Source organism: Dendropsophus ebraccatus, chromosome 6 (assembly GCF_027789765.1).
Source record: "Dendropsophus ebraccatus isolate aDenEbr1 chromosome 6, aDenEbr1.pat, whole genome shotgun sequence".
Lineage (NCBI taxonomy): Eukaryota > Metazoa > Chordata > Amphibia > Anura > Hylidae > Dendropsophus > Dendropsophus ebraccatus.
The window spans coordinates 129,905,439-130,025,470 of NC_091459.1; the positions used below are offsets into that span (position 1 = coordinate 129,905,439).

Sequence of the window (120,032 nt, forward strand, 5' to 3'; positions counted from 1 at the left end):
ACTGTATACACACTCACATATACTGTACACACACACTAACCTCCTGTGTCTGTCTCCTCCAGCAGATGTCACATCCCAGGCCAGCAGTGGAGGGCTCAGGAGATGAGGCTGTATGGGAGGGGACAGGGCACACACAGCTTCCAGTCAGCTCTACTGTGGTGCTGGGACTCCCTCCCCTTCTCTCTGCTCCGACAGAGACAGCCAGCCAGCTAGGAGACAGCCGCCCCCAGTGACAAGGCTGTCCATCACTGAGCTACGGAGAGGAGGAGGAGGCAGAGGTGCCTGGTGATGTGCCTGCAGACCAGGTGAAAGTGAAAGTGAGGGATTGTGCCGCCCCCTAGTGGAGTAAAGAATCTGCCACCTGAGGGCTCAGTCTGCCTCATGGCAGAAACGGCCCTGGGAGGCGGGATGACTCACCCCCAGTGGGAGGAAACCCTCGCCCCTCTATCATATTGCTCCATTGATTCTAATGGAGCCACGTCAAAGAGGGGTGGGGCGTTCCTCCCACTGGGGGTGGGTCAGCCCGCCTCCAGTGCTTCAGCCCGAGCCTGATGGTACAATCTCTTTAAAGTTTCGGAAGTAAGATATAGAAACCTACTGTCTGCAGAGAGATACAACTTCTGTAAGGAGTTTGCTTCAGAAGAAAGTATAGCCGGATTAGGGGTAGTAATCAGCAAAAGTAGTACTCCAATAAATGGCTGACCATGTGCTACAGGGTGTCAAACTACACAGTGGGCCAACCTTTATATTAATTGAAGTGTGCTTGCAGCATTTCGGGCACTGTCAGAGCCGTGTGCGTCACCCATTGCTTTGCATTATGATAAATTATATGATAAATCCCCACAATAGTTTCCTACATAGTAGCGCCCACAGTGGTGCCCTATATAGAAGTCAGCCACCCCCCAATGTTTCTCCATATAGTGCCTCACATAGTAATAGTGTCCTATATAGAGTGCACCCTATTTGGATATACTGTATGTTAAAATTGAAATAACATGGCTGCCATGGCTAGAAAAAAAAAATCATGTACAATTGTATTACAACATCTGATAGGAAGCTGGAATCAATAATCCCATTATGTGATGTGAAGCTAGCTAACAGGTAGGGGATGTAGCTCAGTGGTAGAGCGCATGCTTTGCATGTATGAGGCCCCGGGTTCAATCCCCGGCATCTCCACACCTTTTATAATGAACGACAAAAGCATCAAAGAGTCATAAAACTGGGGGGAGAAAATGTGTAGGAATTCTAAGTTATGTTTCTGGGGGTAATAAGGGTGCTGGTTTCCGTATTAAATAAATGCGTTTTGACTTTCGAGAATTGTTTATAGAGTATAGAGTGACGGACACCAGGGGGCAGTGTATTCCACACAATACACATAGGTATGTACTGCCGGCGTCATACTTCATACCTCCCAACCGTCCCGGATTTCGCGGGACAGTCCCGTTTTCGCGGTTCTGTCCCGCTGTCCCGGGAACGGCCCCCCGTGTCCCGCATTATATGTGGCCCCACCGAAAAAAACAATAAATCAGTAACTCATCTGTCCTCCGGTCCCAGCAGCTCCTGTCCCAGCAGAGCGCGCACTCCCGTCATCCTCCGGGGCGGGCAGCGGGTGACAGAGACACTGACTGTGCCGGAAGTGACCTGCCGCCTCCATCATGAATCACTTCCGGCACAGTCAGTGACTCTGTACCCTGCTGCCCGCCCCAGAGGATGACGGGAGTGCGCGCTCTGCCGGGAGAGGAGCTGCTGGGACCGGCGGACAGGTGAGTTACTGGTTTATTGTTTTTTTCCGCTGGGGCCACACTAATGGGGGGAATTGGCTACTCTGTGGGGCGCTATATGGGGGATTGGCTACTATATGGGGGGATTGGATAATATGTGGGGCACTATATGGGGGATTGGCTACTATGTGGGGCATATATGGGGGCATTGGCTACTATGTGGGGCATATTTGGGGGCATTGGCTACTATGTGGGGCATATATGGGGGATTGGCTACTATGTGGGGCACTATATGGGGGATTGACTACTATGTGGGGCATATATGGGGGCATTGGCTACTATGTGGGGCTCTATATGGGGGATTGGCTACTATGTGGGGCACTATATGGGGGATTGGCTACTATGTGGGGCATATATGGGGGCATTGGCTACTATGTGGGGCATATATGGGGGATTGGCTACTATGTGGGGCACTATATGGAAGATTGGCTACTATGTGGGTCATATATGGGGGATTGGCTACTATGTGGGGCATATATGGGGGCATTGGCTACTATGTGGGGCACTATATGGAGGGATTGGCTACTATGTGGGGCAGTATATGGAGGGATTGGCTACTATGTGGGGCACTATATGGAGGGATTGGCTACTATGTGGGGCACTATATGGAGGGATTGGCTACTATGTGGGGCACTATATGGGGATTGGCTACTATGTGGGGCACTATATGAGGGGATTGGATACTATGTGGGGCACTATATGGGGGATTGGCTACTATGTGGGGCACTATATAGGGATTGGCTACTATGTGGGCACTATATGGGGGCATTGGCTACTATGTGGGGCACTATATGGGGGCATAGGCTACTATGTGGGGCTCTATATGGGGGCATTGGCTACTATGTGGGGCACTATATGGGGATTGGCTACTATGTGGGGCACTATATGGGGATTGGCTACTATGTGGGGCACTATAATGGGGGATTGGATACTATGTGGGGCACTATATGGGGGATTGGCTACTATGTGGGCATATATGGGGGATTGGCTACTATGTGGGGCACTATATGGGGGCATTGGCTACTATGTGGGGCACTATATGGGGGATTGGATAATATGTGGGGCACTATATGGGGGCATTGGCTACTATGTGGGGCACTATATGGGGATTGGCTACTATGTGGGGCACTATATGAGGGGATTGGATACTATGTGGGGCACTATATGGGGGATTGGCTACTATGTGGGGCACTATATAGGGATTGGCTACTATGTGGGCACTATATGGGGGCATTGGCTACTATGTGGGGCACTATATGGGGGCATAGGCTACTATGTGGGGCTCTATATGGGGGCATTGGATACTATGTGGGGCACTATGTGGGGGATTGGATTCTATGTGGGGCACTATGTGGGGGATTGGGCACCATGTGGGGGATTGGATACTATGTTGGTCACTATATGGGGGCATTGGATACTATGTGGGGCACTATAATGGGGGATTGGATTCTATGTGGGGCACTATGTGGGGGATTGGACACTATGTGGGGCACTATGTGGGGATTGGATACTATGTTGGTCACTATATGGGGGCATTGGATACTATGTGGGGCACTATAATGGGGGATTGGATACTATATAGGGCATTTTTGGTGGGATTGGATACTGTATAGGGCACTATTCAGTCAGCAGCATGTGGTGACTGTAGGGGAGTGGCTATGGAGGGTTGCTATGGGGGCGTGGCTATGGAGGGTTGCTATGGGGGCGTGGCTATGGAGGGTCGCTTTGGGGCGTGGCTATGGGGACCGCGGCGCACATGTCCCTCTTTGCTCTTTGCACAAGTTGGGAGGTATGATACTGTATATGTGGCTGTGGGATCCAGTTCTACTACAGGACTTTTTTAGGGATATTCCGACAAGGGCCTTTTTTTCATTCATATATATATATATATATATATATAAAATAGAAATATGGAGCTGGACGGCACTGTGTAGGCTCTGTGGCTCAAGTGGGTGCTTCAACCTCAGTGGGCGGGCTCCAAGACCACTTAGGTAACAGAAAATTCGAGAAGAGGCGGCACTCCAATATATGGTGAAAAATGAAAATGATTTATTCACCCATCAATGTGCAACGTTTCGATCTCCCAATGAGATCTTTTTCAAGCAACACACAAGAGTGGAACATCAACAGGTATATAACCCCCAAGGGTCCACCCCCAGTGCCTCCCCCAATTAATTACATCATACCATATAATAAAGTAAAAATAAGTGCATCAGTGTACATCGTACAAAATTCATGTGCATACAGCCATAGTAATATATAAGGGCTGTGGAAAAAGTCCATGATCGGTAAGCCATTGCTTCATATAGTCTAAATAAAACTAATAATCAAAAGAGTCCATGATCCTTAGGGTTAATGGAGGGGGCCGTCACTCACCACGTAGACCTATCAAGCAGCTGTTCCTTCTCACGCTCCATGTGTCCGCTTCTGTTTGTAAACATCGCTAATGGGCATGCGTGAGAGAACGCAAAAGGCTGGGACAGCCGAAGAGAACGTCATCACATCGGGTCATCGTCCGGAACTTGCGCATGCGCGCCACGGAAACCTGGGTCATGGAAGCCATCTTAGAAATGGGAAAAGGACCCTTGCATGAAGCATTCTCCCAGGATCCATGGCAACCACCCTGGAGCCACCTAGTTGATCGCAACCTATTCAGGTAAGGGCATTTCATCACACACAGAGCGCTGTAGCACGCGGGACATGTATCCCAGCACCCGCACGGTGTCACTCAGGGAATACGTCCAGCTGGTTGGTACCCTGTCTTCATGGGGAAAGAGAAAATTAAAATCTTCCATCTTCCCTGGACCGGGACCTTCCTTGTTCGCTATATGCAACTCCATAATATGCAATGTCGCCCAAACCCTAGTGGAAAGGTGGAGTGACTGCAAAGAATTTCTGATAAACTTGTTAGAAATTCTCCTAACATGTAACTACTTTTTATTTGAGGACAGGTTCTATGTCCAATGCAAGGGGACGGCGATGGGGTCCAATATGGCCCCTACTTATGCAAATATTGTTATGGCCGACCTTGAGGAGACTGTCGTCTATGTGTCCCACCACTTTGGCAAAGTGCTCGGGTGGTGGAGATACATAGACGATATCTTTCTCATTTGGCAGGGGACACAGACCGAATTGGAAGATTTCTTTTGCTTTCTGAATGAGACGGATAGTGACATTAAATTTACCATGACGTCATCACAGGTGGGGGTGCAATTTTTGGATACATGGGTATATATACAGGATGGGGCTCTACTCACTGACATATACCTTAAACCCACGGATAAAAATAATCTATTGATGTATAATAGTCTGCACCCACGAAAGATGGAAGAATCCCTCCCACGTAGTCAGCTATTGCGGGTTACACGCATAGTAGATGACCAGACCATTTATGAGAAAAGGTTAGAGGAAATGGGGAATAAATTCACCACAAGGGGGTATCCGACCAAACTCATTAAGCGTAGTATCGAGATGGTGAAGGCAGAGAAGTCCGTGGGAGGACAGGTTACTAAGAATAGGAAGGTCAGTGAGAGAATACCGTTTGTTACGATGTTTTGTGAACAGAGTCCAGCAATAGCAGCTATTATTAGGAAACATTGGAGTGTATTGTCCAGATTTTATCCTAATGTTAACCTATTACAATCCCCACCACTATTCTCTTACAGGAGGGCCCCTAATCTTCGAGATAAACTGGTGCATGCAGATTGTGTCCCCCCCAAAACTGATCTTGCCTCTTCCTTGAAACCCGGGAGTTTCCCTTGCATGAACTGTGAGAACTGTCCACTTATGATGAAAGGGGATCGTTTTATACATCCCATCACACAAAAACAATATAGACTAAAATATCATCTCACATGTAAATCGGAGTATATTATTTATGTCCTGCAATGCCCTTGCCCCATGTTATACGTGGGGGAAACGACAACTGAGTGTCGCACGAGGTTAAACAATCATAAATCGTCTATCCGTACAGAAAAATGCGAATTACCAGTACCACGTCACTTTAAACTACATGGACACTCATTACAGCAACTGAAATTTTGTATAATTGACCACATACCACCCCCTCGGAGAGGTGGGAATAGACAGAATATGTTAAAAAGAAGAGAAGCACAATGGATAGCTAAACTAAATACGTTACACCCTATGGGGTTGAATATTGATTTCTCGTTGAGAGCCTTTATGTGACAGATCCCAGAACTTCCCAGGTTATTTTCTACTTAGTCCGTGATATTGTGTATTAGTCCCTTTAGTTTTAATATTTATACACTTCCAACACTAACAATAACACTAGCACAATGTTTTTTGGATTGTGGTTCTACTTGATCGGTACTAATGATATTCCTTTTCCTTTCCTTTTATTTTAGATCTGGTTATGGATCGAGGCTCGTATGCTCACCATTAGTATTTTCCTGATATGATTTTTTTACTGGAGTGCCTAAGGGACGTCATCGCTTAGTCATATACCGGATTGCACCACCCATACTCCACCTTTCCACTAGGGTTTGGGCGACATTGCATATTATGGAGTTGCATATAGCGAACAAGGAAGGTCCCGGTCCAGGGAAGATGGAAGATTTTAATTTTCTCTTTCCCCATGAAGACAGGGTACCAACCAGCTGGACGTATTCCCTGAGTGACACCGTGCGGGTGCTGGGATACATGTCCCGCGTGCTACAGCGCTCTGTGTGTGATGAAATGCCCTTACCTGAATAGGTTGCGATCAACTAGGTGGCTCCAGGGTGGTTGCCATGGATCCTGGGAGAATGCTTCATGCAAGGGTCCTTTTCCCATTTCTAAGATGGCTTCCATGACCCAGGTTTCCGTGGCGCGCATGCGCAAGTTCCGGACGATGACCCGATGTGATGACGTTCTCTTCGGCTGTCCCAGCCTTTTTGCGTTCTCTCACGCATGCCCATTAGCGATGTTTACAAACAGAAGCGGACACATGGAGCGTGAGAAGGAACAGCTGCTTGATAGGTCTACGTGGTGAGTGACGGCCCCCTCCATTAACCCTAAGGATTGTGGACTCTTTTGATTATTAGTTTTATTTAGACTATATGAAGCAATGGCTTACCGATCATGGACTTTTTCCACAGCCCTTATATATTACTATGGCTGTATGCACATGAATTTTGTACGATGTACACTGATGCACTTATTTTTACTTTATTATATGGTATGATGTAATTAATTGGGGGAGGCACTGGGGGTGGACCCTTGGGGGTTATATACCTGTTGATGTTCCACTCTTGTGTGTTGCTTGAAAAAGATCTCATTGGGAGATCGAAACGTTGCACATTGATGGGTGAATAAATCATTTTCATTTTTCACCATATATTGGAGTGCCGCCTCTTCTCGAATTTTCTATATATATATATATATATATATATATATATGCTCGGGGTTTGGATGTTTAAAAATAATAAAGCATACTTACCTCCCGTGGCGCTGACAGCATATCACCCTCTCTGTCCTGCTGTGCGGCCACTCCCAGGACATGTTGTCTTGGCATTGCAGGCCCACCCAGCCACCAGTGGCTGCAGCATTGTCCTACCACAGCCGCTAATTGGCAATGTCACAACAATAGGCCCCGGAAACAGCCACACAGCAGGACAGAGCAGGTGAGATACGGTCCGCGCCAAGGGAGGTAAGTGTGCTTTAATAATATTATCCTATCCCTAAGCACATATCAAAAAAATGTCCTTGCCTGGAGAACCCCTATAAATAAACTACTGTAGTATAAAACAATAAAATATCAATATCCAAGCTTCCACTATCCTGAGATGCCGTATATGCCTATAATGGACACTAGGTGGCAATGTGTTCAACCACAAAAATTACATGGATGATTTCATGATTGTGCATCTGCATTGTGGTATTTTTTACATATTATGTGTGGCGGCATTAATTATTTGCACGGCTTAGTAATATTATCTGAGTTGTACATCAGGACAGGATTATTCATTTATACTATATGGTATTCTTATTTATATGTAATATATGGCAGCATAAGTTACTTGTACAGTACACAGAACAGTGGTATTATCTATGTTGTACAGCAGGACAGTATTCATTTATACTATGGTATTATTTATGTGTAATATAAGGTAGCATTATGTATATGTATATACACTATGTTGTGTTGTTTTCTATGTGTACAGTAGGGTAGCATTACCCATGTATACGGCATTCTGATTTTATTTTTTTACTTTTAGTTTATTTAAGGGGTATTCCCATCTTAAATAATATAGTTGTACTTGTAGGGATCATCAAGTTAGATGTTTTTAGAAACACAAAGTTGTCTCCTTCTCTTGATTTCCCCCCCCCCTCCCCCATTATAGCTGGTTGTCTAGGTTACCGACCACTGCCCTGCCCTAAAAGCAATGGTATTGTTGGTATATAAAGCTATGGTTTAGTATGCAGTGGGGAGTTATGATGCGGGATGATCTTTTCTTTTCTGTCACAGAAAAGCCGGTCTCTTACATTGTCTGAACATAGCCTATAAATATATATAATAGCGAGACCACTGCTTTTAGAGCAGAGTGGTGGTTGGTAACCTAGTCAGCAATGGAGGGCGGCTGGGTGTGGGGGGGTTTAAAGAGCTGCATACCAGGAGAAGGAGAAGTTTGCATTTGTAAAAATAAATAACTTGACGAGCCCTACAAGATACCCCTTCAGCTCCAATCAATCATAGCCCCACCCTGGTGACAGAATCCTGAGCATGTACCTGAGCAGGTACATTACTGACGACCTATCAAAAGCTGCTTTCTAGTTTACTGTTCCATTAATCAACTATAAAAAAAAAAATGATAGTAATAAAAAACAACTCCACCTTAGACAGGAAATTCATATGTCATAGTCAGTGACAGGTCCGGAGGTGTTCCTGCAGAACCAGAGGTACAAGTGTCGCTTTATACAGAGGGGTGTAGGTACAAATCTGTGTAAGGGAGAGACTCGCTGATACCTGGACTGATCCACTACTGTCACATACCTGTCTAGAAAATGTTATATGTGAATATGATTATCTGTGAGACTGTGACTGCTAGGGGCAGTATTGTTGGTTATATTCTTGTATATAGGGGCAGTATTATAGTAGTTATATTCTTGTATATAGAAGCAGTATTATAGTAGTTATATTCTTGTCTATAGGAGCAGTATTATAGTAGTTATATTCTTGTCTATAGGAGCAGTATTATAGTAGTTATACAAGGTGAAGACTGGGTGGCTGGCACTACGGGAATACACACTGTATAAGCAGTCCTATGGAGGGCAGACTCCCACCTGGATGTGGATACGGCTCATGGAGGTGCACAACGCCAAAGAAAACAGTCCAATATGGAACAAGGTAGAGAAAGAGAGGCGGTCACTCACCATTTAGATGCCGAAAAACATTCATTTATTCATCCAGGAATGAACAAGGCAGGGAAGGGGGAAGGTGGAGGAGCAGGTGCAATCAGACAAATGTTTTCACGCTATCGCGCTTCGTCAGGTCACCTGGTATATAGGGAGCAGTATTATAGTAGTTATATTCTTGTATATAGGAGCAGTATTTTAGTAGTTATATTCTTGTATATAGGAGCAGTATTATAGTAGTTATATTCATGTATATAGGAGCAGTATTATAGTAGTTATATTCTTGTATATAGGAGGCAGTATTATAGTAGTTATATTCTTGTATATAGGAGCAGTATTATAGTAGTTATATTCTTGTATATAGGAGCAGTATTATAGTAGTTATATTCATGTATATAGAAGCAGTATTATAGTAGTTATATTCTTGTATATAGGAGGCAGTATTATAGTAGTTATATTCTTGTATATAGGAGCAGTATTATAGTAGTTATATTCTTGTATATAGGAGCAGTATTATAGTAGTATATTCTTGTATATAGGAGCAGTATTATAGTAGTTATATTCCAGTATATAGGAGCAGTATTATAGTAGTTATATTCTTGTATATAGGAGGCAGTATTATAGTACTTATAGAGTTGAGGCAAGGCAGACCGGCACTAGCTGATACGGGACACACTCTAGCAGGACGCAGAGGACTGGAGACTGTAGCACATAACAAACGTGTCCTATCCACGCAGCAGCGGTGCAGAGACGAAATGTAGAGGTATAAATGAAATGAAAAGGAGTCTTGCACTCACCAACTGAAAGATATTGATAGTTTATTTCGGACACATCAGACTTGATTCAGCGGGGAGAGGGAAGGTGGTAGGCAGGTGCGTTCACAGGAGAGCACCTGCCTACCACCTTCCCTCTCCCCGCTGAATCAAGTCTGATGTGTCCGAAATAAATCACCTGTATCTTTCAGTTGGTGAGTGCAAGACTCTGTTCCTTTTCATTTCATTATAGTACTTATATTCTTGTATATAGAAGCAGTGATATAGTAGTGTATAGGAACAGTATTAGGCTATGTTCACACACTGTAAGAGACCGGGCGTTCCGTGACCCGGCCGGATCACAGAACGGCCGATCTCTGAAGAGATCATGTTTAGCGCCGCAGAGTTCTGATTCGGGCGCATCAGTGCGCGCCCGAATCAGAACTCCCCACTGCACACAATGGAGCGTGCGGCTGGAGCCAGTCGCTCCATAGTGTGCACTGACAGGGTTTTCTGCGGCCACTATTCAATGAATAGAGGCCGCAGGAAACTGACATGTCAGTTTTCTACGGTGCCGCTAGGGATCCTGGCCGGAGTGTATACTATGTGTATACACTCCGGCCAGGATTCCCTCAGAAGGCAGCACTACGTAAGTTCCGTGGGAATCACGGCCGTTATAACAACGGCCGTTATTCCCGTGGAAATTACATTGTGTTAACATAGCCTTATAGTAGTTATATTCTTGTATATATTGGGGCAATATTGAAGGTTGAAGAGGTTTGGAAGTGACATAAGTCATACATATGTTCCAGTCAGTTGTCACTTCCATTTTCCTCTCCTGTTGGTAATTATAAGGCTCCTAGGGGGAGATTTATCAAACATTTCACCATTTATCAAACATTCCACCTTTCATTTTTCAAAGAATCTGGCTAGGTTCACACTGCGTTTTTGCAATCCGTTTTTTTTCACCCGTTTTTTGCAAGAAACTGTTGGAAAAACGGATGGAAAAAACAGATGCAACTGTGTGCATCTGTTTTTCCATTGACTTTCATAAAAAAAAAAAAAAACGGATCAGAACGAATCCGTTTTTTTTTGACAGACAAAAAACTTGGTCGACCACGTTTTTGTGTCCGTCAAAAAAAAAAAATGGATGCGTTTTGATCCATTTTTTTAATAATGAAAGTCACTGGAAAAACAGATGCACACGGTTGCATCTGTTTTTTACATCCATTTCTTGCAAAAAACGGATTGCAAAAACGCAGTGTGAACCTAGCCTCTATGAGGAATGAAAAGTGGAATCTGATTGGTTGCTAGGGGCAACTGAGCCAATTGTACTTTACACCTGTTTGATAAATCTCACCCCATAGTCTATAAAATCTGCGGCTGATTCCTAATTTAAAAATAAATCAATAATTTAATTGTAATTGTAACATTGATGTTAATAACGATTTCTTCTGGAATTGCCCTTTAAGTAATATCTCCTTCTGTCACTTTGCAGATCAGTATTTCAGCACTTGCCAATCCTCGCTCTCCCCATAGGCTAACAGGACTACATCACTGAACACATGAATAAACACTCACCTCCCACAGGCTTCTTTTTCCATTAGTTGTTTGTATCCTCAGTTGTTCCTATTGCGCCAACAGAGAATTAATTGAGGTGAAAAATTATAGTCTTGATGCCAGGGTTTATTATTGGACTGGATTCTGTGCCAACCCAACATTGTCTATGCCCGGAGATACATAGAAAACATCTATATATCTTATTTTACCCTGCATTATGTATACACGTGTAGCAGCCACCCACATGCATATGACTAGACCGAGCCTTAATATAGATATTATTGACCCAAATATTTGAACCTGAACATATGAATGAAAAAGTTTTATACCCTAATAGATGGACTGCCAATGCCGGGGCACATTAGACCCTTAGAAGAGCGATACATTAGATAGGCTCCATTACTGGACACCATACACATTGACTGGTGTCACACCAGTGTTAAATTTAATAAATGTCTGATATTTTATATGGTGGAATGGTCCCTACTGCCATTTTTCTTAGTGTGGTACCCATAAGGGATTGCAACAGATGGTATGGTGCACAGCTAGCTGGGTGCAGTTGCGCATTGTATGTGTTATGTGGCAAGGTGACAATGCTAGTGTAGTGTCCTTAGTGCAGAGATTTTCAACCAGTGTGCCGCGACACATGGTCGGGTGTGCCGCGGGGAAAGTTCCCCAAACTATGGTGCCCCTGTGTTTTTTTCCCCGGCAATGCGCAGCAATCAGTGGCGGATTATAATGTGGGTGGTTGCGTGGTGCACTGAGGCGGGCTGTGATGCACGAATCCAATCAACGTGTGCGCTACGGCCCGCTGCAGCGCACCACACTCCCGGTCTCCGCTGATTGGAGGAGCACGTTTGGGCCCTACAGGCTGCCAGTAGGTGAGGCGGACAGCAGCGGCGACCATCTCCGAGGAGGTGAGGAGGAAGGGGGAGAGAGAAGTTTGGTGGAGAGAAGCAGGGGGGAGAGAAGTATGGTGGAGAGAAGCAGGGGGGAGAGAAGTATGGTGGAGAGAAGCAGGGGGGAGAGAAGTTTGGTGGAGAGAAGTTTGGTGGAGAGAAGTTTGGTGGAGGCCCCGGGCAACAATTTTGTTTGGGGCCTCTCATTCTCCCCCCCCGACCCCCCCCCCCCCCCCCCCCCCCCAAAAAAAAAAAAAAAAAAAAAAAATTATATATATATATATATATATATATATATATATATATATATATATACAGCCATCCATACAAATGGCTGCCTTACTGTGGGGTATTTATAATGTTCATGAACATTATACACGGCTGTGACACCAAGCTCTTCATGAATTTCAGTGAAAATGTTTGTAGATCATTTCATTTCTTTCTAATTCAATGTTGAAAACCGTCAGTTTTCATTTAATTCCATGCGGGGCCCCTCCCTGTTTATTATCAGTGTGAGATCAGTGGTCCAAAGTCAATTTTATTTTTAAATCATAATTTTGTGTTTTTACTTTGATGCCCATTTTTATGCCAACCGTGGGGTCCTTTTGGCCATATTTATCACCAATCCCCTCAGGGCAGCTCACTTACAAGCAGGTTATGAATAGTTTACATTTTCTGTAAGAATAATGGCTAAAACAGGAAAAATAAAAATCCTCTGAATAAAAAACTGCTGAATTAGAAACCAACTTCAGCTTGGCTAATCTAGATGCTATATAATAGCAACATGGCAGACATCATGTGGTAATGGGGACAGAGGCTATTTGTCCAGCACAGCAATACTGTGCACTGTGCCACTGAAGGGGTATTGGGTCTCATCACAAAATGTGGGCATTGTTGTGGAAACTAGGGGGGGGGCATTAAGGGGGCAATGTGGAGAGTAGCAGAGCTGTATGTGTGTGAGCATTAATAAAAGATATGTATGTGTAACAGGCAAGTTTGTGTGTGTTTTACACAGACACACACACAGACATACACACACACACACACACACACACAGAGCAGGGTATCCCGTCCTGCAACTGCCCTGGTTTCCTGTCTCCAAGCCATATTAAAGTCCTCACAGGAGAAGCAGGAGTCACAGGAAACACAGGCTGCTGCAGCCATGGTTAGCAGCAAACAGTGAGGATACACAACACTCTGTGTGAGGTTGTGTATCCTCTACTGTTTGCTTTTTTTCCTCAAAAACCCTACTTTCATATTTGGGCTGGTGGAGGCCCCCTAGTGGTGGAGGCCCCAGGGCACGTGCCCCTGGTGCCCTCCCTTTAATCCGACCCTGGGGAGAAGTATGGGGGAGAGAAGCACAGGAGAGAAGCAGGGGGGAGAAGTATGGTGGAGAGAAGCACAGGAGAGAAGCATGGGGGAGAGAAGCACAGGAGAGAAGCAGGGGGGAGAAGTATGGTAGAGAGAAGCACAGGAGAGAAGCATGGGGGAGAGAAGCACAGGAGAGAAGCATGGGGGAGAGAAGCATGGGGGAGAGAAGCAGGGGGGAGAGAAGCAGGGGGGAGAGAAGCACAGGAGAGAAGCAGGGGGGAGAAGTATGGTGGAGAGAAGCACAGGATAGAAGTAGGGGGGAGAAGTATGGTGGAGAGAAGCACAGGGGGGAGAAGTATGGTGGAGAGAAGCACAGGGGGGAGAAGAAAACAGGCCCAGGTTTCACACTGAGTGAGTATAAATACATTTAGAATCTATATTAACTATATGTATAATATGTACTGTTTTAGTGTCATTTTGTGCCATTTTGGTTGGTGGTGTGAGGCCCAGGATTTTTAAAGTATAAAAAGTGTGCCGCGGCTCAAAAATGGTTGAAATTCACTGCCTTAGTGTATCAAATGCCAGGGGGCCCTTGACTTTATCCATTTATCCAACCCTGGACAGTAAGAAGAGGGTTGTAGAACGTAGAACATATTGCAGTGTGGAATGAGAAATGGTACGTTTTAGAAGGTGCTGGGGTAGGCGCAGAGGCTCTTATAAGCAGCATGTCTTGCTTGAAGCTTATTCTCCTCAGACACTTCTGAAACACTTGATATGAAACTTAAAGGATAGGTCCAGCCAAAATGAAACGCCCCCTGCAGACAGGGGTGTGCAAGAACAGAATAAAGAATCTATACTTACCTGTCCCTGTGCTCCCGCAGCACTGCCTCACCACTCAAGGGTGGTATGGCAGGGTAAGAAGGGTCCCCTCAGCCAGGTTGTAACTACATACCTGTGCTACGTCATGGCTATATATATATCGGGTTCCAAAAATAATCAGCATACTCCAGATGAGGCTGCACCAAAGCTTTATAAAGCGGTAATATTATATCCCTGACCCTAACACATGACAATATCCTGCTGGCCTTAGAAGTAGCTGATTGACATTGTGTGCCGTTCTGTATTATCTATGAGTACACCCAGATTCTTCTCTACCAGTCACTCCCCAGTGTAAAGTTATTACTCCCCCCCTAGGACATTTGATGCCGCAGGTTATTACTCCCCCCCAGGACATTTGATGCTGCAGGTTATTACTCCACTAGGACATATGATGCGGAAGGTTATTACTCCCCCTAGGACATATGATGCAGCAGGTTATTACTAACCCTAGGGCATTTGATGCTGCAGGTTATTACTCCCTCTTTGACATATGATGAAGCAGGTTATTACTCCCACTAGGACATATGATGCTGCAGGTTATTACTCCCCCTAGGACATATGATGCTGCAGGTTATTACTCCCCCTAGGACATATGATGCTGCAGGTTATTACTCCCCCTAGGACATATGATGCTGCAGGTTATTACTCCCACTAGGACATATGATGCTGCAGGTTATTACTCCCCCTAGGACATATGATGCTGCAGGTTATTACTCCCCCTAGGACATATGATGCTGCAGGTTATTACTCCCCCTAGGACATATGATGCTGCAGGTTATTACTCCCCCTAGGACATATGATGCTGCAGGTTATTACTCCCCCTAGGACATATGATGCTGCAGGTTATTACTCCTCCTAGGACATAGGATGTTGCAGGTTACTACTCCCCCTAGGACATATTATGCTGTAGGTTATTACTCCCCCTAGGACATATGATGCTGCAGGTTATTACTCCCACTAGGACATATGATGCTGCAGGTTATTACTCCCACTAGGACATATGATGCTGCAGGTTATTACTCCCTTTAGGACATATGATGCTGCAGGTTATTACTCCTCCTAGGACATATGATGTTGCAGGTTATTACTCCTCCTAGGACATATGATGCTGCAGGTTATTACTCCCCCTAGGACATATGATGTTGCAGGTTATTACTCCTCCTAGGACATATGATGCTGCAGGTTATTACTCCCCCTAGGACATATAACAATACCACATCAAGGATTGGAGAGTACACTTTGGACAGTGATAGTGCCTTAAACCATGCTTGAGTAAGTCCATACCTGTGCGATACATTTCTTGCATTTTGTCTATAGACATTCACCTAGCTTATTGTGGCCCTTGGGGTTCAATCCACTTACCGTATCTGCAAAAGTATGTGAACTTGATGAGTCCTCCAAGTATAACTATGTTAGTTGAGATGGGAATATCCCTTTAAGTAAAAAGCCAATATATACTGTAGATCAGAATTTAGGATCCTTTGTATATTACAAATGAGCTACGTTATCCATTTCATTATAGAATAGGGACTAATCACAAGATGACAATGAGGTTACTGTATGGGCCTCAGGAAGCCATACACTGAGCAAATTCCTTCGCTGCTGGACGCTGTGTCTTGACATTGTTCTCAGCAGTTCTATGCCCAACTCCCTGGGAACCCCACTGTTATGTGTATCCTATACAGTGTGTAAGGTCATAGCCCCTTGAAGACACCGCCAGTTTTTGTCAGAATAACTTTAACTGTATTTATTTAATACAATGTACTACAATGTTTACTCTTTAGGCCCCCTTCACACGTCCAGAAAATCTGCCCGGATTTCCGGACTCATAGGGTTAAACTAGTGGCAAACACCCTTCAGGATTTTTCCTGAAGGGTGTCCGTTCCGGAAAATAGGTCAGGATTTTATAGATCCTGTCCTATTTTCGTTCGGAAACCCGGCTCAGACGGTGGATGCACGTCAGGAAATCGTTCGGTATTCCGGATTGTCTGAGCAACACCCCCCCCCCCCCACCGTGGCCCGTACCCCTTTTCCTCCGAACCTCAGTCATGATGACGCCTCTGGTCTGTGAAGATAGGTCCGGTGTCCATATTGAATGAATGGAGCCGTGCGCGCGCTGCAGAGATGAGTCCGGCTCCATTCATTCTCTATGGACGCCGGACCTCTCCCTACAGCGCGTGGCTTCAGACCGGGATGTGTCCGTCCCGGGACCGGCTCCGGCAGCGGGACTCGACAGGATGAGGCCTGTATAAGGGGATTTAGCTGGGGGTCGGGAGCCTGTCACCCCGGCACGGGGGGTGACAGGTCTTCTTTAAATTGTTGATGGACAATGAAAGGCCTATATGTGTCTTTATCCTTCTGGATATGTTTTGGACAAAAATAAAATGGACCATAGGTAGATAACCATAAATATAAGCCCTATATATGTGCTTAGCTGTACCCCTTGCCCTGCGGTTGTCCAATGGTGGTGTTGGAGACTTATATATAGCTCTGTATAGTAAAGCTAATAAAACTAAATCAGAGACCCAATGACTGTGGTCCTTAACCCCTAGACGACCCTGTACAGTTATGGCATGGAAGTCTGTCATCAGACGACCCTGGACGTAACTGTACGTCCTGGGTGGTTCTCCCGCTATAAAGGAGGTGGGGGCCAGCTGCAGTAAGCAGCCGGGACCTCACCGGTAATGACACGCTGCAGCGATCGCGCTGCCGCGTGTCATTAACTCCTTAAAAAATTTACTTTCATAAAAAAAATATATATAACATTAAAAAACCCAGTAACCTGCATATGGTTGTGTTCGGACTGACCTATAGAATAATAGTATCATCTCGCTGTTACCATATAGTACATTACGTAGACACAGGAACCGCCTAAACGTTACCATATTGCATTCTTTTTTACGATTTCACCTATTTATATCTTCATAAATAATAATTTTCGAATTCCATCACACATGTTATGGTAAAATGAAAGACGCCATTACACAGTACAACTATTCCTGTAACAAACAAGCACTTACAGTACATGGCTTGTAGATAGAAAACTGAGAGTGCTAGAGCTCTTAGAAGGGGAGGAGGGAAAAGCGGAAACACTAAGATCAAAATTTGCGCGGTCCACTGGGTCATTTTGGGCCTAGTCCTCAAAGGGTTAAAGGGGTACTCTAGTTATATAGATTTGTAATTTACTTCTATTTAAATAATCTCCAATCTTTCAGTACTTATCAGCTGCTGTATGTTCTGCAGAAAGTGGTGTATTCTTTCCAGTCTGACACAGTGCTCTCTGCTGCCACCTCTGTCCCATACAGGAACTGTCCAGAGCAGGAGCAAATCCCCATAGTAAACCTCTCTTGGTCTGAACAGTTCCTGACATGGACAAAGGTGGCAGCAGAGAGCACTGTGTAAGACTGGAAAAAATACACCACTTCCTGCAGGACATAAAGCAGCTGATAAATACTGGAAGACTGGAGATTTTTAAGTAGAAGTAAATTACAAATCTTTATAACTTTCTAAAACCATTGATTTGAAAGAAAAATATTTTCGCCAGAGTGCCACTTTAAAACTGACCCCATTAGCAATATACAGCTTTTTATTGTCTGAAATTATATTTGTAGTAAGCATTTCAGGTTTCACATTACATTCCCAAGTACCCAATTTATGGGCCAGGCGCTGTGCCGTCCCTGAGAACTTTTACTGAGAGGATAACCTTCTATATAGCCGGTCATGGGGTGACTATACCCCCCAACTACTTATATTCCACATTCATCTCTATTATAGTGCAGGCAGCTAATAATAATACGGTGACAATGAGGTAACTGTATGGGCCTCAGGAAACCGTAACACTGAAGAAATTCCTTAACCCTTCGCCAAATCTGGAGAAACTTTTTTTTTTTTTTACTTTTTCCTTCCCTGTAGGTCTAGGAAGCGGAAAATATGCAGAAAAAAAATACAGGAGAAGTGTTGTGACGTAGAGGAAGGGTTCAGCTTGAACTCTAGTACCCTTGGAAATAAAAGGCCGTTCAAGTCTTTCAGCATTGACACCGTGCACCAGCTTTGGCCTTGGAGGGAGTCCAACACTGGTTATAATGAATGAAGTGTAAGGAGCAAGGACGGGCCCCAGCACAGCACAATACCATGTACCCTCCCTATCGTAGTCCTGACAAAGAAGCGTGGAAATAAGCACCTTAATAATGCCTGAATGGAGCTTTTGTCACCACTATAAGAACCCAGGACCCTTATTTGCTCTTTGAGAGTTACTCGTAGTCAGTGACCTGAGTGTGAAATCTCATCTGATGAAAGTGTATACAATGGGAATAATAAAAAATACATATAAGGGGAGATTTATCAAACATGGAGTAAAGTTAAACTGGCTCAGTTGCCCCTAGCAACCAATCAGATTCCACTTTTCATTTTCCAAAGAGTCTGTGTGGAATGAAAGGTGGAATCTGATTGGTTGCTAGGGGCACCTGAGCCAGTTTCATTTTACACCATGTTTGATAAATCTTACCCATAGTGCCTAACATTTTATAAGACATACTATATATTAATGACAGTAGAAGGACGACACCTCGAAGTGGTGTGGATGGGTCCAGCAATAGATGAATATAAGAGCCCGGCACTCACCAAATTAATTTGCTAGTTTATTCAAGGTGCAACATACATAGCTTTACAGGACGCGTTTTGGCCAATAGTGACCTTCATCAGCTTAGCCAAGCTGACGAAGGCCACTATTGACCGAAACACGTCCATCATCAGGTTAGCCAAGCTGATAAAGGCCACTATTGGCCAAAACATGTCTATCATCAGGTTAGCCAAGCTGATGAAGGCCACTATTGGCCGAAACGCATCCTGTAAACCTATGCATATTGCACCTTGAATAGACAAGCAAACTGATTAGGTGAGTGCCGGGCTCTTCTCTTCCTACTTTATACTAAATGATGCTCCACTTTAGGCCTTCAGTAAGTACATGGACCTAAAGACGTGAGCTATTAGTTTAGAGTTTGTCTATATTTGTGTCTTATGCTGCGTTTACACGGAAGGATTATCGTGCGCATTCGCGCGATAACGATCAAATTCGAACGATAATCGTACGTGTAAACGCTGCGAACGATCAAACGACGAACGAGAAATCATTCATTTTGATCTCACAACATGTTCTAAAATCGTCGTTCGCAAAAAATTTGCAGATCGTTCCACGTCGTTCGCCAATTTAACCAATGTGTGAGATAGGCTTAAGCGATCGCAAAATGAATTTCCGTACGATATATTGTACCGTCTAAACGCTGATCGTTATGAAAAAAAAATCGTTACTCCAACATCGTTAATCGTACGATCGGGCCAATTATCGTTTCGTGTAAACGCAGCATTACTCACCGCTGTTACTAATCAGTGTAGAGATTCCAAAGGGTTTGATTACTTTTTCCCCCTGCTCTATGGGCATTTACTCATTGTGCTGAATAACACATTTACACAGAAAGATTATCTGCCAAAGATTTGAAGCCTAAGCCAGGAATGGATTTGAAAAGAGGAGAAATCTCAAGCTTTCCTTTATGACCTGATCTCTGTTTATAGTCTGTTTCTGGCTTTGGCCTCAAATCTTTGGCAGATAATCTGTCAGATAATCTTTCTGTGTAAATTGAACCTAAAAGACATGACAGGTACTTTACTGCATGTAACTAGTTTAATTAGATTTTTTTAATATAATTTTGACAGATAACATTTCAAAATTAACCCCTTCCCTCCATATGTCATACATGTATGGCATATATCAGCTGGCCAAGTGTGGAGCAAGCTCAGATGCTGCTATCTGCAACTGCCGGCATGTCCCTCTATTACATAGTGTTTATTTCTCACTGTCTTCACACACAACGCAGATCCACTGCTGAGACCCTGCTTTCCTGCTCTGCTGCTCACTGATTCTACACAAGCTGCTGCCCAGCACGTGAAACACATTCCTTGTAAAAAATTGGGGAACATGGAAGAAATGGCAAAAGCAAATGGAAACCACTATATGGTGAACTCACGGTCATCCCACAGAATTGTGCAATTGCATTTTTTGTTTCAATTTCACCACAAAAACTTTTTAAACTGAAGGGTGCTAAGAAAAAGTGCAACGTCCTATAAAGATAAGCTGCTATATGTTAAACCTCTCTGGCTTTGAAGGGCCTTTCCGGCTTTCCGCATCACAAAACGGCACTGAAACAAGCTCCTCTAGTACTGTAGACGGTAGACGCACACATGACCTCCAACCGGTGGCTTTACAGCTGCTGCAAAACTAGTTGTAGTTTTAATTTTAACTTCCTAGTGATTCATTGTTCCCCCCCTCTTAATTTTTGTAGCACGTGGTGTTAGGGTGGTTTATTCTGATAATTCTATTTTTGTTTCGTTTGAATGTTATTGTGAAAGAATCATCCTGTATAGTCACTGAGATAACAGTCCTGTGGGCTATCATGTGGCAGTCAGAGAAGTTGTCACTCCCTGTCCATGTGGTCTGATCAGCAGACCCACCCAGCAGCAAACTCATCTCCTATACAGCCAATGCAATTACAGAATGCAGGTATCCTGCAACACCCCTGCATGCTCTGCTGAGCTGAGGGTGCATATGTATGGCGGGATTAATAGAAATAGCTGTACCAACAGCTGTATGAAATGTATGGCCCGCTTCAGGGTAGTTGCAGTAACTCCTTTTCCCTAGAACAAAAAAGATCAGAAAGTAGAAACTCAACAAGTCTGACCTTTTTCTATACACCCTCCGACAGGGCGAATCAGGAGGCCATTGTACGCCATATATCTATGTGGAATTTTCTTTTTGTTTGTTTTTGCAGAAATCAATAGTACATGTGATTTTAAGAAACTTTGTAATTGGGTTTATTAGGCAAATATGCCATTATGTGCATTCAAAAAGACTTTCCCCAGCCCCTCCCCCCCCCTCCTCTCTCTCATTCACTGCTCATTATCAGGAAATCTCGAATCTTTTACATCAGTCGAACCCTGTGTAACCTATGGAGAGGAAAGGGGGGAGGAGCAGAGACAAAAGGATTACACAGTGGGATCTGTGTGAAAGCCAGTATTCAGAGGTCAGAAAGGTCAGTGCTGACTTCAGAGGAGATAGCCAGGTGATGTAGCTGTAAATTAACTCTTTGTTGTCCTGTTTTGGTGCCTCATCTTCCTCCACCCCTCCCCTCTCCATAGAGAATCATGAAGACAGTGGGAGAGCTTCAAACTGCTTTTTCATGATAAAAATTCTTTTTTCGGCTAATAAACCCAATTACAAAGTTTCTTAAAATCGCCTGTACTATTGATTTCTGCCAAAAAATATAAACGACAGTGACGCTTTAAAGGGGTTTTCCGTAGAGAAACACTTTTTCTGAAGGGGTTTTCTAGATGAAAGTTGGTGAAGGAGACAAATGTCTGACATAGTGCGCTGATGTGCTGAGGGTGTGTTCGGCACTGTGACATGGGGACTGGTGTTCTACTGGTGTTCTACAAGTAATCACTTGGCGATGATAAAAGAAGGAAGCGAGGCAGAATGGCATTTTTGATCACCAAATTACACAAGCATAAATGGGATCTATTATTATATGATATTTATTTAAAAAATAAATAAATAAATAAAAAAATCCCTGAGAAGTACGAGGCTCAATAGGGGTCACCCCAGAGGTTTCCTTTATGAAATTTGGGGCAAGTCTCGTGTATACAGCTCTGCAGCATGTATTACATAACATTACATATTATTCCAATGGTAATTGATGTTTCCTTGCTATGTAGGAACTTCTGGAACTGTCATAGACAACGAAGAGGCGGTGGCGGCGTTCAAAGCTTTCTGTGTGGGTAGACGGAGGAATCCTCTAAATAGTCTTCAAAGAGGAACTCCATGCGAAAGTTCTGAGACAAGTGACAGTCCCCTAACTGAATAGAAGGTGAACTTTATTAACCCTTCTCAGTACCACATGCATCAGCTCACTTTACAGCCATTATTTTGCGAAAAAAAATTTCTTTCAAATAAACTGGTTTCAGAAAGTTATACAGATTCATAATGTACTTCTATTTACTTGTACTTATCAGCTGCTGTGTGTCCTGCAGGAACTGGTGTATTCTCTCTGCTGCCACCTCTGTCCATGTCAGGAACTGTCCAGCAGCAGCAAATCCCTCTCCTGCTCTGGAAAGTTCCTGACATGGACAGAGGTGGCAGCAGAGAGCACTGTGTCAGACTGGAGAGAATATACCACTTCCTGCAGGACACACAGCAGCTGATAAGTACTAAAAGACTTGAGATTTTTAAATAGAATAATATTACAAATCTATACAACTTTCTGAAACCAGTTGACTTGAAAGAAAATTATTTTTGCTGGACAATCCCTTTAAAGCAGGGATGTAGAAGCTTCAGCTGTTGCAAAACTACAATGTCCATCATGCCTGGACAGCCGTTGGCTGTCCAGGCATGATGGACATTGTAGTTTTGCAAAAGCGGGAGGGCTGCCGGTTAAAAGGGACACTCCGTATCTGAAGTCTTTCCATTTCAATGCAAGCTATTGCTCACTGGTATCAGCCATTGCAGACAGAGAGAGTTTCCTGACCCAGGGTTGATGCATAACGTGTCTCATTTTTACCATTATACAATGGAAACAAATGATTTCCCCTATGGCTGCTTTCAATGCTTTGTAAATGACTGTGCTATAGATGGTGATGTGATTATCCTCCCCTTAGTAATACATCGGCCCTCAGCCTGGTTCTCTTTTTATCTCTCCAGTAAATGGGAAGTTCAAAGAAACATTTCCATAGTAACTCTATAGAGAGTCCTCTGTTATACGTAAAGAGGAAGTCCCAGGATAGAACTGGATTAGCATATTGTCCACAAGGAAACCTGGACTTAAAAGGCCAGAGCCTTTATCTATATCTTTAGTTCTACTAGCATCAGGTTATAGAACAGGAGGAGCCGAGCAGATTGGTATATTTTATTATGGGGAAAGATTGTATTTTATGTATTCCGAGCTCTATGCTTAGGTGTCCAGTGGGCGGTCTCCCTCAGTGATTGACAGACTTCCTTGTATAAGTGTGCACATAGAAATAGCTGTCAATCACCAACTAGAACCGCCCCCTGGACTCTGATGCCCACAGTGAGAAAGGGTTTAAATAAACAGTATATAAGTACTACTGATATTCTTTTCACAATCAATATATCAATCTGCTCGGCTCCATCTACCACATAACAAGGTCTATCTATCTATCTATCTATCTATCTATCTATCTATCTATCTATCTATCTCTCTCTCTCTCTCTATCTATCTCTCCTATCTATCTATCTATCTCTTCTATCTATCTCCTATCTATCTATCTATCTATCTCTCTCTATCTATCTCTATCTATGTACTTGTGTATTGCTTTATATTGTAATACATTTTAGCAGCTGTATAATGTGATACATTGTATCTAGTCCTGTGATTTACAGCTGTATAACATCTCACACCACATGTTGCAGTGTGATAGTTGTGTACAGTGTGCTGCTGCTGCTGCTATATCTAGTAGTGTTATAATGCTGAGAGGATTGTGTTCCACACTACCTGCTAGTGATGTGTTACAGCTGAGCAGTATATAGTGTTACACTGTAGCGGCCCATGATGCATTACAGCTGCAGGCTTGAGCATTGAGTTACATGGTGTATGGCTGTGGGGTTTTGTGTATTGTTACATTGTATCTAGTAGTGATGTGCTACAGCTGAATACTGTACACTGTCATACACTGTAGACTTGTGCTGCGTTTACACAGAGCGATAATTCGCCCAATCAAACGATTAACGATTTCGAAGTAACGATGTGTTTTTTTTATTACAATCAGCGTTTAGACAGACTGATAGATCGTTTGGAAAATTCGATATTGCGGTTGTTTTAAGATTGCTTAAGCCCATCTCACACATAGGGCGAATCGGTGGCAGACTGTTTACACAAAGCGATCTGCGAATTTTTAGCGAGCGACCAACGACGATTTGAGAACATGTTGAAAGATCAAAATGAACAATTTCTCACTCGTCACTTGATCGTTCGCTGCGTTTACATGAGCAGATTATTGCTCAAATGCGATTGGTATCACGAAAATTTAAACGATAATCGTTCTGTGTAAACGCAGCATTAGGGACTAGTATGGTAATTGTTATGGGGTTGTGTCTTGTGTTACACTATATCTGGACATGCTGTACTACAGTTGTGGAGCTGTAATGTAAATTGTGTCGCAATATATCTGGCTGTGATATGATGCACTGTATTAGTTCTGTACTGTGTGTAGTATTGTGTGATGGTGTGAGGAAGGTGTGTTGCACTGTATCTGGTTGTTATATAATGCACTGTGATAGTTGAGTACTACAAGTATCATTGTTGTGATGATGCAAAGAAGTTGTGGGTTGTGTTGCACTGTATCTGGCTGTGATGTGATGCACTGTGTTAGTACTACGTAGCATTGTTATGAATGTGTGAGGAGGTTGTGGATTGTGTTGCACTGTATCTGTGATGCAATACACTGTGTTAGTTGGTACGTAGCATTGTGATGGTGCAAAAAAGTTGTGGGTTGTGTTGCACTGTATCTGTGATATAATGCACTGTGTTAGTTGTGTACACTACGTAGCATGTTGTGATGGTGTAAGGGAGTTGTGGATTGTTTGTGTATGTGCTGGTGCTGTGATATGATGTACTGTGTTAGTTGAGTACGGTACATAGCATTGTTGTGATGGTGTGAGGGAGTTGTGTAGCACTGTATCTGTGATATGATGCACCGTGTTAGTTGTGTACACTACGTAGCATTGTTGTGATGGCGTGAAGAAGTTGTGGACTGTTTGTGTATGTGCTGGTGCTGTGATATGATGCACAGTGTTAGTTGAGTACGGTACATAGCATTGTTGTGATGGTGTGAGGGAGTTGTGTAGCACTATATCTGTGATATGATGCACTGTGTTAGTTGTGTATGGTAGGTAGCATTGTTTTGATAGTGTGAGGGAGTTGTGTAGCACTGTATCTGTGATGTAATGCACTGTGTTAGCTGTGTACGGTACATAGCATGTTGTGATGGTGTGAGGAAGTTGTAGATTGTTTGTGTATGTGCTGGTGCTGTGACGTGATACACTGTGTTAGTTGTATACGGTACGTAGCATGTTGTGATGTTGTGAGGGAGTTGTGTAGCACTGTATCTGTGATATAATGCACTGTGTTAGTTGTGTACACTACATAGCATGTTGTGATGGTGTGAGGGAGTTGTGGATTGTTTGTGTATGTGCTGGTGCTGTGATATGATGCACCGTGTTAGCTGTGTACGGTACGTAGCATGTTGTGATGGTGTGAGGAAGTTGTGTGGCACTGTATCTGTGATATGATGCACTGTGTTAGTTGTGTACACTACATAGCATGTTGTGATGGTGTGAGGGAGTTGTGGATTGTTTGTGTATGTGCTGGTGCTGTGATATGATGCACCGTGTTAGCTGTGTACGGTACGTAGCATGTTGTGATGGTGTGAGGGAGTTGTGTAGCACCGTATCTGTGATATAATGCACTGTGTTAGTTGTGTACGGTACGTAGCATGTTGTTAGGGTGTGAGGGAGTTGTGTAGCACTGTATCTGTGATATGACGCACCGTGTTAGTTGTGTACGGTACGTAGCATGTTGTGATGGTGTGAGGGAGTTGTGGATTGTTTGTGTATGTGCTGGTGCTGTGATATGATGCACCGTGTTAGCTGTGTACGGTACGTAGCATGTTGTGATGGTGTGAGGGAGTTGTGTAGCACTGTATCTGTGATATAATGCACCGTGTTAGTTGTGTACGGTACGTAGCATGTTGTGATGGTGTGAGGGAGTTGTGGATTGTTTGTGTATGTGCTGGTGCTGTGATCCGCTGCTGCCTCCTCCCGCCTCCTCCTCTGTCTCACTTCTCATACACACACCCTGTTTGTGAGCTGCTCTGGCTGCACACTCAGCTGCTTGGCCCCATCTGACAGCCCGGGAGCTCAGCCCGGATCCTGCCGCCGCTGCAGCGGGAAGGTACTGTACCCCGGGGTCTCTCCGTGTCACTGTCATCCCGGCCGCTTATTCCTCTCCTCCATTTCCTCTAGATTCACTTACATCCCAGCAGCATCTGCTCCAAGACACTTGTTGTGTTCATGTCACTCAGTCTTGTATGCTTGTTATAGTGAGTGCTCGCTGCTGCTGCTGCAGAACTTCTTGGCTCACTAATTGATTTGATTATCACACGTTTTGAGCAAGATGTTCTGGGGCAGCTGTGGTCAGTCCATCCCAATGTTACTTGTAGTAATGCTTTTATGTCATTGTATCTGTTGCTATGTTATTGGGGGAGATTCCATAGAAAACTGAAAGTTTCTTTCTTTCTTAAGGAAACCTGTATATCCATCTTTAGTCCAGAAACAGGTCCCTGCAGTGACATTTTGGGGGAATATTTGTCCGAACATCCACTTTATCTGTAGCAGGAACATGGGAATTAAGTTGTTAAAGTCCAACCTGTTACCTGGGCAGTCTTAAAGGGGTAGTCTAGGATTAGAAAAAATATAGTTGCTTTCTTTCAGAAACAGCGCCACTCTTGTCCTCAGGTTAGGCAGGGTATTGCAGCTTAGTTTCATTGGAATGAACAGACCTTAGTTGTAATACCGCACACAACCTGAGGACAGGGGGCGCTGGTAACTCCAATCATCCACTCCTACTGCCATCTTTGTGGTACCCTGTAGAGATTGAAGTGTCACTTTTCCAAACATTTTAAAATTTCTATTGAAATCGATGGGAGTTTTATGACACTGGACACTGGATGCAGAGAGAACCATGAACTTATCCGTACAGTGATACCAACCAGTGTTTATGTTTTATTACTTAACAAATGCTCTGTTGTCTTCTTAAAGCACAGGAAAAGGTCGCTATTTTTAATACTTTCAATTTTAATACTTTAATTTTTTTTTTTTTTTTTACACTTTATATTTTTTTGGTCCTCTCAGGATGTGATCACTTTGCACAATACCCTGATAGTCTGCAATACTTCTGTATTTCAGTGTATTTTACCAGTATCCTGTTACACTGTAACGGACCCCCAGCTGCTGTGACAACTCCTTGACACCCCACAATTGGAGGGATTGGCAATTGGTAATGAAGCTGTATGAGGGATTTTTTTTTAGCTCTAGTTTTTTGAAACATAGAAGATTGTCATCACCCTGGGCCATCTAGTCTGTCTTTTTAGTATTTCCCTCCTTATTATCTTAGGATAAAAATAGGTTTATCCCAGGCAGGTTTACATTCAGTTATTGTAAATTTACCCACCACATCTGCTGGTAGTTTGTTCCAAGCATCTACTACTCTTTCAGTACAGTAATATTTTATTCGTAAACTAAGGGACTAAGCCATGAAATTACTCCATAGCTCACAGCAATACTTATACTGTATTGCAGTGTATAACACTAACAGGCAACCTAGAAGTCTAAAGGTTGTAATAGGTGGCGGACCTGGGACAGGGTCAGAGTTATGACTGTTACTGCAGGATATCCACTGACTCCCCCTACTGGTGGCACCAGCTCAGCTTCTGGGTCTATTGCCCCACACTGTTTATTTGCCATCCTGTTTTCCTGCACCAGAATACTAAAACTGGTGCCTGGTGTCACACAATACGCTATAGAACCACCCTGGAAATCCGAACCATAACACACAATAATGCAGCATGGATGTGATGTAGGTTTGGCCACTGAACTTCATTGCATCTAGAAAATAGCAAACCAGTAGGTCCTGTAGCTGGCCTGAGAATATTCCAGAATTCTAGAATCCATTGCTGATTATTTATTTATTTATTTATTTGGGGGGGGGGGGGGGGGGGGGGGGAGGTATTTACTTGAACCAAAAAATCTGCAACATTGTAGCATCCAGTAGCAGATTATAATAGGTCCGTTTTGGGCGGTAGCCCGGGCCCTGAGCTCCAGAGGGGCCCATGGCCCCCAAACAGACTTATGTTCAGCCATGATTTGCATAAAAATCTCTGCTTTTTACCGCAATTTTGTACAAATCAGGGCAAAACTGCCGCCAGGAGACAATGCAGTAACATTAGAGAATATATTGCAGGACCTTATCATGTGACAATGATGTCACCACAGGTCCTTTACAGGCTGCATTATGGAGGAAAAAGACTTAAGTTAGTGCCACCATAGTTACAGTGGGTTGGGGGAGCCCAAGCTTAGTGAACAGCCCGGGGCCCTTAGTAAAGTTAATCCGCCCCTGGTAGCATCTCTGTAATGCTGGGAGGGTTAACCTGAGGTCAAGTTCCCAATGAACTGACTGTGAATAACCATCCCAGCATTACAAAGAACAGGGGCATAGCTAGGAGTCATGGGGCCCCATAAATCCAGTATGGGTCCCCCAGCTGTCGGGGGGGGGGGGGGGAGCTGTCAGTGACATGACATCCCCGAGCCCCATACTCACTTGGCCCGGCGCAGTATTCCGGTGTTTTGGCAGGTCCCCAGCACACACATGACACCAGCAACGCTGCGCCCGCCAAATGTGTATGGGAAGAGGGGGTAGGTGCTGCTGCGATCAGGGGGCTCTAAGAGTGGTGTACCATGAAGGCAGATAATGATTCGCCAGGGTCGGGCCCCCTTACTGCCCGGGCGCCATAACAGTTCATGGTAGCTACGCCACTGGCTACAAAGTTGCAGATAAAGCCTGCCAGAGACTTGTTTACTTCAGATGCATGGTTTTAAGAAGTGAAAACCTTCAAAAAAAATTTTTTTAAAACGGTTTGCTTAATAAATATGTTGGTTATGGTGAGCTTTTAAGAACACGCCCACTTCTCGGTTTAAATTTTTGGGGATTTGTTTGACGTACGGTGATATGGTGAAACAAGAAACTGACAGAGGAAAAAAACGTAAAACCCATCAATATGATGATGGAAACATGTGATCAGCTCCATTGTGTAGGGGACTTGTTTATTGGATGAATTAGGAGGCTATGGGCTTTTTAGTTGTAGTTGAGGCTTTGGTCACACATTGCAGCACTGTCACACTACTGTATAATCACAGTAATACCGCCGCGGTACCACAACAGTGCTGCAACGTGTGAACACAGGCTTAACTCTTTCTGATTTATTCCTGTTTTTTATGGGTTTGTATCAGTTTTATATTATTGTATGGCTGTATAAGGTGTCATATTGTAAAATAAGATTCCTTTATATGTCTATAGAAAGTAATATTGGGAGATGGCAGCAGCGTGTGTAGTGACTGTGCTGTGCTACACGGGAGGGACTCCGGACTCCCACGCCTCTGAAAATTATTAGAATTCCATATCTCCCCTCAGGTCTTAAAGATCAGATGTTACTACACATACAAAGCCTGGCCTGCACATGGTATCACCCATACAAGGCTCTGTACATATCCTGATAGAGTCCCGATCACAGTTATGATGGAGTTAAAGGGTAGAATGATGAGAGAATGTCTCTAATACAAACCAATGTTACATCTGTAGTCACTTTCAGGACCCCTTCTAGCACAAACCTGCAGAACTTTACCCTTTGTAAGCCCCCTGCCTCATGTGTTTTAAGCTTGAGGAGGTTAATCCTATACGTATACATTAATATAAACCATGAGAATGCCATACAGTATGATAAACCATGAGACCTCAATACAATATTATAAACCATGAGACCTTCATACAGTATTAGGCCATGTTCACACAACGTAAGTTAAGTATTAATCACAGCCGTTGTTGCCGATTTGCAACATGGCCGTGATTAATACTTAACTTACATTGTGCTGCAGCTAGAGGGAATCCCGGACGGAATGTATACACATAGTACTGAACACAAAAAAATGAAATGTCATTGAATAGTGGCTGCAGAGAACTTGTCAGTACACACAATGGAGCGTGCGGCTCCGGTTGCACGTTCCATTGTGTGCAGCGGGGAATTCGGATGCGCCCGCATCCAAATTCAGCAGAAGTGAAGGTCATTATGGGATGATCTTCAGTAAAACCGGCCGTTCTGTGATCCGGCCAGGTCACAGAACAGCTGATGTTATACATAGTGTGCATGTGGGACCTCCATATAGTATTATAAACCATGAGACCCTCATACAGTATTATAAACAATGTGACTGCCATAGAGTAATAAAAATCATGAGACCTCCATACAGTATTTGGGTTCACACATCGGGTCACAGGACGGCCAGTGTCAGTGATGATCATCCCGGCCAGTACTGCTGTACCTGGCGGATGATCTTCATTTCTGTTGAATGGTTCAATTCACCATTGCACATAATGGAGAGAGGGGCCGGAGCCGCACGCTCCATTGTGTGAACTGACAGGTCTGTGCGTCCACTATTTAGAACCCCCTACTATACAATGCTCACATAATACTTTCATATAGTACTATAGCAATAAAAAAAAAAAATACTAAGTCCAACTAATGATCTTATACAGTACATACATAACACTGTCCAATAAAGAAATAATCCTCCCATACAGTACCGATACTGTTCTTTATAATACTATACAAACATGATATTCTTATATACAGTACACACTACCATACAATGCTTAAATGCTATTGCCATATAGTACCAAAGTAATACATAATACTGTGCACAAATAATAGTCATAAAGTTCACACATAATACTGCCATATAATACACAAATAATACTCCCATACAGTACTGACATAATATTGTACACAACACCATGCACAAATAATTCCCTCATATAATACCATCATAATAACAGCAAAGTACTTTGCCTGCTCTCAGGTCAGACCCAGTGGAGAGGGTATAGGTAGTTTAATGGTTACAATCTAAAATGGTAAAAATCTAAAATATATAATAAAAAAAACCCAAATATATATATATCATAACTGTGAAGCAAACAAAATACACAAATAGACAATATTCACAAATAGAAACCATCTAGTATATAAGCAGGTTTATTGTGTTTGTGCATTAGACACAATAGGAAGCCCAGTGTCAGCAGGTTTAGTATGTTGGAGCATTAGACACAATAGGAGCCACAATGTTACGTAAAACGTTTGATTATAGCCAGGGCCAACATTGGGAGGGAGGGGGGCAAACTGGGCAACTGCCCACGGCTCCTGTCAACAAAGGGGCCCCCCAAAGTGTCTTAACTCACCTGGATCCTGCATATCTATGCTACTAAGAGAGGGTGGTGGTATCTGGGCAGACTACAGCACAATGTGTGTGTGTGTGTGTGTGTGTGTGCAAGGCTGAATATAATGTGTGTGTGTGTGTGTGTGCATAAAGTGAGTGTGCATATAACGTGTGTGTAAATCTATATAAATATGGCTGTGTGTGTGTTTGTGTATATATACATACTCGTATGATACTGTAATTTTTAAGGGGCTGTTACTTTTCCAATCCACCCGCCTACTGTCCAGCCCCCCGCCACCTCTCCAGTCTTCTGTCCCCACTCCAGGACCCATACCGCCTCTCCAGTTTCCCGCCACCTCTCCAGCCCCCTGCCCACTCTCTATTCCCCTGACACCTCTCCAGTCCACTGCCCCCTCCCCACTACCTGTCCAGCCCCCTTGCCAGTTCCCTGACACTTCTCCAGTCCACTGCCCCCTCCCCACTCCCCCACCACCTCTCCAGCCCCCTGCCCCCTCGCCAGTTCCCTGACACTTCTCCAATCCACTGCCCCCTCCCCACTCCCCCACCACCTCTCCAGCCCCCTGCCCCCTCACCAGTCCCCTGACACCTCTCCAGTCCACTGCCCCCTCCCCACTACCTGTCCAGCCCCCTTGCCAGTTCCCTGACACTTCTCCAGTCCACTGCCCCCTCCCCACTCCCCCACCACCTCTCCAGCCCCCTGCCCCCTCACCAGTCCCCTGACACCTCTCCAGTTCACTGCCCCTCCCCACTATCTCTCCAGCCCTCTCGCCAGTTCCCTGACACTTCTCCAGTGCCCATCACCTCTCCCATCCCCTGCCACCTCTCTCTTTCACCTCCCACCTGTCTGACCCCCCCATCACCTGTCTGATCCCCACCACCACCTCTTTGATCCCCCCGCCAAATCTTCTGCTACCCCTAATCTCTCTGATCATCCATCACCTCTACAATACCCTACCACCTTTGTGAATCCCTTTCACCTCTCTGATCCTTACCACCACCTCTAAACTTGGTAGCCACAAATCAGTCTAGTTGGCGAGGTTGGCAGCCAGGAGTGGGGAGAGGTGGGGTAGCGCACCTCTTATGAATACAACCGACATAATAGATATGTATCTTCTATATTCATTACTGAATTTTTTAAAAGGAGACAAAAAAGAATTGCAGACGACTTTGTCCCTCCTCCCTCTGACATCTTGTGTGTCCCTCCTCCCTCTGTGCACAAGTTGGGCCAGGGACAGGAGTGTAATAAGCATATAATAAGGAACCTAGCCAGGACCGGTCTGGCCTGCTGGGGAGCCAGTATGTTCCCCTGGATGGCCCCTGGCGTAGTACTCCCACCCTTATACCCCTATTCCACGGAACGATTATCGTTCATAAACGCGCTCCCATGACCGCTCGTTAACGATCACTAAACGTTTTTTTTTTTAGCGAACGATATATGTAGTGTAATGATTATTTTGCGGTCGTTACATGGTCATTTAAAACGTTCGCCGGGCTGATCATGACCATACGACACACCTACTTTTTTAAAACCTTTTTACGAAAGATTTCTAATTTTACGAACCGATTAGCGAATTATCTTTCAAAGACCAACGACTTTTTTTCAACATGCTGAAAAACTATTTTGAACGACAATATAACAATTTCGCCTTTGTCGTTCGCTCGTTTACACTAATTCCACGAAGCGATTATCGTTAACGAGCGGTCGTTGGAGCGAGTTAATGAACGATAATTGTTCCGTGGAATAGGGCCTTTAGCTGCGCTACTACACATACACATTTTATTGCTGTGGTCTGCCATTACTACTGCTATATGGTCACTGTATATGGGGAATATTGCTCTGTGTATAGTGGCTTTTATTAATTACTAATATAGTGGTAATGGCCACAAAACACAATACTCCTATACAGTACCTGCAGGGGTGTAATTAGCACCATAGCAACCATAGCGACTGCTATGGGGCCCGCCATATCAGGAGGCCCAAACCTGCAAAACACTGGTCCCCCTGACCAGTCATCATTTGCAGGGTGCTGCAAATGTCCCTTTAAGTACAAGCAGTCCTAACAAGCACTTGCAGTTAAATATTAATGACTACACATGACAGTTTTGTGGTCAGTTGGGGGGCCCAATGAAAAGTTTGCTGTGGGGCCTATCCATTTCTAGTTACGCCCCTTAGTATCTGTGTGATATTACAGTACAATACACAAAAAATAAGTTCAGTACTGATATAAATACTATGCACACATAGGCTGGGTTTACATATATAAGTTGGCATCAGTTGCGTTTTTTGCCTAAAAACTGACCACAACTGATGTCACAACTGATGCCAAAAATGCATCAGTTGTGATCAGTTTTTCTATCCGTGTTTTCATTAAAAACCATCAGTTGCCATCAGTTTCCATCAGTTGTCATCAGTTGTCACAAGTTGCGCTCATCAGTTGACATTTTTTTCCCCAGTATGTTTTCCTGTCATTTTCAATGGGATTTGCGGGGGAGCGCACAGGGGGGCTATATACTAATTGGGGGAGCTTACAGGGGGCTATATACTACAAGGGGAGAGCGCACAGGGGGGCTATATGGGAGGGGGAGAGCGCACAGGGGGGCTATATGGGAGGGGGAGAGCGCACAGGGGGGCTATATGGGAGGGGGAGAGCGCACATGGGGGGCTATATACTATTGGGGGAGAGCGCACAGCAATGCTGTATACTAATTGGGGGAGAGCACACAGGGAAGCTAAATATTACTGGGGGGGCAACAGGGGGGCTATATACTACTGGAGGAGAAACAGGGGGGGTAATATACTACTGGGGGACCAAGGGGGGACTATAGGGGAGGGGGAGAGCACACAGGGGGAGATATATGTTTATTTTGTGTTACTATTTGCCTGAACGCCGGATGCCAGAGCCGAACGGCATGCGTCCTGCCCGGCGAGGCATCCGGCGCTCTATTCGATTGAATTGGTGCGGCGCCGCATCACCGGAGCGGCGGTCCACCAGGACGCTGCAAGATGCGTCCTAACGCACCGACGGTCCGGCGATGCGGCGGCCACTAGTTCACCGCCGCACATTTTGAACGATCCCATTGAAAACAATGGGATCAGTTCAAAGATGCGTTTCCCTCCGGCGCTTTTCTCCTGCGCCGCAGGGAAACGCCGCCGCACCGCCGGACATATGTAAACCCGGCCATAATATTCCCTTATAGTACCCACAAAATACACCTCTACATTACCACATGTCCACATAAATCCTTAGTGGTCTATGATGGTTACTGTTGCCATTATAATGAATAGGGTCTGGGCCAATCTATTGTTGACGTTGTCTATGGGCCGTATTACATGGAGCGATAATCGTTCAATTGGGCCGATTATCGCTCTGTGTAATAGAGACAACGATCAGCCGATGACAATGATCTTCGGCTGATCGTTGGTTTAGCTTTGAACCTAAAATGAACATCTGATGATTGCCCAAACACCTGACACCTTACCTCTCCCCGCTCCTGGTCTTTTCTCCTGTGCTCCGCAGCTTCCACGGTCCTGGCGGCTGCAGCATCTGAGCGGCCGATCAGCTGACAGCCGCTCAGCCAATCACAGGCCGTGGACAGGGAGGCTGCGGAGCACAGGAGAGAAAACCAGGAGTGGGGAGAGGTAAGGTATCAGGTGTTTGGTTGAGGGCTGCATGGACATCACTATCGATGTCCATGCAGCCCTTACTGCCCGATTATTGGACCATCTTATAGGTCCAGTAAACGAGCGCCGATCTAGCAAATCGACACTCGTTTACTAAAATTATCTGGTCGTAGTCGGCCCATGTAATAGTACCCTATGGGGCTGGCTGTAAAGTATTATATATCTCTAAATGCTGTAGAAAAGAGCTCAGCCACGATGGCTTCTCCTATAATAACTTACATTTCATTACAAAACAGAAACACATTAGATAAAAACATATTTATGTAGAAAGTCTACGTAATACATTCACTTTAAAGGCATCTTACCATCTGGGACATTTGTAACATATCCACAGTATATTCCACAATGTCCCCTAGATGCAGGTCCCACCCATCATGAGACTGAGGGCTCCCGACCACCTCCAGCCTGGAGGTGGTCAGAAAGCCGAAGACAGGTAAAGTGAATAGGTTACGAAAATATTGTGACTTCCATTAGTGCAAGCAGTGTAGCCCTTCGAGCTATGCTGTTCATGTAACTGAGAGTTAAGTAAATATTGTAGCTTGCAGGTCTACACTGTTTGCGCAATTTCTATTAAAGTCAATGGGAGTCACACAATTTTCCTAAGTCATCCACTTTGGCTCTCTTCTACTTCCCGCCCCCCCCCCCCCCAGATGGGGCCATGAGCCATGTTTACCGGAGTTGGCTTGAACAAATTGTGACAAATAAAGCATACAAACAACCTATAATCCACGCTCCTCTATAGCACATGTTTGTAATTATAAGAAGACCCTAGAATTTAAAGGGATTTTGCTGACAGTCACGGGTTATGCAGCGCCAAACATCAGCGCCGGGATGTTGAGTCGCACAAGTCCCGGGATTCACACTGAGATCAGTAGATTCCTGTATACAGTCTGAAGTCTTCCCCGATTCTCACATCAAACATGGTTTCCCCTGTCAGCCGTCACATCACCGAATCCTCGTCCCCGCTCCTAATTACTCCGGTCCCTCTCTAGCTCCTCTCTGACATCCACCTTTGAAGTGACAATTGTGAAGTTGCTGTGACAACTCTGGCCGGGCAAGATTGTTATTTAAAGGAATAGCAGGAAGTCTTTGATATGGAGCACTACAAGTACGGTACATGGGGGGGTGGAGGGGGGCGTTATGTTCTGTGTCTGATGGAGGGAAAACCACTGAAGATAAAACTGCGTCTGTAACCAAATACGTTTTTGCATAAATTGTGTTAAAATAATATAAAACCCACATTCATCTACAGATATAAAGTGCAATAAAGAATCGATTGGCAATTTTAATATTTACTGCTCATCTAAGCAGAAATACCCCTTAGGCTTATTCTAGCATAAGACTAGTGACAGAGAAGAGGAACAGAATGATGCATTACTTACATTGTCCTGTGCAGTTGATTCTGAGATATCTTCCTGAATAACACAAACATTATATGTGTGAGACCAGTAGTCCTGGATATTCATGAGCACCAGCAAACTCAGCCCACCAGCTGCGGATTGGCAGTTATCAATCTATGCTGTGTATAGGCAGTCAACTTTCAACCAGCGCCTGGGATGGGTGTGGCAAGAATCCCATTCTCCTGCATATTAGGAGAACGGATGAACAGAATAATACACCAATCTGTTCAGCATTTCTGTCACTAGTTTATGCTGCCCTCATTTAAGCCAGCATAAACCTAGTGTCAGATTCCCTTTAAGAATAGGAGGAAGACAGGGAGCTCAAACGGGCCATGTGTATTATCGGAGTTATGAAAACAACCAAGACCTGAGGGTCAGGGAACCTCCCTACCCCAAATGTACACCATATATACCATATATCTATTGTGAAATCCATTCTTCCAAGACAATCTATATAAAAATATAACAATCTATAATTAATAATCAATATAATTGATATTGTTTGTAGCGCAAATATGGAAACATGTTTCCCAAATTTTAAATGTTTAAGCCCCACCCCTGAGGAACACCCACAGAACTACCAATAAACACCCATTTTTAGACATATTTGCAGGGCACCCACTGAGGATCCTTTGATGGGACAATTCAAAGAAAAATGGATGTCTCCAAACTTCTGGATGTTAAGGAGCAGGCCTGATCACGCCAGTCATGATAAGCCTGATCACAAGCAGCCAAGATAAGTCCTGATCAGTGTATGCTAAGGGATTTATGGCTAGGGTTCAACCCACAAGGCCTCCATCTGTCTCCAGAAAGAGTGGCCAAGAACTTCATGGCCTCTCAGTATGGCCCTACTTGCAACAGATAAGTCACAGTGTTCCAGCAAGTATCATGGCCGCTCGTTCTGCTGATCAGTAGAGATCCTTAGGATTTATGGCCTATAAACATGAGTAGAAATCCATGTTTTATACTTCATTATTTTAATTTTAGTCATGCAAAACTCTACAGATCTATGTAACTGGTCCTGTTCAGCAGTGAAAGGTTGGTGGTACCACGGGGACAATAATTTACATTACAGCCGCAGGATCGGTGTGTCCAATCAGTCGTCAGGCTCATCAGTAAAAGTAAAACATTAACAAGGAACACATTTGTTGATGGCTCCGGGTAGAAGACAATTCTGGGAACTGTTACTGAGCAAGACGGCCTACAGAACAGCAAGTCATGTACAAAATAACCATTAAAGGGGCTTACACAGCAAAATCTTACAATGCTGGGTTAGAAAGTAAAAGGGCCAGAAAGAGGGCGGAAAAAAAACAACTTTTTTTGTGTGTGTTGCTGCAGAGCAGAAAAGTAATGTCAGAGGTTATAAGAGGCCTGAGGAAGTTCCCATAGAACGACAATAGAGATGAGTGAACCTCAAGCACACTTGGGTACAGCATTTGATTACTGGTGGATGAAGAAGTTGGATGCAGCACTAGGGAGTCCTGGAAAACATGGGTACAGCCATAGGCCATAGACTGTATCCATGTGTTCCAGGCAGATGTGAGGTTCGCTTATGTTAAGTCCGTGAACAGACAACTGATTAGTTGTATGTAATCTGACAACTTATTGGTGCTTCACAATGTGCTGGGACTTCTTGCTGTGAATGAGGCAGAGAGAGCTGTAGCTGACACAGAGAATCACTGGAAAACCGCCTGACAGTCAGCCAAACCCATTGATCTTGGTGAAACCAGCTGATTATCTAATGTGTAGGGGCCCTCCCGACAGAAGATGTTAGAAAAGAGAAGGATCATGTTAAATTTCAATACCCAATCTTTTAGATCTCTCTAGAATTGAAGAAGCCAAATGTTCATGTGTACGGGGTAACTGGGCTACAGCTTGTGAAGGTATATGGCCATCTCTTATGCGTAGTAATGTCAGTAGGTGTCCTCCTATATTATATACTGCCAGCAAACAATAGCGGCACCATACTGTGGCCAAATATATGTGACATAAAGTATATTGTCATAATGTTAGCCAAATACCACAGCTATACACAGTATCAGACTGGGGCCCACCAGAGGAAATGATCCTGGGGGGCGCACCAATCAAGAACCAGTGAGAAACAACATTTTAGATAGTGTTTATGTAGGTTTTCGGGTGGGCCAGTCCGTCACTGGCTATTTAGATATACCACCACCATACATGGCAAAAATAATACGTTGTACACTGCTGAATTAATATTTTTCTTTTACAGATGCCTGCACCTACCCTGACCCCCCCACATCTGCCATACTGACCTTGTCAGTACTTCCTGGTTCCTGATGAGGTGCCACACCTGCACGTACTGCCCCGGATTAGCCAATCACTGGTCACAGTGGTGCCCCACCTCCATCAGGGCAGTTTCTGCAGGGACTGAGCTTCATCAGGAACCAAGAAGCAGCTGATAAGTCAAGGGATTGGGAGTATCAGGGTGGCAGCACTCTTATTTGTCAAACCAGGCCCGATTATCAGCCGAAGGAGCATTTCTTGCTATACTACTTGCCAATCATCGGCCCGTGTGAAAGGGTCTTAAGAGAGACAGGTCCAGAGCTGATAGGGTGACAAATGTCTGTGCAAGGCCTCCTCTCCAGAGGAACCGCATTGTTATGATGTTGTCCCTGATTTTCCTCTTGTTTGAAGTCCTGTAAAATCTAATCCAACCTTTTGTCCTGTTCGTCTGCTTGGTGACAAACACTAATGGCTGTCATTACAGCGCCCAGAGGGACTGTCACTTGCTATTACACAGACTCTGAATAGCATCTAATCCTACGCAGGTATTTGGTTATTTACAACCAGCTCCCTCTTTTCCTATATTGTGTCAGTCTCAACTGCACTTCTGGAATTCGGTTTATGAACCGGAATGAGGAGATATTCATTAAATTCCAAATAAGGCCAAAAGTTATATTTTTTTAAATTAAAACTTGAAAAACTTCAGTGAGCAATTTCGCATCTGTAACTGCAGCCCGTAGGGACTCGGCGCTATCTCCTTATGTGAAATGTCAGATGAAAATGGATTCCCTGCTGTGTATATAACTTACATTGTATGAATTGTATATCAGGCACCAGGAGTGGGATTATTATACTATGTATCTACAATTCTTCAAAAGAACTTTTATATGAAAATTATTAGAAGAAAAAAGTCCCCTGTGGCTAGAACATGGAAAAAAACGACAGACGAGTATCCCTGGGAAAATATGGGCTGACCCAACTTCACCTTTTGGAAGGTGTGCAATGTTGGTCAAATAGCACTGTGTACAGACTCTAAATAATACCAATACACAGTGCCATACTGTGACAAAAACAGTGCCACAATAATAGATGCAGAATGAGAGAAATAAGCCCATCCAATACCCAGAAAGTAGTGATATAAAGTATCTAATTAACAAATAATACATATATAACAGGAAGGTGCCATATTGTGCCAATGAAGGTACTATAAGGAGCCAGGATTATTGTGTCAAATAACAAATACCAAAAAACTACCACCAGTGGCCACAATCTACATAATAGTCAGGGCCGGATTAAGGTTGGTGGAGGCCCTGGGCAACAATTTTGTTGCTCCCCCCCCCCCCCCCCCCCCCCCCCCCCCCCCCCCCCCCCCCCCCCTCATTTTCTTCCTCCACAAATAAACCATACAGCAATCTATACATGTGGCTGATTATTGTAGGGGACTTAGCACCTTCCCCTCCCCACTCCTGGCTGTATGGCTCAGCATCCTCCTCTGTTCTGCATATGATGGTCCCTAGAGGCTGCAGTCCAGAGGAAGATGCCAGGCCCTAGAGACAGGATGTGGGAGGGGTGAGTAGGTATGTGGGTTACCCCCTGTATGTAGGATCCCTTGCTATGTCCTCCATATAGTAATATAGTATATGCCCTCGGCTCTGATATATGCCCCTGTAGTATATACCCCTGTTCTGATATATGCCCCCATTGTATATACCCCTGCTCTGATATATGCCCCTATAGTATATACCCCTGCTCTGATATATGCCCCTATAGTATATACCCCTGTTCTGATATATGCCCCTATAGTACATACCCCTGCTCTGATGTGCCAATACAAAACAAAACCTCATACTCACCTGATCTGGGCAGATGACAGGTCTTCTCTCTCCTGGCTCTTCTCTGTTCCTTCAGCCTGTCAGCCACTGTGACAGATCCTCCGCATGCTCCATGATGTCATACCCCTGCTGCAGAGATCAGGTTTCCTTGCTGAGGTCCTGCGCTGTCCTCTCCTCAGTGAGGGGCGAGGGGGGAGTGAGGACCTCGGCAGGAGACAGGCACCCGGAAGCTTGACAGGAATAATCCATTCAAAGACCCACCAGGGGGGGTCTGAGCCTGCCAGGAGGGAGATGCTTACACAGGATTAACCCTACACCCCCCTCCCTCCCTGGACAGCATGCAGTGTGGCCAGTACTGTGTCTAGGTAGGGTTTCCACATGCTTTTTGCGCATGGGACTGGCTCCCAGACACCACTTTCGGGTTTGGGCTGGTGGAGGCCCCCTATTGGTGGAGGCCCCTCGGCACGTGCCCCTGGTGCCCTCCCTTTAATCCGGCCCTGATAATAGTACCATACAGTCCCTAAATATTACCACTGGTGTCTACATATTAGTACAATACATGACCTAAATACTACCACCAGTGTCTATTTAAATGGAAACTGTAATGCGTCATGTGACCTTTGGGGGCACTGCAGGGAAAATTAACACTTGAAACAATGTTTCCTGTAGCAGACAGTACCCACACAAAGTGTTCAGCCAGTGCCGTAGTGTCCGACACTTACCACACACACAAAGACAGAAAGTGCCCCATAAACAATATTAGCAATAGAGTGCCCCCATAGAGTGTCCCCATAAACAATATTATCCATAGAGTGTCCCCATAAACAATATTAGCAATAGAGTGCCCCCATAGAGCGTCCCCATAAACAATGTTATCCATAGTGTTCCCCCATAAACAATATTACCCATAGAGTGTCCCCATAAACAATACTAGCCACAGAGTTCCCCATAAACAATACTAGCCACAGAGTGCCCCATAAACAATATTAGCAATAGATTGCCCCCATAGAGTGTCCCCATAAACAATATTAAACATAGAGTTCCCCCATAAACATTACTAACAATAGAGTGCCCCGTAAACAATACTAGCCATAGATTGCCACCATATACAATACTAGCCATAGCGTGCCCCCATAAACAATACTAGCCATAGAATGCACCCATGAATAATACTAGTCATACTTCGCCTATAAACAGTGCCAAGTAGACAGTGTCCGTGCGCAGTGTTTGACAGAAAGTGCACCTAAACACTGGCTAGAGAGTGTTCCAGTGCCAACCAGACAGTGCCCACATACAGTGTGCATCAGAAAGTGCCCCCTTACAGTGCCAGAGGGGTGGAGACATTTATAAAACAATATTTAAATCGCTGTATCAAATTAGACACCAGCGGCCATGGACTAAAGGCCAGAAATCTATGGTCAGTATAAAGGTTTCTGTAGTTCGGGTGGGGTTGCCTCCAAGGGCCCAGACAATGGCCGCCCCACCTTCATCTCCACTGTGACAGGTGATGAAATATAATTATCCGGCTAATGATTCCCTGAAGAACGGACAAGGTATGTGTCCTCGGACTATTGACTGTAACAACATACACAGAGTATCAATAGAGACAATCTAACGCCTCTGCGTCCGTGTGTGTCACCTTGTTATGGCTTTAAATAGACACTATGATGTGTATCACTACAGGACCGACACTGCTTAGTGACTCTATTGTCTGTAATAGTCAAGAAACATAGTTACATAGCTCCTCATTGTCTAGTGAAGTGTATTCAGTAGGGTGGCCTCTGGTTGCCTAGCAACATAGTCTTTGAGTCCTGGTGACCACCATTACATTACATGTAGATGCATGTAGTGACGTCTGTACTACAGTAGACTGCCTCTCTATGGGGCACAGACTATTCTGGGTCCTCTACAGTCTGATGAACTTTCCAATTCAGCACCACCCGCAGACTGTCTAGTGTATATGGGGGCTTCCTGAGTCTCCACTGACAGATGATGTTTATTTTCTCTTGTTTTCCTAGAGATGAGCTGTCTGGCATCGGCTTTTTTTTCTCTCCCCATTAAAGTTACATAGTTGTCCAGCTGAGCTTAGAGTGATTGTGTATTGGGGTATCGGAACAGGATCAGGAAAAATATAGGTCTATGCATTTCAGTCCCATTAAAGGGGCTCACCATATCCTGACCCTCATTCTCAGCCAAATTGTTTCTGTAACAACCATATACAACAAGCCCTCTCCACCTAGAAGCCATAAGCATCAGCCATCTCACCTGGCCTATGTGCACATAATGGCCAATGGCCCATTGCTGCTGACCATTCCAGACTGTGTGCACACTCACCCTACTGACAAGGAGAATGGAAAACCCCAATTGTCAATGTATTCTTACATTACATTTTCAGGAGGAATAGGAAAAACAACCAATAAGTCTAGGGCCAACTCTACAGACTGTGGTCAATGGTTTTGAGCCACAGCTGTAACGCCCGGAGTAGTGGATCCACTGGACCGGCACCAGCGATGGCACAAACCTCACCAGGGAGCGGAGTCTAAGGGGCCGCTGGTTTTCACCAGAGCCCGCCGCAAGGCGGGATGGACTTGCTGCGGCAGGCGACCCCCAGGTCGCTACCCCTGGCTTGGTTGCTGGTGTCGGCAGGCGAGGCGTGGCTGGAGATGGCACAGGCAATAGTCTGCAGATGAGAGAGCACGTGACAAGCTGGACACAGGAACAGGTGGAGTGACAGGGGAACAGGAACCAGGAACAGGGACTAGGGACCAGGTAACGGACAGGACTCAGGAACAGGGACTAGGGACCAGGTAACGGACAGGACACAGGAACAACAGGGAGCTGGGCCAAACGCTATGGGAAGCATGTAGAGGCTCCAACACTAAGGACAGGGCATGCTGGGATTTATAGGGGAGTGATTGGGTGCAACTACCAATTAGGAGCGCACTGCCCCTTTAAATCTGAGACAGCCGGCGCGCGCGCGCCCTAGGAGGCGGGGACGCGCGCGCCGGCCGGCACAGCGGGAGACAGGAGCGTGGAGAGGTGAGGCGCCCCCCGGGGCCGAGGTGACAGCAGCGCCGGGTCCCCGACTATGGACACCGGCTGCTGCATAGGGCAGGTAGCGGTCGCGGCGGCGGCCCGGAACGCGGGACGCCGCCGCGGCCGTAACAGTACCCCCCCCCTTTGGCCTCCCCCTCTTTCTTGCCTGCAAATGGCACAGGAAGCCACAAAGTCTTTGACATCTTGGGATAGGCTGGGCCACCAGTAGTGGCGAGAGATCCGTTGGCCGGTCTTACGGACTCCCGGGTGCCCGGCCTCCAACGAGGAATGTCCCCAGTTCAAAATACCTCTTCGAAGCGCAGGGTGAACATGAGTCTTTCCGGGGGGTACTCTCTGAAGAGTGGAGGTGACGACTGGTACTAGGCGATCAGGCGGTATAACGTGGCAAGGGACCTTCTGTAAGTTCTTCCGGTGGTGAGAGGACACGACCTTAGTCTTGGGTACGGGGAGAGGGTACAGCTCGGCAGAGAAGGCATCCGCCGAGTCTTGGTCTTCTGCCGGTAGGCCGGATAGAGGCTTGGCCGGGACAGGAAATGACATAATACACTTGGTCTGAGGTGACTTGAGACACTGGTGGGAACAGTCCTGACCCCAACTGAGAATCTCCCCGGTTCTCCAGTCCAGCTGAGGGGCATGTTCTTGTAGCCACGGGAGTCCCAGGAGGACCGCGGGGGAAGAATGGGGCAGGACGTAGAAGGATATCTCTTCTTGATGTGAAGGACCCACCTGGAGGACTAAAGATGCGGTCTGGTAGTACACACGGTCGGTAAGAATTTCGCCCGTGACCGAGGAGATAGTCAGGGGCCTGGCTAGTCGGGTCACGGGTAGCCGCCATCTTTGGACCAATGTTGCCGCAATAAAACTGCCTGCTGAGCCAGAATCGAGGAAGGCAGTAGTCTGATGATTTTGTCCTGAGGGAGTCCGGATGGAAACAGGCATAGACAGACTTGGAATGGTGGCATTCGCACCTAGGGACACCTGTCCCACCGGACCTAGGTGCGAGCGTCCTCCGGATGTTTGGGGACGTAGGGAACATCCCAGCCGGAAGTGATCGGAACCACCGCAATAGAGACAGAGATTCTGCTCCAGGCGCCGGATTCTTTCATCAGGCGTCAGGTGAGCCCGTTCCACCTGCATAGGAATCTCAGGAGAGGGCTGGGACATCGAAAGGTCAGGATTCTGGAAAACCGGCGCCAGCTGGGGGTGGCGACGGGAATGGGTTAGTAAATGTTCATGCCGAACCTCCTCCTCCCTCTCCGAAAAACGAGTATCAACTCGGGTGGCCAGTAGAATGAGTTCGTTCAGGGAGGTAGGCAGGTCTCGGGCAGCGAGCACGTCTCTCACTCGACTAGACAGGCCCTTCTTGAAGGTGGCCAACAGGGCGGCCTCGTTCCAGTCCAATTCAGCTGCCAGGGTGCGGAACTGGATGGCGTAGTCACCGACAGAGGAGCTGCCTTGAGAGAGGTTGAGGAGAGCAGTCTCGGCCGAAGAAGCACGGGCAGGTTCCTCAAAGACGGAGCGAAACTCGAATAGGAAGGCCCGGAGATTGGCAGCAACAGGATCATCACGGTCCCACAGTGGCGTGGCCCAGGCCAGGGCTCTACCCTCTAATAGGCTGATGATGAAAGCCACTTTAGAGCGCTCGGTGGAAAACTGACTACTCAAAAGTTCAATGTGCATGGTGCACTGAGTCAGGAATCCTCTGCACAACTTAGAGTCCCCAGAGTACTTGCTTGGGAGAGCCAGTCGGAGTGAAGAAGCAGCGTCAGGAGATGGTGTGCGCTGGGCAGTAGTCTGCTGCTGTAAGGCGGCAGTGAGTTGCTGGATCTGCTGTGACTGTTTCTGGATTTGTTGAGCCTGTTGCGCGACCACTCTGGCGACGTCACGGAGATCTGGCACCTCGCCGGGATCCATGGTTGGAGCCTACTGTAACGCCCGGAGTAGTGGATCCACTGGACCGGCACCAGCGATGGCACAAACCTCACCAGGGAGCGGAGTCTAAGGGGCCGCTGGTTTTCACCAGAGCCCGCCGCAAGGCGGGATGGACTTGCTGCGGCAGGCGACCCCCAGGTCGCTACCCCTGGCTTGGTTGCTGGTGTCGGCAGGCGAGGCGTGGCTGGAGATGGCACAGGCAATAGTCTGCAGATGAGAGAGCACGTGACAAGCTGGACACAGGAACAGGTGGAGTGACAGGGGAACAGGAACCAGGAACAGGGACTAGGGACCAGGTAACGGACAGGACTCAGGAACAGGGACTAGGGACCAGGTAACGGACAGGACACAGGAACAACAGGGAGCTGGGCCAAACGCTATGGGAAGCATGTAGAGGCTCCAACACTAAGGACAGGGCATGCTGGGATTTATAGGGGAGTGATTGGGTGCAACTACCAATTAGGAGCGCACTGCCCCTTTAAATCTGAGACAGCCGGCGCGCGCGCGCCCTAGGAGGCGGGGACGCGCGCGCCGGCTGGCACAGCGGGAGACAGGAGCGTGGAGAGGTGAGGCGCCCCCCGGGGCCGAGGTGACAGCAGCGCCGGGTCCCCGACTATGGACACCGGCTGCTGCATAGGGCAGGTAGCGGTCGCGGCGGCGGCCCGGAACGCGGGACGCCGCCGCGGCCGTAACAACAGCTTCTAAAGAACTGACTATATATTGGCTAAAGATGGCATCACCACATGGTCATAGTGACACCACTAGAGTCCAGGACTCCATCAGGGTACTTTCAACTTAGATGTCCCATAGCAAAATTAAAGTGGATCAAGCGTATAATCAGAAGCGTCCAGAAATGGGGATTCTGGCTTTTGTACTCTATCAAGACTTCTTAAAGGGGACCTGTCACCCTGGCTGCCGGGGTGAAGCCCGCCCAATTCCCTGGTGGACCCCCTTATACTTACCCCTTCCTCGAAGTCCCAGTCCCGGATCCCTTCCGTCATCGAGAAATCCCCGTCGGAAGCTCCATTCATTCTCTATGGGCGTTGGACTCATCTCTGGTGAGCACGTGCACGGCTTCCGACGAGGACTTCTCTGCCGCTGGACGTAGTCTGGGACCGGGACTTTGGGGGATAAGTATAAGGGGCTGCACCTGGGGGTCGGGCGGGCTTCACCCCAGCAGCCAGGGTGACAAGTCCCCTTTAAAGGTATTATCCAGCATTAGAAAGACATTGCCACTTTCTTCTAGAGACAGACCCTCTCTTGTCTCCAGTTTGAGTGGGGTTTTGCAACTCAGTTCCATTGGAACACAAACCACATCTGAACTGGAGACAATAGTTTTGCTGTCTCTGGAAGAAAGTGGCCATGTTTTCCCAAAACTGGAAAACCCCTTTAACTGCCCTCATGGTTAGACTAGACTAACTTGAGCCCACCACAGGAGATAAGACTAAGGGCCCACTAACTAGTTCCCTTCAAGGGCTGCTCCTGGTCTCTGCTGTAGCTGGTACCCATTTATATGTCAGGGCCGTGGTCCTTGGAGGTAAAAACCAGTGAGACTCTGAGTAACAATCCCTTCCCTGGTTCCTATGTTGTATACAAGATTTCTAACCACTCACTGTTGTAGATCTTATTCAGCAAATAGGAGAAGCTCAATACAAAGCCCCATTGTCTTATTATAAATGGGAGATGACTTCATTGTGCTGCTGATATATCAGTCCAGCTTGTCATATTCTCTGAGCACCAGATACCACAACATGACGGAATGTCCGCGCTACATAAACATCAGCTTCTCATAAGCTAAAATGACATTTTTTAAAAACGTGATAAATATTCAATAAATTAGAAAAAAAATATGTATTTGACCTTTTTTATATAGATGCATTGAATATTATACTTAGGCCTCATTTACACAATTTGGCTATGTTCACACTACGTATGAGACCGGCCGTTCCGTGACCCGGTCCGCATCAGAATGCGCCCGCATCAGAACCTCCCACAGCACACAATGAAGCAAGCAGCCGGAGCCGCTCGCTTCATTGTGTGAACTGACAGGTCAGTTATTTGCGGCCCCGTACAGGATCCCGGCCGGAGCGTATACGATGTGTATATGCTCCGGCTGGGATCCCATAGAAAATAGGCTATGTTACACACCGCACAAAGTATGCCCGTTGTTGCCGATGGCAACAACGTCCATACTTTTACTTTTGAACATTGTGTGAACATCGCCTTAGTGATTTTTAAGGTCCACATTTAGGTTCACCATTTTTGCTCCGTATTCTGTGAAAAATGGCAGTTCACCAAAAAAGTTTTCTTTCAAATCAACTGGTCCCAGCACGTGCTGGAGATTTGTAATTTACTTCTATTAAAAAATCTCAAGTCTTCCAGTACTTATCAGCTGCTGTATGTCCGGCATGAAGTGGTGTTTTCTTTCCAGTCTGACACAGTGCTCTCTGCTGCCACCTCTGTCCATGTCAGGAACTGTTCAGAGCAGTACAAATCTCCATAGAAAACCTTTCCTGCTTTCCAGACTGCAGGACATACAGTAGCTGCTAAGTACTGGAAGACTAGAGATTTTTTTTATTAGAAGTAAATTGCAAATCTCTGGCACTTGCTTGGGTCATCTGATTTGAAAGAAAAAAAATGCTGGTGAACAACCCCTTTAATTGCATCCGTAGTACATCCGCAACCACTAGAATTGTACAGTGGTAGTTAATAAAGTTGAACTGGTAAAAAAAAAAGTTAAATCAAGGGCACTAAGTTGATCTGCGACTGCAGATCCACAATCACAGACAACTTTTCGGAATGTGTGAATAAGGCCTTACAGTGGTGCTGGGGACCAAAATGTGCAATACGGTCCTCAACAATTACATGTCATGCCTGTGTGAGGTCACTGAGCATACCCAGAAGCTTTTCTCATTCATGTGAATAGGACAGGCCCTGTCTATTGTTGTCTATGTCCATGGGGCATGCTGTAAACTGTAAAATTTTATGTTTTTTTTAAATCACATTGAGCACTAAGGAGCCGATGACTATATATAAGGAGAGATATAGAAGATGCAAATAATTTGACGGCACTTCTTGATATATTGGAGACTATTACAGCGCAGAGCGAGGCCTTCCGGGCTCCTTCCTGTAGGTCTGCAGTTTGTTGTGGTAACCGCTTGTGGTTTGTGATTTATCGTGCAAGGGGCAGAATATCAGTCCGGTTTGTTTAGGTTCAGTGTAAACAGTTTATGTGTGAGCAGCTATGGGACCGGCGTCCTCAGGGGGAAGATGCTGTAATAACACAGGTTGCTCAACAAACCCCCACCCCCACCCCCACCCTAGGGAAACTACAGACTGTTGCAGCTTAACCCATTGCTACACTTCAGTCCTAGATGGCGGCAATAGAAATAAAGCACATATGTAGCCTGAAGCACCTGGAGGGCAGACAGTGGCCTAATGATGGCAGGTTCAGGGGGTGCCACCTTGGAGGGAAGAGGGAACCAGCCCTAGCATCGGTAGTTATGGTAATCCACTGCACAAGGCCCAGGTCACCAGGCAAGTGCCGATCTGAACTATATAAGTGTCCTCAGGACTGCTAACAATTATAGCAGCACAGAGAGACATTGGCCTGAGATGTCAGTGGTACAGTGACAACCTCAGTGTCCTGGCTAAGTGCCCCCACAGAGGTGTAGTCTTCTTCTGTGCCCCCACACAGGTGTAGTCTTCTTCTGTGCCCCCACAGAGGTGTAGTCTTCTTCTGTGCCCCCACACAGGTATAGTCTTCTTCTGTGCCCCCACACAGGTATAGTCTTCTTTTGTGCCCCCACACAGGTATAGTCTTCTTCTGTGCCCCCACACAGGTATAGTCTTCTTCTGTGCCCCCACACAGGTGTAGTCTTCTTCTGTGCCCCCACACAGGTGTAGTCTTCTTCTGTGCCCCCACACAGGTGTAGTCTTCTTCTGTGCCCCCACACAGGTGTAGTCTTCTTCTGTGCCCCCACACAGGTATAGTCTTCTTCTGTGCCCCCACACAGGTATAGTCTTCTTTTGTGCCCCCACACAGGTATAGTCTTCTTCTGTGCCCCCACACAGGTATAGTCTTCTTCTGTGCCCCCACACAGGTGTAGTCTTCTTCTGTGCCCCCACACAGGTGTAGTCTTCTGTGCCCCCACACAGGTATAGCCTTCTGTGCCCCCACACAGGTGTAGTCTTTTGTGCCCCCACACAGGTATAGTCTTCTTCTGTGCCCCCACACAGGTATAGTCTTCTTCTGTGCCTTCACACAAGTATAGTCTTCTTCTGTGCCCCCACACAGGTATTGTCAGGACTGTATCTTTGCGGAGCATTATGCGCCCCTCGGCTCATGCTGTGCGGCCGAGAAGGCGCTGATTTTCTTGCATTCTGTTTCTGTGTTTTGTTTTGTAGTTTGTGAACAGTGGTTATTTGCTCACCTTGAGAGACACACCCGACTTCACCTGCTGAGTTCTGTCTGGCCATGTCTGGGTTAATCTGTGTTTTGGTTCTGCTGTGACTGACAGGTCTTCCTGCCAGTGATCTGGTTTGTTCTCAGCTGTCTGTGCTTGGAGATCAGGGGGATGGTTCAATGATGTTCTGGATCAGAACCCTGGCCTCCTATATAACTTCCTCAGTCTGGGATATCATTGCTGGTTATTGACTAATAGTGCGTTTACACAGACAGATTTATCTGACAGATCTTTGAAGCCAAAACCAGGAACAGACTATAAACAGGGATCAGGTCATAAAGGAAAGACTGGGATCTATCCCCTTTTCAAATCCATTCCTAGCCTTGGCTTCCAAAATCTGTCAGATAAATCTTTCTGTGTAAACGCACCCTTAGTTTCTGCCTGCTTGAGTTTCTGCTATTATCTGTCGTTTCTCTGACCCTTCTGCCTTGTGTTCTGACCTTCCTTGCTAGCCGCCTGCCCCTGACCATATTGCTTGTTTTTTGACTCTGCTTATTGGATTGTGATTTTGTACTTTTGCTGCCCGATTGTTGTGACCCGGACTGTCGACTATTCTTCATTGTGTTTTGTCTGTCTGTCTTGTCTTTGTGTCCCACCTAGCCAGTGCAGGGACTGCCGCCCAGTTGCTCGCCGCCATCTTAGGGCGGATTGTGGCAAGTAGGTAGAGGACAGTGGGCGGGGCTGAGCTTAGGGCTCACTGTCTTGTCTTGTCCTGCTGTCCGGTTCCTAACAGGTATAGTCTTCTTCTGTGCCCCCATATAGTAATAAGCTTCATCCTCTCCTCCCGGTTAATACTGCCAACTTTGCACCAACAAAAATAAGGTATAAAACACTGTGAAACTCACCTGTCTCTATTTCCACACCAAGGTGCTTTGGTCCTCTTTCTGCTGTTCTGGGCTTGGTGCAGGCAGTGCTGTACAGTGACATCTGAATGTTGCCTGCAGCGGCCTGCTTACAGTAGGAAGAGGACCAAGCAACTTGAATATAGAAACGGTAAGGGAAAACATTTTTATTTTATCTAGTTTCTCTATTGGTTGTTGGCACAAAAGGGCAAAAGGGAGTGTAACTAAGAGAACAAAGGGTTGTGGGTGGAAGAAATCTTCATGACGGTCCAGGCCAGATGGAGAAGAAAACGGAAAGTCAATGTTTTGAATCAGAGAAGGCGTCACCTGTGGTCATTGTATGTTACTGCACTGTGATCACTGGTATGGCCTGTATATGGCTGGATCTACCACTTTATGGTCATTGTATGGGGGTAATAGTGGTCTTAGTACAGCGGTTTGTATTTATTATCAGTATGGTGGTATTATTCAGTCACTCTGGCGGTATTGTATGCTTCTTGTACTGTGGTATTATTGGTAGGGATGGAGGGATGTATGTGGCGTGGTTATGGGGATCGGTCTGGTACTACTCCCCCATCATCTGCTCATACTATGAGCAGATGATGAGAGGAGTAATACTGTGTGTATGTGTCCCACACACCGAGCAATGAGGGAGGGGGGAGGTAGTTAGATGTATGGGCACCTCTCTCCCTCCCTGCTTGGTGCCATCTATCTCCCTCTCTCCCGGTGTGAGCCTGGTCCCTCTCTGCCCTGTGTCCCTGTGATACATTACATACAGTTGTATATGCAATACAGTTCCATAGACTTCTTTATATAGTGCGCCCCCTGCTGGACACTCCATAGGAATTACAACTGATTCGTGACGTCACAGTTTTTTACAGAATCTGAACCCTGTCTGATCTACTAAATTGAGGGAAATAGCACTATATGTGCATTTCCCATAATTAATGTACATTAGGAATTTGTCTAACTTTCCTTATGTAATAACATATAAAAAATATGTTTTGGCCAGAGTTGTCCTTTAAATATTACATATATGTAAGACATGTAATATAGCAGGGGTTGTCACCCTCCTTCTTCTTTTATCTCACTACACGACTGGGCCCTCCAGGCTCTAGACTGCAGAATGGCTTGTCTGCCTAGTTATGTGACACTGTGACACATTCTTTTTTCCTAAGATTAGAAAAACATAGCTGAAACAGTGCCACTCTCATCCTCAGTTTGGGTGCGGTATTGCAGCCCAGTTCCTCAGCAGTGAATAGAGCTATAATACCATTCATATCCTGAGGTCACCTGTGGCGCTGTTTTTAGAAGAACGCAGCTATGTTTTTTTTAATTCTGGATAACCCCATTAACTAAGCCTATATTTCACTCTGAGCTGTTTGACAATAGGGTCTTTCATAGGGACCTCTTTGTCTAATGCGCCTAACAGTGAAACCAGAGGCTGATGAAATCTTAAAGTTTCCAGGAATCCATCTATTCAGAATTGATTTGTTATTGCGACAACTTGCGGGTTACAGTACGACCACATTAAATGCAACGCAGCGATTTTTGGCCGCCCTATGTATATATGTGTATATAGTTTTGTGTCGCTAGCCACTCCCCCCCCCCATCCTATTTCTGGACATGGAAGGGTTAATAACTTTTGCCATAGTTGACTGCAATCCATTGCCATAGGTGACATAACAGTAGAACCTGCTCATTCACATTTAGTCAGCGCAGAAACAATGGTCGCCGGGCAGCCGTCTCCACCAGCCATAGAAGCTTCTGTCGAGACATTGCTTTTGTTCCTGGCCCTGACGGACTGGTTTCCTGGGAAGGTGACCTGAGTACACAGCACTCATACAAGTTTCTAGAAACATCTCCCTGGCACAAGGTCAGGGGTGTAACATCAACGTCCTGGGATCCGGTGCCAAAATCTGCAAGCGGCCCTCACCTACCATGTGCCAGCCATAATAGTGGAGACCTCTGGGCCCCTACAAGGGCCCAGGTGTCACTGCTACCTCCCGCCCCTATATCTACTACCTTATATAGGATCTTAATTGCGCTCCACCAGGTCATATATCAAAGCAGTGTTTTGTGGACCATTTATATGAATATGGCTGCCCCAGTACTGCACCAAAACTGCGCCCCCTGGTGGAGGGGAGATCAATATATTTTTCCTGAGTATAATATAATCAGGCTTTCTGATAAGTAAGTGATTCTACGGAATAATTCTTTACTGTTTCTATGGAAAACCTCACTCCGGTGCTGGAAAGTAATGCTGCTCTTGTGGTTGTCACTGTGGTCGCAGATTGACTTGCAATAGGGAAAAGATACCAAAAAAGAGCTAAAAGATCAAAAAATAGAATGAAAACCACAAGTAAGATTCAGCACTGCAACATGGTTTCCATTAGGCAGGTGAGGCATGAGACCCCACAAATCTAATGTTAGCGGTACTATACATTGTGCATCATCTATAGAGCTATGTAGCCACACAATGGTGGCATTATTGAGCATTATGCAGTGGTATTGAGCACTATCAGGGAGATTTATGAAAGGGTGTAAATATACACCTGGTGTAAACTGCCCACAGCAACCAATCACAGCTCAGCTTATATTTAACCAAAGCTGAAAGCTGAGCTGTGCTGTGTGTGACTGTATAGCGGTATTATTTCAGCTCTCTGGTGGTATATAGTATGTGGGCACTGTGTGTTGGCAATATTATAGCACTGTATAGAAGTATCGTGTGTGGTTGCATTATTTGAACAATGCTGGTATTACTTGACAAATGTATGGCAGTAAATTGGAACCCTGTATGGTTGCATTATTTGGGCACTGTATGGAGGTATTATTTATGCACTGTATGATGGTTTTATTTCAGCGCAGTATGGTTGTATTAGTGGAGCACTGTATAGTGATATTATTTGAGCACTGTATTATATTAGCCGCATGAGGCGATATTATATGTGCACTATGTGGTGGTGGTGGTATTATTATTTCATCAATGTGTATTATATTATATGGAGATGGGCGGGGGTCAGACCCCACACAATCTCCTTAATTTTTCCTAACATACTGCTTTAAGCATTGTCAGTGATAAAATTGAGCACTATATGGCGTTATTTACATTGTATGCTATAACTGTTTAGTTATGATACAGGGTATAATTTTGCAGCATATGGCGGTGGCGGCACAGTGTACCATTACATAGCAACTCTATGGTACTGTTATATGGCTAATGTATGGTACTGTTATATGGCCAATGTATGGTATTGTTATATGGCACTGCTATATTGCTAATGTGTGGTATTGTTATGTGGTACTGTTATATGGCTAATGTATGGTATTATTTTATGGCTAATGTATGGTACTGTTATGTGGTACTGTTATATGGCTAATGTATGGTACTGTTATATGGCTAATGTATGGTACTGTCATATGGCTAATGTATGGTACTGTTATATGGCTAATGTATGGTACTGTCATATGGCTAATGTATGGTACTGTTTTATGGCTAATGTATAGTACTGTTATATGGCTAATGTATGGTACAGTTATATGGTTAATGTATGGTACTGTTATATGATACTGTTGTATGGCTAATGTTTGGTACTGTTATATGGCTAATGTATAGTACTGTTATATGGCTAATGTATGGTAATGTTATATGGTACTGTTATATGGTAGTGTTATATGGTTAATGTATGGTACTGTTGTATGGCTAATGTATAGTATTGTCATATGGCTAATGTATGGTACTGTTATATGGGTAATGTATGGTACTGTTATATGGTTAATGTATGGCACTGTTATATGGGTAATGTGTGGTACTGTTATATGGGTAATGTGTGGTACTGTTATATGGGTAATGTGTGGTACTGTTATATGGCTAATGTATGGTACTGTTATATGGCTAATGTATGGTACTGTTATATGGCTAATGTATGGTACTGTTATATGGGTAATGTATGGTATTTTTATGTGGTACTGTTATATGGCTAATGTATGGTACTGTTATATGGGTAATGTATGGTATTTTTATGTGGTACTGTTATATGACTAATGTATGGTACTGTTATATGGTAGTGTTATATGGCTAATGTATGGTACTGTTATTTAGACACAATAATGACGGATTAAACTACTATGGAGTGGTAATAGCAGCATTTGGGTAAAGTACCAGACAACATATAACAGACCCTGATGGGCACTGTGGCTGGCATGCCAGCTGTCTCATCTCCCCGTATGGCATCACAGGCTATAGATGTAGACTGGAGTAATGTCAGAGATTTGCTATCACTGCTCTGCACTCTGCATTCCTACCATGTTATCACTGTGTAATACAAACAGGCCACACCTCAGGGCTGCTGCTCCTCCAGGGCACACCATCATCTTCTATAGCGTGCTCCGACCTTATGTAAATAAAGCTTTACCATTGTATAATGTATCACACACTTTCTATTCCACATTCTCAGCGGTCTCCATTTCTTAATATCTCTGCTGTCAGTAAACGTGAACCTTCTCACATCCAAGGCTGGACACCTGCTGAGAACTTTTTATTACTCACAGCTTAGTGTTTGCTACAATTGCATCCAGTTTAGATAGCGACCCACCCTGATACATCTTATGCTGTGTTTACACTGAGAGATTTATCTGACAGATCTTTAAAGCCAAAGCCAGAAACAGACTATAAACAGGGATCAGGTCATAAAGGAAAGACTGGGATCTATCCTCTTTTCAAATCCATTCCTGGCTTTGGCTTCCAAAATCTGTCAGATGAATCTCTCTGTGTAAACGCACCCTTACCTGTGCTGATACATTGTAACAAACCATCAGGCCAACAGATTTGCTGTTCTAATGGTGCGTTTACACAGAGAGATTTATCTGACAGAGTTTGGAAGCCAAAGCCAGGAATGGATTTAAAAAGAGGATAGATCCCAGTCTTTCCTTTATGACCTGATCCCTGTTTATAGTCTGTTCCTGGCTTTGGCTTCAAAGATCTGTCAGATAAATCTGTCTGTGTAAACGCACCATTTTACAGAGGATTGTCCAGAGCAGGGGTAGGGAACCTCGGCTCTCCAGCTGTTGCAAAACTACAACTCCCTACAACGCCTGGACTGTAATTATTTGGCTAAAGCTTTGGCTGTCCGGGCATGATGGGAGTTGTAGTTTTGCAACAGCTGGAGAACCAAAGTTCCCTACCCCTGCTCTAGACTCTCTATTGTAGAAACCTTTAGGTGTGAGATGTATTGGATCTATACAGGGATTCCCATTCACTGACAGCAATCAGTTAGAAAGTGGGGGAGGGCTCCTGCAGCATTTAGTTGCCTTACAGACAGGCAGAGATTGGGTAGAGTCATGCCTGATCTCCTTAGACATAGAGAAAAGAATACTTCATACATATATTTCTCAGCGTTTTGAAGTCAAGGATTATTTCCTTCTAATAGTCAAAGGGGTGTGGCGTATGCAAATGAGTCATAATGTGAGCGGTTTTGTGGGCGTTATTTGGTGCAGGGTTTCAAATTTCCTTTGCGTGGGGAGCAACGTGTTGGAAGGTTTGCAGCAACAACAGGATCCAAGGAGTTGAGGAGTTTAAAGGAGCATTCGCAAGGATTTTATTTTTCTTTTTTACCTTTGTGAATTTTTGACATTAAGGCCCCGTTCCCACTGAACAAAACTAGCGGAACATGTTCATTCTTCAGCGCGGACAGAGCAGGAGCGCGCACCTCCCATAGACTCCCATTATGAGCGGGAGGCTAACGACATTCCGCGGCGGACAATTCCGCCACGGAATGCAGTTAGCCTCCCGCTTATAATGGGAGTCTATGGGAGGTGCGCGCTCCTACTCTGTCCGCGCTGAAGAATGAACATGTTCCGCTAGTTTTGCTCAGTGGGAACGGGGCCTAAGGGGAGATTTATCAAACATGATATAAAGTAAAAATGGCTCAGTTGCCCCTAGCAACCAATCAGATTCCACCTTTCATTTTCCAGAGAGTGTGTGAGGAATGAAAGGTGGAATCTGGTTGGTTGCTAGGGGTGACTGAGCCAGCTGCACTTTACACCATGTTTGATAAATCTCCCCCTAAGTGTTCCTATACCATGAAAGATCATCTAATCTCTCTACTCTCCACTTGTGGATGCATGGGAATCTAAATGGGTTCTCCAGGATTAGAAAAACACATCTGCTTCCTTCTAAAAACAGCGTCACCCCAGGTTGTAGATGTTACTACAGCTCGACTCCATTCATTTCTATAGAGCTTAGCTGCAATTACACACACAAACTGAGGACAAGTGTGGTGCTGTTTCCAATAGAAAGAAGCTACTAAGGCTAAGAGACTACGGTGCCATTATAGCCATAGTCAGCTAGTGGTCAGGATTATAGGAGCAGGGAGCGCTGGGTTATATGAGACCTGTATAGAGATGGGAACAGACCCAAGAACCTGTAATATCCTATTGTGAGACGGTGTCTTGTATCCTCCGCACATCAGGGAGGTATAAGGTGGCCAAGGACGATAGATGGAGGAGGGGAGGATATATAGATCTCTATTGGATTGGATTGCTGCCACCATATTGTGATTTTAGCGGAGAAACAATTGTGTGATATGGGAGATGCAGCGGACTCCTATACAAGCCACATTGCGCTCTTGTTTTGTTCATCCTTTTCCACCTCCTGCACCAGCCAGTGTCAGACTGGGGTATCTGGGGCCCACCAGAGGTAATGATCCTGGGGGTCCACCAATGAAGAACCAGTAAGAAACAACATATCAGTCAGTGTTAGTGCAGGTTCTAAAGTTGGTGGCCCACCGGAGGATTCTCCGGTCCTCCGGTGGGCCAGTCCGACACTGGCCCCAGGTAAACATTATAGGCGCCCGAAGATACCAACATGCTATTGCTTTCTCCCTCCATGCTTTACACTGCAGCTCTGCCTATCGCTGAGGGAGCCTGCAGCGGCCACTTCAGGTTAGATGTGGTATTACACATACAAATTATTGCCACTCATGTAATGTTAACCTGAGCTGCTCTGGTTTATATAGATTATACCCTAGCAGGGGATGCCGCTCTATGACCGCCATGTGACCTTATAGGAAATATAGACAGGGATTGTCCAGAGTAATTGCATGTGATTTATAACGTGACGCTTCCCCTTTAAATATATGTTTCTTCTGTAACCTCTGGAGCATTTGGCTCTGTATAACCTCCACTTCCTCTATTATAAAGCTCTTTCCAGGAATGCAGCGGTCACACCCCGGATCACTCGGCTTACGTAATAGCATCTCTTGTGTAAGGAGTCCTCCGGTTTGTGTCTTCAGGAGAGATGCCAATGTTTCGGGTGACACTAGTATGGCTGCCATTATAGTCCCCACATGTTGCATCCATAGGCAGATCAGGTGCTTGGGAAAGCTGGGTTACAACCAGTAAGGCTTACAGATCCTACAGGGATCATCTCATAGGATACTCAGCCTTCTGAATGACCTGTCACTTATACATCATAACCTTATCACTGCCTATCTAGACTGTGTGTTAATCAGGGACATGAGAAAGTTGGGTAACAATCAATAAGGCCAAAAGGACAGAGACTATAATCGGCTAAACCAACTCCATGAACTGTGAAACAGCCTAGATACGTAGTAGTAGGTTCCCTGTACACGTCAGGACTTTACTAGGCTGATTTGCCCTTCAGGAGTCCGGGAAAGTTGTGTGACAGCAATATTAAAGATCCTGCACAATCGTATAACTAATATCTATTGTTACTTAGTCCTACATTCCCCACTCCTGTATTACTGTGTTGTCTAAGCTGCCAATCAGGAGCCAGGCCGCCCAGGTATGATGGGAATTGAGGTTTTAACAGCTTGTATAACAGCCGGAGGGCCGCTATATAAGGTTAGACCCCCCCCCCCTACACACACACACTTAAAAAGCCAAGTATTGCTTCAGTAGGTACAGGCAGAACTCGAAGAACCTGTTATATTACCAGTCTATATATTACTAGGTTGTATAATACCAGTCTGTATATTACCGGTCTATATATTACTAGGTTGTATAATACCAGTCTGTATATTACCAGTTTGTATAATACCAGTCCGTACATTACCAGTCTGTTTATAACCAGTCTATATATTACTAGTCTGTATATAACCAGTCTATATTACTAGTCTGTATACTACCAGTCTATATAATACCAGTCTGTATATTACCAGTCTGTATATAACCAGTCTATATAATACTAGTCTGTATATTACCAGTCTATATAATACCAGTCTATATATTACTAGTCTGTATATAAACAGTCTATATAATACCAGTCTATATATTACTAGTCTGTATATTACCAGTCTGTATTACCAGTCTATATTACTAGTCTGTATATTACCAGTCTATATTACTAGTCTGTATATTACCAGTCTATATATTACCAGTCTGTATATTACCAGTCTATATATTACCAGTCTGTATATTACCAGTCTATATTACTAGTCTATATATTACTAGTCTTTATTACTAGTCTGTATATTACCAGTCCGTATTACTAGTCTGTATATTACCAGTCTGTATTACTAGTCTGTATATTACCAGTCTGTATATTACCAGTCCGTATTACTAGTCTGTATATTACCAGTCTGTATATTACTAGTCTATATATTACTAGTCTTTATTACTAGTCTGTATATTACCAGTCTGTATATTACCAGTCTATATTACTAGTCTATATATTACTAGTCTTTATTACTAGTCTGTATATTACCAGTCTGTATATTACCAGTCTATATTACTAGTCTATATATTACTAGTCTTTATTACTAGTCTGTATATTACCAGTTGATATATCACCAGTCTGTATATTATACCTTTCATGCACCTGAGAGTATTTACTCTATCTGACCCTACTCTTCTTTTTATTTCTGGATATCCTCAGGAAGCTGACCCCACCCAGCCTCCATACTAACCACCGCTGTATCTCCTGTATGATCTGTGCGAACCTGCATAATAGGAGAACGACAAGGACTCCTTAAAGGGGCAATAATTCTAAAGTGTATTTGCTTTTCATATGCAATGCTGTGATATAGAGCTATTGTCCCCTGTTATCAGCCCTTCCAAGCTGACAGATGATCTGCCAAATATTTGAAGCCAAAGCCAGGAACAGACTATAAACAGAGAACAGGTCATAAAGGAAAGCCTGAGATTTCTCCTTTTTCAAATCCATTCCTGGCTTTGGCTTCAAATCTTTGGCAGATAACCTGTCAGATAATCTTTCTGTGTAAATGGACCCTTAAGCCCCTATTCCACGGGGCGACTACGAGGAGCAAAGAAGCTGTCAGCGCTCGTTTGCTCCTCGTTCCCCACTTACTGCCGCCGCTATTACACGTGGGGGGGGGGGGAAGCTGCCCAGGTGATCGCTGATCGTCTGGGCAGCCCATAGCATATAGCAGCTGTCTGGTCCGGTGTGATCAGGGGCGGATTAACTTTTTTTACATAGGCCCTGGGCTGTTTACCAAGCCTAGGCCCCCCACCCTACTGTAACTATATCTTTAGTCTTTCTCCTCCATAGTGCAGACTGCACAGGACCTGCGGTGACATCATAGTCACATGATAAGGTCCTTCAGCATGTTCTTTAATGTTACTGAGACAATACACCACTGAAAGTATACGTCTGTTGGGTGGCCATGGGCCCCCCCAGAGCTCAGGGCGCTGGGCTAACGCCCAAAACGGACCTCTTATAATCTGCTACTGGGTGTGATAGATTTTCAATGACTGACCCTATTGTTCACAGAGAGATAAGCTGGTGGCGGAGTTGTCTGGCAGCGGCTTACTCCTTATTCCATGGCTTGACCCTTTGACCATGTCCAAAGTCCATGTGTATGTTGAGGACTGGAATGATATCTGCCAATGGGCCGACAGTTATTAAAGGTGTATGCCCTCTTTAGGTCATGTTCACACAGTGTAGGGGACAAGGATGTCCTGGAAAGTTCCAGGCAAGTGACAGATTTACACAATGTGTCATTCATTGTGTTTGACACCCACACCCGGGACTGCCTGGTTACTGCTCAGGTACTGATAAAGAAAGGAAGGCGTAGCTGCCTCAGTACACACCCCGGGCTGGGTGGCCGAGCCGTAGGTTTGGGCTACGAGTATATAGCTGGCTGAGGGAAGGCGAAAAGGGAGAGCTCTCTGAGAAGGGTAAGGTAATAACATAATCTATAGAAATATATACATTCAGATGTAGCAGAGTTCAGTTTGTTACTGAACATTTTAGGGCGAGAGTGTTTGGACGTCCTGATCGCTCTCTAGTCTAAAGGTAACGCCACAGGTATGTTCACAGTTATGTAAAGTCATAGATGGGACACTGTGACAGCACCATGGCAAACTCAGCTCTGCTACACCTCTATATTAAAGAAGAGGACAATCTACATAGACTTATACACAGATGTAGCAGAGCTGAATTCATACTTCAGCTTTTTGATTGTCACAGCTTGAAAGGTGTTTCTGCAGTCCTGTGTAAAAACATAAATATTGTGCTATCACTATGACAAACTCAGCTCTGCTACACCTTTATATAACAGTATACCAAGGACAGAGACCATTCCAGAGCGAAGCTTTGGCTGTCCTGGCATGATGATGGGAATTGTAGTTTTGCAATAGCTGGAGGACCGAAGGTTCCCCATCCCTGTTTTAAGAGTCTTGCTCTTGCCCATCCTCTTCTTCTTCTTCCTCTTCTTCTTCTCAGGAGCCATCACCTCCTTCTTCTTCTTCTTCAGGGCTCTACCACCTCCCTTTCCCAGATCTCTGAGTGGCATATATGCATCTTATATAAATCACATAAAATTTACAGATTTGCCATTCAGGTGCGTGACAACCCACATGATGGCCACACTGGTTGTCACCCAGCTTTCCCAGATCTGAGTGATATATTTGCATTGTATAGAATGCTTATAGACTGTAGGGGCATTAGAGCCTGGTGGTGGGGTTAGTGTCATAGACACAGGTCTATGGGGGTTTTCTGATCGACCTGATCTCCAGGATTTACCTGTTTAGCCGCTCTGCCATTCCTTTTATGAACAGTACGGTTGGGCTTTCATTCAGTTTCTGTTTCATGCAGCTGTGGCAAACTGCATCAGGATCCACAATTTATTGGACTCAATTAACATAAGGTATATAGCAGTATTATTTAAGAACTGTATGGCTCTTTTATAGGATCAGTGTATAGCGGCATTATTCATGCATTATGTATGGCGGTGTGTTTTGGGTACTGCACAGTACAGCTTTTATTGCTTGGACACTGGATGAGCTAATTGTTTTGCAGCGGTATAACATAGCTATTAGTGCAATGTATGACGGTATTATATAGGCACAGTACAGTTTGGTTGATTCTTTAAACCTTGTATAGCACCACTGTTTTCACATTGTTGCTGCACTGTATGATACTGTTATCAGAACACTATATGACACTGTTATTCAATTTCTGTACGATAGTATTATCTTGGCAGTACACTATCTTTTTTTATAGAGTATAGTTTTTTTTAAAGTGTTTTAGCACACTGTATGAGCACATTGCTGTATTAATATACAAAAACTATATGGCACTGTTAATTGGGTATTCTACAATATTACAGTATTTGAGAATTGTATGGCACTGTTATGTTGAGCTTTGTATGGCAGCACTATTTATACACTGTACAGTTTCATATATTGTATGGGAATTGTATGGCACTGTTACTTACAGCCATGTATTAATAGTATTCTTATTTAGGCACCATAAAGATTGATCTATTGATGGGTATTGTATGGTACTGTTATTAGAGCACTGTATGGCAGCATTATTTAGGCACCATAGAGATTGATCCATTGATAGGTATGGCAGGGTACTGTTATTCGAGCACAGCATTATTAAGGCACAATAATATATTATATATGGTATAGACATTGTATGGCACTGTCATTAGAGCACTCTATGGCGGCATTATTAAGGCACTATAAAGATTGATTTATGGTATAGGCATTGTGTGGAAGTTTTACTAGAGAATTGTATGGCAGTATTATTTAGGCACAGTACAGTTTAGTCTTTTGTATGGTATTATTTTTTTATATTTGATCAGGAAATTGTTGATGTACTTATGATTTTTTTCAGAGCTCAATATGCTGATATCTGATTACTTTTTGGTGGTATTATCTAAGCACTATATTATTTGGTGTATTGTATAGGCAGTATAACACATAGTATGGCACTGTTATTTGGGTGCTTGTTAATACTGTCCATTATCTGGGCACTGTATATCCCTGATATTAGAGCATTGTGTATGTACTCTATCTGCACATGCTTATAGGGTAGAGCCTCGCCCTTTAGTAATGCATTTTGTGTTTCAGCCATCAGGGATATTTATAAGGAAATACAAATGCTTATTGTTATTGCCATTTATTAGTACTATGGTTTTCCAGCCTCATTTAAAGCTAAAAGCCTTCACTCCTCGAGACTCTTGATAAATTAGTCACATAAAAAAACTAAAAAATTTGTCTTGCTCTGAACGTAATGTAAGATCCGATTACATAAGAAGGTTGTCTAGCATTTGTCTTTGTTAGTCCTCGTAGTAAATGGTTTTTTTATTGGTTTGACTTATGGTTTTCTTCCTCACTAGGTGGAAATCGGATTACATTGACCTGCGTCAACCCCCGGTTCTTCTGCAATGACTACAGCCATCCTGGAATGTATCAGCACATTGTCTATCAGTGCTCAACAGCTACGTCGCATCCCCAAGCTCCTGGAGAGCGGCCTCCTCAAGAAGATGCCTTCCACGGTCAAGGACTCGGATGTTCCCAACCTCTTCAGAGAACCGTATATCCGTGGCGGATACAGGCCGACAGACCAAGACTGGAAGTATTATTTCCTCAGCCTTTTCCAGAAGCACAATGAATCAATGAATGTCTGGACTCATCTTCTTGTTGCCTTTGCCGTTCTATTGAGGTTTCGAGCCTTCGTGGAGGCGGAAAGCTTCTCCTGGAACACCTTGTCGATACCTCTAGTCTTATATGTCCTGGCCTCATTGACCTATCTCATATGCAGTATACTGGCACATTTGCTCCAGTCCAAATCGGAGCTAGCCCATTACACTTTCTACTTCATGGACTATGTTGGGGTTAGCACCTACCAGTATGGAAGCGCCTTGGCCCATTACTACTACAGTTCCCACCAAGCTTGGTATGACAAAGCCTGGCCTTTCTTCTTGCCAGGGGCTGCTATATTAGGATGGATGTCCTGTGTGGGTTGCTGCTTCGCCAAATATCGATACAGGAGACCATATCCAGTCATGAGGAAGATCTGCCAGGTTGTCCCCGCGGGGTTGGCTTACATCTTGGACATCAGCCCCGTGATCCATCGGATTACAGTTTGCTATATGGAAGAATGCTCAGACAGGGCCATATGGTACCACTCTCTACAGATCATCTTCTTTGTCATTAGCTCCTACTTTTTCTCTTGTCCCGTGCCAGAAAAATTCTTCCCTGGTGGATGTGATATCATCGGCCATGGCCACCAAATTTTTCACTTGTTTTTAGGTTTATGTACATTGTCCCAACTGGAAGCTGTGCTACTAGACTACAAGGCCAGACATGAACAATTCACCGCACGGTACAGCCCAAGCCTAACCCAAGCCTCTTGCTTTTCGTTCTTCCTACTCATTCTTTGCACAGCTCTGACGGCGTTCTATCTACGGCAGAAGATCAAGCAAAAATTAGAAAAGAAAGACTTGTGAGGAACATGGTGAACATCTTAGACTTCTCATCTTATCCAGATCATGTTATTTAATAACATAGGACCTACTAATTTATTTACCACTAAAAACTGAGATTTGGATGTAAAATTGAATGTGGGTCATTTTGTAGCCTTAGTACAACATTTTTTTCCTATGAATGGCGTCTGCCCAAGGAGTCGGCTTATGGAAGGAAATAGAAGGAAACTTCTGAATGTTGCACTTATTTTTCTCCGTTTAAGTTCTATTTATAATTGACTCAAGAGATTAATGTTTTTGAACGATGATGGAGAAATGTGATCATTGTTGAAAAGTTCTCTTAAATTAGACATTTAAAGATTATTTTTAGAATTTGGATGTCTATCGCGAAGATTTTTGAAACGTTATGTAGGAAATTTAGTGAAGAATTTGATGCCTCTGGTAAGAATATTTGCAGGTTCCAGTTGGGGAAAGTTCTCATTGAAGAGCTTCTCTTGCTGGAAAATTCTAACTAAAGGGTACCTCCAGTGATGGTCTACACCATGGGTCTCCAAACTAGGGCTCTCCAGCTGTTGCCAAACCACAATTCCCACCATGCCTGGACAGCTAAAGCTTGATGGGAAATGTAGTATTTCAACAGCTGGAGGGCTGTAGTTTGAAGACCCATGGTCTCTGCAAAGATCAGGCCAAGGAGATGCAGCTTGTGTTTGGCGGTACAGTTGACGAGGCAACTGTCTGATGCCCAGCAAAGACTTGTGCATTGAACTTGTTGGGTCGTGTTGCCTCTTGAGCTGTGTCTTCACCATCTTTGCAGAACAGGAAGGTAATCAACGCTGGAGATACACTTTATAACCAAACTGAGCTTTCCCCTCAGAAGGATACCAATGAACACTTTTTTTTTAGTACAAGAGAATGGAAGCACCCAAGATATCCAAGATCCTCGCCAAGAGCCTCATAGCAGACACATGTAATGTATATCTTTGACCGTTGGTAGTTTTTTGCAGTGGCCTCAAAACTTCATGTATACACATTAGATAGCATTCAGCCAGCAGCTGTTTCAGCCCCTATGCACTCTTGCTTGGGCATATATGTGATCCCAATAGAAAGAGGAAAGAAGCCTCTGTCAGGCCCCTCAAGCAGTAGCCTATCCACCTTGACTACAAAAGGATCCTTTAGTCTGATCCTTTTTCCCCAACATTGGCCTTCGTAGGAGAGTTGGCATACCTTCATGTACGTTAGATAGCCAGACGGTCAAAATCGTCACCTTAACGTCATACTCATGTTTAGATCTTGGGTAACAGATGACAAATTCTGTAAGATAAGGAGACCACATACGGAATGGGACGGCAGCTTAGGTTTATCATGCACTTAGCATATCTAGGGGACATGTTCCGTAATGTTTCACAATTGCACTTTATAGACCAAGCTTGAACTTTTCTTATGTTACATTGAAGGATTTTGTGGGCTTATCATATGAAATTATTCTGGGTGCCCAACCACTGGATGCCAGACCCATTCAATAAGTCATCAATATTGTGACCTGATTATGAGAAGTAGCAAATGATCCAGCTTCAGATCCAATTTCATTGAATCACATGGATCTATGGTGGGTCGATCCAACCATCAACTTATCCTTTCAACAGATTCAATAGCTTCCAAGTGTTCTTCTAACATTATGGTTAAGTCCTGGTGGCGATTTCTCTTGGTCCTAACATTAACCACCACCACGTGGCTCCCGGAATCATAATGATACATGATGCCAGGAGTTCCTGATACCGGCCCCCAACTTCACGCTCCGTAGGGTCCGTGGATTACGACGCATGTAAATGACCCCAAAGAATAAGGCCACCTTCAAGGCTAGAATTTCTACATTTTTGGTAACTCCTTCAATTTTGAGTCCAAAACATTATAACTTTTGCATTCACTTTAACAGTTTTAACAAGGAATTAACTGGTGCTGGCGATTATTGCCTTTTATATATGTTTATATCTAATCCTTAATAATACGATATATATATAAAGTCATATAAAACCTGTATAAATGATTGTGCTGACGGCTGGCCGAGGTGTCTAGTTTGCACTGGAAAATAATTGCTAGATGCAATGAAGCCGCCTTAGCATGATGTCCACATGTTCTCTATGTGGATATAAACTGCACATGAGACTCTTGGTCCGCTGGCACCCCAATATTCTACCAGGGGCCAGTGATTCCATATTAGCCAGTATATGATAGACGATATTAGATGAACAGATACAGCAATGGCCACTGTGACAAGAAATTAAAGGAACTTTCCACAGCTTGATCAACCCAATAAAAACTGAGAGTAAGATCTGTCAGTCACATTCCCTTGTAAGAATAGACATCATATCAACCCAATGGTTGGCACCAACAATTTATGACTCTGTTATCTCAGATTAAATTCCATATATATAGCCTTCCTGTCCCTGGTGTCTATAAAAACTAAATTGTCAGCTCCTCGTGGGCGGAGTCTATTCTAAATAAATATAATATTTTACAACACACAAAAAATTAATCAGTGTTAAATAAATACAATTATAAATTTACAACAAGGGAATAAAAAGTATCTTAAGCTTCAGAGACAGTAAAAAAAAAATTAGGGTCAATTACAACCCTGCAAGAAAGGGGCATTATGGTCCAAAACAATTAGATTTTGTTTTATTATTTTCTGTGGGGGTTTTTTATACAATATATTTATGAATGGTCAGGCTGCTGACATGGTGGAGTCTCTTACACCCACCATGTGTAGGTTTGTATGATGAATACCTGGTACTGTACTGTTATATTTATACTATAAACACATGGAGACTCATTTATCTCTATGGTCTGGCATGTCCACTTGTGGCAACCATCGCCCTGTGAGCAGGTCTCCTGGGAACAAGTGATGCCTCATAGGACACGTAAAGATGGGTTGTCCAAAAAGGAGAAACATGTAGAGGTCCATCCACCATCTTAGATTACTTCTACAATTTATTCAATTTTTTAGTTTTTATGACATGGAAAATACTTTTTTTTTTAAAGAAATTTATATAAAACTATTCTTTGATCCCAACAGAGAATCTTGCTGTGTAATAGACCTGTGGTTTGCCTCAAGTGTCTTAACTGATTGTAACTCGTACATGGTGACCAAATACAATAAAACACTTTTTACACTTTTTGTGTTCTTAAATTATTGAATTAATTGTTTTTATGCAGCCGCCAATAAAAAATTTAGAGACGGTGTAAGTGAGCCCGCGGCTAGATAGGGCTAGTCATCATTATTCCAAACATACCTTTTTCTTTCCAGGGTCCTTAAAGGATTAAAAGGGTATTCTGGCAAAAGAAAAAAATTTCTTCCAAATCAACTGGTGTCAGAAAGTAATACAGATTTGTAATTTACTTCTATTTAAAAGTCTTCAAGTACTTATCAGCTGCTGTATGTCCTGCAGGAAGTGGCATATTGTGACACAGCTCTCTGCTGTCACCTCTGTTCCTGACAGTAACTGTCCAGACCGCCATAGAAAATCTTTCCTGCTCTGGACAGTTCCTGACATGGACACAGGGGGCAGCACTGTTTCAGACTGGAAAGAATACACCACTTCCTGCAGGACATACAGCAGCTGATAAGTACTGGAAGATTCGAGAATTTAAAGTGTAACTGTCGTTTTAATTTTTTTTTGCAGAAATCAATAATACAGTCGATTTCAAGAAACTTTGTAATTGAGTCTATTAGCTGAAAAATGCATTTTTATCATGAAAGAGCAGTTTGAAGCTCTACCCCCTGTCTTCATGGTTCTTTATGGAGAGGGATTGAGGGAGAGGAGGTACCAAAACAGGACAACAAATGCCTCGGTTTTTATTGGTGCTGTACATCACTGCCCCCGGGTAGGGGGGGGGGGGGGGGGTTCGCGAGCCACTGTACAGGGGTGCTTTGATGTGTACTATATATGCAGACCATACTTCACATGGGTCTCCAGGCCCCATAGCAGTTGTGTGGTCTGCCTTCTTGGTAGCTACACCACTGATACTATGATACCCTCCCTAATGACATAAAATACTACATATCTCAAGGGGGTGCGCATAATGTACTATAATATGTACTATAACAATCACCACACCTATAATTGGCTGCCATCATTGCCCAATTAATAGTAAATGCAGCAGCAACACAGAAATATGTCGAGATGGACTATAGAATAAAAATAAAAATTTCTCAAAATCCCTACAGTAGAGTAAACAGGCTATATCTAGTGATTATTGAGGGTCTCAGCCCCGGTGCCTAGGAGGACTCATAGACCTCTCTGCCACATAAGATGCGATGTGGTGCCATATTATACATGGTATAATATTAACACATGGTGATGGTGGTCTCTTCTACAGATTTTACACCTGGACCCAATAAGTTTAGATTACTCCTCTCTATCCTTTCTGTGTATGTAGAAAATCAACCACATCAGAGTGCAGGGTGAGCAGGTTATCACAGGCAGAGGACACCACAACATCCTGTGCCAAATCACAGTCTACAAGCGCCACCTTGTGCTCAGACTGAGAATTGCTTCAATATGGACTTATTACTTTTATTACTGTGGTTGTTATAATATTAATAATAATAATAATAATAATTATTATTATTATTACTTCTACTACTTTTATACATTTATACTTGTATACATTTTATGACTATTATTACTGCTTCCACCTGGATGCATTCTGGTCTTCAAGGAGTTCTCCAGGATTTTTTCAATGATAGGCTATCAATATCCAATCAGTGAAGGCCAGACTCTGGACACTCCCACCGATCAACTGATTAAAGCGGCAGACGCACCTGTGTGAGTGCTGCAGCCCCTTCACTTCCTACAAGTACAGCTGTTAGGCTATGATCACACACTGTTCGAATTGAGTGGATGACCATTTAACAGCAAATAATTAGTTATTTCAGATTTATCTGGCAGTTTATTGAAGCCAAAGCCAGAAACAGACTATAAACAGAGAACAGGTCATAAAGGAAAGAGTGAGATTCACCTTTAGCAGTCCCCTTTTCTGGGTCCTCAGAATGTCTCCCAGTACTCAGATACCCCCAGGATTTATGGCAGGGCAGAAGAGTGGGGTCACCAGTCACTCATTGACTACATATAATCGATTCTCACACCATTTGTCAGAAGTTAAAACAAATGGCAACTCACTATTAGCTTCAGTGGCTGATTCATTACATTCTTCACTGTCTAGAAATTATCTGAAAATCTTAGGAACTTTTCTGTTGTCATGAAGACCTTTTATTACCCCTGGTGAAGGCTTTTGTTATGTTAAAAACAGTAGAAACAGGTGGGACAAGGCCATGGTACAGATAAGTTTGTGAGGCCTCTGGGGTGGGATCACCAGGGACCCTGTTTCCCAAACAATGAAGCTGATAATAATAGACCTCAAACCTGAGCTCTAGAGGCCCTATAGGAGTCGGGGCTGTTTTTACATTCTTGTACCAAATCTACAAAATTAGGACATGGCAGCTGCTTTCTTTCAGAAACAGCTCCTGTCCTCAGTTTGGCTGTGGGTTTCGCAGCTCAGGTCCATTGAAGTGAATAGAGCCAAATTGTAATACCACATAGAACCTGAGGACAGAGGTGGCACTGTTTTTTTCAAGAAAGTAGCTGTGCTTTTTCAAATCCTGTAAATGCATTCCCCATGACTACCTAAGAAATGTGGATTATACAGGAACATGCACAGAAATTATAGAACCTCATGGCAAAACTCAATAACACAATTCTGACTGCCTGCAGCCACCACTAGGGGGCACTGCCTATATTCAGCTAGTGGGATGAGTATAAATCTGTATGCAGTGAGCGCCCCCATAGAAGTAGTTGCATGCCGGATCACTACCAGTGTGGTCACCACCTCACAGGGGTTCTTATTCTATTTATATTAGAGATTGTATTACTTGTAAGCATTTTTTGGGGAAAAGTTGGGTTTTTCTTTATATTTTTGAACAAGGCACCTTTGCCATTCAGGCCTATGGGAAAGATGGGTCTCCTAAAAAGCCTAACCGTACAGTGAAAGTCGCATCACTGCATAACTTGACAAATGAAGAATTCTTGGAAAGATGGATCTCCTAAATTTCCATGGTATATAGCAAGAGAGACAACCCAAAACAAAGTCCTGCCTAAATAAATCTACTGTGCAACCAAACCTATACACACAACCAAAGAAATTGCACAAATAATCTAGAAGTATAACAAATCCTTTATCACCATATACATCATATACATAATATTAAAAACTCTTCATCAGGAGCTAGCCACTATCAAGGGATAAAGCCACGCGAAACGCGCGTAGGGTGAGTAGGTGAGCGGGACTTCATGGAATACAGGCATCCTCCATTGCCCATAATTATTTAATATTTTTGGGTGATTTCACTGTGTATGTGATACTTATCTAGTATCTTTATTATTCTCCAGGGCTCTGCCTTAGTCAGGGCCGTCTTAACAGCATTATGGGCCCCTGGGCAGAGGTGCGAATTGGGCCCCTCACGGCCGCCGCCATCAACCCCCCCCCCCCATCTTTGCAACCCCGCCCCTAGCCAGTACAATTACTTCTGACCCCCCCTACACACACTACCCCTATCTGCCCCCCCCCTACACACACACTGCCCCCATCTGCCCCCCCTACACACACACTGCCCCCATCTGACCCCCCACACACACACTACCCCCATCTGACCCCCCCTACACACACACTACCCCCATCTGACCCCCCCTACACATACACTACCCCCATCTGCCCCCCTAAAAACACACTACCCCCATCTGCCCCCCTAAAAACACACTACCCCCATCTGCCCCCCCTCCTCCCCCTACACACACTACCCCCATCCTCCTCCCCCTACCCCCATCCTCCTCCTACACACACTACCCCCATCCTCCTCCTACACACACTACCCCCATCCTCCTCCCCCTACCCCCATCCTCCTCCTACACACACTACCCCCATCCTCCTACACACACTACCCCCATCCTCCTACACACACTACCCCCATCCTTCTCCTCCTACACACACTACCCCCATCCTCCTACACACACTACCCCCATCCTCCTACACACACTACCCCCATCCTTCTCCTCCTACACACATTACCCCCATCCTCCTACACACACTACCCCCATCCTCCTCCTCCTACACACACTACCCCCATCCTCCTCCTCCTACACACACTACCCCCATCCTCCTCCTCCTACACACACTACCCCCATCCTCCTCCTCCTACACACACTACCCCCATCCTCCTCCTCCTACACACACTACCCCCATCCTTCTCCTCCTACACACACTACCCCCATCCTCCTACACACACTACCCCCATCCTCCTACACACACTACCCCCATCCTCCTCCTCCTACACACACTACCCCCATCCTTCTCCTCCTACACACACTACCCCCATCCTCCTCCTCCTACACACACTACCCCCATCCTCCTCCTCCTACACACACTACCCCCATCCTCCTCCTCCTACACACACTACCCCCATCCTCCTCCTCCTACACACACTACCCCCATCCTCCTACACACACTACCCCCATCCTCCTACACACACTACCCCCATCCTCCTTCTCCTACACACACACTACTACCCCCATCCTCCTACACACACTACCCCCATCCTCCTTCTCCTACACACACACTACTACCCCCATCCTCCTCCTCCTCCTCCTACACACACACACACACAAACACACACACACACACACTGCCAACCCCCCCGGCCGCCAACACTATTCCCCACACACTATCCCTGCAGACCGCCATCCCCCGCCCCAAACACACACAGTAATCCTCCGGGGGTTACAATACTCACCCCCGTGGCCGTGCAGCAGCCTGAGGTAAAGGAGAGCGGCAGGGGAGAAGCCTGACGCCGCTACAGCTACTTGTGGACAGGAGGCGGGGCCGGAGCGCGCGGCCGTCCACTGCGGCCCTCCGTCCAATTAAGAGCGGGGTGATGACGTCACGATGGCGTTCGGACGTACGACGGCACTAAGTGATGCCGGCTGATCCCGCTCCCGTGTCCCGCCAGCGCCGAAGTAACAGCAGCATGGGGCCTCTGATAGTGATCTCTCACAGGCCCCGACTGCTGTTATTTCGGCGCTGGCAGGATCAAAAAGACTTTCGGGGCCCCCTCGGACGCAAGGGCCCCCGGTCAGCAGCCTACCTTGCCCAATGGGTAAGACGGCCCTGGCGCCCCCTAGCTATCAGCGCCCCGTGCAGTGGCCCGGCCTGCACGGTGCTAGAAACGGCCCTGGCTGAGTATACAAAAGGTAACAGCACTAACAGCCAAAAGGGCAAAAAAGATAATAAAAATTAGAGTAGTGCACGCCTCACCAGACTGAACTCAAAAAATCCGGACTCCAAACAATATAGTAAACGGAGACAGCACTTAGGTGAAGGTGAAAAAAATCGTGGCTTTATTCACACCCCTGCGACGTTTCGGCTATACACACTAGAGAAAGGCTTGAGAAAGGCTAGTGTGTATAGCCGAAACGTCGCAGGGGTGTGAATAAAGCCACGATTTTTTTCACCTTCACCTAAGTGCTGTCTCCGTTTACTATATTGAACACAGTGGGGGCATCTATATGGGGGGGCAACATAAGGGAGGCATGTATAAGGGCACAGCACAGAGAGGGCATCTACAAGGGGGGTATCTATATGGGGGCATGTGTAAGGGGAAAACACAGGGGGGGGACAACACGAGGGGGGCATCTATAAGGGGACAACACAGGGGGTCACCACAGGGGCCATCTATGGGGGGCATCTATAAGAGGGGCAGAGGGGGACAACAAAGGGGGCATCTGTAAGGGGTGCTACACAAAGGGGGCCATCTATAAAAGGGAATACAAGAGATGGGCAGTCTGTAAGGGACACTACACAGGGGGGCATCTATAAGGGGGACTACACTGAGAGGGGCTCACAAGGAGATGCACATGGGGCCATCTCTACACAGAGGGGCACATATACTGTAAGGGGGTCACATAGAGTCAGCCTACCCACTAAATGAGGGTGTAAAGGGGCCAATACAGATTTGCAGTGTGTAGAGAGATGAGGATGGTGCCAGAGTGAGGAGATTAATATGTCTGTCTGGCAGATTCTGTGGATTCGTGGCTCTGAGAAGTTCTCATAACGGCCCAGGACAGATGGAGAAGATGAGGAAAAGGAAAGAACTCCGATCAGAGAAGACGTCCCCTGTGAGTCACCTGATATACTGTAACTGCACTGTGATGTATATGGTGTATAGAACCTGTGTAGAGCTGGGGCCACCTCTATATGACTGGATGAGGTGATAGTGATCGGTGTACAGTGGTTGTTGTTCATTAGCAGCAGTGACATTAGTCAGTATGCGGTGGTGTTAGTCAGTATGTGATGGGATTATTTGTTACTTGTAATCTGGTACAGTATATTATTGAATTCAGTATACAGGTTGTGGTCAGTAACGATATTGTGGTGATTGTTGTGGTGGCAATATTTGCCCCTTGTATACTGGTTGGTATTATTGGTCAGTATACAGGATTTGGTCTGTAACAGTATGGCGGTAATATGTATGGTGATATTTCCTTCCTATATACTGGTATTATTGGTAATATTGGTCTTGATATACCTATCTATCTATCTATCGATCGCTTGATCATGGAAGGGGGGGCCCAAGTTGAACTCTTGCACCAGGGCCCAAGGGACATTAGCTACGCCCCTGTATCTATCTATCTATCTGTCTGTCTGTCTGTCTGTCTGTCTATCTATCTCATATCTATCTTCTATCTATCTATCTATCTATCTATCTATCTTGCATGTCTTGCTACATGGGGCAAATCTGGATGCAGGGGGCATACCTGAGTATAAGGGCATATGTGTCTGCAGTGGACCTACCTGAGTATAAGGGGACAGCAGGGAACATTATTATTTTATGGGGGTACAGCAGGAGATCATACGTACAGGGGGAAACCCACACACCTACTTACGCGTGGTGACCCCAAACAGTGCAATTTCTACTGTATGAGACCCTATACAAGGGAAAAGGGAAGGAAGTTGAAGGAAAAGTGTAAGGGGGGGGGGGGGGGGGGGGGGGGCGCTTTTGTCAGGATTCGTCCTGTTGCCAAAATGGCCTAGAAACTGCCCTGATCCTGACACTTTTCTATCATAGACGGCAGCAGTTCACAAAACCTGCTGTGTAGGACATGATGTGACACACAGCAACTCAGATGGAGTTTCCTACTTCAGGACCTAAATCCACATTATGTTCAGGATTCCCGGGATCGGTAGCGTCTCAGCAGTCAGACCCCCCCTCCCCCTCCCCCTTCTGCAATCAAACCTATAGGGCAGGGATGGGGAACCTTTGGCCCTCCAGCTGTTGCATGACTACAAATCCCATCATGCCTGGCTTTGGCTGTCCAGGAATGATGGGAATTGTAGTTGTGCAACAGCTGGAGGGCTGAAGGTTCCCCATCTCCACCTTAGGGGACCAATCTCACTAGGAGGTAGGATGGACGCTTTAAAGGGATAGTTTACCCCCCAAAAAAACAAAAAAACCTTTCCTATCAACTGGTCCCAGAAAGTGCCAGAGATTTGTAATCATCTTCAATTAAAAAAAAACTCCAGTCTTCCAGTACTTATCAGCTACTGCATGTGCCTCAGGAAGTGGTGTATACTTTCCAGTCTGGCGAGCAGAAAAGGTTTCCTATAGGGATTTGCTGCTGCTCTGTGCAGTTCCTGACATGGACAGAGATGGCAGCAGAGAGCACTGTGTCAGACTGGAACAAACACCACTTCATGCAGGGCATACATCAGCTGATAAGTACTGGAAGACTTGAGATTTTTATAAAAAGTAAATTACAAATTTCTGGCATCAGCTGATTTGAAAAATATATATATTTTTTTAACAAACCTTTTAGGAAAACTATATGGTGTATATGTAAACCCAACAGTGGCCTGAAGGGGTTAACATGAATAAATAAATGTTCTCCAACCTGTCTCCAGCTTTTGTAAAACTACAACTCCCATCATGCCCTGATAGCCTTAGGTTTTCCTTTAGAGTTTAACCCTTTCAGGACTGAAGAAGGCTGTTTGGATATTGTGGGTAGTTCTGCAACCTCTGGGGAGCTCTAGGTTGGGATCACTTACATATCCCTGTTATGGCTATGTTCACACACAGGATTTCTGGACAGTATTTGGCAACCAAAACCAGGAGTGGATTAAAAACACAGAAAGGCTCAGTTCACACACTGCTGAAATTGAGTGGACGGCCACCATTTAAGGACAAATAATTTTTGTTATTTAATATAAAAACGTCCGTTATCTGCCATTAAATGGCGGCCATCCACTCCATTTCAGCAGTGTGTGAACAGAGCCTTTCTGTGTTTTCAATCCACTCCTGGTTTTGGTTGCAAAATACTGTCCAAAAATACTGAGCAAAAATACAGATGTATCCTCAACATCAAGAGTCAAAAGCTGATGGGTGGGAGTCAGACCACTAGGACCACCACCAATTCCAAGAACACAAGTCTCTTGACCACTGAGAGAATAAAGTGCAGCCAGCTTATGTGGTCAGTAGAGATGAGCACCGCTGGAGCATGCTCGGGTCCCATCATTCGGCATCTGATTACCCGAGGCTGAAGAAGTTGGATGCCGCCCTAGGGAGTCCTGGAAAACATAGATACAACCTATGGTCTAGGGCTGCATCCAATTACTTCTGCCACCGGTAATCAGATGCCCAGTGGTGTAGCTATAGGGGCTGCAGTGGTCGCCATGGAGACCAGGCTGCTCTCTCTCCCTACTCAGATGTATCAGCAACTGAATAGACGGCTGGCAGGAGCCCCATGCTCCCTCTCCTGCCTCTGGGACTCCTGCTCTGTATAATACACATCTGACATTGTACAGTGGGTGACATGGCTAATAGACTGCAGTGCAATGTGCTCCAACCTAAAACAACAACTTCCATCTTGACAACCTGACAACGTGCCCGGGCATCCTCATGACATCACTATGACAAGCAGTGACATCACGTAAGTGACATAATTGGTGATGTCATCCCAGGGCCCTATAAAAGAAGGTGCAGAGCCCCAGATTCTCTGTTCTTAGGGACTCACTAGCGAGCACACTGTTGGTATTACCTTGCTTTCTGCCTGTGTATACTGACAGTTATTTCTAGTGGTTTTATATTTTCGTCAATCCATGGAGAGAGAGGAGAGGATTGAGAGGGAGCTTGCCATTTTTGGCAACCTCCTTTACTATTTGGTTCCAATCCTGGTGGGCTGTCTTTCCACCAGACAACCACTCAGCATGATTGAACCCTTCTTCAACCCGCTGAGCTGGGGCAATTCCATCAGCGACCCGCTCAGCTGGGAGAACATCACCTCGGGCCTGCAGTGGCCAAACAGCACCATCACAGACCAGACCAGCTGTAAGATTACCCCGAACCTGCAGAGGCCCAATTACACCACCAGAAACCTGCAGCGTCCAAACACCACCATTGGAGACCTGCCCGACTGTGAGCTCATGTCCATCACCAGTCATGTCCAGAGTGCAGCAACCGCCTTTACTGACCTGCTCAGCTGGTTATCTGCTGTAAGTGATGTGCTCAGCTGGCTATCCACCACCAGCCGTCTGCTGAGCAGGACTTTCAGTAACAGCGCCTTGCTGACCTGGATAACAGCTGCTGTAGAGCGAGTGAGCGTGATCACCACCACCTGTGATTTCGTCAACTGGATCTACAGCACCAGAGACCTGATCGCCTGGACCACCACCCTCACCCGCAGCAGCTTCCTGGAGATCTGGAACACCACAGCCACCTGGATCACCACCACTACCGCCGGTGAGCTGATAACGTGGATGTCTGCCATCACCACCAGCGATCTACAAGCCATCCTGAGCAGCATAAGTGAGAAGCTGGTGTGGGTTGCCACAACCCTCCAGCTACTCACTTTGGTGACCAGCCGCTGCAACAGGTGTGCTTGGCTGATAACTGTGAGTGAGGCGTTATCCTGGATGAACACCACCAGCAGGATGCTGATCGGCGCCCTACGGAGCATCAGACTAATCCTGCGATGCTTCAGCAGCACCGAGGAGCTAAGGAAATGCCTGGCCATCATTTCCAAGGAAGTGCTCGGCAGCTTCCCCACCACCACGAGTACACCACGCTCCGAGGGACATCCCTACCGCCGACAGCGAATTATTTAAAATAATCGGACAACATCATCAGGGGCCTGCAGTGGCTGAACAGTTACATCAGAGAGCAGCCCAGCTGGAAGATTACCACAAACCTGCAGATACCAAATTCCACCACCATCAACCTGCAGCGTAGCAACTCCAGCACCATCAAAATGCAGAGTCCAAACAACACCATTGGAGACCTGCACAACTGGAATATGACCACCTGTGACCTCATTTCCATCACCAGCCATCTCCAAAGTGCAGCAACCACCTTCACTGACCTGCTTAGCTGGATATCCACCACAAGCCGCCTGCTGAGCTGAACTTTCACTAATAGTGACCTGCTGACCTGGATCACAGCTGCTGTAGAGCCAGTGAGTGTGATCACCACCGCCTGTGATTTCATCACCTGGATCTGCAGCACAAGAGATCTAATCATCTGGACCACCACCCTCACCAGCTTCCTGGAGATCTGGATGACCACAGCCACCTGGATCACCACTACTACTGCCGGTGAGCGGATCACGTGGATTTCCACCATCAGCATCAGCGATCTGCAAGCAATCACAGCGAGTGCGACATTGTCCTGGACTATAACCACCAGCAGGATGCTGATCGGCTTCCTACAGAGCATCAGACTGATCCTGCGATGCTTCACCAGTACCGAGGAGCTGAGGAAATGCCTGGCCATCATCTCCAAGAAAGTGCTCAGCGGCTTCCCCGCCGCCACCACCACAGCACGCTCCGAGGGACATCCCGACCGCCGACAGCGAATGATTTAAAAACTTAAATAAATGTGTTTTTTTTGCAAAAAATGTGTTCTTCTTGTTAAGAAAATAGACATAGGGGGAATTTATTATAAACCAGAATTTTATATGTCACTATACATTGGAGCAAGGCGTCCAAGGGTGTAAGTGTGTAAAAATTATAATGTGGGACACTAAAAACTCCATACACCACCTCTCTTACACTGTACCTGTCAGCTCTGCCCCCCCAAAGATGGCCGCTCTGCCGTACTCACCGTTATTGTGTGAGGTGAGGAGGAAAGGGGAACTACAACCATGGTGGACGGCACACAGGAGCGCCCCCTGCTGGTCACTCTCCTCCAGCTCTTCTCTCTGCCACTGGCTGTAGGACTATACGCTGCCAAGACAAAAACACCCGTTGGGGTCTCGGTAGATTTATCACACAGCGTCCTTGTTTCCAGATAGTAACCAATCACAGCTCAGCTTTCACGTATTATTTGCCCTGGTAAAGTGAAAGGGGAGCTGTGATTGGTTGCTACAGGCTCCTAAGGGAAATGTATTGTGCTGTTTTATAGCAAGAGGCCCATAGCAACCAATCACAGTTCAGCTTTCACATATTATTTGCCCTGGTAAAGTGAAAGGGGAGCTGTGATTGGTTGCTACAGGCTCCTAAGGGAAATGTATTGTGCTGTTTTATAGCAAGAGACCCATAACAACCAATCACAGCTCAGCTTTCATTTCTCACATTGCTCTGGGAACATGAAAGCTGAGCTGTGATTGGTTGCTATGGGCTTACAATTAGAAAGCTTAAAGAGGACCTGTAACCCACCGTGTCGGGGTGACAGGCTCCCGACCCCCTGTTAGATCCCCCTATACTCACCTGATCCCGCCGGGTCTCGCTTCCTGATCTGGTCGGGTCACGGAGATATCAGCTCCCGAAGCCCGGCGCGCGCGCTCACAGGAGAGTCCGATGCCCATAGAGAATGACGGAGCATCGGACTCCCCATTCATTCTCTATGAGCATCTGACTCTCCTGTGAGCGCGCGCCGGGCTTAGGGAGCTGATATCTCCGTGACCCGACCGGATCAGGAAGCGGGACCCGGCGGGATCAGGTGAGTATAGGGGGCTGTAACGGGGGGTCAGGAGCCTGTCACCCCAGCACGAGGGGTGACCTCCTTTTTTTTTTGTAAACTGTTTATTTATAAGATTTTTCCATTATTATAAAAATAACAAGACCACCAGGGTATCTCGAGCACATACCAATACATTGCAGCAGTATACTTCCACACCATTTTAAAACAGCCACCTGCAAAACTTCCACAGTGATTCCTCAGTGTTTCCAAGAAGATCGGAACTGGAAGAGACGCAGGGCCTTGTGTAGGAAGATTGCACATCAAATTCTAGCATACAATAAGTATAGCATGGTATCCAATAGGCAGGTCTCGAGTAGGCCTCAACTATGAACATTAAACTGTAACCAAACACACAAAACCAAAAAACTTGGGGTAACACATTAGGGTGGGGGGAAGGGGTCTAGTGTACAGAGCGTCCCATGGATCCCAGATCTGGTTAAATTTCTCGACTGTGTTTTTGTTGAGGGCAGAGAGGTACTCCATTCTCCTTACATCCAGCAGCTTATTTATAAATGCCTGTCGTGGGGGGATGCCGTGGACCTCCAGGCTGCCGCTATGACACACTTTGCTGCAGTCAAAATATGTAACAGAAGCCGAGAGGAGTTTTTACCAAGGGTCTTAGGGGGGATGTTCAAGAGATATACCGACGGGTCAAGCGGGATGTCTGTCCCAAGTACAGCTCGAACCACCTCTTTTACCTCCCTCCAGTAATGTTGTAACCTCTCGCATTCCCAAAAGACATGGAACAGGGTACCTCTCTGCGTCTCACATCGCCAACAAGTGTCTGCCACCTGAGGGAACAGCTTGTGCAATAGGTCTGGGGTATGGTACCAGTGCATCAAAATCTTATACTGATTCTCTTTGTAACTAACACATTGGGATGACTTCGATGCCTGCGACCACACCACCTGCCACACCTCATAAGGCAGCTCTCTGTGTAAGTATGATTCCCATTTGGTCATATAGGAGAATTTGATGGGCTCTGCGTCAGGCGACCGAGTAAGCATGTCATAAATGGATGTGATTAAGCCACTGCTGGAAGCACTTGTCTTGCATAGCCATTCAAATGGGGAGGGTTTGGGGAACCTATCCGTCGGACACACTATCGCCTTATATTGAGCTATAGCTTCATAGAAGCCAAATGCTCGGAGGGGGAGACTAAATTTTTCCCTGAGTTTCTGGAAGGGGAGGAGAGACCTCTGGAGGGGGTCCACCACATCCGCGTAGTGAAATAATTTTGCTTGCAACCAAGGGCCTATCTCCTCCGCCAGCATACTCAGCGGGATAGATGGGTTATATAGGAAAGAGGACAGGAGAGAGTGTGGTGTTTTGAGGGATGATAAAGTGTTTGTCTCCTCCCAGACCCGGATCGTCAGGCGCATGGGACCCAGCAGATCCCTCTCAGTGGTAGGTTGCACAGGGTTCCATAGAAGGCTACTAGTGTGATGAGGGGCTAGCCAAAGCCGTTCAAGGAACATCCATTTTGTGTAAGGGAGCAGGGAGGACCATGCTGGTATGCGTCTAAGGTGGACCGCCCAGTAATATTTCTGTAAATCAGGCACCCCCGAGCCCTCCTGCAGTGGTTTTGGTCATCATTATTGGTAGAGAGATACGATGACGCCTATTCCCCCAAATGAATTTCATTAGTAACTTCTGGAAATTTTTCAGGTAAGTTTTGGCGTTAGGAATTGGCAGTGTCTCCCACAGATACAATAATTTCGGGAGAATGGACATTTTCACTGCCGCCACTCGGCCCATCAGGGACAGGGGGATGGCAGTCCACTTAGACAGGAGAGCAGTCTCTTCACGGAAGAGTGGTGTAAAATTATGTCGAAATAACGATGAAAACGATGGGGTAATGTTGGTACCTAGATAGCTGATGCTGTGATCTTTCCATTTGTAGGGGTAACTCGCCTTCACGTTGTCTAATTGTCTAGGGGGGAGGTTTATTGGGAGGGCTTCAGTCTTTGTAGTATTTATTTTATATCCAGACAGTTCTCCATAAGTAGTTAAAAGGTTATGTAGGCAGGGCAAGGACGTCAGGGGATTGCGTACAGTCAGCAGGATGTCGTTCGCAAACAGGGACAATTTGAATTCCCTATCCCGGACAAGGACCCCCTGGATGTCAGGGTTGAGTATAATCTGCGTGGCAAGGGGTTCAATACACAGCAGGAATAGTAGAGGGGACAGGGGGCATCCCTGCCGAGTCCCATTCCGGATTTGTAAACGCGGAGACATGGCGTGTGGCAATCGGACCTCGGCTGAGGGGGAAGAATACAAGGACGAGACGGCCGCAAGAAACGGTCCAGAGACACCAAAAGCAGATAAAGTGGCCTCAAGAAACGGCCAGCCTAGCCTATCAAAGGCTTTTTCTGCATCAAGACTGAGCAGAAGACCCAAAGACTTAGTTCTATTAAGGATCTCTACTATGTCTATCGTCCTCCTTGTATTGTCCCCCGCCTGTCGGTTAATCACAAAGCCCACTTGGTCCTTATCAATAAGACTCGGCAGAAGGGCCCCCAGCCTGTTTGCCAGTAATTTGGTAAAAATTTTTAGATCAGCGTTTAGGAGGGATATAGGGCGACAGCTTGCGCAGTCAGTGGGATCCTTGTCTGGTTTAGGGATCACTGTGATATAGGAGTCCAGCATCCTCTCAGGGATTCGTTCCCCGTCCAGGAAACCATTATACAGGGCAAGCAAGTGTGGGGAAAGAATGTCAGAAAACGTCTTGTAGTAAGAGTAGGGTAGTCCGTCCGGGCCCGGGGATTTCCCTTGAGGTAGGTCCTTGATGACCTCCGTCAATTCCTCTAACGTGAAGGGGGCGTTAAGCACTTGCAGGTCCGCAGTCTGAAGCCTGGGTAAGTGACAGGAGTCCAGAAAGGAGGACAGTCTCTGGGAACGTAATGTCGGGTCATCGGGAAGGGAAGAGGGGAGAGAGTATCGCTTACTGTAATAGTTAGCAAAGAGCAAAGCTATGCGCTTCGGGTCATATTCCAGGGTCCCCTTTTCATCCTTGAGTGCGTAGGGATTTGCCGAGGCCGCATCATCCCCGAGTTGGGAGGCCAACAATGAATGGGCCTTATTGGCCTTCTCATAGTAAGTATGTTTAGTATATTGTAGGAGGCGATCAATTTTAAGAACAGCCAAATCCTTCAGTGCAGTATGGGCCTCCACTAATTGGCGGAGGATCCGTACCGACAGAGAGGACGGGGTGACCTCCTTTAAGGGTACAAACACACACAGCGTATACGCAGCAGATACGCAGCAGATTTGATACTGTGTTCAGTTATTCAGATCTAATCTGCTGCATATTTGCTGCGTATACGCTGTGTGTGTTTGTACCCTAAAGAGAACCTATCACATTACAGCGCCCCCCACGCAGTGCAGGATACAGGCACAGAAAGCAGCTTCCCTGTGCTGCATCCTCAGCTCACAGCCGGCCCGCAGAGGAAGGGATTCATTGCTTTAACCCTTCATGTTGTACTGGGGGCGGGCTCAGTGCTCCAATAGCTCCTCCCACCACTGGCCCAGTACAACAGATCTGCTTATTAGTTTATGCAGTAAAGAGATCTGGAATCGGTGCAGTGCGGCTGATCCATAGGTACGCAGCACTTATACTTTCTCTTTCAGTTCACAGGCGGCCCAAAGAGGAAGGGTTAAAGCAATGACTTCCCTCCTCTGCGGGCGGCTGTGAGATGAGGCGACAGGCACAGGGGAGCTGCTTATTGTACCCTGTGCCTGTATCCTGCACTGCATCCCTCCCAGCAAGGAGGGGGGGGGCACTTAATCCCCCCTTCCCTGCTGTTATAGGTGCACTGTGAGATCAGTCTGGCCCCCAGGCGGTTAATTGGGGATGCAAAGTATCCTAGCTTAACCCCCTGGTGGCTAGATTTTTCATTATGTCACCCGAAAGGTTAAAGAAAATATCCATCAACCCCCCTAAAAAATAAAAACTACTTGCACATTAAAGGGGTTATCCAGCGCTACAAAAACATGGCCACTTTCCCCCCTACTGTTGTCTCCAGTTCAGGTGCGGTTTGCAATTATTCCATTTACTTCAATAGAACTGAGTTTCAAAACCCCATCCAAACTGGAGACAACAGTAGGGGAAAAGTGGGCTTTTTTTTGTAGCGCTGGATAACCCCTTTAAGGACTCAGTAGTGGCTTCCTTTCTGTCTATTTTATGCCCAGTCTGGCTGCTGTCACCGCCCACCACACACTGATATCTTACAGCTGATTCCTGCAGCTTGTTCTTATTTAAATACTATATTTAAATACTTGTCAGTGCCTACAACTCCCAGCATGCCTCACTACACTCAAGTCTCCCTCCCACTTCAATCTCCACCCACTCTTCACCCTCTATCCCTAGCTATTCTTACTTCCCTGCCTCCCTGTACCTAGTTGTGGAATAGTGAAGAAATACTACTACTACTACTACTACTACTACCATCATGCCTTATAATTGGCATAGGATGGTGGTTGTAGTTATGCAAACCTGAGAGCCACAGTTTGTAGCTCTGCAAGCTGTGACTTTCCAGTTTGCATAACTTTTACTACCTGTGTACCTGGTACTGATCTGGCAGGTCCACCACTCCGCGGGCACAGCCTTAGTTTAGGACTGGCGTCCAGGGAGTGGGGACACATAAGAAGTTACTGTGTTGTCCATGCTGAATCTCCCCTGAGGCTGCGGTGATGGACACCACAGACAGCCAGGCTCTTCTCCATGTGCTCGGAGGTCTCCTATCCATCACAGGCTCACAGAAATGGAGTGCTGTCTGCATGGCTACCAGTAAGAAGGCCACCACTGCTAGGACAGCCGGGTCAGCAGGAGCCGCATCCTCTGCTACCAGCCGCGGCTGCACATAGGATAGCAGCTCTGGCGAGAGTAGAGGGAGGGTAGAAGGGTCACCGGGATGAAGCTTATATACAGGTCACATCATCCCGGTGCTCTCCCTTCTTCCCCCACACTAAGTTCCGGGCTGTTGTGTGTGCAGTGCAGCACACATGACAGATCCCCGATGTGAGCAGAATACAAGTAACCCAGGATCTTCTGGGTGAATAACTGCACTGGTACAAGATGGAGGAGGGACCTCAGTCCTGCATCGCTGCGCTGCCAGCCCCGTTCTTCCTGTCGTACTCCTCCCGTACACCGCGCTCCCCGATGGGCGGGCTGGTGGAGCTTGTGTGGTAGTGTCCTCCTTCCGAGCCTCATGATCAAAATCTACACCTGCTGGAAGCAGGTGTAGATGTCGTATGTCGGTCACAGATTTGAGCGCCCGGCCAACCGGATTCACTAACAGGCGTGCGCCTCTTAATAAATCCTGACGGGGGGAAGGGGGCGGGGCCTAATATAAGACCATCACCCTCCTCTCCTGAAATCCTTTGTGCTGCTGTTACTTCCCCTATAAGATCAGCACGCTCCTTTCCTGACATCCTCTGTGCTGCTGGGACCTCCCCTATAAGATCAGCACACTCCTCTCCTGACATGCTCTGTGCTGCTGTTACCTCCCCTATAACATCAACACACTCCTCTCCTGACATGCTCTGTGCTGCTGGGACCTCCCCTATAACATCAGCACCCTCCTCTCCTGACATGCTCTGTGCTGCTGTTACCTCCCCTATAACATCAACACACTCCTCTCCTGACATGCTCTGTGCTGCTGGGACCTCTCCTATAACATCAGCACCCTCCTCTCCTGACATCCTCTGTGCTGCTGGGACCCTGTGACCTCCCCTATGCTCTGTGCTGCTGGGACCTCCCCTATAACATCAGCACCCTCCTCTCCTGACATGCTCTGTGCTGCTGTTACCTCCCCTATAACATCAACACACTCCTCTCCTGACATGCTCTGTGCTGCTGGGACCTCTCCTATAACATCAGCACCCTCCTCTCCTGACATCCTCTGTGCTGCTGGGACCCTGTGACCTCCCCTATAAGATAAGCACCCTCCTCTCCTGACATCCTCTGAGACCATGTGACCACTCCTATAGAATCAGTCCCCTCCTCTCCTGACATCCTCTGTGCTGTTGTGACCTCCCCTGTAAGATCAGCACCCTCCTCTCCTGACATCCTCTGTGCTGCTATGACCTTGTGATCTCCCTTCTAAGATCAGCACCCTCCTCTCCTGACATGCTCTGTGCTGCTGTGACCCTGTGATCTCCCCTCTAAGATCAGCACCCTCCTCTCCTGACATCCTCTGTGCTGCTGTGACCTCTCCTATAAGATCAGCACCCTCCTCTCCTGACATCCTCTGTGCTGCTGTAAACTCCCCTATAAGATAAGCACCCTCCTTTTTTGACATCATCTGTGCTGCTGTAAACTCCCCTATAAGATCAGCACCCTCCTCTCCTGACATCCTCTGTGCTGCTGTGACCTGTGACACAGGTTTTTTGCCTGAAATATGGATAGTAGTATCGATATTTCGGTGCATCGTGCATCCCTGGTCCCTCCAAAAGAGGGACACTTAGGAGGTATGGCTTCATGTAATAATCATGTAATAAATAGCATTTAATGGACAATAAGTCTGAGAATCTTCTTTGATATCAGGTGAAGATGGGATGTTGGCTGTTACAGCTGTCTGTGCATTACAGTCTTTTTATACAGAGGCTGAAAGGGCCAAAGGGGCAATAATACAAGGCCTGGCCTTACTGTATGGGGTGTGATCCTGCTCTATAGACATGTCACTAATACTGTCACATGAAAGGCTGGAATGCCACCTCCAGGAGTCTGACTGAATAACCCAGAACAATAATAAAACTATATATCTATACTGCATATTGTGCATTATATGGCCATGCAGCCTCATATACAGCAAACCACCAGGCTCTGTGTATCCTGACCAGGGCCATTTCCAGGACCAGGCAGGCTGGGCACCACACAAACTCACCGAACTCACCAAATCAACAGCGCCTCTCGCAGCGCATCAACAGCGCCCCCCCCCCCCCCCGCCAGGCCCCCCTTCCCCTGAGATGATGTAACATTAGCCAGCACCGACCCTCTGTCCTCCCTCTAGAGCAGGGTGCCGCAGGTTGAGGGGGTACGGCAGGAGGCATCAGGGACCAGGAGAGGACTATGAAGAAGTTATGCCCTTGTCATCGGAACCATTTTACTTTTATGGGACTCCTATTACGAGAGCCGAATTGATGTTAGACGCTGGACTCTGATTATTGGAGCTGTGTTCATAATTGTTTATCCAACATATTCTCGAAGATTTCTTGATAAGCTGTTGCCTGACTATAGTGCCTTACGTAGTTATCCATTGTTATATTATTATTGTTTATTCATTTTTTTGTATATGGATGTACTACTTGTGGTCGCATGTGGAGGAGAGTCGCTGTAGGTCCGCTGTGCTTGTGGAGGTATACACATCTATTATATATACAAATAATTCTTTTTGATTCTATTGGATGTTAATTGCACATGTTACAAGGACCTTCTGTTCTACCCTTTGGATATGAGCACCGCTACTTAACCCCTTAGTGACCGCCGATACGGCTTTTTACGGCGGTCACTAATGGTCCTTATTCTGCTGCCATCAGCTTTTTACGGCGATGGCAGAGAATAAGGCTGCGGGGCCGGGACGGCCCCCACCCCATCCCCCCGGCTACCGGAGGTAGCTGAGGGGTTGGGGCAGTGTGTGGGGTCCGTCCCGGCCCCCCCCCTTACCGACGATCGCCGCTATTAACGTTATAGCGGCGGCCGTCGGTAAAGGGGATTACCGGTGCTGCCGCCGCCTTTCATCTCCCCCCACCGTGAATCTACGGCGGGGGGAGATGAAATAAATGTCCCCCAGACCTCAGATCAGCCCCCCCTAGTAGGGCGATCTCTAACCCCCCTCCCCCGGCGGCCATCATTTCCAAGATGGCCGCCGACATCGCTGTGAACCGACTAATGTCGGTTCACAGCGATGGAAAAGTTAAAATGAATGAAAGCCCCATGCTCTCCGCCACCGGAGGTAGCGGAGAGCATGGGGCAGTCATCGGGGACCCCCCCTGTGGGGTCCCGGTACAAGCGATCAGCGGTATATACTATATACCGCTGATCGCTTGTACCATGTGCTCCCGGCACTTTTTATCCCCTGTCACCATAAATGATTGGTGACAGGGGATAAAAAGTGATGTCCCCCCACCCCCCAAGTCGCCCCCCAACCCCCCTGTCACCCCCGTCCCCCAGTCACCCCCCTTTCCCCATATACTCACCTGCTCCTGGAGCTCCGTCCTCCTCGACGTCCTGGCTGGTTATGAAGTGCGCATGCGCTCTACAACCAGCCAAGCTCTGAAAATTTAAAGTGACAGAGACCAATTTGGTCTCTGTCACTGAACTATGATTACTGAGATAGAAAATATCACAGTAATCATAGTAATACAGTGAAAATGAATGTATAAAGTACAAAAAGTGACAAACATACAAAAAAATAAAACACACACTTTTTATTATAGTAATAATTGCAGTTTACTCCCAAATTACCCCTAACCCCTCCCCAGATTACCCGTAACCACCGCACGTTGCCCGTAACCACCGCACGTTGCCCGTAACCACCGCAAATTGCCAGTGACCCCCTCCCGATTGCCCGTAACCACCCCAAATTACATGTACCCACCCCAGATTACCTATAAGCACTTCAGTTTATCAGTAACAATCCCAGATTGTCTGTAACCCTTCCAGGTTGCAAATAACCCCCCCAGGTTCCCCGTAATCATGCCAGATTACATGTAACCCCCCCCCCCAGATTGCACGTAACCACCGCGCGTTGCCTCTGACCACGCCACGATGCCTCTGCCCACGCCACGATGCCTCTGACCACCGCACGTCGCCTCTGCCACGCCACGATGCCTCTAACCACCGCACGTCGCCTCTGACCACCGCACGTCGCCTCTGACCACCGCACGTCGCCTCTGACCACCGCACGTCGCCTCTGACCACCCCAAATTGCCAGTGACCCCCTCCCGATTGCCCGTAACCACCCCAAATTACATGTACCCACCCCAGATTACCTATAAGCACTTCAGTTTATCAGTAACAATCCCAGATTGTCTGTAACCCTTCCAGGTTGCAAATAACCCCCCCAGGTTCCCCGTAATCATGCCAGATTACATGTAACCCCCCCCCAGATTGCACGTAACCACCGTGCGGTGCCCATGACAGATTACAGGTATCCACCCCAGATTGCCTATAAGAACTTCAGTTTATCCGTAACCACCCCACATTGCCTGTAACCACCCCACGTTGCCCGTAACCACCCCAGATTGTCAGTAAGCACTGCAGGTTGCCCGTAACCACCCCACGTTGCCTGTAACCACCCCAGATTGTCTGTAAGCACGGCAGGTTGCCCGTAACCACCCCAGATTGTCTGTAAGCACGGCAGGTTGCCCGTAACCACCCCACGTTGCCCGTAACCACCCCAGATTGTCTATAAGCACTGCAGGTTGCCCGTAACCACCCCACGTTGCCCGTATCCACCCCAGATTGTCTGTAAGCACTGCAGGTTGCCCGTAACCACCCACGTTTCCCGTAACCATCCCAGATTGTCTGTAAGCACAGCAGATTGCCCGTAACCAGCCCACGTTGCCTGTAACCAGCCCACGTTGCCTGTAACCAGCCCACGTTGCCTGTAACCAGCCCACGTTGCCGTAACCACAGCAGGTTGCCCGTGACCACCACACGTTGCCCATAACCACCCCTCGTTGCCCGTAACCACCCCATGTTGCCTGTAACCACCCCACGTTGCCGTAACCACAGCAGGTTGCCCGTGACCACCGACATGTTGTCCGTAACCACCCCAGATTACCTGTAATCTCATCTTTTTTATTATTTTATTTTAGTAACTGCGCTATTCTAATAACCATTACTAGCTGCGGTTTTGCTCCTGTAAATTGGCGCTCCTTCCCTTCTGAGCCCTGCTGTGTGCCCATACAGTGGTTTATGCCCACATATGGGGTACCGTTGTACTTAGGAGAACCTGCGTTACAGATTTTGGGGTGCGTTTTCTCTCCTGTTCCTCGTCAAATTGAGAAATTTCAAATTAAACCAACATATTATTGGAAAAATTTGAGTTTTTCATTTTTACTGGCCAATTTTGAATACTTTCCTCTAATACCTGTGGGGTAAAAATGGTCACCACACCCCAAGATGAATTCTTTGAGGGGTGCACTTTCCAAAATGGGGTGACTTTTGGGAGGAATCTATTCTGCTGACACTACAGGGGCTCTGCAAACGCACCTGGCGCTCAGAAACTTCTTCAGAAAAATCTGCACTGAAAATGCTAATTGGCGCTCCTTCCCTTCTGAGCCCGGCTGTGTGCCCATGCAGTGGTTTATGCCCACATATGAGGTACCTTTTCACTTAGGAGAACCTGCGTTACAAATTTTGGGGTACTTTTTTCCTCTTGTTCCTCATAAAATTGAGAAATTTCAAACTAAAAGAACATAATATTGGAGAAATTTGAGTTTTTCATTTTTACTGTCTACTTTTGAATACTTTCCTCTAATACCTGTGGGGTCAAAATGGTCACCACACACCAAGATGAATACTTTGAGGGGTGCACTTTCCAAAATGGAGTGACTTATGGCGAGATTTTACTCCGCTGGCACTACAGGGGCTCTGCAAACGCACCTGGCGCTCGGAAACTTCTGCAGCAAAATCTGCATTGAAAAAGCTAATTGGCGCTCCTTCCCTTCTGAGCCCTCCTGTGTGCCCATGCAGTGGTTTATGCCCACATATGGGGTACCATTGTACTCAGGAGAACCTGCGTTACAAATTTTGGGGTACTTTTTTCCTCTTGTTCCTCGTGAAATTGAGAAATTTCAAACTAAACGAACATATTATTGGAAGAATTCGAGTTTTTCATTTTTACTGTCTTCTTTTGAATACTTTCCTGTAATACCTGTGGGGTCAAAATGGTCACCACACACCAAGATGAATTCTTTGAGGGGTGTACTTTCCAAAATGGGGTGACTTATGGGGGGTTTTCTCTCTGCTGACACTACAGGGGCACTGCAAACGCACCTGGCGCTCAGAAACTTCTTCAGCAAAATTTGCATTGGAAAAGCTAATTGGCGCTCCCTTCCTTCTGAGCCCGGCTGTGTGCCCATACAGTGGTTTACGCCCACATATGAGGTACCGTTGTACTCAAGAGAACCTGCATTACAAATTTTGGGGTGCTTTTTGTCTCATATTCCTTTTGAAAATGAGAAACTTTAATCTAAACGTATATATTATTGGAAAATTAAAATTTTCCATTTTTTTACTGCCTAATTGTGAATACTTTCCTCCAGCCCCTGTAGGGTTAAAATGCTCATTATACCCCTAGATTAATTATTTAAGGTGTGTAATTTCCAAAATGGGGTCACTTATGGGGGTTTTCAGGATACCAGACTTCTAAATCCATTTAAAAAAAGAACTGGTCCCTAAAAAAATCAGTTTCACGAAAATGTGATAATTTGCTGATAAATTTCTAAGCCCCATAACACCCTAAAAAAGTAAAATATGTTTACCAAATTATGCCGGAATAAAGAAGACATATTGGTAATGTGACTTACTAACTAATTTATGTGCTACGACTTTCTTTTTTTAGAAGCAGAGAATTTCAAAGTTCATAAAATGCAAATTTTTAAAATTTTTCATGATATTTTGATGTTTTTCGCAAAAAACACACAAAGTAGTGACCAAATTTTGTCACTAACATAAAGTGCCATATGTCACGAAAAAACAATCTCAGAATCGCTAGCATACGTTAAAGCATCACTGAGCTATAAGAGCATAAAGTGAGACAGGTCAGAATTTGAAAAATTAGCCTGGTCATTAAGGCCCAAACTAGCTGCAGCACGAAGGGGTTAAAGGGGTAGTGCACCCAAAAATGTTTTCTTTCAAATCAACTGCTGCCATGAAGTGCCAGAGATTTGTAATTTACTTCTATTAAAAAATCTCAAGCCTTCCAATACTTATCAGCTGCTGTATGCCCAGCAGGAAGTGGTATTATTTCCAGCCTGGAGAGCAGGAGAGGTTTTCTATGGGGATTTGCTCCTTCTCTGGACAGTTCCTGACATGGACAGAGGAGGCAACAGAGAGCACTGTGTCAGACAGGAAAGAAAACACCACTTCCTGCTGGACACACAGCAGCTGATAAGTACTGGAAGGCTTGAGATTTTTTAATAGAAGTAAATTACAAATCTCTGACACTTCATGGCAGCAGTTGATTTGAAAGAAATTTTTTTTTGGCGCACTACCCCTTTAAACTTCATTTCTTGGAAGAAATGCGTGTATGTGGTGTCATATCCGTGTGTTTAAGATATAACAAATGCCTACAATGTATGGATTTTTTGTGCAGGTGATGACTGCTTAAAAATTATACTTACCATTTGCAGATGATGTTCTCCTCACCCTGTCTCACCCGCTCACTTCCTTACCAAATCTCCAAGCGTTATTAAATAACTATGGCCGCTTATCGGGATACAAGGTTAATACCTCTAAGTCGGAGGCAATGCCCTTAAATCTGACTGGGTCTCAGGTTACCCAGCTTAGCTCCAACTTCAAATTTAAGTGGACTCTGTCCTCCATTAAATACTTAGGTGTCCGTCTCACCCCCAAATATTCCACATTATATTCTGCTAACTTCCCCGCACTCTTTCGGGAAGTACGGGCTCTTATGTCCAAATGGACCACACACTATATTTCTTTGGTCGGCAGGGTGGCGGCTGTGAAAATGACTATCTTGCCTAAACTTCTATATCATTTTGAAACGCTTCCAGTACGTATCCCCCTTTCTGAACTTAGAAGCCTCCAAAGAGCCATATTTAAGTTTATTTGGGCCTCTAGGAGACACCGTATACCCAGCTCGGTCATGATGAGTAGCAAATCCCAAGGGGGTCTGGCGGTCCCAAATCTCCTCCATTATTACTGGGCCTCCCACCTACGTCAAATCCCAGCATGGTCCAGATACTTGGCTTACAAGAAATGGACGGAAATAGAAAAAATATGGCTTGCTCCATATCACCCTAACTCCTTTTTATGGCACACCACGCCCCCTAGTTTCACGCATCTTTCCCTGCTGGGCCCTATACGGTTCTCTCTCCATATATGGTCTACGTGCAATGCCAGGTTTGGGTTGACCTCCCCAGCCTCCCCCCTAAACTCCTTTTTACTTTTCCCTGACTTTCTTCCGGGACTCCAATCTCCAACGGTCAAAATATGGGGTTCAAAGAACCTCTTCCAATTTGCTGACATTGTTGACCCCCTAACTCGCACTCTCTTTCCATATGCCAAGCTAACGGATAAATACGCCCTCCCATCATCAGAGAGTTTCACATATCTCCAGCTTCGTCATTTCATGATGTCTCGCCTGGGGTCCCTTACGGTCTCTAAGCCGTCTGCTTTCGAGCAACTAGTCAGAAGGGGGACTTCGACCTCTGGTCTTATCTCCGATATCTACCGCATACTGGGTTCGCCCGCCGGGGACACCCAGGTGAGACATTCATATATGGATAAGTGGGAATCCTGGCTGGGACGGACACTGCCCCCGGAATGTTGGACTGTCATCTGGGACCGCGCTGCCACTTCCTCGATATGTACCACATATAAAGAATCCCATTACAAGGTGATGATGTTTTGGTACCACACCCCAGAGCTGCTCCATAAGCTTAAAGGGGTTGTCCGGCGAAAAAAAATTATTCACAGAATAACACACATTACAAAGTTATACAACTTTGTAATGTATGTTATGTCTGTGAATGGCCCCCTTCCCCGTGTCCCACCACCCCCACCCGTGTACCCGGAAGTGTGGTGCATTATACTCACCGCATGTCGTGTCGTCCACGGTCTCCGATCGTCAGCAGTGACGTCTTCTTCGGGAGCTTGGCGGATCTTCCCGAGTGCCGGCCACCCTCTGCAGCGTCATCCGAAGCTCAGCCGCGATTGGCTGAGCATAACTGTGCTCAGCCAATCGCGGCTGAGCGGCTGATGACGCGGCCACGTCATCAGCTGCTCAGCCGCGATTGGCTGAGCACAGTTATGCTCAGCCAATCGCGGCTGAGCTTCGGATGACGCTGCAGAGGGCGGCCGGCACTCGGGAAGATCCGCCAAGCTCCCGAAGAAGACGTCACTGCTGACGATCGGAGACCGTGGTCGGCACGCGACAGGTAATGTATAGCGCACCACACTTCCGGGTACACGGGTGGGGGTGGTGGGACACGGGGAAGGGGGCCATTCACAGACATAACATACATTACAAAGTTGTATAACTTTGTAATGTGTGTTATTCTGTGAATAATTTTTTTTCGCCGGACAACCCCTTTAATGCCTCAATCTCCCCACTATGCTGGAGATGTACCAGAGAGCGGGGCTCCCAATTTCATATTTTCTGGGAGTGTGAGCTTGTGCGGCCCTTCTGGACTGAGGTTTGTGCTATATCGTCGGTGGTCCTCGGTATGAGTATCCCCTGTGAGCCAAGCCTTTGTTTGCTCAATTTATTCCCTAAGACCCTCCGTAAAAAAAGGGCCAAGTTATTACTGGTCCTACTAACGGCTGCAAAATCTCTGATTGCCAAATGCTGGAAACAGTCCTCCCCCCCCTCTATCCAGCACTTCAGGGCAAGGATTGGGGAGCTGCGCTCCCTAGAGCGTCTTACGGCATCTTTGAACAATAAAATGGAAGCCTTTGACCAGATTTGGGCTCCTTGGGACTCCTATAGCTCTCCTCCAACATCCTCCAGCGGTATATCCTAGATTCCCCTCCCTCCCCCCTACCTGCCTTGCCCACTATTTCCCCCTTCCCCTTTCAATGTTATGTCTTTGTATGTCCTATGTTCGTGTAAAAGACTAGATTGCTAAGTAGTTCCTTTTGCATTGGATCTTCCCTAGGCAACATTTAGCAATCTGTGTACTAGTTGAGCCCTAGGAGACAGGTGCTTCAGTTAGAAAATGTCTATTTCTCCTCTGCTCAGGTATTCTAGTTGGACTCTGTTAAGTGCCTTTTAAGTCCGGTCCTACTACAATTGTTCCATGGAAATTTATATGACCTGTCTAGTCTGTTTGACTGTATGTATATATATTGTTGGAAAAATCAATAAAAATTTACAATTTAAAAAAAAAAAATTATACTTACCAATGTATATGGGTCGTTCAATTTATCATGAGGACGTAGTATATAGGAGTGTTGTATTTTGGCCATAAACTCTACCATTATGATACTATGAAATATTTATGTGGGGACTTTTGTGTAGCACAGTGATTAGTATATAAGCGCCGATCACCGCCGTTGCAGTATTTTGGGGACTATACACCTTATTAGTACATGGTGAATTACCTCCCTACAGGACAACCAAGTCCTGTGGGGTTGATACCACGTATGCGTATGGACTTCTTGCTTCAGCTTTAGATCTTGGTGCTGCTACTTTACTGACTAAATTTCTTGACGTGAACAAGGTTATTGTGCGTGGCGTTCTATTACTTGCAAAATGAGATCTTTCTATATGATGAGTGCGCACTCGGTGAATATTTATTATGAACATATATGTCATTTTTGGGGGTTAAATGAGAGGTAATTCATTGCAGCATATGTGGCGCATGCGCATGTCTTGGTCCGGAGCTACTGGTGGAACGCTGAGTGTGATATTACGCGGTCGACGCATGCGCAGTACTGTATTCGGTGACGCGAGGCCATCTTTGATATGGGGAAGACTGTCTGAAGGTAGCGCATGCGTAGAACTAATGTGTGCACGCCGTGGGCGCCATTTTGTGTGTGTGTGTGTGTCCATGATCGTGCAGCTTGTGACTCTCCTCCACATGTAAGTTATATATTTTTTCTCATGTGTACAGTATTGATGATGATTACTAATGGATATATAAGCAACCCTATACAACCAGAGTAGGGCTGGGCGATTAATCGAATTAATTCGATTAATCGTCCAGAACGTTGAAATCGATTTGATTTTTTGTGAAAATCGTAAATTCGATTTTCACAAAAAATCATTTCGGGCTGCTGTGCCGGAGAGGAGCTGAGAGGAAGGTGGGTTGCGGTGCGGGCCGGCGGGAGAGCAGTAAAGGGGCGGTGTGAGTAAGCGGGGAGAAGATGCTGGGTGGCCAGGCTGGAGAGGGGCGGTGCGGTGCGGGCCGGCGGGAGAGCCGTAGAGGGGCGGTGTGGGTGAGTGGGGAGAAGATGCTGAGTGGCCAGGCTTTAGAGGGGCGGTGCCGGCGGCCTCCAGCCACTGACAGCGCCGCCGCTGACCTGCCCCCGCCCCCTCCACTGAGCGTCCCGCTCTCCTCCCGGCCAGTGCAGATCCCCATTCCCGCTGTATAGCTCAGTGACCCGCAGCACCGCGATCACCACCTACTGTAGTCCCTGCGGCCTCCTCCTCCACAGACCCGGGACCTCCATGTCTGGCCGGGAGGAGAGCATGTGTGCGGAGGTGAGAGGAGGAGGAGATGTATGTGCCCTCCTGCTCCAATCACCCCCAGCTGCACCAGTCACCCCTCAGTGTCCCCCCCCCAGTCCCCTCAGTGTCCCCCCAATCACCTCAGTGTCCCCCAGTCCCCAAATGCCCTCAGTGTCCCCTCCCAGTCCCCTCAGTGTCCCCCCCAGTCCCCAAATCCCCTCAGTGTCCCCCCCAGTCCCGTCAGTGTCCCCCCCAATCCTCTCAGTGTCCCCCCAGTTCCCCAATCCCCTCAGTGTCCCCCCAGTCCCCTCAGTGTCCCCCCAGTCCCCTCAGTGTCCCCCCAGTCCCCTTCAGTGTCCCCCCAGTCCCCCAATCCCCTCAGTGTCCCCCCCATCCCCTCAGTGTCCCCCCCCCAATCCCCTCAGTGTCCCCCCCAGTCCCCTTCAGTGTCCCCCCCAGTCCCCTTCAGTGTCACCCCAGTCGCCTTCAGTGTCCCCCAGTGTCACCCCATTCCCCCTCAGTCTCCCCAGTCACCCCTCATCTATACCTCCACTACTACACCCTACGTAGATGAAGGCACAAACATGATTTCCTATACTATATGGGGGCTCTGTTACACTGGAAAGCAATACAGTTGTTGTCTGAAATATCATTAAAATAGTATCTGATGCTGCAGGGAGAAAATGTTCTGTTTATTTAGCAAAAAAAGAAAAAAATCGAGATTTAAATCGAGAATCGTCCAAATTTTTTTAAAAATCGAGATTTTATTTTTTGCCCATATCGCCCAGCCCTAAACCAGAGCGTACCCCTGACGAAGTTCCGGGTTCGGGACGTAACGCGTAGGGTCCTTTGGACCCCACTCAGCAGACCACACTCCATGGGGTGACACCAGAGTTTATGTACCTTGGTTTCGTTAACCTTTTGACTTATTTACTTCTTTCATAAGCGTATACTATATATGCACATTGTGTATTGCACTTTGTTAATTACAGGCACTTGCACTTTGGTAATTATGAGTCATTGGTTTCCTTTGTGACTTTTGTATCATTTGTTATTTATTTGTGGAGTGTGTGTTCGTATATCTTGGAACTGAGTGTGGGGAGGTAGGGACCCCATGTATTGGTTTAGGGTCCCTCCTGGATATTTCTTTGGGTATTTTCAGTGTTTTTAATGTTTTTGGGTTTGGGTAGGGTTGTTTTCTGTATGTACTAATATATTAATAAAGATGATGTTTATATATTTCTGAACATATAGTTGTGTGCCTGGTGATTTATGACATACACTTTCTCTTTTTTATATGCAATTGTGGCTTGTTTGGTATGTCACACCATGAGCACCAGTGATTTGGCTGTGCATGACCCCATCTCTGTGATATTGACCAGGAGAGGACGTTCATTTAAAAAATCAAGCCAGGGCTGAGCAGTTAGAGCACTGTCGGCTCCTGTCACACGGAGCCGACAGTATAGTGTGTGATGAAGTAAAGGGCTCTGTGAGAAAGCGCTGCGGCTGCCCAACTTACTGCCTGCTGACTTTCTTCTAAACCTGTGCTCAACGTAAATCAGACACGCGACTGTGTGTGGGCAGATTCGGCATTATCTGTAGCACAGGCCGTGCTTCCCCATCTGTGTGGTGACCTCTGCACAGCCTGTGTGCGTCTCCCTGTGCAGCGTCCTCTCCATGCCTATATGTGCCCCTGCTGGTAAGCCTGTCTATGTCCTCTCTCTCCTGTCTGTCCGTCTGTCTTTTTATCTCCTATCTATCTCCTATCTATCATCTATCTATGTATCTATGTATCTCCTATCCATCCAGTGGCGTAGCGGCGTGGTCGCGGCGGTCGCTACCGCGACCGGGCCCGCCAGGGAAGGGGGCCCACGGCCCCCCTCCCCACCCCTCTCCCAGGCCCCCGGCCGATGCTCCGTTCCCTGGGGGTGTCCCTGGAATTGCCCGGCAGCACACGCACCAGGGAGCGGTGTACGCTGGGGCAATTACTTCCGGGTAAGGGAGCGCGTCACTCCCCGTGCCGGAAGTAACAGCCTCGGCCTACACAGCTCCCTGGTGCGTGTGCTGCCGGGCAATTCCAGGGACACCCCCAGGGAGCGGAGCATCGGCCGGGGGCCAGTCCAACTACAGAAGACCACAGGAGAAGAAATGAGAGAAGGGAGCTGCGACGGGGGAACGAGGTGTTTGGTGAGCTTTTTTTTTTCTTTTTTTTTTTTAATCTGCTTGACAAGAGGGGAATGTATAAGGGGACAACACAGTGGGGGCTGAGTACAGGGCAGTTTCTAGGCCATTTTGGCAACAGGGCGACTCTGAGAAAAGCGCCCCCCCCCCCCCACCTCCTATTAAAGGAGAAGTCCGGCCAAAATTAATTTTTGATATGTTGTTACTTATGAAAAGTTATACAAATTTCTAATGTACATTAATTATGGGAAATGCACATATACTGCTATTTCCCTTAATTTAGTAGATCAGGAAGTGTTAGAATTATCTCTGAAGAAGTGACGTCACGACCCAGGGTGTAATTCCTATGGAGTGTCCAGCAGGGGGCGCTCTCTATATAGAAGTCTATGGGACTTTATTGTTTCTATGGGTTTCTATGTAATGTAATGTAATGTAGTGTACAGTGCTTTATTGAATGAATACATCTATGGAATACTTTGGGGAGCAAGTGTCCTTGCTCCCCAAAGTATTGCATAAATGTATTCATTCAATACATTCAATACACAGTAAGCCCGCCGATCCGCCGCATTTCCGCCGAATTTCCGCCGCATTCCCGCCGATCCGCCACACGCTGATCCGCCGCATTCCCGCCGATCCGGACCATATACATTGAACTACAGCTCCCATCATCTGCTTCTAGTATGAACAGGTGATGGGAGCTGTAGTTGGGTAATGGATATGACATGCCGCCGGGCGCAGGGGGGAGCCGCTCAGTACACAGGAGCGCTCCCCCCTCCTCCTCCTCCTTCCGTGATAACTTCCGCCTATACCAATGCTGAGTCCCTGCCTGGCCGCCGCTCTCCGCTCTCCCCCCATACATACCGGCTCCCGATGCATCCTGGTGTCCGCGCTGATGCCGGGAGCCGGTATATGTGAGCGGAGAGCGGCGGCCAGGCAGGGAGTCAGCATTGGTATAGGCGCTCTCTATATAGAAGTCTATGGGACTTTATTGTTTCTATGGGTTTCTATGTAATGTAATGTAATGTAGTGTACAGTGCTTTATTGAATGAATACATCTATGGAATACTTTGGGGAGCAAGTGTCCTTGCTCCCCAAAGTATTGCATAAATGTATTCATTCAATACATTCAATACACAGTAAGCCCGCCGATCCGCCGCATTTCCGCCGAATTTCCGCCGCATTCCCGCCGATCCGCCACACGCTGATCCGCCGCATTCCCGCCGATCCGGACCATATACATTGAACTACAGCTCCCATCATCTGCTTCTAGTATGAACAGGTGATGGGAGCTGTAGTTGGGTAATGGATATGACATGCCGCCGGGCGCAGGGGGGAGCCGCTCAGTACACAGGAGCGCTCCCCCCTCCTCCTCCTCCTTCCGTGATAACTTCCGCCTATACCAATGCTGAGTCCCTGCCTGGCCGCCGCTCTCCGCTCTCCCCCCATACATACCGGCTCCCGATGCATCCTGGTGTCCGCGCTGATGCCGGGAGCCGGTATATGTGAGCGGAGAGCGGCGGCCAGGCAGGGAGTCAGCATTGGTATAGGCGGAAGTTATCCCGGAAGGAGGAGGAGGAGGGGGGAGCGCTCCTGTGTACTGAGCGGCTCCCCCCTGCGCCCGGCGGCATGTCATATCCCTTACCCAACTACAGCTCCCATCACCTGTTCATACTAGAAGCAGATGATGGGAGCTGTAGTTCAATGTATATGGTCCGGATCGGCGGGAATGCGGCGGATCAGCGTGTGGCGGATCGGCGGAAATTCGGCGGAAATGCGGCGGATCGGCGGGCTTACTGTGTATTGAATGTATTGAATGAATACATTTATGCAATACTTTGGGGAGCAAGGACACTTGCTCCCCAAAGTATTCCATAGATGTATTCATTCAATAAAGCACTGTACACTACATTACATTACATTACATAGAAACAATAAAGTCCCATAGACTTCTATATAGAGAGCGCCCCCTGCTGGACACTCCATAGGAATTACACCCTGGGTCGTGACGTCACTTCTTCAGAGATATTTCTAACACTTCCTGATCTACTAAATTAAGGGAAATAGCAGTATATGTGCATTTCCCATAATTAATGTACATTAGAAATTTGTATAACTTTTCATAAGTAACAACATATCAAAAATTAATTTTGGCCGGACTTCTCCTTTAATGGGGGGGCCGCTATCAATCACTGCTGAGTGAGGTGCGAGGTCTGGGTGGGACACACACTGCAGAGCGCCCCTATATGGAACATGTGTCCTGGACTCCTGGGAGGGCTGATACTGGGGGACACCTACCGAAGGAACCAGTGAGAAGAGACACCACAGCTTCATTAAATAACAACTACAACTCTCAGAATGCCTTACACTTATGAAGCTCTCAGGGTATGCTGGAAGTTATAGCTTGTGAGATGACAACACCTTGAGGTGTCTGTTCATTTTTACTTCAACTTCCAGTATATTCTGAGGGCTGTGGACTGTCAGTACATGCTGGGAGTTGTAGTGTTTGCAGCTGTTGTAGTTGGAGGCGCATTTGTTCCGGAGCAGGCCCCTCTGAATTTACTAAGGCTGGGTTCACACTACTTTTTTGCGATGTTTTCCCAAAAAACGGATAAAAAAATTTATGGAAAAATGGATGCTCGTGTGCATTCGTTCTGATCTGTTTTTCCATTGACTTCTGTTTTTTTAACATACACAAAAACACAGTAGACTGAATTTTTGTGTACGTTAAAAAAAAAAAGGATGCGTTCTAATATGACTGACAGGAAAAGAGGCTTCTAACCGACCTATTTTCCTGTCAGTCATCCTGCAGAGCTCACAGACAGGCAGAGAGCCATGACTAGTCACAGCCCAGGTGACTAGTTCCTGGCTCTCTGCTTGTTTCATGCGCCAAAATATTAGACCGTTTCAGCACCTAAATTTCTACAGAAGACATAGAACACAGGGTAAGGAAGCATTTTGGCATCTTCCGGGCACCGCTAGTAGCATTACCGGGAAAATCTAAGTTAATGATTTGCTTTATCTTTTACAAGTCTATGGCACTATACATTCTTCCAGAGGAATGAAAATCCGCCTCAGGAATGGAAGAATGGAAGAATGGAGCGCCATAGACTGTAATAGAAATCAGTATAGCAGCAGATTTCACTGTGATACTCCCAGCGTGAAATTTACTGCAAATGCGGTATGTGTGAATGTACCCTTATAAACCTATGGTAAGTTTGAACCTGAACCAGAATTGGATGGTGTAGCTGTATCTTTTTTCTTTTCCAGGCTGCGTTATCAACAGCTGCACCATGTGGGTCTGGTTCTGGACCTTACTGTAAGGGTAGCTTCACACTTACCGGATTCGCAGCAGATTTCATGCTGCGAGTTGTGGGTATGTAACCCCATTGCAAATCACACTTCCAAACTCGCAGCGTGAGATCTGCTGCAAATCCGGTACGTGTGAAGCTACCCTAAGTTGTCTCATCTGTAGTGTATATACAGACAGATCAATAGATATGTATTTACATACAATTATATATATATATACTTGTATACTACACAGTATGGACATGACACATACATAGAACACAAACAGCACACTATACATTACATAGGATATCACACACACACAGCACACTATACATTACATGGGATATCACACACAGCACACTATACATTACATAGGATATAACACACAGCACACTATACATTACATGGGATATCACACACACACAGCACACTATACATTACATAGGATATAACACACAGCACACTATACATTACATGGGATATCACACACAGCACACTATACATTACATAGGATATCACACACAGCACACTATACATTACATAGGATATCACACACAGCACACTATACATTACATAGGATATCACACACAGCACACTATACATTACATAGGATATCACACACAGCACACTATACATTACATAGGATATCACACACAGCACACTATACATTACATAGGATATCACACACAGCACACTATACATTACATAGGATATCACACACAGCACACTATACATTACATAGGATATCACACACAGCACACTATACATTACATAGGATATCACACACAGCACACTATACATTACATAGGATATCACACACAGCACACTATACATTACATAGGATATCACACACAGCAGGGCCGTCTTAACAGCATTATGGGCCCCTGGGCAGAGGTGCGAATTGGGCCCCTCACGGCCGCCGCCATCAAACCCCCCCCCATCTTTGCAACCCCGCCCCTAGCCAGTACAATTACTTCTGACCCCCCCTACACACACACTGCCCCCATCTGACCCCCCCCCACACACACACTACCCCCATCTGACCCCCCCTACACACACACTACCCCCATCTGCCCCCCCTCCACACACACTACCCCCATCTGCCCCCCCTCCTCCCCCTACACACACTACCCCCATCCTCCTCCTACACACACTACCCCCATCCTCCTCCCCCTACCCCCATCCTCCTCCTACACACACTACCCCCATCCTCCTCCTCCTACACACACTACCCCCATTCTCCTCCCCCTACACACACACACAACCCCCACCTGACCCATACACACACACACACTATCCCCATCCTCCTCCCCCTACACAAACACACACACTACCCCCATCCTCCTCCCCCTACACACACACAACCCCCACCTGACCCATACACACACACACTACCCCCATCCTCCTCCCCCTACACAAACACACACACTACCCCCATTCTCCTCCCCCTACACACACACAACCCCCACCTGACCCATACACACACACACACTACCCCCATCCTCCTCCCCCTACACAAACACACACACTACCCCCATCCTCCTACTCCACACACTACCCCCATCCTCCTCCCGCTACACACACACACTACCCCCATCCTCCTCCTCCTCCTACACGCACTACCCCCATCCTCCTACACACACTACCCCCATCCTCCTACACACACTACCCCCATCCTCCTCCTCCTCCTACACACACTACCCCCATCCTCCTCCTCCTCCTACACACACTACCCCCATCCTCCTCCTCCTCCTACACACACTACCCCCATCCTCCTCCTCCTACACACACTACCCCCATCCTCCTACACACACTACCCCCATCCTCCTACACACACTACCCCCATCCTCCTACACACACTACCCCCATCCTCCTACACACACTACCCCCATCCTCCTTCTCCTACACACACACACTACTACCCCCATCCTCCTACACACACTACCCCCATCCTCCTTCTCCTACACACACACTACTACCCCCATCCTCCTCCTCCTACAAACACACACACACACTGCCAACCCCCCGGCCGCCAACACTATTCCCCACACACTATCCCTGCAGACCGCCATCCCCCGCCCCAAAAACACACAGTAATCCTCCGGGGGTTACAATACTCACCCCCGTGGCCGTGCAGCAGCCTGAGGTAAAGGAGAGCGGCAGGGGAGAAGCCTGACGCCGCTACAGCTACTTGTGGACAGGAGAGAGGCGGGGCCGGAGCGCGCGGCCGTCCACTGCGGCCCTCCGTCCAATTAAGAGCGGGGTGATGACGTCACGATGGCGTCCGGACGTACGACGGCACTAAGTGATGGCGGCTGATCCTGCTCCCGTGTCCCGCCAGCGCCGAAGTAACAGCAGCATGGGGCCTCTGATAGTGATCTCTCACAGGCCCCGACTGCTGTTATTTCGGCGCTGGTGGGATCAAAAAGACTTTCGGGGCCCCCTCGAACGCAAGGGCCCCCGGTCAGCAGCCTACCTTGCCCAATGGGTAAGACGGCCCTGACACACAGCACACTATACATTACATAGGATATCACACACAGCACACTATACATTACATAGGATATCACACACAGCACACTATACATTACATAGGATATCACACACACAGCACACTATACATTACATAGGATATCACACACAGCACACTATACATTACATAGGATATCACACACAGCACACTATACATTACATAGGATATCACACACAGCACACTATACATTACATAGGATATCACACACAGCACACTATACATTACATAGGATATCACACACAGCACACTATACATTACATAGGATATCACACACAGCACACTATACATTATAGGATATCACACAGCACACTATACATTACATAGGATATCACACACAGCACACTATACATTACATAGGATATCACACACAGCACACTATACATTACATAGGATATCACACACAGCACACTATACATTACATAGGATATCACACACAGCACACTATACAGTACATAGGATATCACACACACACACTATACATTACATAGGATATCACACACACACACTATACATTACATAGGATATCACACACAGCACACTATACATTACATAGGATATCACACACAGCACACTATACATTACATAGGATATCACACACAGCACACTATACATTACATAGGATATCACACACAGCACACTATACATTACATAGGATATCACACACACAGCACACTATACATTACATAGGATATCACACACAGCACACTATACATTACATAGGATATCACACACAGCACACTATACATTACATAGGATATCACACACAGCACACTATACATTACATAGGATATCACACACAGCACACTATACATTACATAGGATATCCCACACAGCACACTATACATTATAGGATATCACACACAGCACACTATACATTACATAGGATATCACACACACAGCACACTATACATTACATAGGATATCACACACAGCACACTATACATTACATAGGATATCACACACACAGCACACTATACATTACATAGGATATCACACACAGCACACTATACATTACATAGGATATCACACACAGCACACTATACATTACATAGGATATCACACACAGCACACTATACATTACATAGGATATCACACACACAGCACACTATACATTACATAGGATATCACACACAGCACACTATACATTACATAGGATATCACACACAGCACACTATACATTACATAGGATATCACACACAGCACACTATACATTACATAGGATATCACACACAGCACACTATACATTACATAGGATATCACACACAGCACACTATACATTACATAGGATATCACACACAGCACACTATACATTACATAGGATATCACACATACCTTTGCACATTGAACTCTTTACACACAAATATAGTGGAGTAGCTTTTTGTAGCTGGGTGCAGTCTAGGAAGGGTTAAATCACCAGGCACAGGTCCTATGCTAATAACCCTCCCCCACCCCCTCCTCCTGACTGAAGCTGCAGAGTCTTGAGAGCTATGGGGAAAGGATGAAAGTTAGAGGGAAGATGAGAAAGTATAGACTGTGGGGTATGAAGCTGCCCCCCCACCCAACAATCACATACACCCCAACACTGCTGATCCCCCACAGTGACCCCCCCTCTCCCCCTCCAGACAGACAGCAGCACTTACATAGACGCTCTCCTCAGCTGTGTGCAGGCCGGGTCGGGGGAGGAGACGTTCTCAGACTGGAGCTGCTGCCTGTGCTGGATGATCAGCAGAGCCGCAGGGGGGAACATGGGGGAGTCCCTGCTGCCTCCTCTATCCTCTTCCCTCTGGTCACAGGCCACAAAGGAGCCCCCAGGAGCCAGGTACTGTGTGTGGGGGCGCTCCAAAGTCCGAGCCTGCTGCCCTGTGCAGAACATCACTGATGCTGTGTGGTGAGGGAGGGCGCCCCCTAGCTGTCAGCGCCCCGTGCACTGGCCCGGCCTGCACGGTGCTAGACACGGCCCTGGCTGAGTATACAAAAGGTAACAGCACTAACAGCCAAAAGGGCAAAAAAGATAATAAAAATTAGAGTAGTGCACGCCTCACCAGACTGAACTCAAAAAATCCGGACTCCAAACAATATAGTAAACGGAGACAGCACTTAGGTGAAGGTGAAAAAAATCGTGGCTTTATTCACACCCCTGCGACGTTTCGGCTATACACACTAGAGAAAGGCTTGAGAAAGGCTAGTGTGTATAGCCGAAACGTCGCAGGGGTGTGAATAAAGCCACGATTTTTTTCACCTTCACCTAAGTGCTGTCTCCGTTTACTATATTGAACACAGTGGGGGCATCTATATGGGGGGCAACATAAGGGAGGCATGTATAAGGGCACAGCACAGGGAGGGCATCTACAAGGGGGGTATCTATATGGGGGCATGTGTAAGGGGAAAACACAGGGGGGGGCGCAACATAAGGGGGACAACACGAGGGGGGCATCTATAAGGGGACAACACAGGGGGTCACCACAGGGGCAATCTATGGGGGGCAACATAAGGGGGGCAGAGGGGGACAACAAAAAGGGCATCTGTAAGGGGTGCTACACAAAGGAGGCCATCTATAAAAGGGAATACAAGAGATGGGCAGTCTGTAAGGGACACTACACAGAGGGGGGCATCTATAAGGGGGACTACACTGAGAGGGGCTCACAAGGAGATGCACATGGGGCCATCTCTACACAGAGGGGCACATATACTGTAAGGGGGTCACATAGAGTCAGCCTACCCACTAAATGAGGGTGTAAAGGGGCCAATACAGATTTGCAGTGTGTAGAGAGATGAGGATGGTGATAGTGAGGAGACTAATATGTCTGTCTGGCAGATTCTGTGGATTCGTGACTCTGAGAAGTTCTCATAACGGCCCAGGACAGATGGAGAAGATGAGGAAAAGGAAAGAACTCCGATCAGAGAAGACGTCCCCTGTGAGTCACCTGATATACTGTAACTGCACTGTGATGTATATGGTGTATAGAGCCTGTGTAGAGCTGGGGCCACCTCTATATGACTGGATGAGGTGATAGTGATCGGTGTACAGTGGTTGTTGTTCATTAGCAGCAGTGACATTAGTCAGTATGTGGCACAAGGCTGAAGTTGGTTTCTTATTCGGCCAGTTTCTTATTCGGGGCTGAAGTTGGTTTCTTATTCGGCAGTTTCTTATTCAGAGGATTTTTCTTTTTCCTGTTTTAGCTATTATGCTTACAGAAAATGTATAATATTCATACCCTACCGTAAGTGAGGGGCCCTGAGAGGACTGGTGATAAAAATGGCAAAAAAGACCCCACGGTTGGCATAAAAATGGGCATGAAAGTAAAACCACAAAATTATTATTTAAAAATAAAATTGACTTTGGGCCACTGATCTCACACTGATAATACACAGAGAGGGATCCCCTGCATCACATCCAAGAGAGTCCAGCCTGGCCCAAAGTGGTTCTGGGTATAAAAACTGGCATCAAAGTGGGCACATAGCCATTTTTCATGATTTGAATAAGTAACAGCTATTTTCAAAGGGTTAAATGAGATTGGGCCACTGATCTCACACTGATAATACACAGAGAGGGATCCCCCGCATCACACCCAAGAGAGTCCAGCCTGGCCCAAAGTGGTTCTGGGTATAAAAACTGGCATCAAAGTGGGCAGATTGGCATTTTTTCCAAATTTGAATAAGTAACAGCTGTTTTCAAAGGGTTAAATGAGTTTGGGCCACTGATCTCACATTGATATTACACAGAGAGGGATGCCCAGCATCACATCCAAGAGAGTCCAGCCTGGCCCAAAGTGGTTCTGGGTATAAAAACTGGCATCAAAGTGGGCACATAGCCATATTTCATGATTTGAATAAGTAACAGCTATTTTCAAAGGGTTCAGTGAGTTTGGGCCACTAATCTCACACTACGTACACACAGATAGGCATGCCCCGCATTACATCCAAGAGAGTCCAGCCTGGCCCAAAGTGGTTCTGGGTATAAAAACTGGCATCAAAGTGGGCAGATTGGCATTTTTTCCTAATTTGAATAAGTAACAGCTGTTTTCAAAGGGTTAAATGAGTTTGGGCCACTGATCTCACACTACATACACACAGATAGGCATGCCCCGCATCACATCCAAGAGAGTCCAGCCTGGCCCAAAGTGGTTCTGGGTGTAAAAACTGGCATCAAAGTGGGCACATAGGCATTTTTCATGATTTGAATAAGTAACAGCTATTTTCAAAGGGTTAAATGAGTTTGGGCCACTGATCTCACACTAGGTACACACAGATAGGCATGCCCCGCATCACATCCAACAGAGTCCAGCCTGGCCCAAAGTGGTTCTGGGTATAAAAACTGGCATCAAAGTGGGCACATAGCCATTTTTCATGATTTGAAGTAACAGCTATTTTCAAAGGGTTAAATGAGTTTGGGCCACTGATCTCACATTGATATTACACAGAGAGGGATGCCCCGCATCACATCCAGGAGAGTCCAGCCTTGCCCAAAGTGGTTCTGGGTATAAAAACTGGCATCAAAGTGGGCAGATTGGAATTTTTTCCTGATTTGAATAAGTAACAGCTGTTTTCAAAGGGTTAAATGAGTTTGGGCCACTGATCTCACACTGATAATACACAGAGAGGGATGCCCTGCATCATACCCAAGAGAGTCCAGCCTGGCCCAAAGTGGTTCTGGGTATAAAAACTGGCATCAAAGTGGGCACAGAGCCATTTTTCATGATTTGAATAAGTAACAGCTATTTTCAAAGGGTTAAATGAGTTTGGGCCACTGATCTCACACTGATAATACACAGAGAGGGATGCCCCGCATCATACCCAAGAGAGTCCAGCCTGGCCCAAAGTGGTTCTGGGTATAAAAACTGGCATCAAAGTGGGCACAGAGCCATTTTTCATGATTTGAATAAGTAACAGCTATTTTCAAAGGGTTAAATGAGTTTGGGCCACTGATCTCACACTGATAATACACAGAGAGGGATGCCCCGCATCACATCCAAGAGAGTCCAGCCTGGCCCAAAGTGGTTCTGGGTATAAAAACTGGCATCAAAGTGGGCACATAGGCATTTTTCATGATTTGAATAAGTAACAGCTGTTTTCAAAGGGTTAAATGAGTTTGGGCCACTGATCTTACACTACGTACACACAGATAGGCATGCCCCGCATCACATCCAAAAGAGTCCAGCCTGGCCCAAAGTGGTTCTGGGTATAAAAACTGGCATCAAAGTGGGCAGATGGGCATTTTTGTCCTATTTTGAATAAGTAACAGGTGTTTTCAAAGGGTTAAATGAGTTTGGGCCACTGATCTCACACTACGTACACACAGATAGGCATGCCCCGCATTACATCCAAGAGAGTCCAGCCTGGCCCAAAGTGGTTCTGGGTATAAAAACTGGCATCAAAGTGGGCAGATTGGCATTTTTTCCTAATTTGAATAAGTAACAGCTGTTTTCAAAGGGTTAAATGAGTTTGGGCCACTGATCTCACACTGATAATACACAGAGAGGGATCCCCCGCATCACATCCAACAGAGTGCAGCCTGGCCCAAAGTGGTTCTGGGTATAAAAACTGGCATCAAATTGGGCACATAGGCATTTGTCATGATTTGAATAAGTAACAGCTGTTTTCAAAGGGTTAAATGAGTTTGGGCCACTGATCTTACACTACGTACACACAGATAGGCATGCCCCGCATCAGATCCAAGAGAGTCCAGCCTGGCCCAAAGTGGTTCTGGGTATAAAAACTGGCATCAAAGTGGGCACATAGCCATTTTTCATGATTTGAATAAGTAACAGGTATTTTCAAAGGGTTAAATGAGTTTGGGCCACTGATCTCACACTGATATTACACAGAGAGGGATGCCCCGCATCATACCCAAGAGAGTCCAGCCTGGCCCAAACTGGTTCTGGGTATAAAAACTGGCATCAAAGTTGGCAGATTTGTATTTTTTCCTGATTTGAATAAGTAACAGCTATTTTCAAAGGGTTAAATGAGTTTGGGCCACTGATCTCACACTGATAATACACAGAGAGGGATGCCCTGTGGGTCCTTACCAGACTTTGGAGCAAATGCCAAACTTTACTGAAACGGTAATGAGGATTAAGGTAAAACACACCCCTTTATCCATGGTGTTTTTGGTGCAATAAGGAGCTATCAGCAGTTTTGATTAATCTAACTGGCTGACAGTTCCCCTTTAATAATGGTCATTATTTGCCCTTATTTTTACTTTCTTTAAACATAGCCTAAAGGGTTATCCTGGAAAAATTGAAAAAAAAAAGAACGAAAATTAACCCTTAACTAAAGAACTTATATATTCCTTGTTGGCTTTACTCGGAGATTGCTGGTCCAGTCACATGATGCAACCTTTCTTACAGTAATGTCCTACTTCCTTGCATCTTCTTGGGTATGGTGACGTCAGCACTTGGGGGCAAAGCCATCTCTCGTACCCAGAACGGCCTTCCTACACGTGCGCAGTGCGATCATTAGTATTGCAGCATGCATCTGCTAATCCCACTGGGTACAGGGACATCAATGCTCCCGTAATCAGGTTCTGCTGGCTACAAGGGCGGTCTTACTGGCTACAAAGGGGTCCTATATGGCTACAAGGGGACCCTGACATTGCAGGCAACACATAGGACAAATATATTTCAATGGCCCTGTTCACACATCTGTACAAGTGTTCAGGTCCACGTCCCGCGCTACAAAAAAATAAAGGATAGATTATAGTGCGGACTTGCATTTGCGGCACGAATCATTGTCTTCTACATAGTGCTCCGTAAACTGCGTAGCACTGTTACTGCACATTCATAGTGCGGTCCACCATTACAGGTCCGTATTCACTGGCTGAACTATGGATGTGTGAATGAGGCCTAACATAGCCTAAAGCAGACCTGTCAGCAGAAAACATTGCTGCAGGTATTGTTATTATAGAAATGTATTCAGGGTTAGCCGAGAAATGTTTAATAAGACGAGATGGGACAGCGAATTCTGGGATCCTGTTATGCTGACAAATGCCTCCTGAGTACTTTAGCCCTGTTTGCTTAAAGGGATAGTGCGGCGCTAAACATTTATTCACAAAATACCCAGAACCACTTTGGGCCAGGCTGGACTCTCTTGGGTATGATGCGGGGCATCCCTATCTGTGTATTATCAGTGTGAGATCCGTGGCCCAAACTCATTTAACCCCTTGAAAACAGCTGTTACTTATTCAAATTAGGAAAAAATGCCAATCTGCCCACTTTGATGCCAGTTTTTATACCCAGAACCACTTTGGGCCAGGCTGGACTCTCTTGGATGTGATGCGGGGCATCCCTCTCTGTGTAATATCAATGTGAGATCAGTGGCCCAAACTCATTTAACCCTTTGAAAATAGCTGTTACTTATTCAAATCATGAAAAATGGCTATGTGCCCACTTTGATGCCAGTTTTTATACCCAGAACCACTTTGGGCCAGGCTGGACTCTGTTGGATGTGATGCGGGGCATCCCTCTCTGTGTATTATCAGTGTGAGATCAGTGGCCCAAACTCATTTAACCCTTTGAAAACAGCTGTTACTTATTCAAATTAGGAAAAAATGCCAATCTGCCCACTTTGATGCCAGTTTTTATACCAAAAACCACTTTGGGCCAGGCTGGACTCTCTTGGATCTGATGCGGGGCATCCCTCTCTATGCAATATCAATGTGAGATCCGTGGCCCAAACTCATTTAACCCTTTGAAAACAGCTGTTACTTATTCAAATTAGGAAAAAATGCCAATCTGCCCACTTTGATGCCAGTTTTTATACCCAGAACCACTTTGGGCCAGGCTGGACTCTCTTGGATGTGATGCGGGGCATGCCTATCTGTGTGTACGTAGTGTGAGATCAGTGGCCCAAACTCATTTAACCCTTTGAAAATAGCTGTTACTTATTCAAATCATGAAAAATGGCTATGTGCCCACTTTGATGCCAGTTTTTATACCCAGAACCACTTTGGGCCAGGCTGGACTCTCTTGGGTATGATGCGGGGGATCCCTCTCTGTGTATTATCAGTGTGAGATCAGTGGCCCAAACTCATTTAACCCTTTGAAAATACCTGTTACTTATTAAAATTGGGAAAAATGCCAATCTGCCAACTTTGATGCCAGTTTTTATACCCAGAACCACTTTGGGCCAGGCTGGACTCTCTTGGATGTAATGCGGGGCATGCCTATCTGTGTGAACGTAGTGTGAGATCAGTGGCCCAAACTCACTGAACCCTTTGAAAATAGCTGTTACTTATTCAAATCATGAAATATGGCTATGTGCCCACTTTGATGCCAGTTTTTATACCCAGAACCACTTTGGGCCAGGCTGGACTCTCTTGGGTGTGATGCGGGGCATCCCTCTCTGTGTATTATCAGTGTGAGATCAGTGGCCCAAACTCATTTAACCCTTTGAAAACAGCTGTTACTTATTCAAATTAGGAAAAAATGCCAATCTGCCCACTTTGATGCCAGTTTTTATACCCAGAACCACTTTGGGCCAGGCTGGACTCTCTTGGGTGTGATGCGGGGGATCCCTCTCTGTGTATTATCAGTGTGAGATCAGTGGCCCAAACTCATTTAACCCTTTGAAAATACCTGTTACTTATTCAAGTCATGAAAAATGGCTATGTGCCCACTTTGATGCCAGTTTTTATACCCAGAACCACTTTGGGCCAGGCTGGACTCTGTTGGATGTGATGGGGGGGATCCCTCTCTGTGTATTATCAGTGTGAGATCAGTGGCCCAAAGTCAATTTTATTTTTAAATAATAATTTTGTGGTTTTACTTTCATGCCCATTTTTATGCCAACCGTGGGGTCTTTTTTGCCATTTTTATCACCAGTCCTCTCAGGGCCCCTCACTTACGGTAGGGTATGAATATTATTCATTTTCTGTAAGAATAATAGCTAAAACAGGAAAAAGAAAAATCCTCTGAATAAGAAACTGCCGAATAAGAAACCAACTTCAGCCCCGAATAAGAAACTGGCCGAATAAGAAACCAACTTCAGCCTCGTGTATGTGGCAGTGTTAGTCAGTATGTGATGGGATTATTTGTTACTTGTAATCTGGTACAGTATATTATTGGATTCAGTATACAGGTTGTGGTCAGTAACAATATTGTGGTGATGGTTGTGGTGGCAATATTTGCCCCTTGTATACTGGTTGGTATTATTGGTCAGTATACAGGATTTGGTCTGTAACAGTATGGCGGTAATATGTATGGTGATATTTCCTTCCTATATACTGGTATTATTGGTAATATTGGTCTTGATATATCTATCTCCTATCTATCTATCTATCTATCTATCTATCTATCTATCTCCTATCTATCTATCTATCTATCTATCTATCTCCTATCTATTATCTATCTATCTATCTATCTATCGCATCGCTTGATCATGGAAGGGGGGGCCCAAGTTGAACTCTTGCACCAGGGCCCAAGGGACATTAGCTACGCCCCTGTATCTATCTATCTATCTATCTATCTATCTATCTATCTATCTATCTATCTATCTATCTATCTATCTATCTATCTATCTATCTATCTATCTATCTATCTATCTATCTCCTGTCTCTATCTATCTATCTATCTATCTATCTATCCATCTCCTATCTATCTATCTATCTATCTATCTATCTATCTATCTCCTATCTATCTATCTCCTATCTATATCTATCTATCTATCTATCTATCTATCTATCTATCTATCTATCTATCTATCTATCTATCTATCTAGCATGTCTTGCTACATGGGGCAAATCTGGATGCAGGGGGCATACCTGAGTATAAGGGCATATGTGTCTGCAGTGGACCTACCTGACTATTAGGGGACAGCAGGGAACATTATTATTTTATGGGGGTACAGCAGGAGATCATACGTACAGGGGGAAACCCACACACCTACTTACGCGTGGTGACCCCAAACAGTGCAATTTCTACTGTATGAGACCCTATACAAGGGAAAAGAGAAGGAAGTTGAAGGAAAAGTGTAAGGGTGGGTGGGGAGGGGAATGAGGGCGCTTTTGTCAGGATTTGTCCTGTTGCCAAAATGGCCTAGAAACTGCCCTGATCCTGACACTTTTCTATCATAGACGGCAGCAGTTCACAAAACCTGCTGTGTAGGACATGATGTGACACACAGCAACTCAGATGGAGTTTCCTACTTCAGGACCTAAATCCACATTATGTTCAGGATTCCCGGGATCGGTAGCGTCTCAGCAGTCAGACCCCCCCCCTCCCCCTTCTGCAATCAAACCTATAGGGCAGGGATGGACAAACGTTGGCCCTCCAGCTGTTGCATGACTACAAATCCCATCATGCCTGGCTTTGGCTGTCCAGGAATGATGGGAATTGTAGTTGTGCAACAGCTGGAGGGCTGAAGGTTCCCCATCTCCACCTTAGGGGACCAATCTCACTAGGAGGTAGGATGGCCGCTTTAAAGGGATAGTTTACCCCCCAAACAAGCAAAAAAAACTTTCCTATCAACTGGTCCCAGCAAGTGCCAGAGATTTGTAATCATCTTCAATTAAAAAAAAACTCCAGTCTTCCAGTACTTATCAGCTACTGCATGTGCCTCAGGAAGTGGTGTATACTTTCCAGTCTGGCGAGCAGAAAAGGTTTCCTATAGGGATTTGCTGCTGCTCTGTGCAGTTCCTGACATGGACAGAGATGGCAGCAGAGAGCACTGTGTCAGACTGGAACAAACACCACTTCCTGCAGGGCATACATCAGCTGATAAGTACTGGAAGACTTGAGATTTTTATAAAAAGTAAATTACAAATTTCTGGCATCAGCTGATTTGAAAGATATTTTTTTTGTGAACAAACCTTTTAGGAAAACCATATAATGTATATGTAAACCCAACAGTTGCCTGAAGGGGTTAACATGAATAAATAAATGTTCTCCAACCTGTCTCCAGCTTTTGTAAAACTACAACTCCCATCATGCCCTGATAACCTTAAGTTTTCCTTAAGATTTTAACCCTTTCAGGACTGAAGAAGGCTGTTTGGATATTGTGGGTAGTTCTGCAACCTCTGGGGAGCTCTAGGTTGGGATCACTTACGTATCCCTGTTATGGCTATGTTCACACACAGGATTTCTGGACAGTATTTGGCAACCAAAACCAGGAGTGGATTAAAAACACAGAAAGGCTCAGTTCACACACTGCTGAAATTGAGTGGACGGCCGCCATTTAAGGACAAATAATTTTTGTTATTTAATATAAAAACGACCGTTATCTGCCATTAAATGGCGGCCATCCACTCCATTTCAGCAGTGTGTGAACATAGCCTTTCTGTGTTTTTAATCCACTCCTGGTTTTGGTTGCAAAATACTGTCCAAAAATACTGAGCAAAATTACAGGTGTATCCTCAACATCAAGAGTCAAAAGCTGATGGGTGGGAGTCTGACCACTAGGACCACCACCAATTCCAAGAACACAAGTCTCTTGACCACTGAGAGAATAAAGTGCAGCCAGCTTATGTGGTCAGTAGAGATGAGCACCGCTGGAGCATGCTCGGGTCCCATCATTCGGCATCTGATTACCAGGGGCTGAAGAAGTTGGATGCCGCCCTAGGGAGTCCTGGAAAACATAGATACAACCTATGGTCTAGGGCTGCATCCAATTACTTCTGCCACCGGTAATCAGATGCCCAGTGGTGTAGCTATAGGGGCTGCAGTGGTCGCCATGGAGACCAGGCTGCTCTCTCTCCCTACTCAGATGTATCAGCAACTGAATAGACGGCTGGCAGGAGCCCCATGCTCCCTCTCCTGCCCCCGGGACTCCTGCTCTGTGCAATACACATCTGACATTGTACAGTGGGTGACATGGCTAATAGACTGCAGTGCAATGTGCTCCAACCTAAAACAACAACTTCCATCTTGACAACCTGACAACGTTCCCGGGCATGCTCATGACATCACTATGACAAGCAGTGACATCACGTAAGTGACATAATTGGTGATGTCATGCAAGGGCCCTATAAAAGAAGGTGCAGAGCCCCAGATTCTCTGTTCTTAGGGACTCACTAGCGAGCACACTGTTGGTATTACCTTGCTTTCTGCCTGTGTATACTGACAGTTATTTCTAGTGTTTTTTCGTCAATCCATGGAGAGAGAGGAGAGGATTGAGAGGGAGCTTGCCATTTTTGGCAACCTCCTTTGCTATTTGGTTCCAATCCTGGTGGGCTGTCTTTCCACCAGACAACCACTCAGCATGATTGAACCCTTTTTCAACCCGCTGAGCTGGGGCAATTCCATCAGCGACCCGCTCAGCTGGGAGAACATCACCTCGGGCCTGCAGTGGCCAAACAGCACCATCACAGACCAGACCAGCTGTAAGATTACCCCGAACCTGCAGAGGCCCAATTACACCACCAGAAACCTGCAGCGTCCAAACACCACCATTGGAGACCTGCCCGACTGTGAGCTCATGTCCATCACCAGTCATGTCCAGAGTGCAGCAACCGCCTTTACTGACCTGCTCAGCTGGTTATCTGCTGTAAGTGATGTGCTCAGCTGGCTATCCACCACCAGCCGTCTGCTGAGCAGGACTTTCAGTAACAGCGCCTTGCTGACCTGGATCACAGCTGCTGTAGAGCGAGTGAGCGTGATCACCACCACCTGTGATTTCGTCAACTGGATCTACAGCACCAGAGACCTGATCGCCTGGACCACCACCCTCACCCGCAGCAGCTTCCTGGAGATCTGGACCACCACAGCTACCTGGATCACCACCACTACCACCGGTGAGCTGATAACGTGGATGTCTGCCATCACCACCAGCGATCTACAAGCCATCCTGAGCAGCATAAGTGAGAAGCTGGTGTGGGTTGCCACAACCCTCCAGCTACTCACTTTGGTGACCAGCCGCTGCAACAGGTGTGCTTGGCTGATAACTGTGAGTGAGGCGTTATCCTGGATGAACACCACCAGCAGGATGCTGATCGGCGCCCTATGGAGCATCAGACTAATCCTGCGATGCTTCAGCAGCACCGAGGAGCTAAGGAAATGCCTGGCCATCATTTCCAAGGAAGTGCTCGGCGGCTTCCCCACCACCACCAGTACACCACGCTCCGAGGGACATCCCTACCGCCGACAGCGAATTATTTAAAATAATCGGACAACATCATCAGGGGCCTGCAGTGGCTGAACAGTTACATCAGAGAGCAGCCCAGCTGGAAGATTACCACAAACCTGCAGAGACCAAATTCCACCACTATCAACCTGCAGCGTAGCAACTCCAGCACCATCAAAATGCAGAGTCCAAACAACACCATTGGAGACCTGCACAACTGGAATATGACCACCTGTGACCTCATTTCCATCACCAGCCATCTCCAAAGTGCAGCAACCACCTTCACTGACCTGCTTAGCTGGATATCCACCACAAGCCGCCTGCTGAGCTGAACTTTCACTAATAGTGACCTGCTGACCTGGATCACAGCTGCTGTAGAGCCAGTGAGTGTGATCACCACCGCCTGTGATTTCATCACCTGGATCTGCAGCATAAGAGATCTGATCATCTGGACCACCACCCTCACCAGCTTCCTGGAGATCTGGATGACCACAGCCACCTGGATCACCACTACTACTGCCGGTGAGCGGATCACGTGGATTTCCACCATCAGCATCAGCGATCTGCAAGCAATCTCATCGAGTGCGACATTGTCCTGGACTATAACCACCAGCAGGATGCTGATCGGCTTCCTACAGAGCATCAGACTGATCCTGCGATGCTTCACCAGTACCGAGGAGCTGAGGAAATGCCTGGCCATCATCTCCAAGAAAGTGCTCAGCGGCTTCCCCGCCGCCACCACCACAGCACGCTCCGAGGGACATCCCGACCGCCGACAGCGAATGATTTAAAAACTTAAATAAATGTGTTTTTTTTGCAAAAAATGTGTTCTTCTTGTTAAGAAAATAGACATAGGGGGAATTTATTATAAACCAGAATTTTATATGTCACTATACATTGGAGCAAGGCGTCCAAGGGTGTAAGTGTGTAAAAATTATAATGTGGGACACTAAAAACTCCATACACCACCTCTCTTACACTGTACCTGTCAGCTCTGCCCCCCCAAAGATGGCCGCTCTGCCGTACTCACCGTTATTGTGTGAGGTGAGGAGGAAAGGGGAACTACAACCATGGTGGACGGCACACTGGAGCGCCCCCTGCTGGTCACTCTCCTTCTCCAGCTCTTCTCTCTGCCACTGGCTATAGGACTATACGCTGCCAAGAAAAAAACACCTGGTGGGGTCTCAGTAGATTTACTCTTGTTTCCAGATAGTAACCAATCACAGTTCAGCTTTCACATATTATTTGCCTTGGTAAAGTGAAAGGGGAGCTCTGATTGGTTGCTATGGGCTACTAAGGGAAATGTATTGTGCTGTTTTATAGCAAGAGACCCATAACAACCAATCACAGCTCAGCTTTCATTTCTCACATTGCTCTGGGAACATGAAAGCTGAGCTGTGATTGGTTGCTATGGGCTTACAATTAGAAAGCATTACAGCGCCCCCCACGCAGTGCAGGATACAGGCACAGAAAGCAGCTTCCCTGTGCTGCATCCTCAGCTCACAGACGGCCCGCAGAGGAAGGGATTCATTGCTTTAACCCTTCATGTTGTACTGGGGGCGGGCTCAGTGCTCCAATAGCTCCTCCCACCACTGGCCCAGTACAACAGATCTGCTTATTAGTTTATGCAGTAAAGAGATCTGGAATCGGTGCGGTGCGGCTGATCCATAGGCACGCAGCACTTATACTTTCTCTTTCAGCTCACAGGCGGCCCAAAGAGGAAGGGTTAAAGCAATGACTTCCCTCCTCTGCGGGCGGCTGTCAGATGAGGCGACAGGCACAGGGGAGCTGCTTATTGTACCCTGTGCCTGTATCCTGCACTGCATCCCTCCCAGCAAGGAGGGGGGGGGCACTTAATCCCCCCTTCCCTGCTGTTATAGGTGCACTGTGAGATCAGTCTGGCCCCCAGGCGGTTAATTGGGGATGCAAAGTATCCTAGCTTAACCCCCTGGCGGCTAGATTTTTCAGTATGTCATCCAAAAGGTTAAATAAGAATTCCATCCACCCCCCTAAAAAAACAAAAACTACTCGAACATTAAAGGGGTTATCCAGCCTGGGGGCACTTTTTTGGGGGGACCAGGGAGGAGCTGGCTGAAATAAAAGACGTCCACTTACCTCCCCGATTCCAGCGGCGGGTCCCGCATCACGGCGCTCCGGTGCCCGGCCGCTTCCTGGTGTCTGACGCCGCCCGAGACGCTACGTCTCAGGGCCGCTCAGCCACTCAGTGAAGGAGGCGGGATCCGTTTGAAGTCCGCTCGGATCCCGCCTCCTTCACTGAGCGGCCCTGAGACGTAGCGTCTCGGGCGGCGTCAGACACCAGGAAGCGGCCAGGAACCGGAGCGCCGTGATGCGGGACCCACCGCTGCAATCGGGGAGGTAAGTGGACGTCTTTTATTTCAGCCACCTCCTCCCCGGCCCCCCCAAAAAAGTGCCCCCAGGCTGGATAACCCCTTTAATGACTCAGTAGTGGCTTCCTTTCTGTCTATTTTTTTTTCTCATTCAAGTATTTATTAAGGATTTTTCATAATAGAAAGTATGGGTGGTGCAGCAGAGCTGTCTTAGTGATGGGTGGTGCAGCAGAGCTGTCTTAGTGATGGGTGGTGCAGCAGAGCTGTCTTAGTGGTGGGTGGTGCAGCAGAGCTGTCTTAGTGATGGGTGGTGCAGCAGAGCTGTCTTAGTGGAGGGTGGTGCAGCAGAGCCGTCTGATCGTTCAGTATAGCAGAGCTGT

At 46.1% G+C, this 120,032-nt stretch overlaps 2 protein-coding genes, 1 long non-coding RNA gene and 1 other non-coding gene across 6 annotated transcripts in view; 2 read left to right on the forward strand and 2 right to left on the reverse strand.

Annotated features, from left to right (window-relative positions):
* The window catches only part of MCM3 (minichromosome maintenance complex component 3), a 15,931-nt gene extending 15,571 nt beyond the window's left edge, over positions 1-360 (reverse strand). The window contains exon 1 of the mRNA XM_069975954.1: positions 41-360. The gene's annotated coding sequence lies outside the window, so the exon portion shown is untranslated. The remainder of the gene's footprint in view (positions 1-40) is intronic.
* Positions 361-1,104: 744 nt separating this feature from the next.
* On the forward strand, positions 1,105-1,176 carry TRNAA-UGC (transfer RNA alanine (anticodon UGC)). The gene has a single exon. It is a non-coding gene; the product is annotated as a tRNA-Ala (tRNA).
* Positions 1,177-26,463: 25,287 nt separating this feature from the next.
* Positions 26,464-67,976, forward strand: PAQR8 (progestin and adipoQ receptor family member 8). 3 transcript variants are annotated; one of them, XM_069975956.1, is made up of 2 exons: positions 26,464-26,552; positions 63,733-67,976. In XM_069975956.1, exon 2 carries the CDS (start codon positions 63,781-63,783, stop codon positions 64,843-64,845), a length of 1,065 nt encoding a protein of 354 aa, XP_069832057.1. In that variant the 5' UTR covers positions 26,464-26,552; positions 63,733-63,780; the 3' UTR covers positions 64,846-67,976. The 3 variants fall into 3 exon arrangements, with proteins under 3 accessions (XP_069832057.1, XP_069832059.1, XP_069832058.1); XM_069975958.1 differs by lacking the exon at positions 26,464-26,552 and adding an exon at positions 57,276-57,316; XM_069975957.1 differs by lacking the exon at positions 26,464-26,552 and adding an exon at positions 61,202-61,279.
* LOC138796062 (uncharacterized) lies at positions 63,516-118,524 on the reverse strand. The gene is made up of 3 exons (XR_011363705.1): positions 118,335-118,524; positions 79,022-79,143; positions 63,516-64,800 (listed from the first exon to the last, which is right to left on the reverse strand). It is a non-coding gene; the product is annotated as an uncharacterized lncRNA (long non-coding RNA).
* Positions 118,525-120,032: the final 1,508 nt, after the last annotated feature.

Coding starts and splice junctions, on each gene's coding strand:
- PAQR8 (XM_069975956.1), top strand. CDS start 63,781: ATGACTACAGCCATCCTGGAATGTATCAGCACATTGTCTATCAGTGCT.